The 144,179-nt window shown below is 46.0% G+C and overlaps 2 protein-coding genes, 1 long non-coding RNA gene and 2 pseudogenes across 7 annotated transcripts in view; 2 read left to right on the top strand and 3 right to left on the bottom strand.

The window, feature by feature from the left end:
- Positions 1–2,561, bottom strand: part of LOC120236571 — a 10,803-nt gene extending 8,242 nt beyond the window's left edge. Inside the window, exons 1-2 of one of the 2 annotated variants that reach the window (XR_005529708.1) lie at positions 2,394–2,561; positions 210–387 (exon numbers count right to left, since the gene is read on the bottom strand). This is a non-coding gene — a long non-coding RNA (uncharacterized LOC120236571). Of the gene's footprint in view, positions 1–209; positions 388–1,876; positions 2,128–2,393 lie in introns of those variants that run through there. The other variant, XR_005529707.1, reaches the window with a different exon arrangement.
- A 39,644-nt stretch (positions 2,562–42,205) lies between these two features.
- On the bottom strand, positions 42,206–89,142 carry SH3TC2 (SH3 domain and tetratricopeptide repeats 2). The gene is made up of 17 exons (XM_039239505.1): positions 89,091–89,142; positions 81,710–81,808; positions 78,015–78,142; positions 74,997–75,102; positions 73,394–73,537; positions 72,164–72,365; positions 71,315–71,388; positions 68,962–69,157; positions 61,330–61,463; positions 60,168–60,209; positions 58,382–60,079; positions 58,095–58,275; positions 50,249–50,399; positions 48,076–48,198; positions 46,790–46,940; positions 44,775–44,971; positions 42,206–43,139 (listed from the first exon to the last, which is right to left on the bottom strand). The coding sequence occupies exons 1-17, from the start codon at positions 89,140–89,142 to the stop codon at positions 42,948–42,950; spliced, it is 3,870 nt and encodes a 1,289-aa protein (XP_039095436.1). The 3' UTR covers positions 42,206–42,947.
- A 2,960-nt stretch (positions 89,143–92,102) lies between these two features.
- LOC120236622 lies at positions 92,103–92,202 on the top strand (annotated as a pseudogene).
- A 12,279-nt stretch (positions 92,203–104,481) lies between these two features.
- On the bottom strand, positions 104,482–105,416 carry LOC120236619 (annotated as a pseudogene).
- A 28,857-nt stretch (positions 105,417–134,273) lies between these two features.
- The window catches only part of ABLIM3 (actin binding LIM protein family member 3), a 109,708-nt gene continuing 99,802 nt past the window's right edge, over positions 134,274–144,179 (top strand). For 3 of the 4 annotated variants that reach the window (XM_039239452.1, XM_039239450.1, XM_039239453.1), the window contains exons 1-2: positions 137,698–138,016; positions 138,382–138,481. In XM_039239452.1, coding sequence (XP_039095383.1) covers positions 138,469–138,481 — 13 coding nt within the window. In that variant the 5' untranslated portion in view covers positions 137,698–138,016; positions 138,382–138,468. Of the gene's footprint in view, positions 134,357–137,697; positions 138,017–138,381; positions 138,482–144,179 lie in introns of those variants that run through there. The other variant, XM_039239451.1, reaches the window with a different exon arrangement.

Genomic DNA, 144,179 nt, shown 5'->3' with positions numbered 1-144,179 from the left:
ACGGAAAGTTAGCTTCCCTTTGGCTTCGAGGCCAAGTGGTTCAGTGCAGTTTATTCTGGTGCTAGCCCATAGTTTTGTTAGGTTCAAGGCCACGACCATGAGTAAGTAATTCACTCTTGCCAAAAACCGTAAGCATGGTCATATTCTAAATATTTACACTGCAAGAAACAAAACGTGCCCAACCGTCAGGGGCCGCAGGGGCCACTCACTCAATGGCGTTCATTCATTCATCCAGCTCATGTTGACCGTGCCCCTTGTGCCAGCCACTGGGCTCTCAGCACGCTGGGGGCTGATGGGGCGGAAACCCGTGCGCAGGCTCGGCTGACTCTGGAGAAGACTGAATCAGGGCCCTCAGGGAAGGAAGCTGCTCCTGGGCTGTGCAGAGTCCTAGAAAGAAAGCAGGCATCGGACGATGTGGCCTGTCTGAGCTGGAAAAAGTCCTTGAGGGTCATCTTGGCCGACACATACATTTGACAGGTGGGGAAGCATCAGGAAGGGAGAAAGAGGGCCATTGAGATCACAAAGCACCAACAGAACCCCACTTTCCTGACTCCTAGTTCACTGCCTCTCACCGTGAGCCCTCTCCCTTCACTCCCAGGTACCTCAAGATTTCACTTCCACCTCACACGGAATAGTGAGTTCTTGAGACACATTAGCCCACCAATCACAGAAAGAATAAAAAAGCAACCTCGCGGGGCGCCTGGGTGGCTTAGTCGGTTAAGCGTCCGACTTTCCGACTTTCGCTTAGGTCATGATCTCGCGGTTTGTGGGTTCGAGCCCCGCGTCGGGCTCTGTGCTGACTGCCAGCTCGGAGCCTGGAGCCTGTTTCAGTCTGTGACTCCCTCTCTCTCTGACCCTCCCCTGCTCACGCTGTCTCTCTCTCCTAGAAATAAATAAAACATTTAAAAAAATAAAAAATAAATAAAAAATAAAAAATAAAAAAAAAAGCAACCTCACTAAAAACAGTATCTACCATCTCCTGGGGGACCATTCTGTGCCAGGTACTTTGTGAAAGCATTTCATGTGGCTATCATTTACCACTCAAAACAACCTCACGGGATGGCCTTTATTATGGCCATTTTATGGAAGGGGACACTGAGGCCCAGAGAAGGGAAAGGATTTTCCCATGGTAACAAAGATAAAAGTTGCAAAAACGTCAGTGATTTAACTATGGCTGACTCAAAACCCAGGCCCCGGGGCCACCATGCAATGTCTCTCATCAGGGTACAGAGTGCAGGGTACCAGTCCTGCAGTACTCTCCTCCTGAGTGTGCCCAGGCTGTTTGATGTCTGCGTCTGAGAGGGAGGAAGAAAGAGGAAGAGGTGAACAGCAGAGAGCCTTGAAATCCGCTCCTGGGCTTGGGTACCCTCTAAGATCTAGGATCATGGCAAGCTCAGGGTGATGAAGATGGCGTTGAGGAGTGCTCCCTATCTGGTGAGGAGATGGCTGCGTGGACCATTCCAGAGCCTGTCCCGGGATAAGCACGCCACCAGATGCTATGAGATAGCTTGTGTCATGTGACACGGAACAAACCACTTCCTGTCTTCTACAGAGGGGACACCATACAGTGATTAAACCAATAGCCTCAGGAGCCAGACCGCCCAGGCTTAAACCCTAGCTCTGTGTGGCCCCAGGCAGTGTTAGCATTTACTGAGTGTCACCTCCCTGTTCTGTAAAACCGAGATAACACCAACTTATTTTATGGCGTCTTTATGAGGACAAAATGAGTTACTATTTGGGAAGTACTCAGAACAGTACCCAACACGGGGTAAGAATATATACATTTTTGCTAGATTTTTTTAAAAAATATTCAAACTTGAGTTAATAGTACCTGATTGTTTAAATCGAGATGCTTGCTGTAAAAATAACAGAATACCTGACAAGTGGCTTTTCCAAGAGTTTACTTCCATAATGAGAATACTTTGTAGAGCAAGAGTTCCAGGTTCAAGGTTGTCTCCGGGAACTCAGGATCTTCTCATCCCTCCTCCCAATATCCTCTGCAGGTCGCTGATGCTTCCCCTCATGCCCCAAGATGGCTGCAGCAGCTCCAAATATCACATCCTCACAAGCTCAAAACCAGAAACAGAAAGGAAAGAACACAAGAATCTGTCTGGCACATATTGCTTTCTTACGAAGAAAGAAAATATGTCCTAGAACTTCCCGGAAGACCTCCCTTATCTCTAATTAGCCAGAACAGGATCATGTGATTGCCCTAGCTGCTGCAGAAGGCTAGAAAAGTAAGATTCTGTTTTTTTCAGCCACAACCTACAATGAGGCTCCACAACAGAGGAGATGGGAGGAAGGAGAGCTGTTCCATGAGTAGTCAACCTGCCTTGCAGAATAGCCCTGAGACGGAAACCCGAGGAAAGGTGCAGGAATGCTGTGAAACATACCCATACGTCCGTAAGATTTTGTTCTTATAAGTAATAGCAGCAGTGTTAATCCCTGTGGCTTGGAGGTAGAGTCTCCGGAAAGGCAGGGTGCCTTTAATTCTAGGTAGACTTGTTCTTTCCCTATGGACGTGGCAGGCAAGGGAAAGATGAAAGGAAGCCAAGTGCCTCATGACCCTGACCACTAACACTGACATTGCATGACCTCACAATAACCCAAATCCAGGGAACAATTGGTCACCAACTTCCCCTCTCACTTTGTAGGTTATAAATAAAGCCTGAAAGGAAAAAATAATAATAAAGTTAGTTTAAGGACAGTGGTAGAATCCCTCTGAAGGAGAAGTCTTTCGTTTAGAAAACACTTTGATGGGCCATTTTGTAGTCAAAAGTCGGCCCTCTGGCCAAAGTCTGGATCAGGAATCAGCTAACTTTTTCTCCAGAGGGCCAGATAGAAAATATTTTAGACTTTGTAGACAATATAACATTTTTGCAGTTGCTGCACTCTGAGAAGTGTGAAGGCAGCCACGGACAATATGTCAACAAATAAGTATGGCTGTGTTCCAATAAAACTTTATTTATAGGAACAGGCAGAGGGCCAGATTTAACCCACAGGCCATAGTTTGCAAACCCCTGCTCTACATGGCAAGTTACATAAGACAACAACTTTGGCTAAAGGTCTCAAATTCCAACACGGAGGCGTGTACGCAGGTGTGGAAGTGAAACAGGCTGGGTGGGGTCGGTGGCAACGTGGAGAACACATGATTTATGGAAAGGGGGCAAAACCCACTGTTGTCAGATCCTCCCATTTTTCAAGAAACACAGAAACGCAGAGATTTATATCTTCTCATTTTTAAGTGTTGTCAGTCAATTTACACTCTAAATTGGAGGCAAGTCAAACCCAAGCCATCTGGGGACCAGCCGAAGTTGGGGACAACCAGGTTGTGACCTCTGGCCCAGAAGATCATCCTTCTTGAGCAATGTGCTTTGACAACCAAGGACACATGACACGTTTGAGTGACACAATCCAGGAAACTTACCACAAAGCCAGTCTGACCTATTGCGAATGGAATGCATAACGGCCACCGTCCTGCCTGGTGGCCAGGCGTATGTCATATGTCAGAGGCCTCACACAGAAAGGCAGCAATTAGGCCGTCTGTGCCATATTTCTCTTCCCACCTCACTAATGTTTTCCTTTCCGTACACGGTGGGGGCATCTTCGGCACTCTGTGACCTCAGGTGCTATGGAACATTCCTCACACAAACTGCCCTTATGTTCCTCGGAGGGGAAATGAGGTCACATGTAGGGAATGTACTTTACAAACCGTAAAACTACATACATGTCAACTTGACCAGTTTCTGGCGTCTATAGACCTGAACGCTAACTCAAAGATTCTGGTTGGGGCGCCTCGGTGGCTCAGTCAGTTGAGCGTCCGACTTCGGCTCAGGTCATGATCTCACAGTTTGTGGGTTCGCACCTCACATGGGGCTCTGTGCTGACAGCTCAGAGCCTGGAGCCTGCTTCAGATTCTGTGTCTCCCTCTCTCTCTGCCCCTCCCCTGCTCACGCTCTGTCTCTGTCTCTCAAAATACAAATAAAAATTGTTAAACGGAAAAAAAAGATTCTGGTAATAAATATATTTTTGGGGGAGAGGCCAAAACACCCCATCAGCAGGACAGACACAAAGCAAAAGGACTCAAGGAGATTGCTTGCTGGTAGGAAGGCCCTCAATCTGTGTCCGACAGGGCTCAGAGGAAGCCCAGGCACCACCTAAACGCCCCGGGCTACAGACAACTCAGCGTGTGACACCCTGTCCTTGGCCGTACAGTCCTCAGCTATTCACTGACTTCTTTGTTCTTCCCACCAGTTCCTGTAAACCCGAGGCGCCCTGAGTTCCCCTCCTGCCCAGCTCACCTCTCCATCATCCGGCCCTGCTCCTTGCCTGGAGCCTCAACTTTAAAGGACACAATGACCTGCCTTTGCTCTTCTCTCCGTAAACCACCCTATTGGCTCCTTCAGCTGTAGCTGGGGGCAGAGAGGGGAGGGCAAGACCGAGTGGGGGGGGGGAGGGAAACGCAAACGTCTTAGCTCAGACAGTGCTCAGACCCAGGACCACTGAATCGAATTCAGTTCAAATTATGTGCTGGAGCAGCAGGTTCCCAATGTTTTCCTTAACACCTGTGGTTCTTCAGAGATGCCTCAGGGACCCAAGTAGGAGAATTCATCACAGGCGACGCCACCTCAACAAAGCAGCTCTGTCTTAGCTGTTTTGTATCCTACAGTTCCTCGAAAAACCGTGATCGAAAAAATGAATCCATTGCTTAAAAAAAAGAAAAAAAGGGGGTATCACAACTCCCATGCCTGTCACAGTGCCTAAGACCCTAAAACAGATGGAAGAAATCAAGCCTCCTTCTGCACCAAAGAAGCCTAGAGGGTAGCTTAAGGTAAGCAGCATCTTCCGGCAAAGGGCAATTCAGGAAAACTTGGGCCAAAGTTTTGTTTCGAATAAAAATAGCTTCGCCGTATCTCCTATGGGAAAAAGGTATCTCTTCACACAATTCAAATTACCTACCTGGTTGATAATGAATAATAACCCTGAGGAAATGAGTATGACTTTGTAGGTAGCCACCTAAATATGAATATCTGCTGATATTCGCTGAGTGGCCGGACCGGAGTGGGGGGGGGGGGGGGGCTGTTTCTAATCGTCTGCTGCAAGTAGACTGTGAAATGTTTCTTGAGGCTTCAAGGAGAGCCGACTCACCCCTGCTGAGTGGACAGACCATCCTGGCACGCACCCACCCCCCCAACTGTGGACGGACCAGAGGGCGAATGCTCTTGCAGCGTTCCCAGCTCCTGGGATCTTCACCTCATTGATCAAGTTCAGATTTCTGTGTGGTCTGCAGATTTCTCCCAGGGGACCGGAAATCGTGGGCCTCATGGGTAAGTCAGGGGCCTTGGCTGTATGATGTGGAGCCCCAGGGAGAGGCTGGCATGAGTAAAGGGATGAGCCCAAGTCAGCAGAGCCCAAGTCCACAAGCCTTCCACACCCTGCTGCTGACTCAGCCGCCAGCTCAAGTCGACAGCTAATTTGGGAGGGGGATTTGCAGGTGGGAACACTGACCAGCTCTGAAAGAATAGAAAAAGAATTAATCATGTCATCTTTGAATCCTATAGTCTCAGGTCTTCAGGAGCTCAGAATCTGACTCAGGAGGAAACAGAGAGTCTCCGATATTGTGTAATTTTTAGGTCCGTGGGCTCTGGGAGGCAGACAGACCTGAACTCAGGACCACCCAGAGGCTTTGGCTAAAAAGACATTTCCTGGAGGGCATGGGGCCGCTCACAAGATGGAAGACAAGAGAAGGCTTAGGACAAACTCAGAGCAGACCGCAGAAGCTATCTGGCAATCTGATCTGAAAATGAGCTCCAATCAATAAGTCCTGAGGATTTCTTCTGTTCTCAGATGATGAGCTCAGCACTCTAAGTCCTGGAAGAGAGAAATTCCCATTGGACTTTCCCTTGCCTGACTAGTGTGACTTGGAGAAAGCCTCAGGTACCCTAGTGACAGGGGAAAGACACCTGATTTGCCCCCAATAAGGCCATAAACACTTGAATGTGACAGAACTCCCAGAGCGAATCCAGGGGCACTTGGCATGTGGGGAAGTTGCCTGGGATCATAAGCAATGACCATAAGCAGTGACATCTACAACCCCACACCTGCCACAGGCTGGTCAGAGAATTGACAAAGACGCTCACGTACTACCTGGCACAGAGTAAGCCTTTTATTAACCCGTAATGCCTTCCATTGTAACTCGTGCTCCTGTGTGGAGCTGGACCCCTCTGCGGTGTGCCTCATCGCTAACTGATCCCTCTTCCTCTTGAGAATCCTGGTTCTAGGTACCTTGAATGTACAGACCATTTGGCTGGGGAACTTTGGGGAGATTTTACTGACCACAAGTATAGCTCACACCATTGAGAGCCCAACAGTATCTGGGATGGGACAAACCATAACTCAAAAGAGACTCTCATGGGGACTTTATTCTCTTCATTATTCCAGAAACACCCTGTATGTTGTCCCCTCTAATATAATCAGTCTGCATAAAGTTTTTGGTACTAAAAGCCTAGCTTCATTACACCCTTAGGTCAGGAAAGAAGATACAGAAACGCTTTCAGAAGACACAGACTCAGTGACCTTATCTTCTACTATCCCACAAAGTCAGGAGTGGGCTTCTTGGACCCCCCCAACCAAACATCGAAAACCCCAATAGCATGCACACATACAGGGTGCCCACCTGCTACACTACTCCCAACGATGACTTATGAAAGGGCCGCCATAAGACTCCGGTGTCGGAAGACATGGTGGCTTCACTGGAGGCATATTCTGACTTCAAAGTCAAGTACGCAGAAAGCGCGGGGGGATGGGGGAGTGGGGGGCGGGGGGGAAAGGAGATGGAAAGTCATTCTGCCATTGCCTGGCCAGTCAAAGCCACCCTGCACTGCAGGACAACGGCTGCTGTGTAACAGGTCTAAAGCTTGCCTTTGAGCTCACTTCATTCTACTCAGGTATTTGATGGGATGACCGTGACCATAACTCAACAACACACATCTTCAGCTTGGCCACCTCTGACTTCCTCCCTCCAAGGCAACCAGCTCATCATTTTCTCATTTCACGATCTTATATTGAAGCCCACTAGGAGCCATTTACTGTGCAGGGAAATAAATCATAGTCCTGGCTACTATTTATCCAGTGCTTCTGGTGGGCAGAAGGCTTTATCCACATTGTTTCAATTCATCTGCCCGTGGAGAACATCACTTTATTCTTTTTGTAATAACTACCTGTGCTGCTTGAGCAACCGGAAAGCTTCTCAGTTCATCACAAGAATTCTGCTTCCACTCACATTGCCCTTGATGTTCCTTTGCCCTCAGAAAAGGTTATAAAATGAAACCAAATGGCTGGAGCTGGACAGAGGGGGCAGGATGGCCCTATCTGAGAAAGTCCAGTCTCTGGCTCTCAGTTTCACCAACTCTGGTTCCAAAGGCAGTAGTTTGCAATGACTAATGGAAGTCAGAGTCAATTTCAGCTCCAAGTGAAGGAGGAAAGAGAAAACAAAGACGGACAGGGGTCCATTCAGCCCTCCTGAATCTAGTGCTGTCCCTTGGACATGAAGAGACCACCTGGTCCCCTCTGATCTCCCTGCAGGGGCAGGGATGCCCAGGCCAGGACACTGTTTCTGTGGAATCTTCCCACCGATGACTCTCCCGGCAGGACCAGCTGTTTGGCCGTGTTTACGCTGTCACCCAGCCAAAGCAACTTGGTGACACGCCCAAACTCCAACTCAGCAAACACACCAGCTCTGTAGCCCGCGCCAAAACTTTAAAACATAATTTGAACCAAACAGCCAGTCAATTTAAAAGTACTGCAAGCAGAGAGCCAATGAAACTTAAAAACCAGGAAAACTGAAAATAAAAGGCAAATACACTTATATATCTCTTCGTTCAATCATTACTTAAACTTTGCCTTATTCCAGAGAGGGTCGAAGATGTCAAGAGCTGAACTATTTTTTTAAAAAAACAGCATTACGTATGCTCTGCAAATTTCAAGGGTATCACAAAAGTTCAATTTAGGTTAACATTCAAAGCATAAAGTGTGTGTGTGTGTGTGTGTGTGTGTGTGTGTGTGTGTGCATGCGCGTTCCCACTTGGGTCTGCTCACTACTCCACAGGGTCTGCAACTCATGGATTTCCTTCTCTTCCTTTCCAAAACATAAAAAGATGTCATAGCCCCGTATTTTCCACCTGAGTCACGCATTCGTTCTTTCAGGATCACTTCTTGAAATCCAACCACGTGCCACCTGCTGGACCAGATGTTTCAGGTACAGTAGTCAAAAAGCCACATACAATCGCTGAACACACAAGGCTTACATTGAGGACAGTTGGAGCCCAGCAATGTGTGCTCCATGCTGAGACTGGGGTGGTCGCATCCACGGGCCCTCGGAGCTGGAAAGGCACTGAGAGGTCATCTCAACCAGGATTTTCCAAAGGGCAGCCATTCACTTACCAACCTCATGGGTTTTACCATACACCAGGACCACCTCGATATATTTCTCTGTCTGCTCTCGTCTGCATAAACACTTTTATTTTAAGGGAAAACTCGACATCACTGCCATAAATGGAAAACCAAGATCCCTTGTCATTTAAAGAAAAGGAAACCATGAAAATAAGTAAGATGAAAACAAAATAATGTGATTACATTCTCATCCAGACAGGCAGGTGCAGTCCAAGGAAGACTCTCACTTTGTGAAAAAGGAAGATCAGGAAGTGTCTAAGGTGTTTAAAGGTATTAGGAACACCACTGAGTTGTCCTCCTTTCCTTAATGGAGAGGATTAAAGGAAGATTAAAGTATGCACAGCTTTCTACCATGTGATTTAATCGTTTATAATGTTGTGATAATTAGTCACCGTAGGCAGGGAATTGTGATCTAATTCAGGCTTCTCATCTTCCAGAGGAAGGTGGGGCCCAGAGACAGGTGGCAACTTGACCAAGGGCAAACAGCAACTGAGCAGTAGAGTCGATACCAAGCCTCAAGTCCCCGTGTTTTTGCCCAGATCACTACCTTCTGCCACAGTGGGCTGCAGATCGCCTAATTGACATCTAAACCAATTCTTATATTTGCAAGTTGCCACGATTGAAGACCAGTCTTGAGCCACCTTACTTTTGGACTGGAAGAAATGAGACCAAAATTCATCTCAAACTGGCAGGCGTGGCAATCCCCCTCATTAGCAAAGATCGAAAGTTTTCTTTTTATTCCCTTTTTCTTGTTTTCAGCATCCGCTCATTTCCTGTGTGTGATGGGGGTTCTTGTCACAGGAATATCCACTAAGATCCCAAATAAAACCTGGAAGGTGTGTAGAGACTTCTGAATATCCCACTGTTCACACAGGATTCCAAGTAACCTGCTCTGAGAAAGAATTCAGTAGGGAAAGAATACCCAGTCCCACCCGCTAATGACGCTTTGTCTTATAAAAACCTCAGTCCCTCTGTCCTCAGGCCCTCACTGTATATTATCATAGTTTAAATGAGGCATAGGAAATAGAGGGAGGAAGACTCCTCTCTGCTGCACTAAGAAGGTCATCTGCAATTTGCCTGCCCTCAGTCTACCTGAAAGAGCAGCTTTCCCCACAGCCCCAGGGAAATAATTGGGTATCAGAGTACACAGAAGCCATCAGCCTTTCAAGGAGGCTGAATTCCAGCATCCTCACTCATACGGCCTTTCTGGGAAGATGACACCAGGGTTTCCAAGTTCCCCTCATGGGACAGGAGGGAGAGAAAATGAGATGCGACAGTTCATGGCATCGGGCCACTGTTTCCTCTTCCCTTTGACGCTGGCACAGGAACATTTTAAGGCTCCTTGGATGGGCCAAAGTCCACGTGTTATGGTGACAGCTCTTAAGTTCAGCCTTTCCCTGCCCGAGGGAAGGATTCTGTCTTAGCGCCCCCCACCCCACCCCAGGACAGACTGTACCTATCTATATTGTTTGAGCAGTATAACCCCGCAGCCCCAGGGCTGGTGCCGTGTGAGCACGCGAAAGCAAAGAGAAATGACTTGCTCCTAATGTGGAAAGAGCAGGACTTCCTATGATACAGCTGGCATTTCCTGAAATAGAATAGGATTTGAGCAAACGGTTTTCACTAGGCGAGCAGGAAAAGCTGAGAGCGGCTCCCTCTTGCATTAGTGGTGAGTCAGACTCTCGCTCCTGGGCACTCACTCATCCTGCCTGGGTCTGACTTTTTTCCAGTTATCATGCTCAGCCGTTGCATTGCCTCTTTGCCAATGCTCCATGTCCTGCCAGGATATTTGCTCTCCTGGGGAGGCCACGCCCCTGTCCTTACTCTTATGTCATTTACACTCAGTTACAGTTTCTATTTTGAAATTGATTAGGTCTTGATCAACCCTTGTGCTCGTTTCCAAAACCGCTCCTGTCCAGCTCTCCCTCCTTCTGGGAGAGATGTGATTTATGTTTATCCCAACCAGAGGTAGGGCTTCTTCTGGAACTGTTTTCAAATTTGGGACATATGTCCACTTACTACCAGAATTTTTTTTTAATTGGAGAAAAGTATATTGAAGGTGCTGACTCAACAAAGACTGACCCCAGATGTGCTACCCCACCCAGAATCCATTCCAGATTCTCCATCCCTATCTCCAACTGGACCTCATTCAGGCAACGTTTAGTGAGCCCTGACTGAGGGCCAGACACTGTGCTGGGGCTACAGACATGGAAAGGCCTGGTGCCACAATCACACTCCAACATGGAAAGGACTTCACAGAGTTATTACCAAGCACTGTAGGAATCACAGAGGGAAGCAGCATGATCTGACCCTCCATGCCCGTCCAGCTCGGATCACAGTGCCCTGATCCTCCTCATTCTGCGCTGGCCCCCTGTCCTTCATTCTGGTCCTTAGTTGCTCTTCCGTTCCCTTGCCTAGAATGACCTTTCCCCATCTCCTCACTTGGCCATCTCCTCATCCTCCATCAGCCTTGATTATACATCCTTCTCAAAGACCTATCATGTTACCTCTTACTCCCCAGATGCATTTTTCACTCTCTGATGTTACCTTGCTTATTGATTTAATGCAGCGTATTGTCTATTTCCTCTGATTAAAATCTCATCTCCACAAGGGCACGCACTTTGAATCTTGTACTCATCACTATAACCTCAGTGTCTCGAACAGACTTGGCACAGATGAGAGGTGCCAACAGTAAATACTTCGTGATTGAAAGAATGACTATTCTACGTGGGGAAATCAGGAAAGGCTTCGGGAGGATGTGACTTTGGGAGGCTGCCAGGCAAACGGTTATAAAGGCGAGCAATTCCCGAACGGAGACACGAAGTGTTAGAGGAACGATGGACAAGAGGTGAGATGCTCAGGGAGGGATCCAAATGGAGGCTGAAAAAGTAGGCAGGGACCCCATGGTGATAATCTTTTGGTGTCAATGTCAAGAGTTTTTCATGTTATTTTTCCTCTAGGGCAGTGATGAGGTCATGTGTCAGTTGCATCAGAAGGAGGCTGCTAGTCATATTTCACAAGAGGTCTTCCACCTAGACAAGTCAGAGAATCAGGATTTGCTCTACGAAATCAATCGCTCAGGCTCTTTGCCAGCACTGCTATTAATGCTATCACTGCCATTTCTAAATATTCACTGCATGCTAGGCTAGGCCACTGAGTGAAGCAGTTCAGAGCCACCGTCTTGTTTAATCCTCACAAACACCTCAGGAAAGACCTGATCTTCCCCGCCTGGAGAAATAAAGATGAAAAGAGAAATGATTTGCCCAGAGTCTGCTAGGTGGCAGAGCTGGGATTTGAACCCAGCCATCAGACGAGCCCGTGCCTGACTGCTTTCCACTCCCCAGAACTGGAGAGGGTTTCTTGACTTTCTGTGAAAGGATGGGCAACACGGGTGTTCCCAATTCTTTGCTCTCCCCATTTTCAAGCACAGGCTCACGTGCCGGAATATCATCCACCATCCCACCTGTTTAGAATGTTGGCTTTGGCTGCCTACATTCTGAGATCTTCAGTGAGGATGCCATGCATGGCCACAGCCTTGACTGAGTCACCCAGCTCAAATGTAATCTCACTGGGTCTCATGCAACCAAAGATCTGATCTCTATCTTCAGGAATGTCCCAGGGAAGCAGGAGAATGTGCCAAGGTTGAAAAGGTGAGATAGGATTGGTGCTCAGGAGTTTTGTGAAAAACACACACCTGACGTATTCACTCCTCCTCAACCCCTTCAGGGGTGACAGTACTGTCAGGATCAAGTCAAATGTCCCTGTCAGGGCCATGTCTGGTCATCGCCAAAGGTCAGCTCAGTGGCCACATCTTCAGGCCCCGTCACTCTTCTATTTTATGTCAGAGCCCCCTCTATTAAGTGCTCACAGCACCTTGTGTCTCTCCTTCAGAACTCTTACCACAGTGGCAGTGTTGTGTTTGTTGGCGTGATCATTTGACATCTGTCCTCCTCACCAGAATGTGAGGTCCAGAAGGGCGAGGCCATGTCTATTTTTCTCCATATCGAATTCCAGCATGGGACCTGCTCACACTGACTGCTCAATAAATATCTGCCGAATTCATGATCTCAGAATCCAAAATTACCGCACACGTGGTCGTGGGTGAATTAGTTAACCTCTTTCATTTTCTTCCTTGCAAAATGGATTGCATCACTTCTGTGTCCTTTTCAAGGCGGTGAAATAAAACTAAGTGCATTATAAGTCACTGAGGACCATATAGATTATTTTTATTAAGGAACTACTGATAGAGTGGGTCCCCAGGATCTGGAGCACTTCCAGAAATGTCAGTGTCTCAAACTGAAGCAGAGCCATCTGTGGATGGCTGCTCTCAGACATGGCCTCCTTGTTGGAGTGGAGGTGGGCTCAGAGACCCACTTGAGGCCAACTGGGAACCAGGGTTTCTCTTCAAGAAACCATGCTCAGAACAGGCAGGTGTTTTGCAATTCAACTGTGACAGGACAAAACTCACGATGGATTGTTAGGACAGGCTGCGGGCATGTGGTATAGAAGGGAAACCGAGAATAAAGTAGTACCTGTGTGTCTCCTGCACAGGCTAAGGAAGCAGTGGGGGGGAGGGGGGGTATGTTCTATCCCAGCTCCAAGGATGCTAACATCCCAGGTGAAGAAGTGAACTTGTCGCACCTCCCTGGGAGATGCATCCACCGACTCCACCCACATTCAATGATTGCTAAATATCTTCATCCCTAATCTCATCTTCTAGCTGAGCCAAACCCTGGTTTCTACTAACTTGATGGAGAGAAGCCCAGTTTTGGAGTCAGAAAACCTGGACTCAAGTCTCAGGAAACAGAAACGCCGGCAAATATTGAGCTCTTGCTGTGTGCCAGGCCCCGTGCTAAATGGGTGGCGTGCTTTGTTTCGTGTACTCTTCCAAGAGACCCTCTAAAGCAGCCAGGAGTGACATCGGCCTCATTTTACACATGAGGACAAGCCTAGCCACCTGCCCGACGTCGCACAGCTGAATCTTAATACTCTATAAGCCTGTTTCTTGAACCACAGAAGTGAATAAAGCTCTCTCCACAGGGTAGCCTGGCAAATCAAGGGGGCTAACATTGGGTGTCAGGAAAGGCTTCTGGCTCCTTGGGTCTGGAGCAGAAACATCACCTTGGCGTCCCATTCAAACCTATTGAGCCAGAATCTGCATTTTAACAAGATTCCCAGGCAATGTGCACCCACTTCAAGGTTTGGGGAAGCACTAATGTGAGAGGTCACCAGCCCCCACTATAAATTGTTGAGCTGGTATTAGACTCATTACTGTCGCCTCAGTTTGCTTAGTAAGAGGGTAGCACTCAACGCTTTGATTACTTCTGGGCCAACCCTCCTCAAACTTTCATGCTGAATACAAATCAAACGGGGGTACAGATCCTGATTCCATTGGTGTAGGGTGGGGCCCCAGAGTCTGCATTTCTAGAAGGCTCTCAGGTAACACGGCAACGCTCATGGGCCACACTCTCAATAACAAGGCACCTGACAGAGCAGATGTCTGAGTGAGCAAAACGGAAAACCAGACTTTGCTGGGATGACACTATTCCGGGGAGGCGTCCACTCCACACACATCCCTAGGGGGCCAGCGGCCTCTCTGCCTTCCCTGTGTGGCCACCACCTCGCTCTGTATCTGTCACGAGGGAGGCATGTGTCATCACTGAATAAATGAATGGATGACACCAGTAAGTTCTCACCTGACCCCTGTCCTGTAGCTTCCTGTATTTACAGAATCCCATGAGACTCACAGGGGAACCCCAAGGTCCGATCGGACCTGGGTCCTGCCTGTCCCCCTGAGCCCTTCGTCCCTCTCCTCTTCCCACTCACTTCTATGACACTAGCCTTTTCCTGTTTCTCAAACACACCAAGCTTTCTCCTGCCTCAGGGTCTTGGTACCTGCTTTGCCCTCCACCTGGAATGCCCTTCCTCCAGCTCTTATCATTCATACCTCATCTCGAATTTCACCTCTTCAGCAAGTCCGCCCCTGACTGACCTGTCTAACCTGGTACACACACACCCCACCCCAAAACTCTCCACACATTCTTTTCTTACCCCTTATCAACCTGAAAATATTTTCTTTCCTTCTTTTTTTTTACACACTTTTTTTCTTCCAGATTCTCCTATCAGAAAGCAAACTTTCTGAAAGCCGGGACATTGTCGACAACCCCCAGTCCATACTAGGTACTCAATACATACCTGTGGAATGAATAGGTAAATGATCTAACATACCCCCCTCCAAAGATCCCATAATTTTCACCTGTAGCTGCAAGAGGAAAAGAAGAGACTGAGCACTATGTGAGGCCAGAAGAGGAACAATCACTTCCCCCGGATGAGGAAGTAGGTATAGTAATCTAGGCAGGCTTCCTGAAGGAGGTGGTGTTCACACTTCACATGGAAGCATGGGAAGAATTTTTTCGGGTGACGAGAAGTGGAGCGGCCACCCCAGGCAAAAAGCACAGCTTGGGCAGAGGCTGACCCTGTGGGAGGGCTTAGGGAGCCCAAGGTACAACTGACAGGTGGGGACTCAGTACCTGCCCTGTCCTTGCCCAGCCCAGGGCTTCGGGGAAGGGGCAGCCCTCACTGTAAGTGTGATACACCTGGCAGGGCTCCTGCAACTGAGGTCACCGCCTTCCCTCATGCAGGCCTAGCCACACCCGTTAGCCAAGATGACAGCCCAGCTCTGTGAGGCAATGCGAGGCATCAGTAGGGGCCCTGGGGGCAGGGGGGCAGGCCCCACCTCCCCTCCCCTCCTTTCCTCACCCGGTGGGCAGCTCCGAGGTCTGCCTGGCCTTTTCCTCTTGCCTGGAAAGAGCAGAGAGTTGTAATTATTGCATTAACCTCTGGGACATCTGTTTCGGGTTCAAGTCCCAGTTTATGCCTAAGCTCTGTCGCAGAAGGAACCGCGTTAGTCAGCCTCCTTCACGGTTCTGCTCCCAGAGCTAAGGGCAGGGAGCCGGACACGTGAAAGCTCTTCCACGAGACCCGTTCTTCATTCCCCGCTTCCGATCAAGCACCTGCAAGGGGCCAGGCATTGCATTGGACACTCAGGATACAGGAGGGACGCACGGCAGCGAAGGTCTCTACCCTCCCAAGGGTAGGATTCTATCTGAGAACAACACGTTCTAGAGCCAGGATTCGGCCAATCTCACTGTGTGACCTGAGCAAGCTCCTTAATCTTCTGCGCTGCCTACAAAATGGAAAGGAATAGACAAGATCGCCTAGGTCAGAGTTATGAACTGAATTTGGAGGGCACTTCCTAGATTGGCAAACAATGATGTGTTTCTCTGAAGGAAGATTTAATTCGCCTAAGAAAGTTGTTGTGTTTTTTTTTTTTTTTCCTTTTTTTACCGTTTTCTGTTTGGGGTTCCGCTTAAAAGTTTATGTGCGAAAAGAAAAAAAATTGAGTGGAAGACACTGCTTTTGACCAACCTCACTCCAGCCGTGGTAGGGGGCAGAGTGCAGGAAGATAGAAACTTGACATGCCTCCGAGTTGGGGACAGAAGAGGCAGGCCAGCTGGAGGAGGTGGACAGCCACTCTGGGAAACAGAAGCGGTGTCCGACAGACGCAGTGACGGGGTGCCAGCCAGAGAGAGAGGGCAGCCTCATCGAGATCCTGCAAGATGAGGTGGAAATAGTCACTGCCCATGTCCTGGCGATGCAGAATGGTACGCCTAGTAGCTGGCAGCGGCCGAGAATCTTCCAGCAGTTCTGAAAGACAAGACTTCTACCAGAAGTGAAGTTCAAGGTGGAGACTCACACTAAGGTCAGAGTCACAGCTGCAGCAAGCTGACTTCAGGCTTTGAATCAAGCTCCCTGTCCAGAAGCTTCTCCCGCTGAGGCTTGTCCGCAGGCACGCGGGCAGTAAAGGTCTGAATTAGAAGCATAGCCCCCTTTACCAGATCCTCCGAGCTGTGCTCTTTCCACGACCCAATCCATGTGAGGCAAATTGGGCCAGATTCCAAATCCAGACAGGATTTTCTAAACCTGCAGTGGACAACGAGTTGTTGACTGAGCACTCGGTGAAAGGGAGCAGATGACTTTTTCTTAACTGAGTTCTGGCTCTTGACCTCAGGAATCAGAGTGAGAGTTTGTGTTTTTAGCACCAGCCCACTGGGGGAACCGGAATGGCTTTTTCTGTTCCGAGCTCAGTGCCCTCGGTGCAGTCTTCATGGCGATCTGAAAGTTCTGGCTACCCAGCAACAAGCAGCAGGTCAGTTCAGGCCAAAACTAAAAAAAAACAAAAAAACCTTACTGCTATAAATAGTAGGTTTGTGAGAGTGCTTTGCTCACTTTACACACTGACCTATTTGCTCCTAATGATATTGACGGAGAGCGAGGGGCAGGTGGCTCTGCTCCCACCTCTGCTCCCTCTACCACCTTACCCTGTGTCATCCTTCAGGGCACTTTCACTTTCTCTTAACTGATAGTTTAGTTTTTCATCCATTCTGTAATGTCTTAGTTACTCAAATATAAGCTCCATAAGGCAGGGAATGCGTGTCTTATTTGGAGCTTTCCATCCAGAGTCTAAAACCTGATACATGCTCAGGAAATAGCTATCGAATGAAATAATGAGGCAGATCTGTATGTTCTGGATAATGACAATGATGTATTTCGAACGGAAAAAAAACAGTTGCAAATATACCTGAGATCCCTATCCTCGGAGTAATACTAGAAGTTATCTGGGAAACGGGATTCAGAAGAAACAAGGAAGGGACATTCAGGTACTGTTTCTATTTCTACAGTTTGAATTGAAAACCAGGGAGATGACATCTCACTACTATCAAATGTACAAAGATACAAAATTTGGTAACAAGCCATGTTGAGGGGTCCCGAAGAAAGAGGCCTCTCAGATGTTAGAGGAACCCACATCAACAGCACTATCGTGGAGGGCAAGTTCAATGACATCTGTCAAAACAACACATGCGCATACCCTTAGGAATTTTGCTGTTTCATTTTGGGAGAATTCATCTTACATGTATAATCACAGACATGTGAAATGACCTATTTATAAAGTTATTTGTAGCCGCAATGCTGCGAACAGCAAACTGTTGAAAACCATCCAAATAGCCACTATTGGAGGCCCAGCTACATAAACTATGATCCCCGTCATGCAATGGAAAACTTTGCAGCTGTGAAGCTAAATGAGGATGCTCTTTAAATACTCCTATGGTGGGGCGCCTGGGTGGCTCAGTCAGTTAAGCGTCCAACTTCGGCTCAGGTCACGATCTCACGGTTCGTGGGTTCAAGCCCCGCGTCAGGCTTTGTGCTGACAGCTAGCTCAGAGCCTGGAGTCTGCTTCAGATTCTGTATCTCCCTCTCTCCCTGACCCTCCTCTGCTCACACTGTCTCTCTCTGTCTCTCGGAAATAAATAAAACATTAAAAAAATTTTTTTAAATACTCCTATGGGAAGTTTTCCAAGATAAATGTGCTTGTACCTGAGCAAAAAAAAAGCAGAATACAAAACAGAGCGTATAGTATTTTACTATTAACTATAGTATTTTACTATACAGAGCTATAATTTTATTTTTTTAATGGGAAGTAAGTATGCCATGAATCGTTTGTATACACACAAGATATCCCTGGAAGAATACACAAGGAACTAATAAAAAGTGTTGCCTAGGGATATGGGGGAAATAAGGGCAGGGAGATGGGAGCTTGGTGTGCCTACTGGGAACCATGAGAAAGCATTATCTGTTCATTTCTATCGTAAAGGAATATTTTCTAAATAAAAATGAGCTCTTTCAACATGTGTGGACTGTATGAAAGATCATTTCAGGAGGCTGGATCTGCAGAAGCATCGCGTCTGACCACAGAACTGGACCAGGAGAAGATGCTGGTCCTAGGTCAACTCTGACATTGATGTTGGCACTGACATTGATGCCAATATTAGCTCTGGGGAAGTCATTTGCTTCCCAGGGCCTCAGTGCCCCCAAGTGTAGGATAATGAGGGTGAATTAAGGGACTTTTTAAAGGTTGCTTACTGCTCTGACATTCTGGGAGCTAATCTATGATCACGCTTTCCTTAATTTGAATTAAACCACGTGTTCTGTAAAATACATCCTGTTAAGGCATCGTGCGCTCTGTGTTTTGTTTTACTCTGCTTCGTTTGTTTCCTTTAAAAAAAAAAAAAAAAGGAAACTTACCTTTTTAGTAAGAATTTCTTTTAAGAAACATTCACCTTGTCTCTGCAGAAGCTCACCTGGGCCATGAATGCGGTGGCCCAGCTGTTGTAGGGAAGACAGGCCAGGGGCTAAGTGCACGATGACCCAAAATGAGACAGAGGGCAAAGAGCACCAAGAAACAAATTCACCTAGGATGGGAGAGCAGCCTGTCAGATGCGGGACAAAGCCCTGGACTCAGTTTACCTAGTTAGATGTTCCAAGAAACCAGGTGCAGCCCACTTCTTCCTACTTCTGCGTTCATGAGAGCTAAACTGCTCTGACTAATCAGATTTGAAATGAGGTAAGGTGCATGGGTTTCATCTGCGCAAGTGAACTATTCCCCTTCCAGTAACAACTCTGTTGTTTCCTGTTGGCAAGGTTTCCTGCCTGTCCCCACTGGCCCCGGGGCGCGTGCTCCATCCTTGGATCAAGATGTCCCAGGCTGGCCCAACACTGGACTCTCCCCTCCCTGCCACAGCGATCCTCCGGCCCGGGGCTTGTGCAAAGTGTTGGGAACAAGATGCTCTTTGCTGTTGTAACCAAACCTGCGGGAGGGGGTGTAAAATGTGGAGCTGCCGGTCACCACATTCAAACTGCATGAAGCGGGGGAAGGGAAGAGGAACAGAGAGAAGTAGAGACAAGAAATGATGACACCTTAGAGGTACCCTTAACCTGTCCCTGGAATTGGCTTGAATTTTAAGTCACATGAACCAATACCTTCCTTCCTTCCCTCCCTTTTTCCTCTCTCCCACCTTCCCTACTTTCTTCCTCTCTCCCTCCTTCCCTCTTTCCTCCCTCCTTCCTCCCTCCCTCCCTCCTTCCTTTCTTTCTTCCTTTTTTTGTAATTACTTTAGGAAGCTTAGATTTCACCTGTGTCTTGCAGCCAGAAAGACCTGCATATAAATACCACCTCCAGCAGTGTGATAGTGACTTCGGGAAGAACACTGTGGAGAAGAACCTGGGGGCCTTATCAAGGTGCATGACTCATGAGGGAGGTATGTCAGGGGACAGAAAAAGGAGAAGATGTACAAAATAATGCATCCCTTTGACTGAAAGCCCTGACTCAGTCCTCTGCTTCATCTGGACTGGGCAGTGTTTCGTATTTTTCCAAGGTGTGGTATTTCAGGTGGAGATCCGGATAGGGATTTGCCAGTACGTGTCCTGGAGTGATATATGTCCACATTTGCTTCAAGGTTTAGGGGGTGTTCTCGCCCTCAAACAACTGTACTTGGTGCCCTATGTAAATTAGTCGCTAGTAGCTGACCTCACAGAATTTAGACCACTAGGGGAAATCCTTCCTGAAAAATCCTATGCACTTTGTGCTCCACTCCCTTCCCTGACCACAAAAAGTTTGCCATCTGTATATGGTTAGAATGGGGGAGGGTGCTAAAAAACGTAATAGACTATAGAAGCATATTACAAGTTTACAAAGCAGAGGGTTGGATGTGAGTCCTAGGAAGCTAGCAATCAAAAATTCCTGACCGGTCATTTCCAAATTCTTTTTCGTAGTTCCCCCAACTTGGGCAAGCTGATCTGGTTAACTCTTCATTCTTCCTGACAGAACTTTTGTTAATTCTGATCCCATCTGACTTCTTCAGAAAACAGATGCTGCATAAAAATAGGATGCTTTTCCTACATTAACTATTAACTCGAAACATTTTAAAATCAAAACACGCACACAAGCATATATAGTATTACTACTTTTTGGAGACAGTCAAGTTATGAAGATATAATTTGCATGCAGTAGAACTCATCTTCTGTGGTTATCTAGTTCCATGCGTTCAAGTAAATGCATCCAGCTGTGTTACCCCTAACCCCATTAAGATATGGAATAGTCCCACTGCTTCAAACGATGCCCTTTGTCCCCCTGATAATCAACTTCGCCCCCAAATCACAACACCTGGCAGCCACAGATCCATTTTCCAAGCTGTTACATCAATGGAATCACACAGTACATCCAGCTTCCTTCAGTTAGCGTAATGCACCTGAGATTCCTCCGAGTTATTGCATGTGGTGGCAATCCATCCCTTTTTATTCTGGAACAGTATTCCATAGCAGAGGGATACCAACACTGTGTTTGTCCGTTGACCACGTGGTCAACATTGGGTGCTCCTGTTTGGGGACAACTATGAATAAATTCACTATAAACATATGCATACAGGTTTCGGTGTACACAGACTTTTTTTCATTTCTCTCGAATAAATACCTAGGAGTGGGATTGCTGGGTGCTTTGGTCAGTATACGTTTATTTATAAGAAACTGTCCAAGCATTTTCCAAAGCAGCTGCTCCATTCCCAGCAGCAACACGCCCACCTTCATTTCCCAACTGGTGAACGTCATCTTACGTGTTTCGCTACATTTTCATGTCTCCATCAAGGTTTAAGGAACTTCCTGTCGGTCACAAAGGCAAAGTAGCCTATAGAAAACACTCAATCATATCTATGGCATCCTAGCCTCAGAGCAATTTTTTTAAAAACACAAATGCAGAGCTTTGGTGTCGAAGGGATATCAAAGGTCACTAGTCCCACATCTTTGAGTAGGTGGTTGGTTCAGGGTTTTTCCCCCCTACTTGACTGAAGTATAATTGACAAAAGGTATATATTTAAGGTGTACAAGGTTATGATATATGTATGAATTGTGGAATATTTACCATAATCAAACTACTTAACATACCATCACTTCACATAATTATCTTTTTATCTTTTCCGGTAAGGACAATTAAAATCCATTCTCAGCAAATTTCAAGTACACAACACAGTATTGTTAACTATAGTCACCAAGCTGTGCATTAGATCTCCAGAACTTACTCATCCTGCACATCTGGAACTTTCTACCCTTTGACCAACATTTCCCCTTTCCCCATACCCTCAGCCCTGCTAACCCCCATTCTCTCTGCTTCGAAGAGTTCAAGTTCTTTAAGACTCCACATACAAGTGGCATCAGGCAGTATGTGCCTTTTTGTGTCTGGCTTATCTCACTTAGCATAATACCCTCCAGGTCCACCCACATTGTCACAAATGGCAAGGTTTTCTTTTTTTTTCTTTTATTTAATTTTTAATGTTTATTTTTGAGAGAGACAGAGTACAAGCAGAGGAGGGGCAGAGAGAAACACACACAATCTGAAGCAGGCTCCAGGCTCTGAGCTGTTAGCACAGAGCCTGACCTGGGGCTCAAACTCACAAGTAGTGAGATCATGACCTGAGCCGAAGTCTGACACTTAACCGACCGAGCCACCCAGGCGCCCTGGCAGGGTCTTCTTAATGTTCAGTGCAGCGTTCCTCACATTTGCTAAGATATGGAAACAGCCTGTTTTATATGTATAACTGGATACATGAATATATTCAGCCTTTAAAAAGAAGGAGATACTGTCATTTGAGTGGAGCTGTTTTGATCCACTCGTAATCAACTGCCCCTCAGCAAGGCCTTGCTCACCAGACCCTATGTTTACTGTCCATGTGAAAGTCGGTATGTTACTTAGCTGCTTCAAACCTCACGTTCTTCCTCTCCACAGGACTTTTGTGAGGATCAAATGAAAAATGTATGGGAACGAGGTCTGGAATCAGAAAACAATTAATCATAAAATATTAAGAAAACAGGCCTGGCTTGTGAGTGTAGCTTTCTACAGGCAACCTTACTGAGCCCAAATATTCTTCAAACCTAAAGCACAGATCATGTGATTTTGAAATGTTAGCACTAAAAGAACCTTTGAGATCTTCCACCAAGCCAGAGCTCGTAATGACAGTCTTAGTGAGGAAGCAGAGGCCCTGAAAGGCCAAGGTCACCCAAAGTTATTATTGGCAAAGCTAGCTAGAAAAAAAACATAAGACTTCTGAACCTGCACCCAGTGTTCTCATTAGCCTGCACGGCCATCTAAAAAGGCCGAGCAGTAGTCAGACACACCAGTTTTTAGGTCAGATCCCACCACAATGGAATTACCACTCAACTTAAAGCGACCCCCAACCACTCCCTGTCACAGCCCTCAGCTTACTTCTTCTTAGCCCTGATTCCCACCTTCATTCATCTGTTTGACTGTCTCTATGCCCCCACTGGATCAGAAGTTAACCTCTGCCAGGTCAGGCACCTCTATTGGCTCTGTTACCTGGTACATAATAGGTCCTCAATAAATGTTTCTTGAACGATGACCGGGAATATGGGCTTTCACCAGATCATTCATTCTCACAAGAAGTTTTGCTTGTCACATCTCTTCTTTGGCAAATGTTTAAGCCATTTGTTTGGGTGCCTTGTGGGTGTCACAAGCCTACTAAAAGCACAAGAACCACTCAGACACCCTGATGCAAGGGGCCCAAATCCCATCTCCATGTCGTGATCACCCAGTCCTGCCCCGGCTTGCCCCTTTAAGAGACATGCTGTCTAAACAGCATCAAGTGTTAACTTGTTAAATCAGTTACACCCAAAAGGGTTGAGATTATTTAACAATGCCATAAAATGAGGTCATATCAAGAATTCTGAGGAGAGTCAGAGCTTTTCAAAGACATCGTTCCATGCCAGGGAGCTATTGTTTGGGAAATGATTTTTGGAAAATGAAGAATTAATTCAGTAAACTAATCTCTTTCCTGGGAATTCATTGTTCTTAATTCTCTAATTTGAAATTCTTTATCTTAGACCCATTTCATAATCATCTGATTAGTCTCCCTGTTTTAGGGGGGAAAATGTGTGAAGCAAATGCTTGCAAATTTAATTTAAATTACATTTTAGCCATTGTAGCCCATCTGTGTGGAGAAGAAACACAAAATTGCCAATCACCTTTGCTCCAAACGAAGGTTCGTACCTTTGCCATCATTGAATTTAAGCTCCAGGAGGTCAGAGACTTTAGACAGACTTGGGTCACTGGTCTATGTCCAGGGCCTGGGACAGCACGAGTCTCAAAGGAGGAATCTATAACCAATTGCTGAATGCATAAACAAATTTGGGGTTATTTACACAAGTTGAAACCCTCCCATGGCTTCAGACTGGGCCTTCAGCTCCCAGCCTTGTCCTAGAGGAGACCTGTGCGGTCTTTACATTAATGGTCTCAGGCATATTCCGTGTGAGCTCCATGTATTTGGCTGGGCTCTCCACTCAAGCTAACTTACGGGTCCTTTTCTGGGAGCCTCACTACATAGAAGCACTAAAATAACTAGGTGCCAGGAACCACTACAGAACAAAAGAAAACCTTACAAGTAGGGAGGTGGTGTGACTGGGTAAGGATCATCAGATTAAGACTTCGGAGAACACCGCTCTGGTCACGCCCACATCTCTTAACTAGAGTGCCAAGCTTGCCAAGTCACGTCCTCACTTTAGATCTCATTCAAAAACTGAGGGGTTTCTTTAAGTCTCAGGTTTTTTCATCCGAAATCTCCACTCTGTTGCCTAGAGTAGGTTCATATACTCAGTCCACCCCAAAGTGAGCCCATCTACACTTCTGCTCTTCCAGATGCTCATAAGGAAGGTCTGAGAATGCTATTGTACCTGCCTCTGGCCAGGGAGGGAGTCACGCCTGCCCACTTGGGGATAGAGAAAGTGATGAGCCCAATATACATCCTGCAGCTCTTAGGGATAAGGCTGGTTTCTTTGGGCCTCACTGGGTGATAAAAACTTGTGCATGTATGTCAGGAGCTGCGTGATGGAAGGTTCCAGATAATCAGTGGAATTTTATGAAAAACAGGCAGCAAAGTATCTTTACTCCTTTTCCATGGAAACGAGAATAATTTTCAAAACTAGTACCTAGATAACAGTGCTATCCGATCTTGTAAAGCCCTTTGATATCTAGGCTTCAAAGATGACCTCAAGGAACCATACATCCCAGTTCTCATGCCACTGAGGAGTCCCCTCCTGCATCAAACTGAGGCTGGACCTGTGTAGCTCGCAGAATACATCAGGGGCAACACTGTGTGACTTCGGAAGTTAGATCATAAGAAATCTTGGAGCTCACAATTTAAACTCCTGGAATGTCAGTCCTTGGAATGCTCTCTCTCAGATCCCAAAACCATGCTGCAATAATCGCACCCCACATGGAAACGCCATGTCTCAGCACTCCAGTTGACCATGCTAACAGCCAGCATTTTCTACCAGCCCTGCAAGGGAGCCATCTTGGAAGCCTGGTCCTTTTGGATCTTTGGATTACTTGGCCCCAGCCACCATCTGACTGCAACTGCATGAGAGACCCGGGCGAAACTTGCCCAGATGAGCCCAGCCAGCCCACCAGATCAAGAGAGAGAATAAGGTGGTGTTTTCGGTCACCGAGTTATGGAGTAGCTGGTTATGCAACAATAAATAACTGGAACGCTGCTGCAAAATCCTTTACAAGCCTCTGTGACCCTGAGCTACTCTCACAAGTCACTTACACTCACTGTGCAAGACTTTGTCCTTTCTTAGCAGAGGCTCACAAAGAGCTGGTTTTGTCTTAGATGCCCCGAAACTAAATTTTGAAGTTAGGGTGGTTTTTTTCTCCTGTGAAATGTGGAAAGGTTTGCACTAGATACGAAACAATCAAGTTAAATTTAAAAAAAAAAAACAACATTTTTTAAATGTTTATTTTATTTTTGAGAGAGAGAGAGCAGGAGGTGGGCAGAGGGCAGAAGAGAGAGAGAGAGATACAGAATCTGAAGCAGGCTCCGGGATCTGAGCTGTCAGCACAGAGCTTGATGGAGGGCTCGAACCCACAAACTGTGAGATCATGACCTGAGCCAAGGTGGACTGCTTAACCAACTGAGCCCCCCAGGTGCCCCTCAAGTTAAATTTTTAAAAATATACCGCAATCCTATTTTATATACTTGGCTCCAAATGCATGTCTGTGACTATGGGTCTATAGCTCTTATAATTATGCTTTTCAAAGTTATCCTGATTTCAAATAGTCTTTCCCACAAATCACAGGAATTTTTTGGAAGTTAGAATTCCGCATCCAATCTGCATCTTGCAAGCTGCCTCTCACACCAAAGAATTGCACAGAAATCCTAGGTCAAGTCACAGGTTTCCTTTTATAGTTCAAAGAACATAATCCCTGTAACTAATTTTCCAAGGCTGTCACTTGGCTTTCTTCTTTGGATTTGGACTTCTGACTTTTCTGGTCTAGTTGGCCCCACACATTCAAGTAAATACACAACACGCACACAACAGTGTCTTGAGTCATGGAAGACCTCGGGTCAGGTTGTTTTGTAACTTATTTTCTTTATGTTTCTCTGGGTCCCTTTTGGAGTTGTTGAATTCCCTTTATGAGTCTTTTCTTTTTTTCCCCAGATAAATTCATAGGCTTAAACATAGCCATAAGGTATGTCCTATATTCCAGGCACCATGCTAAGTGCTTTAGACACATTAACTTGCTAATTTTACGACCCTGTGATATAGGCCTTTATTATCCCACTTTAGAGTTAGAAGAACCATGGTCGGGACAGTGACATAATTTTTTAATACTTCACAGACACTCGGTATCCTGAGCTGGGATCTGAACTTAGGTCCATCCCTCAAGCAGAACGAAACATATCTGAAATCACACACGTCCAGAAATCACGCCTGAGTTATCGAATCACCGGATAGGAGCTCTGGTTTGGCCAAGAGAACTGTGTACCCTTGGAGGTCACTCGGAGGGAAGCACTTACCTCTTATTTTGGAAGATTGCAAAGTGTTGACATTTTCAGACCGCTTATTTGTATTAATACAGTTGTTGGCGCAATTTTGCATTGCCCAGATCGTACTGGAAGTCTCTGCGCCTGATAAGAGTTTGCGCCACCTCTCAAATGCACAGTTGCTGGAGATTACCCTTTCAGGGGGCTTTGGACACAGACACAACTGATAGTCACAGCCACCCCCACAAGATTCAATACTCTGGAACTCAGAAGCAGCTGGAATGGGCTGAAAGAGAAGAGCTAAGTAGCCACCAGAATATTTAGGAACTGTCACTAGAAATTGATCAGTGAGCCTTGGGGAAGGAATAGGATACAAAACAGGAAAGAATGGGTTCTTGTTGTGGGTGTGTGAGTACACATACGTGCACACCTGTGTGTGTCGGATGGAGTAGGGGCTGCTTTCTTCCATGAGTCGTTTCAAACTGTCTTCCCCATAAGAAGACTCTGCATTTTCTCAGAGACAAACAGTCCCGGGGAAACTGAGACAACCTGACAGCCTCAAAATGAGAGTTTATGGAAGAACTCAGGTGGCGGGGATGGGGGGGGGGTTGCTCTATTTGTTCTTTTTTTCTTATTCCGGTCTCTTGTCACACCTGCAGTGCTCTTTCTCTCTAGGACATCGGCCATTTAAAATATACTCACGTTAAGATGATCCACAGTTCTTCTTTGGAAATGCAAGCATCTGGCTCTTGGAGCTTCAAGATGTAAAGGTTCAAACATCCCTCACAAGTGGGGTGGCCATTGTCACACAAACACACACGCAAGCCATTCTATCAATTATATAATCCACCGTTCCTTCAAAAGCAAAGCTAATCCCATCTTCACGAGATCATCCTGTACTTCCCCGTGCCTGGTAGAATTCACACATGACTCAAGCAGGCTTCCACGTTGGTTTTTGTCTTGAGTCAGATAATAAGGTGATGGTGTCAGAAGGGTTTCCCCCAGAGGCCCCAGTCCTTACAGGAATGGTAACATTAAGCAGCCCCCGGACATTGCAGTTGGGTGGTTGAAATGCCTACCCTGGGAGGGGCGGCCACTCATGGAAGCCAGTGTCATAGAAGGCTTGTAATTTGAATCAGTGTGACTAATTTCCAATGGAATTGGAAGCTCTTGCGAATTGCTTTTGTAGAAATCATACCCACTGGTGTTCAACCAGCCCTGATTCATTCGGTGCTCATATGCAGAAACAGCTGGTAATTGGAGAACTCTGCAAATGCACACACAGGACCTGGTCTGAGGGCACGGACCTCCTTTTGCATTAAAAAGTGGTATGCCGATGATGTCATGTTAGTTGCTAAATTTTTCCAGTATCTAAGGGGAGTGTCACAGAGCAACCCTGAACTCACACAGGTGAGTAGGGTTACCTGAGATGAGGCTTTTCCCTTTTCTGATTCTTCCTAAAATGAAAGAGTTGAACTCAATGGTCTCCAATGCCCACCAGCTATAATTATCACCACTTTTTTTTTTACGATGCAAAATTCTCTGAATATTTGTACGTATAAGAGGTGATAGGAGGTGACTTAATTGAATATCTACCTGCTTCATACAATAACCCCATGAAGTTAATATCATAATATTCCTATTTTACAAATGCAGAAATTAAGCTCCAACATGGTTTAGTGCCTTGCCCAAGATTATGCACAGAACTCGGATTTTAACCTTAAGAGTATAACCCCAAGATCTAAGCTTTTAACCATTTATAATATTAATGAACGTACTAATGAACCAGCTGTGCATACGAAGGATTCCAGGCCCTTCTTTTCTACATTTCTCCATTTTTATCTATGAACCATGTGTGTGTCAGCTCTCAGGCATCACCTGGCAGATGTACATATATCACCTACTTCAGTCTTGGCATGTCAACCCTAGACAGGTCCTGGCAGATCACCTAGGTTGAGTATTCTTAACCCATCATCCTCAGGCATGTATTAAAGGGTCCGGGAACTCTCTGAAGACATGTACAAAATGTGAGTGTGTGTACATAAGCCTGAGGGCAGGTCTCATAGATCTCAGATTTTCTAAAGGGTCTAAGAACTTTTAGGACCAACTCACCCTTTGACAATTGGTAAAACTGGGGCCTAGAGAGAAACATGGATTTGCCTGTACCATGGCAAGGAGTAACAGACCTGGGTTCAGACCCCAGAGGACCCATCCTGGAATGTATGTCTCTTCAGCTACATCACACCAATCTTACTTGGTACTTGGTTCCCTCTGATGTGCATCAAGAGTCCACCACCAGAGTCAAGCTGCCTTAGTGGAGGTCCCGTGCACAGCTCATGGACTTGAGGTATGGTTTGGGAAATCGCTGTGCTTTGTGCATATCTTTGAGTTTAGCCTTGGGCCTCTGCATCTCACTGTTTCTCTTATCATTGATAATTACACTGATCTACCTGTCTGTCTGCTCTGCACAAAGACTTAGGTCATGGCACCTCACTCAGCCAGTCTGCCTGTATCTGGCTGCCCTTCTGGCCTCCGTAGATGTAGGTGGTTGGGCATTTGTGTCTCGGTGTTTTGCTTAAAATAATCAGTCCAAAATAAAACTGGCAACAATGAAACTACACAACTCAAAGTGTGTTAAAGACTCAACATTGGCATAAGAATCCAGTTGTCCTGACAAGGTTCAGGTCAGCCACATGTGCACTGGAGAGACTGGACTGGTTAGAAATAAAGCCACAATCCACAATTCACTCAGGTGGAAGCTAACAGTTGATATGATGAAACTTGATAGAGATAAATCACCCTCAATAAGTTAAGGTGTCCTTGTAGAAATCCACAAGCAATAGAACTGATCTGTATAAAATGATTTTGACAAAATAAAAAGGGAAATGGCAAAAAGTAGAAATGGTTTCGGTCTAGTGTATTGAACACTGATCTTGAAATTAAAATGGTCTAATGAGAGTTAATTAAGAAAAGTTCTTGACAAAAATTTGGCCCCGTCCATCCTTTGAATGTCTGCAGGTAGAAGCCTAAAATCGAATCATCCTCAGCGTCAAGTCACAGAGGTCAAAATGTCTGCCAGTTTCAACAGAAGGGTCAAATGAAAGCTCTGGGATGTAAGGAGGACAAAACGCCCTGTAGCCGCATTTGGTAAATAAGGAGGGGTTCACTTGCAGGCAATGCTCTGACAAGGTGGGCAAACTGAACTCATCACTGCCTTCGCAAAGCTCACTTGAAGATCCGAGCAACTAACACGGACAACATTCTTCTATGCATGCTTTAACCCTACAAGGTCAATGATGAAGCGAAACACCAAAGAATAGATGTTATGAGTGGGTGAGTGAAGACTTTTCTGAGGCTGCTGGGGGGTTCCTGGAGAAGTTTCTTTACTTGCTGAACAAGAGCGGAGTCTTTTCCTTCTTCCCCTTGCATTTCTGGTGGCCCCAGGAGTTTACTTGCTCCATATCATCTCCAGGATGAGGCACCGGCTCATTCACCAGACCTCTGGTCCGCTCACCCTCATGACCTCATCTTCTCTGAAGGAGCTGGAGTCAGGAGCATCCCAGAGCTGGCTCAAACCCACTCCTGACAGCCAGTTGTGAAGTTACAGAAATTTTGTGAGTTGGTTGTTAAACATAGCCGCTATTAACAGTTACATTACATGAAGAACATAAACTTATGATTTAATCTATCACATCAAAACTTGGTCATCAGTACTCGAAATCCATCACTTTCTAATTAGCTCAGTAGCTTCTGTTGTTATCTGTGCTCTGGAGTCTGTTCACATCCATCATCTGTTGGTACAAATACTAAATGTGTCCACGTGCACATCTTTCCCAGCCTTGTACTCAGTGACATCACATCAGTAGCTTGAAACCAGTCAAAGTCGACATATTTATACCACAGAAACATGCAAATACTATAAATCAGGACTTAATCGATGGCTTCATTGATTGTCTGGAAAGTGACACTAATAAAGCAGGTTATACTTAAAACTGTCAAGTCTGAAGCCATTCCCTTGTGAGGAGCACAGAAAACTTGAGGAAATACCCTTTTGAATTCAGCAAAAAAGGCACTCACACCACTGATGAACATGTGATTTCAAACCTCCTTCATCTCATTTGTAAAGGAAGTATTGGCCAACATTCACATCAAAACTATGTTTGTTACCCAATTGCAACCATAGCCAACTCAAGATACACGAGTTCCACATAAATCAATGACTGCGTTGTCTGAAAGTCAATGAACTACATGAAAATTTACAGTGAATGTATTCATGTTGATTGTTATTTGTAAATTGTTGCTGTACATCCCTTACAAAAGTAAAATTTATGCTAAACTTGACTATGCATATAGACACACATTTTCTTTTCCAGAGAGCCACTTAGGAGACACTTACCGCTGGTTTCCCTCAGGAGCCCCTCCAACTCTTCCCACAAGACCACCAGAATCTGCTGCAGCCAGCAGGCCTCTAGGCCAAGTGAGGTCATGGTGGGCCCAGGGAAGTACCTGGAAGCTTCAGGCCAAAGGAAAGGAAAGCCAGTGTTTACATTGAGGCCTGGCTTCAGAATGGCCTTTGTCTGCTCAGGGACTTTATTTATTTTCCAACGAGCCTAACGCCTTTGACCCCATTTTGAAGTCAAAGGACAGGAAGAAAGGTCCTTTTCTTTCATGGGGATTGGCCACATGGCTTGGCTGGGGAAGAACTTCGGGATGCTGTGAAGGCCTGGCCCAGGACCTCCCAGAGCCCCGGAATGACAGCTCATGTTAGACCTGGAAGGAAAATGACCTCGCTTCTTCCTGGAGGCCCCACATCCTACAGAGTCTCTGCAGGAAGTCCATACTCACTTGCTCACATATCTCTCGATTTCAGGTCTGTGAGGTCCTATGGAGGGCATATTTATTTATTTTGTCATGTTATCTAGGTATAATTTAAACCCTAAATAGTGTCTATAATTCATTCATTCATTCATTCATTCATTCATTTGTCCAATAAATCAGCATCGAACAACTTCCCTGGGTCAGGCACTGTTCTTATGCTTTGGGTGCATCGTTGAACTACATAATCTCAGACCTCAGGTACATAAGGTCATGTGGACAATATGGATAGTAAGCTGGTGCAACATCCAGTGGGATGCAAACTCTAAGTGAGTTCCATGTGTTCCGAATTGAATTGTTGATCTTCACCCAAACAAGTACTCCTCTGAAAATGTCTGTCAGTAATACAACAGCCATCTCACTCCCCACTTATGTGACAAGTGTCTAGCACCAGTCTAAGTGCTTTACATATATAAACACAAGATTCTCATGAGGTAAGCACTACTATCACCCTCACTTTACCAGTGATGAAAGCGAGGCACCAAGAGCTAAAATCTTGTGTGAGGCCACACATTTGATAAGCAGTGGAGTTTTTCATGAATACCACCATTCATCCTGGGGAACAAGATCAATCTAGCTGAAGTCCCACAAAATTTACCAAAAGTTGGGGCGCCTGGGTGGTTCAGCCAGTTAAGCATCTGACTTCAGCTCAGGTCATGATCTCGTGGCTCGTGAGTTCACGCCCTGCATTGGGTTCTGTGCTAATGGCTCAGACCTTGGAGCCTGCTTCAGATTCTGTGTCTCCCTCTCTCTCTATCCCTCCCCTGCTCGCTCTCTCTCTCTCTCAAAAATGAATAAACATTAAAAAAATTTAGCAAAAGTCAGGTTTCAGTTTTATGCAGTAGCAATATGGACAAGACTTAGATTTGTATTCTGACTTTGCCACTTTCTACCTCCAGGACTCTGAGTAAGAGTCCATCTCTTACTTAACCTCTCTAAACTTGTCTCCTTATATGTGCTATATGAACAACTATCCTATGCAATTACTTCCTGGGTGGGGAGAGACGGTTAAGAGGAGTGAGTATATAATGGTAGCATACATTTAGTACAGTGTTAGGAGTATGAGTGTTCAAATCTCAGCTGTGAAGGCAAGAATATTAAAGATGTTCCTCAGAGGATCCTGGTCACCCAGGAGCCCATGGACTCCAGGTGGTCATGGTCTGTGATTATCTTGCTCACTGGAGTATAACCCAAGCACATAAGAAGTGTTAAACATTGGTTGGTTGGTTGGTTGGTTGGTTGGTTGGTTGGTTAGTTGGTTGGTTGGAGGGAAGGAGAGAGGGAGTGAAGGATGGCTCGCTGCCTCCTTTACTATCCCATGACTCTCCCTCCTAGGGCTTCTCACATGTGTATCCAGTCTCCTCCAAGCAGACCAAAAGATACTCAAAAGCATAGACTGGGTTTTCTGTCCTTCATCTCATCACATGCCCAGTTTCTGATTTCCCAAGAAAGGAGCTTCGGGGTTCTGAAATAATGCTCTGCCCACTTAGGCGAAAACATACCCTAAAGCAGTCAGCTGCCACCTGGTGCTCTTTATTTCATAGACTTTCAGCACTGAAGAGGTCTCCTGTGATGCTGGGTGAAGCTGTGCTTATATAAACCAACGGTCCTGCCCATACATTTCCTGGTCATCGTTATTCCTTCAGACAAAAGGGAACTATCATACGCTCATAAAAGAAATGCTTCTCTTGAAGATCCTGAGTTCTAAACAAGCAATTGTGAAGCCAGAATTATGTAGTTATTAAAAGCACTGATTTTCAAGTCAGATAAAACTGGTTTTTCATCTCTGGAAGTATCTTAATGACTTAGAGCCTAGATTCCTTCATCTGGTAAGTGGAGAGAATAGTGCTGTTTCTGTAGAGCCATTTGGGGGATCAGATAATATACTGTAGGTGAATTACTTAGCCTAATGCCTACTACAGGGCAGGGGCTCAGTGACAGACCATGATTATCCCTGGTCATAAGTGCTACCTCTTCGAAAATTAGGAAGACACGGGCACATCTATAGCAACCCATCCTAAACAAATAAAAATTATCCTTATTGTTCTCAATAAACTCCAACTAGGCATCTGCTACGAGTATTGGTGGCCCTATCACCAAAGTCCCCAGTCACCAATCAGCAATAAGCAGGTTGGTTATGGTTTCCATAATATCTCCCTCTCATAAGTGATAAGAAGGAGTCACAATCTGAGTCCAAAGTTTCATTCATTCGTTTTTATTAATCCATTCACCAAATCTTTATTGAGATCCTACCATGTGTTGACACTGGGCACAACTCTGAAAATACAGAGCTGAATGACCCAGACATGTTCCCTGCCCTCACGGAGCTTCCGATCTGGGTGAGACGATCTTTTTTAAAGCCACGCAGATGGTATAATGATAAACTCTGATAAGTTTCCTGAAGGAAAAGTACAGGGATACTTGAGTGCATGCAAAAGAGAGAATGTAATCTAAGGGTATTAGAAGAAAGAGACACAGACTTTATACAACTGGAAAGAAAAGAAAGGAATGCCACAGGGCTTGAAAGAGTGCCAGACTTTCAGTCTATATCATCCCTTAGGACTTTAAAACAACAGAAAGTGCAAATCTTCCAAGTCCTCCGTCTGTTTAGCTATCTTTCCCTCCGCCCACCAGAGTCCCAAAGCTACGTGTTCTGGGACAGACAAAAGTCCACTTTGTTTGTTTCATGAATAAGTAGCTGTTTGGTCACCAGGATTACGAGGCAGCTGTTATTTAGCCTGTCCTGTGGCAGCTCCCCTGGGGGAGGGGGAGAAACAGATGTAGTGAGTGTCACTCCTATCTGCGACAATGTGCAGAGAAGTCAGGGCCATTCCTACAAGCACCTCTATGAAACAGATGTCTGATATATCTCCAGATGAACAGACAGCAAAAGTCCTCAAGGTACAAGAAAGTTCAAGAACAAAGATTTCACCTTCACACATAATAGTTGGCCCATGCAAGGAAGGTAAAGTAGCTGAGAGTCATACACATCATGTTCAATATCATAGTCTAGACCTGAAAGGTCAGAATCAAAGGCAGAAGAGATCATCTATTTTAAAAATTGCTCCCACAAATAGGGGCGCCTGGGTGGCTCAGTCAGTTAAGAGTCTGACTCTTGATTTCGGCTCGTCATGATCTCACGGTTTCATGCCTTAAAGCCCTGCATTGGGCTCTGTGCTGACAGTGCGGAGCCTGCTTGGGATTCTCTCTCACTGCTTCTATCTCTGCCCTTCCTCCGCTCGTGCTTTCTCGGTCTCTCTCAAGGTAAATAAACTTAAAAAAAATTCTTTCCACAGATCATTTGTAATAGGTAAAATTGTGTAAGTCCAAATAAAAATAAATAATAGATAAGCATTTCTAAATACAAGGAGTCCACGAAAAACTGTTTCTAACACTTTTTACCCATGAGGATTAAAGTATCTCAATATAAGCACAGGCTTCTCCACACCATTTGTTTCCTAAGATACATCTGGAGGATGATGGTATTCCCACCAGTTCTCTCATGATATCAAAAGTACTAATTCTCCCACGTCTGTGACTGCATTTCTGCCACTGCCATTCAAGCCGCCGGTACCATGATGAGACCTGTGAGGTTTCACGTGGCTGCCTCCCTTGCTCAGCATCCACAGACTTACATTATGGGCTCTGAGATATCTTGCAAATTCCCTCCCCTCATCCTGGAGTCTTCAAAATCTAATTTATTTTTTTAACTATTTTTTTTAACGTTTACTCATTTTTGAAAGACAGAGAGAGACAGAGTGCAAGTGGGGGAGGGCAGAGAGAGGGAAACACAGCATCTAAAGCAGGCTCCAGGCTCTGAGCTGTCAGCACAGAGCCCGACTCAGGGCTCAAACCCACGAACCATGAGATACCTGAGCCGAAGGCAGGTGCTTCACTGACAGAGCCATCCAGTCGCCCCTTTAAAATCTAGTTTATAATTTGTTTTTGACCTATCACCACTATGCCAGGGTTACATTTTCTGTTCCTCCTTTCATTTTCCATCTGGGAAAGGTGGTTTCTCATCTCTCCTAGGCTGCTACTTGACTGGCCAATGAAAATCTCCATGTTTTTCTCAAGATCTTGTAGAATATCGGTTCTCTCCAATCCTGGCCTGGAGTAATTAACTTTTTGATTCACCAGAATCACTGAGTTGATTTCAGCCCGCTATTCCAGACTGACGAACTAAGTCTTGATCCTCCTCCTACTGGTGATTCCGCCAATGGTGGTGTCAGTCACAGAGATGTGTCCCCTGACATGGACCCATTATATAATGTAATTGTTTCATTATCAGAGAGATAATTCATACCTCACCTCCACCACCTACTAACTATAGACTTAAGCCACTTCCAGTCTTTAAACCTCAATGACAAAAAACAAAACCAATTGTATCTTCCTCAAATTGTTGTTGGATTACATAAGACAAGTTTTGCCTAGGACCTAGTGCATAATATTTATTCAAAACGGTCAGCCATGATTTGTATTTTGATATGTGTGAATTCCCTGGTCTCGGGGAAGTTGTCCATCAAACATTATATAAGAAAGAACAAAGGCCAAGAGATCTCTTGTGCTCTTTGAGACTTCCTCCCTCCCAGGTCAGGGCTTTTCAAACTGTAAGTTAGTCTGTTAGAAACCAGTTTAGTTGGAAGTTGGATGTTTTAAATTTAGAATAGAATAGTTTTAAAATGGATAGAATATATCAATCAGTGCATTTCATGTTGTAAGGACGAAATGGTGTATTTTATGTATGTTTGTACACATGCATGCTGGGATACAAAGTAAGATGCATCTTGGGGTACCTGGGTGGCTCAGTCAGTTAAGCATCTGACTTCAGCTCAGGTCATGATCTCACAGTTCGTGGGTTCGAGCCCTGTGAGTTCAAGCCCCTCATCGGGCTCTTTGCTGACAGCTAGCTCATAGCCTGGAGCTTGCTTTGGATTCTGTGTCTCCCTCTCTCTCTCTAACCCTCCCTGGCTCACGCTGTCTCTCACTCTCTTAGAAATAAATAAATTATTTAAAAAAATTTTTTTAATAAATAAACATTTAAAATTTTTGAAAAACAAAAACAACGTAAGATACATTTTTTACTGTGTGTCACAGTAAAAAAAAAAAAAGTTCGAAAACCAGTGCAGCTTGATCTAGAGCTGCAGGCTGATCTAGAGCTGTTTTATACATTCTTTGCTAAAGCTGTACTATTTAAGAAGACATTACTGCCCCCTACAGGAACTCTTGATTTCTCCCTGAGAAGGACAACCATAGATTAGCAAAAGCCTTACTTTATCCATGTGACCTGAGTCATCCTCCCTTTACCAGGTCTGGAGGTGCACCCAGAGGGCACCATTCCCTGGAGCTATCCTGATGCCCTGGGCAATGAGTCAAAGGCAGCCCCAGAAGTGGGAACTGTAGCTCTCGTTTCTAGAATAATTTGGAAGGGGTGCCTGAGTGGCTCAGTATGTTGAGCGCTGAGGTCATGATCTCATGGGTTGGTGAGTTCAAACCCCGTGTTGGGCTCCGCGCTGATGGTGTGGAGCCTGCTTGGGATTCTCACTCTCTCCTGTCTCTCTTTCCCTCCCCCACTCGCTCTTTGTCTCTTTAAAAACAAAAATCACACGTGATGGCTGCACAGAGCCTCCCCAGCCAGCCCCTAAGCGGTCACCTGTCTGCTTCTCTGAAAAGAGTTCAAGGCTTTACCTCAAGAAACACAACATGAATGAATAGCAAAGTGGCAAATAAAGCATAATATGAAAGGACGTTTAAATCTTAATTTTAAAATAAATAAACTGATGGGTGGGGTCCTAGCAGGTATTTTTTTAATAACATAAACCATTTGTATTAACTCCCTTTAAAAATAGCCTCGCTTGTTTTGAGTCTTGAATCTAACTTCTTTCTTCCTTGAGTAAAGGACTGCCCCCAAAGATAGAGGTGTTTCAGCCATTTCCTTGTGTAGGAAATAAAGAAGGTGAACCCGTCTATCAGATAACGTAACATTTATACTATGTGCCAGGCACTGTGTGCTCAGTACTTTTGTGTATGCCATCCGACCTAATAGTGACCACACTGGACTCACAGAACTTAACTTAATTTGTTGAACGTTGTACAGCTCGGGAAAGATTCTAACTCAGCATACCTGACTCCCTTGTCCCCACCCGGTCCTGCTGCCTGGCTGAGGGCCGATCCCAGTCCCTTGAATTTCTCCTTCCTCTCCTCCCCCTTTCCACACATCTCAATGCGAGCCATGTTCGAAAGGGAAGGAGGTAAGGGCTCCTGGGTGGCAGAGTCGCTTAAGCACTCTTGATTTCAGCTCAGGTCATGATCTCACTGTTGGTGAGATCAAGCCCCTCTGTGCTGACGGTGCGGAAACTGCTTGGGGTTCTCTCTCTCCCCCCCTCTCTCTGCCCCTTCCTTGGTTTTGCACACACACATTCACAGGCTCTCTCTCTCTCTCTCTCTCTCTCTCTCAGAATAAATAAATAAAACACTTTTTTAAAGGGGAGGAGGTCAAAATGACCAAGATCATGAAAAAAAACAAGGAAAGCCTGAGAAACTGTCACAGACCCAAGATGACCAGGGAAACGTGACAGCTAAATGTAATGTGGTACCCTGGAATTCTGGACCACACAAAGGACTTTAGTGGGGAAACTGATGAAGCCCAGATAATGGCTGGAGTGTGTGGATGCACCAGCCAGGTCCTAATAGGTTTCCCACCTTCCTTCCTGCCATCCTGTCATCCATTCTCATACTGCTTCCAGAATCATCTTTCTAAGGCACAAATCTGACTACGTCTCTCTACTGCTTATAACCTTTACAGTGAGGTTCCCCCTCACCTTCAGGGTGAAGACCATACCCCTCAAGGTCTGTCTCCAGCTCCTTCTCCAGCGTCTTCTTCCACTTCCCAACCTCCCTGACTCCCCTCCAGCTTTACTGCACTGATTCTGTTCACAGAAAATGCCAGATCCCCTCCACCCTCTCAAATCTGCTCGACACATGCCCTGTCAATTTCATACCCCCTAGCCTACAATTGGAATTCAATAGATCTCTGTCTCTCTCTCAGTTTAGATGTCACTTCCTCCAGGAAGTCCTCCCTGATGCCCTGAATCCTATGCTGGGTTAAATGCCTTCCCCTGATTTCCCATAATACCCTGTAATTAGCCCCCACAGAGCTTCCCATCCTAGATCATAGTCATATTTTCCCCTTTGCTCTTAGGAAACCGAACCCCCACTTCCCTGATGTAGGAAGTATGTGCCAGGCATGTCTCTGTCTAGCACGGACTGTTATTTTGAGGATTTCAGTCCTTTGTGCTGCTTTCTCCATTTCTTTGCTCAAAGAAGACCATGTTAGTCTGTCTGCAACACTCCCTGCCACTTGTTAATCTTTTTATTGTCAAATAATGCCAGGTCCAACCTCAGCTCAGCTTGCGGTGGGCAACACGACTGAGCTTGGATGTAGTGCATTGTTTTGTTTTCACTGTATCTGCTTTTATTTATGAAATTCTACTTTTGAAAAGCAAACTTGTATTTTCCTTCTACAGAGACCAGTCATCCTTCATAAAACTAATTTCTTTGACTAAAGAAAGCAAATCAACTTATAAAAATTTTGATAGGAACTGAGGACTGATGGATGTGGGGGGGAGGGGGGATGGGCATGGAGGAGGGCACCAGTGGGGATGAGCACTGGGTGTTATGTGGAAACTAATTAGACAATAAACTATTTGTAAAAAAAAAAATTTTTTTTAATTTTTGATAGGGACACCTGGGTGGCTCAGTCAATTGAGCGCCCAATTTCGGCTCAGGTTATGATCTCGCAGTTCGTGAGTTTGAGCCCTGCATCGGACTCTGTGCGGACAGCTCAGAGCCTGGAACCTGCTTCAGATTCTAGCTCCTTCTCTCTCTGCCTCTCCCCAGCTCACACTCAGTCTTTCTCTTTCTCTCTCTCTGTCTCTCAAAAATAAATAAACATTTTAAAAAAATTTAAGTTTGATAAATGGTTGTTCAAGTGGTACAACTGCATAGTGAAACTGCATAGGTACACACACACACACGCATCCCTGCATGAAGGTCGCCTTGAGTGAGAGAAGCCCTGTCATTAGTGCTGCTAAGTCCTTGGGTCACGGGATCAAGGGCCCTGCTGTCTTTGTCACTAACATCCTGTGTAACTGGGAGAAAATTACTTTTCTATTTCTCAGTTTACTCATCTGTAAAAAGAAGAGAATAAAATGGGGTCATAAAAATATATGATTTCAACTCCCAGGTACAAATCTCTTCTGCTCATACAGTATGGAAACAATATCGCTGAGAAGGAACCCAGAGGTGATCATTCTTTTTATAGTACAGATGAGAGATCTGATGGGTATGGAGTTTGAATGGCTTGCCCAAGATCACAATGCAATTTAATGTCAAGTCCAAGACCAAAATACATGTCTCCCCACTTCCTGGTGATCTGTTTCTCCCCCTAATTCTGATACTTTCCACTCCTGTATACTCCCTTCCACAGGGAAACTTCTGTCAAAAGAGTTACGTGTTATTTACAAAGCACAGACAAACACACGCGCACATACACACGTACTTGCGCACAGAGACACAACATGAAAACACCTTAAAATACCAGAGAAGTGAATAAGAAAAAGATCAAAGCAGGAATGGATTTCAGAGTATTAACACTGATGGGTAGGAAAGAAATGTACCTGAAAGCTGAGAAAACATGTTACGGGGTTTTCCACAAGGTTGTAATTCTCTTTTGTTCTTTATTCAGTTAGATACAAGCAGCCAGGACGGGGTGGGAGGTGCAGTGGGGGCTGGAAGGGGGGAGGTCTCACAAATTTTAGGGGAGGATTAGGATAAAGACGGTAACTAATCCATTCATCTCTGGCTACTACGTATGTACAACAGAAGCTGATTAAATGCAGACCAGCTCTAATCACCACTTCACGCTCTGTGGATTGTAATGGGGGGGAAAAGCATCGACATGATTCCAAGGAGATCAGTTAACCAGATTGTTTAAAAGGGATTCTTCATCACTTATAAAAACCATTTTATTTAGCAGACCAATCTCATATAGGATACAGTCATTGCAATGATACAGTGCAACGCTTTTCTCATTTATAAAATAATCCGACTCCTCATCTTTGAAAATATGTTGAACATTTTTATAACCGATCTGGTTAGTGGCAGATTTGCCAGGGATACAGATGAACCAAAGTGCATAGAATCAGATCATTTTAACCAAAACTCCCAATGAAATAGAAAATGGGTAGGTATGATGCCCTTCACTTAAAAATAAATAAATGGTAGATATAGATATGAATAGAGATAGACAGAGATAGGGATGACAGAGACAGATTTGCAGCAATTTAAAAAGATCTGGAAAAATAGTAGCTAATGTGGCAAGAGGTCTCAATCTCAAGCTCAATGTGAGCCAGTGGTTAAGAGGCAGGTGCTGGGGAGAAGAAAAAGCTTAATGCAACATTCAAATACAACGCTAAATGACATTAAGCACAGTGATGGCCCTCTGCGCTCTCCCCACAAGCCAGTGCCAAGCTTGGTGCATTGTGGGAAGCACACTTTCACAGGAGCTGAAATGGGCATCTGGCCAGAGGACAGTAATAGGTCAGTGGGAAAAGGGAGAGGGGCTGTAACCTGAGACAAATGGGGAATGGTTTGTGGTATGGGTTCCAGGGCCAGGCAAGCTTTCTTCAAAATAAGATGCGTAACTGTCCTGGAGCACATATGCCCCGGTCCGTCTCGCCCCGGTCCGTCTCCCGGGAGTGTTGTTGAAAGGGCCCTCCCTGGGAGGTTAGACCCATCGGCAACACTCCTCTCTGCTCGGGGATTTTACGGTGTGCCGTGGTAACAGAACCACATCTATTTTACACAGTAGTGGATTAGCTCACTTCGTTTCCTTCCTGGAGAATAATATTCTAGAACAGAGTGCATTTAGGCCACCAACTGAGCTCCTAAAAGAAAATAAGATGTACTGATGTGTAGAAGATCTTGGTGACTAAAAGTCGAAATGTTGACTCGACTCATTCCCAGACCACTACACTACCAACCATCTGGTCAGCCCAAGAGGCTAGAAGTTAAGGACAGAGGGTGTGACAGTAAAATCTAATGGACATCAGATGGCAAGCCCTATGGCTAGGTCTTCTTGAAGGTCCCCACATTTCAGAACAAGAGTGAACCTCCTGCATCAGATCACCTGAATTGCCCAGCAAGAAAATGCAGGTACAAGGGTCGTCCCCCAGACCTCCTGAATTAGGATTACTGGAGTAGGGCTCAGAAAGTTCATTTTCAGCAAGTTCCCCCTGTGAATTTTTTGCACATTATCTGAGAACCATGGTTTCAGAGGAGTGCTTATCATGCTTTCATGTACAGTAGAATCACGTGGAGAGCAAAGCAAAAATTAGGACTCAGGGGCTCCAGAGATTCGGATTCAGAGGTCTTAGGTGGGCCCCAGAGTGTGCATTTCAATCTCCCAGGTGAGGCTGATGCTGCTGGTCCAGTCAGTGGACCAAACCTGGAGTTCACTGCCTTAGGGAATCGTTATCAAGGAACTCAGGTACTGCGAAGGGCAGCTTCTGGAAGGCCCCCAATGATTCCTTGCCTCCTTGGTGTATCCTTCCCTTTTTGTGTGGGCTCGACCTAGCGACTCCCTTATAACGAATAGACTAGGCAAAACTAATTGGATGTCACTTCCGAGATGAGGTTACGAGAATACTCCCTTCTCTCACTTGGTTCTCACGCCCTGTCTTGCTCTCTGACGAAGCAGGCTGCCATGTTGTGAGGTGTCCTGTGGAGAGGTCGCATGGGAAGGAACTGGGGACAGCCTCTGGCCAATGGCAAGCAAAGAACTGACTCCTGCCAATAGCAGTGTGCGTGGGTTTGGACACGGAGCCCTCCCCTCACTAAAGTTTGAGAAGACGGCAGCGATGCTTTCGTTGTAGCCTTGGGAGCCACCAGCTAAGCCACACTTCGGTCCTGTCTTCCTATAGAAACTGTAGGATGATGGATGTTTCAAGTCACCATATGTGCTTTATGCAGTGACAGATGACTAATAGATGCTTTGTCAAGGAGCTACCCTGAAATCTATATGGCACTTCGGTATTTAACCCATCCTTCAAGTCCCCCACCTCATCTCTCCCTATTATAAAGGAGACAAATGTGTATAAATGTAGAAGAGCAATATTTAATAATATACACTATTTCCATGTAACTTATGCCAGAGTTTTCTTCATGTTCAATGTTTAAGCCTTGGCCTTCGGGGAGCCTCCAGGAGTTTCCAGGCGGTTACGGAGGAGCAGAGCCTCAGGTAGAAGGGAGAGGTGAATCCGCATCAGACCCCACGCCCTGTGTGTTGAGCTGGACTTTGTGGGGCTTTCTCTTGAGCTAAGGGCATGGTGAATTCCCACCTGCCAATCCCCATAAGCAGGAGTGATGCCCCCTTTGGCTGACAAAAGAAAGAAGCTCCCGGTTTCTCTGCTGGCACGGGGAGAAGGTCTTTCCCTGAGAAAAGTCACTGAAGGGAACAAAGTTCGATCTGCTTGCCTTCTCTCCAGAGCAGTGCCCGATTTCCCCACCGTGGGAAGGGGAGAGGTTCCCCGCTAAGGGCAAGGTTTCTCCTTTTCTCTAGAACGGAGTGTTGAGAAAGTGCATTTCAGAGGCTGCGTGTAGGGAAGGGCCAGACTACTGGAAAGGCTCTAGACACAAAGCCAGACCCCCAGTCCCTGCTCTGTCATCCGCTCCTTGTGTGGCCCACCTGGGATGAGCCCCGCCCTTTGGACAGTGCTCATTGTAAGATGGGGGGCTGGGCCAGGTGATGACGGAGACCCTCCAGATCAGTGTCCAGGAGCCCAGGGCAGGGAGGCAGCTTCTGGCCACGGCCACTGGTCCGATGTAGGACAGCTGTCCTCAGAGTGCCAGGCCCCCACTGCTCAGCCAGCGCGCCCTCTCTGAGGAGCGCCCCGATGGGCTGCTGTGCCACAGGGCGCTCCGGCAGACGTTGTCCAACCTGCTCTTGATGGCATCCTGCAGCTCCTGGTCACCCAGCAGGACCGCCGCTGCCAGGGCCAGCCAGAAGTACTCGGTGGCATCGTGGGCGTCCTAACCCCATGGCGTGGGGGCGGAGAAGAGACAGCAGTAAGCAGACATCTCCAGGGGAGGCCAAGAGGCAGTGCCGGGAACTCAGAACTCAGCTTTTTTCTACCTGACATACTTTCCCAGCCCCTTCTCCTGGTTCCTGGGGGAGCTCCTCCCCCACTCCGCTGTGGACCAATGCCGTGGCCAACTCCAGCGGCCCTCTACCCCAGGCATGCCAATCGTGAAGCAACATCGTCCTGGGCACAGTGCTTCAGGGATTCCTAAGTGACTCAAGCTGACCTACCCCAGTCACTCCCTGGGACCTCTCAGTGTGACCTAACAGAGAAAATGCTCCCTCACCCTTTTAGACGTGGGTTTAAGCCTGCCAACAGCTGGACGGGGAGGACGCCAAGAAACAGAGAGAAGTAGAAACATACTGAGCTAAGAGGTACAGGAAAAGATGAGGAAATCCACAATGACATCTGAGCACCAGCCTCCAGAACTACCTAAAACTCCTAAATCTATACTTGAACTTCCCAGTCACTTGCACCAATAAATTGCCTTTTTTGCTGAAGCTAATTTGAGTTGAGTTCTTCCCCCTTACAATCCCTAGAAGTCCTGGTTGAGTCAATCAGGTCATATGCACTTTGTCCCTGAACCACTTCCGGGGAGCTAGGAGACAGAGGCAAGATGGCTGGGGTTGGGGGGGAGGGAGGGGGGTCCTTCACCACCCCGCTGTCCCTCCCAGTATGGACGAATAAAGAACAGATGCTTCTTTGGGTGAGATTCAACAAGGCACGTCTGGTTCCCATTAGCCTTCATAAGTCAAAAATTAATTCAGGACAGAAACAACTTCTGGCAAATAAGAAAAGGACAGCAGAGTTGTCCTGAGGATCCCCTGGGGGCCAAACACAGGCGTGACTCAGAACAATATTAAGAGATTAAGGGTTGTGCGGGTGCAGACCAGGACCTCTGGTAAAGGGAAGCCAATGCTGGGGACAAAGTTCAAGAGCCAGAATTGTAACAGAGACTTTCAGACCACCAGTTACGGTTCTAGAAGTGGTTGGAAAAATAAGCTCTGGATTCAACTCCAGCAGGGCAAATAGGAGTCGGGGCTAAGGGCTTGTGAAGACAGAGGCAAGCCTCCATTCATAGGCCGCACCTCACTATCTCAGACATGTCAGCACGTACCTAGATTTCTCCTAGGGTTTTACATAAGTTTATAAGAAATGTGTTGCAACTGACTAGTTAATCTGGGATATTCTGAAGACACGCAGTTAAACATTAATTTTCATTTTAGTGTTGGATCTTCTTTTGTTTTGTATGTTGTATATTTCCACAGACCCCTGAGCAACTCACACACACTAGGCCATGTCCCCGTAGTACCTTACAGCTAAAGTGACTACGGAAATCAGAGCAGAGCAAGGAGAGAGAGGAGCTATGGTCCCTCTCCTCAGCAGACAGGAGCACTTTTGAAGTCTCCCACGGGGCTAAGTGACAAAGAACCATCGTGTCCCCAGACGAGTCACCCCCCACCCTATGAGATATGACTCTCCATCTTAGCCCACTCAACTGTATCCCAAAGGCTAAGGGTCAGGGAAGAATGGGGTCAGATGGTAGCTGCCATCCACCTTGTAAGCCAGCCAGCACGGCTCCTACCTTCAGCTGGTAGAAGGTGAGTCGGCCCAGGCGATAATACACCTTCGCATAGTACAGGGCCTCCTTGGGACTCTGCAGCCAGGGTTGGCAGAGGGACAAAGTCTTCAGGTAGCAGTCTTCAGCCATCTCATACATGCTCAGGGAATAGTACACCGTAGCCAGGCGGTGAAAGGCCACCAGCTCCTGCCTCTGATCTCCTAGGAATTAGAAGACTGAGAGAGAGACCGTGCAGCCAACACTTGACGACATCTGTCTACTCAGCCATTCTGTGCTATTTTTTGAAGGTCTTCTAGGGATCGGGGGCGGTGCTTGGGATGCATGGAACAGAGCAGAAGAAGTCCCTGCCCTTGTGAGGTTTACCATCTCATAGGACACAGATGCCCCTTAAATGATCTCACAAAGGTAAAATACACCTGCTGTAAGTGATAGGAAAGGGAACACGGGGCTCTGGGAGGGACTGATTACAGCCTGTGTGCCTGTCACGGTTTTCTGGGACCATTTCCTGAAGAACACTTTCTCTTGACTACAGATGTCACTGTAACTCAAGAATCTGGGAAACTATTATTTACAAATCCTTGTAATGAGACATGGTGGCAAGTCTAGCTTGACGCGGTAGCTGAGGATTCTTTGTAACGAATACCTCTATAGTACAAACATCTCCACATGAAAGTCTCCGGCTTCAGAGAGCTCCCGGGGGCTGCCACTGGCAGCAGTCACCCTCTGGCTCCTTGGCCACCAGCTCCAGGTCCAGATGACTACAAAGCCCTTTTAACCCATGCTTTAGAACCTCGGTTTCTAATGGGTCTATGATTTGTTGTTTGGGATTTTGGTGAGTCTGTTGTTTTAATAACCAACTCCTTTAATACAAAGTGGCCTTTTAAAGAGAACAAAGGTGTCCCATGGTGTTTTTGGAATATTTGCAAGGTGACCGTTTGATGCGATCTAAAAAACACTACTTTTTCGGCTTCAAAGCGCCAAAAGCCAAAAATAAAAGAAAAAATCCGAGGGAGAGAAAATTCTCTGATATGGAAAAATCCAGTCACGCGGAAGGGCATAAAAGGGTGGATATAGCCTGCTTTCAGCTTCTGCCCAGGGAAGGATAAAGAGCTCTCAGAGAGAGAGCTGCTTGGGTCCCCCAAGGCCTTGCCCTAGATAGCAGTCCCTCAGATAAGATTTTCTGCAGTAACGAAACAGGTAGGCAAAGGAGACAGAGCTCTCATGTGCAATTAAGACACAATAAAGTCCAGTGCCATCCACATCTCAGGCCCTTGAGAATGCCCAGAAGTCCCCCCTAGCATCCTCACTGAAGACTCCATTTGCCCCTACATCTAATCAACCCTTCTCTAATCAAACCTGCTTTTCTTCAAGACCAGCATTCAAGATGAGGGGGCTTTTTTTTTTTAATCTTTTTTTTTTTTTAATTCGGTCTTTCTTCTGTTTTAATGGCTTACATTGTTTCCCACTAGCTTCTGTGATCATTGCAAACTTTTCAGCTCCTTGGGGAATCTGACCTTCATTAACATTTCAATTCCACAGGGAAAATGTGCTTTTGACTAACAACCAACCAATGAAAATTTTAGGGCAGAGGACCTTGCTAACAGGGGCGCTGCCTGTGCAGAGGATATAATACCGTTCGTTCACCCCTGTACTGTGGAATAATGCCAGTGGTAATGTGATAATCAGTGCGACACAGGTAACATTTATCAAGGACTTAAGGTACCAAGCGCTGAAACACTGTGCTGTGGCTTCTACATGGATAATCATGGGTTTTCATAACAACTGCATGAGGTGGGTGCTATTTTTAGTCCTTATTTCCCCACGACACACTTGAGTTGTATAGACATTAAGCGGCTTGCTTACAAGTAAGATCTCCCGACAGTGGGGATCCGGGATTTGAACCCACGCAGTCTGACTCCAGAGCCTTTGCTGTCACTGCTTGGTTGTCTCCCACCCCCAACATTGGTTCAGCTTTTAGCCCACCCATTCAACATGCCAGACCATCAGGGATCTCTTACCTATGACTGTGCTGAGTCTGGCCGCCAGAGTGGCAAACTCCAAAGCCTTCTCGTAGCCTTCCAGGCTGATCTGCAGCTCCGTCAGCTTGTTGAAAACCCGGAGCTCTGTCCTCACGGCCTTCATCCTCCTCGCTAAGGGAACAGCCCCAGCCTGAGAACAGAGGCACATGGAGCCCTGGTCTAGCTAAGAATCAAAGGTACAGACCACATTCTAGGAGCTTCCGTTCTGTTGTTAGGGGTTGGGGTGCCTGCCATGCATGGCTTTCCACAGCTCACTCTCCTGGTCCTTGTTCTTGGTCGTTCTGCTCAGACTTTAAAGATAGAAGGACTAAAAAGGCCATCAGGCCTCCTGAGACTAGAAACACTGAGATGACATGTCTCAGGGCCACATGGGAACTCAGTCACCTCCCAGCTCACATGCTCCCTTAGCACCTACAGCGATCTGCAGAATACGCACACGGTGTCTGAGAGCACCCAATAAATGGTCGTTTCTATTGTTTTTATGACGATAGAATTTTAGGCAGGTGACTTCATCTCTCTAGACTTGATTTTCTCATCTATAAAGTGCATGTGACAACGAGCAACTCAACGGTCAGGGACATCCTTTACGCTGTCCTCACCCCCAGCACAGTGCCTAGCATGTACTGGGTGCTCAATAAATGTTTGACGACTGAAGAAAGAGCTGAGCAGGCAAATGAATGAATAAATGAAATGTTGGGGTCCAATAAGGTAATGAGGTTTCCAAACTTCAGTCAGTGATGAACAACAATTAGGATTTCGACATATCTGCTTCGCATCTTTACTTCGCATGACTACTTAACTGCTATTGTATTTTTAATCAACTCTCTGCCTCCTCCTTTGCAATAATGAAATCATGGGTTTGATGAGCTGGTGTTACCCACTTTTGATTGTTAAAATATATTTTAATGCACACTTAATAAACACGAGTGTTCATCCCTGGACCTATCATCTCCCACCATGCCACCACTGGTACCCGGGAACATTCTGGTAAATACAGAAGTGTGCTAGAAATTGTAAAGTACCACTCACCCAAGAGATGCAATTATTTTGGTGTGTTTTCCCAGAAAAGACAATTTATCAAGTCTAGGAAGGACAGAGTTTATCAACTCTTTCTTTGAGAGCTTGTTGATGGAAGAAAGGAAGACTACGTGGGCACTGGATGGGAACGAAAGGAAAAGGAATACCAGAAAGAGAGGGGAAGGGGCCCAGGGCTTGTGTTCCTGGGCATGTTGGTGCCAGCGCCTGGCTGGGCGGACTGGACTTACCCGGTAATACTCCACCGCGCGGTGCCTGTGTCGGGTCCCATTGAAGAAGACGTCCCCTGCTTCTTCATAGAGTTTGAGAGCCAGGGAGGGCTCCTCGGACTTCAGGGCTTTCTGGATAGCTGCCTGTATGGGACAGAGACAGCTGCCAATGGCAGAAAGGACTTCCAAATGTCCACAGGACTAGCGGGTGAGATCCTGACCACCAGGTTCGACCCTAGCTCACATCCCCCGAACGTTGAACTGTCCTCTGCACTCACGGGGCTGGTAAGAAGCCTTTGAGAGTCCCTCGTCTGGCATTTCCCCACCATGGTATCAGAGATTACTTTTGGGGGCCCCAGCAATGATTTTTAGCAGTACACAGACAAGCATTTTATGTATTAATAGTTAAGTATTTATTTTAATATGTATTAGAAAAAAAGATGAATAATACATCCAAATCTGTGATTTCAGATAGTGTTATTTAGTGTAAAAAGCTCTAATTGATCAACTCTAGTTGATTTGAAGTTGAGTCAATGAAAATAACAATGGAACAGAAAATCCATAAACGTGGCCAAATCATTAACTTCATACATAAATGACTGGAGTTTGGAAAAGCGTGATCTCATCCAACACCTACACTTTGCACATGGAGAAACCGAGGCTCAGAAAGAAGGAAAACCCTCTACATTTACATAATAGTTAGTGGCAAAGAAATGCTAGTGTCTTCCAGCCCAATACCCTTCCCCAGCACCCACGACCTCTTTATCTCTAGCAAGCTATTCCATATTGCATGTAAACGAAATACAGTGAGGCAGTTGAAGGCAGGAATGTGCCACAGCATCTGCAGCAAAGCAACGAGACCTCAAAGGGCCTGGGGTTGAGAACGACCCTGCAGAAAATCAGGTAGCAGTCTGGGGGTGCGTGGGCCTGGACCAGGTCTGGCCAATAGGTCTCTGGGGAAGAGCCCATAGTAATTGTTATTGCCTCACTGCACAGAGAAACCGATGGGGAGATGGAATTCTGGAATCAGGAGGCTCTGCCGGCAGAGCAAATGCACAACCCAGACAGCTCCCTCTGGGCCTCGTCTCCTGGAGAGTGAAAGGCAAGACGGAACCATCTGCTCTCTGAAAACCCTTCTGACTCTAAAATCCCACGGCAGAATAGCATAGAGGCTGAAAGTGAAGGCTTTATGTCACATGGTCTGTGGGTGGTTTACACAGCTTACCAGCCATATCACCTTGGGCAGGTTACTCAGCCTCATTGAGCCACATCTGTAAAATGGGAATTTGAGCAGAAACTCCTGCTGCATTCGGAATGAGGGTTACACTACAGCAGGCATGTGAAGGGTCTGCATAGTGAGCATGCACTCGGTCTTACATAACCATTATTAAGTCTCCGTAGAAGTAAGTTTGTTGCGTTTCAGTGATAAGAGGAATAAAAAGGGAGAAATAAGAAAAGGGAAGGAAGAAAAGCTAACTGACATATTTTCAGTGGGACAAATCATATACGCCATCATGTCAGCATTGTGCAGAGAATAGCAATGATGATGACAATAATAATAAAATACCATTTATTAGGAATTCACAAAGTCCAGAGTCTTTAGTAAATGCTTGCTTTGTAGAGGCATTTACTATGCAAGTGACACACCTAATCCTCACCCTTCGAGATAAGAGTTTACCCATGAAGACACTGAGGCTCTATGATGTGGCCGATGTAGCAAGGCCAGGGTCACGTAGTCTGTAATTGATGGCTCTGCAACTGGCTTCCAGGCCTGTCTCTCTCCAAAGCCCAGGCCTTTCATCACTGCACTATACCGCATCTCAGGTATTAAAGGGATGCAAACAAAAAGATTGGAAGAGGACCCTGCACACATCAGCCTTGCCTCATATTGGAGCAAAACCCCAAAGTCAAGGTCTGTGTTGCGATTTGCAGAGCTAGATCTCCTTGACGTGACTGACAAGTGAGTCTCCTCCCACATTCTTTGAGGGCTCACACGTGTCTATGGGACTCAGGGACTGGCCATCTGTCACCAGACCACCCTGGGCCCTATCTTGTGTCCAGGGAACATCCCAGTGTTAACCCTCCCTCCAAGGGCTCAGCGTGGACATCACCTCTCTCCAGCTGGTCACTCTGGAGGGTACAGCTGTCTCCCCAGATGGCCCGAGGTGGCAGGTGGGTTCTGCAAAAGGCCTACCTGCAGGTACAGCTCTACCAGCTCATCTTCCTGCATGAGGTAGTGGAGTCGGCCGGCTCCGAGCCAGGCCTCGGCAGCCTTGTCTTTCTCCCCAAGGTCGATGAAGATACGCAGGCTCTCCTTGATGCAGGTGAGAGATCTCCTTAGAGACCTGGGTTTGGGGAAGAGCAGACATGGAACCATTAGGTGTGAGTCAAGGGCTCCCTCAAAGGGGCCTCGGAGTCACTCAGCGCAGGAGGAAACTGAGGCTCTGGGAGGGAGCACCATTGTCTCTGATCACGCAGAGAGGCCCAAGGCCTGGCTCGGGTCTCAAACATCTGTGTGACCTTGAGACAGTAGAGAAGCATTCTATGACTTAGTTTTCTCATCTGTAAAATGGGGGTGGCATCGTATCTGCCTTGGAGGACTGTTGAGAGGATTAAATGAGATGCTGAAGCTGGAATGCTCAGATGGTCAGATAGTGCACACCACAGAGTAACAGTGGTGAATATTTTTAAAAAAATTTTTTAACATTTATTCATTTTTGAGAGACAGAGAGAGACAGAGCATGAGCAGGAGAGGGGCAGAGAGAGAGGGAGACACAGAATCCAAAGCAGGCTCCAGGCTCTGGGCTGTCAGCACAGAGCCCGATGCGGGACTCGAACCCACGAACCGTGAGATCATGACCTGAACCGAAATTGGATGCTTAACAAACTGAGCCACCCAGGCCCCCAACAGTGGTGAATGTTCACATGTTCGTGTTCACTTTCATTATTATGGCCCATGGCCCAATTCCAGCTTTTGACTACACTATAACATTTTTTTTCCATAAGCCCCTAACACACGGTGGGTGCCAAACACATATTTATTAAACAAAAGCACAAATGAATGAGCACAGTGGTAACTTTACATCATCAAAAAGATTCTGATGTCTTGTTCAAGAAGAAAAATCAAAGAAGGGCCACAGTCTTAAACGGTTGGTGCCTGTTGGAGGACTCTAATGATCTGGAAAAGTATTACATAGAAAACTCTTCCCCGTGACAGGGACGCATAAAGAAATGAGGCACAGGTTCTATAGTGCGGCACAGATTCGGAATTCTAGAACAAGAAGGAACACGGGCCATCGTCTAGATGGTATTCCTAGCATTCCAGCAGCCATGATCACCCAGAAGCCACAGGCAAAGTGAATCCACAGGCATACGTCCACAGGCAAAGTGAATCCAACATGTTGACACACCATGCTAGCCTGGGATACTCTGGGAGCATTTATTCAAAGCTCGATAGTGACCTCACTGTGTAACCTGGGTTGAAACCTGCAGATCCAGCCCAATCCCTTATGTTATGGAGGAAATGGGCCAAGAGTGGGAAGTAATTTGCACAAGGTTGCACAACACATTGGGGGAAGGTCCAAGGCCAAAACTCCCTTCTCCGGAGTCCCAGCCCAGAACTCATTCCAAGCACCCACATTCCTCTGAGACTCGTGGCCCTCCTGCATTATCTGGGAGTTTATTAAACACACAGACTTCCAGAGCCACTTCAGACTCGTTAAGTCCAAATCATGGCAGGTGCACACTCCGAATCTGGATTCCTAATGCACCCAGGTGCCCTCTAATGCACCCTAATAACCCAGGGGTTATGTTCACACACATTAAAGTCTGAGGACAACTCCTCCAAACCATACAGATCCTTCTGGAAACACTGATCATCATCAACCAAGTGTATGAACAGTTAGGAAGTCCTCCTCAAACATGGTTACCATCTCATCTTTGTGCACAGTGATGGGAACAATCATTGCCTTTGACTAATGAGGCCCCGATCCATGTCTGCCATGAGGCAGTAGCTGGCCTTTTGGAGAAAGTGCCAGGCATTTCGCCCTTGGAACTCTTGAAAAGAAAGAACTCGGGTTTTCTCCCACTGCCCAGCTCTTTTTTAAAATGTTTTTACGTTTTTATTCATTTTTTGAGAGACAAACACAGAGCGCAAGCAGGGGAGGGGCAGAGAAAGGAAGAGACACAGAATCCGAAGCAGGCTCCAGGCTCGGAGCTTCAGCAGAGAGCCCGATGCGGGGCTTGAACTCACGAACCTTGAGATCATGATCTGCACCTACGTTGGCCACTTAACTGACTGAGCCACCCAGGCGCCCCTGCTCAGCTCTTGATAGGGCGTCCAGGATGGGCACAGGCCGCCCTCTCCCAAATATGAGAAGGTCAGACTCACTGTGAGCTGAGAAGCCGTACACAGCACTGAGCTAGCCACCAGCCTGCATGGCTGAGCTAGGATAAACAGGGGCCTCTTTTACTCGGGGGCGGGGGCCCCATCTTCTCTCACCCGCTCCGCACCCCCTGGGCCTCAAGCAGAGTTTCCAAGCCCTGCTCTCCCCACTCCCACGGATGAAGACAGGATTTCTACATTTCATCTTCCTATTTCCTCCTGTTTTTGTTTATTACTATTTGCTGTTCTGGGAGACCCTTCGGTGCTGGTTGTTTTCTCCAGACCCCCAGGTGGATGTGGGTTATTACCAAGAAGCCGATCACAGAGGAGGAGTGGAACTTTGTCTCTTAGACCTTTTCTCTCCGAGCTCACTGTGACTGTGGATGGGAGATCAGTATTTCTCTCCAAGAAACACCCCACGGGGAAAGGCAGGACTTACAGAAGCCTAACTGCTCACGGTACCAGCAAGACTCCCCCATGCACACAGGGTGTCCCAGAGATCACTGCCTCCCACCAAGATGTACACCTGATCCATGACGCCCTAAAGGTTCGAAAGTGGAAGGGGGTTTCCAGCCTCGCTGGTCCTGTCCTGTGACCCATCACCACCCCGTTTGTTTGCCTATCCCGGGGGCTGTGCCGCGTCACCCACCAGCTGAGCCACTGGCTTGGCCTGGAATGGCCCAGGGTCCCAGTTCCATCAGCTGCCACCTGCAGCTTCTAGGTGTGGCTTAGCTCCCAAACTAAAAGAAGAAAGGAGCCTGGCTGGTGGGACGCCTCCCTTGAGTCTGGATACCAAGTGTCACACTCTCCTGGGCCACCTACACCCGGGCTCTACCTGGGTATCTCTCTTCCTCTCCAACCCTGAGTCCTCTGTTTCCCACTTTTCCCACCCTCAAAGTTCATTCTCTACAGCTCCTCCCTTCCCACCTGGACATCAGCCATGAACTTGTGGTCAAGTGACTCGCATGCACCTGCATTCCCAGACTTCCTCTTTCCAGCCCCTGCTGGGGTTTTCCAGATCCCTGCCCTGCCTCAATGAGTGTCTGACCTCTGGCCCAGCCTCCACTCACCAGTCCTGCCCTGTTTCCATAATAAGACCTGCTACTCACCAAGGGCCGACCCACGCCAGGTGCTGGCATATGAATTTTCAGTATAAATTCTCTCATTTAAACCTCAGAAACACGAAGCCATGAGGGACCTTAGCCCATTGCGCAAATAAAGAAACCCAGCGGGAATTTGTTTTTTAAAGTGTCCAAGTTTGTTCATTTCTAAAGCTTTATGTCGAGCCCTCTGCTGTTGTGTCTTGTAATACATGACAGTAATTGTTCCCTGACATTTACTGAGCATGCAGCAGGCATTATCTCATTTAATCATCAAACCAACAGTACCCAAGTGGTACCGTATTATACCCACTTTACGAATGGGAAAAATAAGGCTCAGAAAGGGTAAGTGACCAGGCCTAGGTAACAGACGTTGTTTAAACCAGAGTCTAACCCTGTCAGTCTGGCTCCAGGACCCCACACACACCCTCAGGCAGCGCTCAGTCCTGGGCTCAGAAATCAGCACATGGGAAGGCCTCTGCTTCTTTTACTACTTTAACAACCAAGACCGTTTGAGGAACATAAGCGACTTCAAACCTCGAAAGCTTGAAATCTCCTCATCTGCTACAGCAGGGGTGGTGACGAACACCCCAGCCTTGTGATCACATGACACGTCAGTGAAAGAAGGTCCTCCCTTGCTCAGGGTTACAGAAGTGTTAGTGGTTGGTCATATTAGTTACAATAAAAAATGAATGTTGAAGCCTCTCTTCCTTCATTTCATAGGAATAAAAAACGTAAGAATAAAAATAAGGAATAATGACTTATAGGCTACTCTTCTATCCACATGCAAAGAATTATTTTGTGAAGACCAATTGCATCCAAGGCATATCTTCTTTCTAAAAATAACATGCACATCTTTGGTGGCCCTCACCACAATTTATATGATACCTTTGGCAAATACGTATATAAATATTGTCAATATCTTGAACTAGTCTATAAGCATCGTGAGCTCAGGGACTATATCTCTCTGCCAGGTTTTGGGGGCTATAATAAAAGCTCAGTAAATACTTGTTGAGTGGATTCAACAGAGCTTCAAAATTCCCATGGATCCCACCTGGTTCAGTACAAGGTATAGCCTGTATTGTGTCACCTGAGGACAGAAAACAAGACTCCCAAGGACCCTGCCCACTGAGAGATTGGAAACACCAGACCCTGTAGGGGTCACCCTGGAGGCAGAGATCGCAAGACTCAGATGGTCCTGGGTAAAGGGACAGCAAAGTACTCCAAGGCAAAAACCCAAAGGCTGGGTTGTAGCTTTCACTGTCTGTGTGCCCTCATCTACCATCCTCCACCTCTAAACCCTAGCGAAAATCTTCTAAATAGGAGGAATTGACATGAGTAGAAAGGTTGCATGGGATAGAGAAACCACCTTAAATGGAGGAGTCCGGGATCTGAGCTACTACTGGTGAAACCAAGTGGGTCAGCAGTCTGGACTCTGGTCCAGGCGGGGGGGTCAGACCAGATGAAAAATGAGGCCCTTCTCATCCATACAATTCCTGGAGCCTTCACACTACAGCCACCCACACTTACAGTTTATTTAGAGTGAAAACTGTTGACTAACAGGCAGAATACATACAGAGTGGCTAAGACTATGGACTTAGCCAATACACCATTCTGCTTTTGTAAACAAAATCTCAGTGGAACACAGCCGCACTCACGTAGGTAGTCTGTGGCAGTTTCCACACTGCGACCACAGTATAGTTGTGGCAGAGACCATCCCATGGCCACAAAACCTAAAACATTTCCTTTCTGACCTCTCACAAAAAGTTGGCTAACGCTTGTGCTAGACTCAACCTGGGTATCATCCCCTCCTGCGCAGCTCCACACAAATTACTTGGCTTCCTTCGTTCTCAGTTTCCACAGGTCTTGGCGGATATTTGTGTGGTCATCCTGAGATTGCACGTTCTTGGTAACACCGCCTGCTCACCACGAATGCCTTTAGTTACTATTCAGACCACCATTTTCAATATGGCCACTTGCTGCTCCAGTCCGGAGGCCCGCCGCTCCCCACCCCAGCCCACCTCCGCATCCCCTCCTAGGGGACAGGCTGAAGGCCTCTCTCTCCTTTACCACCCATATCCACTTGAACACCAAACTTCATCAAACCTACACAATGTCTTCCAAATGTGTCCCCCCTTTCCGCTGCTACTGCTATTCCCTCTGTCTCAAATCCTATTCTCTTACCCCGTCCACTTTTCCAAAATCTTACCTATCCCTTAAGACCTTCCTCACATAAAGGTCTTAAGATATCCATGAAGTCTTCTCTGACAGATCCCCAGCCCTCAGCTGAAAGTGTCCTTTTCTTTCCTTCCAAACCCTCCCCTGCAAATGCCCGCTATCTTGCCCAGGAACGCTTCCTGCCTTTGAGCGCCCTGAGCATGGAAATTCCATGGGGAGATTTTAGTTGGAGAAATCTGTCCGTACATCAAGATCTATTTAATAAGAGCCTCCTAGAAGTAAGTGCCAGAAAAACATTTGCTCCAACAGATGCATTTGTTTATTTTTTTTTATCAGACAGTGAGAACCTCCTGTGGCTTTCCCCTTTTTTACCTGTAACCAGGAAGCTGAGAGCTAAATTACAGTAACCACCTCCAAGTGCATGCAAATACCTGTTTATCTGTGTCTGTTAAGTGCTTTGTAGGAGTAGGTCATTTATACCTGCTAAATAAATATAGCTTTATAGCACACTCTCCTTGATGAATGGAGCTTTCTGCAAGGGGATAATGGCCTTATGTTTGCAGGGGTTTCCTCTGACACCTAGGGTACTTCCTAATCTTCTACTACTCACATTCATGGTAAATCGGAAGAAGGGGATTACACAAACCAGAATCTCAGAGATTAGAATTCTAGAATATGAGGACTAAAAGATCCTCTTCCAGATCAACTTCCAGAATGATGGACTAAGGACCGCCAAAACTCCACTCCCGAATAAAGGATATTCATGGGGGGTCCTGGAATGGTAGCAATGTCACTCTGGGCCACACCTCCTGTTCCCTCACGTGCTGCAAGGATCCAAAACTCCCTTCCTAGAACTGAAGGCAAAGATAACGTGAGGTTTGGAGGGACACCCGATTCTTTCGAGAGAGGAAAAGGGGGAGAGGGAGAGAGAGAGAGACAGAGGGATGGGACCAGAGAGAGACTGTTATCTGATTATTAGCGATCTGGTTGTCCCCGTGCCCAAAGTTGCCATGTTGCCTAGAAAAGCAACACTCGTCATTCAGTTAGCTTGTCCTCAGCCACCTCTCTCTGCTCAACACTAGCAATTATTCCTGCTGTATGTTAGATGTCATTCATAATTATGACTACAATGCCACAGTGCTAATCTGTTGCAGAAAGAAACCAGATCTCTCGCAAAGCATGCAGAATGTAATGGAATCAATTAAAGGCCTGCTGGAGGGCGGAACAGCAGGCCCCACTGCCTGCGAAGGAGGAGTAAGGGGATTGGACCCAGCGTGGAGATGAGAGAAGAGAAGACCAGCGGGAGATGGCGGGAGACTTGACGGGAGAATACGTAAAGATCAAAGGGGTTAAAAGAAGCGTTGGGGCAAAAACAGGTAAGGTTTGGTACATTTTTGCAAAGAGGAGCCTTTTGAAGAGAGGCCTGAAAAGTTAATTACGAAACAAAGGGTCTTCCATCGTGCTGTGGCCGTTTCGTTCACACAATCGGGCTAACAGCAGTTTCTGCGCTGCTTATGCTATGACTTATCGCACGGTTACAATTCTAACCTACGGTTCTTAACCAGAAGGTGAAAAGAAGCTTAGGTCCATCCTTTCCAGGTTCATTTTAAAGGTAACGTTGCAAATCAAACATTTTACTGTCACATTTTACCCACCCCCACCTCCCTGCCAGTGGACTGATTTACTTTGTGTCTTTTTTCTAATACCCATTGAACACAGGTAACCAAGACCTCGTGAGGGGTCCAGTCCTGTATCACAGCCACCTGTAAACTAGGCCCCCTCAGCCAGGGGCATGTGATGGTTGTTACAGAAGCACACAAGGAACTGTGACCTAACTAGCATCATGGATCCCTTTCGACATATCAGACACTGTCCCAAAGTTTCCACGTGTATTGACGCATTCATTCCTCACATTAATGCTATAGGGCAGGGGCGCCTGGGGGGCTCAGCTGGTTAAGTGTCAGACTCTTGACTTGGCTCAGGTCATGATCTCACAGTCATGGGATCAAGCCCCAGTCCGGGCTCTGTGCTGAGTGTGGAGCCTGCTTGGGATTCTCTCTCTCTCTCTCTCTCTCTCTCTCTCTGCCCTTCCCCTGTTCTCGCTCTCAAAATAAATAAATAAACATTAAAAAAAAAATTCCTATAGGGTAGATGCCACCATTCTCATCTTTGTTGAGGAGGCTGCTCAAAGAACTTGCTCAAAGTCACACAGCTCATAAGCGATAGAGGACACTGTGGTGGCCACAGAGCCCACACTCTTTCCTGTGATGTCACAAGCATACCACATGCAGGTGAACTTTATGTCCCAAGGAAAAGAATGGTGCTTCTCTCCAAGGAAGATAAGCTGTGTCTAGGACTGTCCCCGAGCCCAGACCCACCTGGCCGTGTTCAGGTTCCGATAGAGCTGCCCGAGGGACTCCAACAGCCTCCCCTCCATCTCTCGGTCCCTGAGCTGCTGAGCTAGGGCCAGCCAGTGCTCATGGTAGGTGATGCACGCCTCGGGGTTTGGGGATACGGAGCTGTAGAAATGGCAGAGGGATTTGGTGACCTGAAGCTGACCTGAACATAAAGCAGGGACACGAATGAGATCACTTGAGAGAGGACGAGGGCGAAACGTGCTCTAACACTCTGCTCCCCAGCAACCAGCAGCACGGGTCATACTCACTCTTTAGGTGCCGATGCCTTAAGCCTAACAGCAATGCCATTTCATAACAAAGGCGGCCGCTGGCCAGCTGGCATCCAGACACCAGGGCTTGGGCCAGCCAGAGAAGCACCTGCACTAATTCCATGTCGGTCTCCACACTGGTCCGGAGTTCCGAATAGAGCCGGACGGCCCGCAGGAGATAGTCCTTGGCCGGCTGTTGAGCCCGGGACTTAAGGGTCAGGTGGCCGAGATTGGCCAAAGTCACCGCCTGGTTACGCACGTTCCCTGCTTCCTGAGCTCTGCTCAGAGCGTGGAGGTAGCTCTTGGCTGCCCTGTTCACCCGGCCTTCACCTTGAAGTGCGAGTCCCAGGAGGTTATGGACCACCCCCTTTCGGGTGATACTCTTTGTCTCCTTCTGGGAGTGTAGGAGTGGCTCAAGGACGTCGAGAGCCATCTTCGCCTGGCTGGCTATGAGGTAAGCCCATGCCAGGCACAGGGAAGACTCGAAGGCTTCCTGCTCGCCCAGCAGCCGCCCCAGCACCACGGCCTGGCTCAGGTAGCGGATGGCGCCATCGGGAGCCCTGTGTTGGAGGTACACCTTGGACAGGATGAGACACAGGGCCCTCTGGGTGCTCCGGCTGGCCTGCTCTTCACAAGCAGCCAGCGCCTGCCTGAGTGCTGGGCAGGCCAGGGCCGAGACTTCACCCCAGCCGAACGAGGGGACCCCGAGGAGCTTGGTGGTGTTCCGAAGAACCAGGGAGACCTGCCAAATTGGGAGCGACATCCCTTGGGTGCTCTGGGCGCCACGCTGCTGGACAGAGGCCACGGCAAGGTGCGGAAGGTACTTCTTATCATACAAAAACGCCAAGATGGTGGCCACAGCATCCAAGTCAGGAGGGTGTCCGGAGAGGAGCTGCAGACGCTCGGCAAAGGGCAGGACTTCTTCGTGCCGGCCCAGGCCTAGGAGCAGTCGGATGGCCAGGAAGCAGGCCCTGGCCTCCAGGGCACAGCTGCCTGCCACAATTCCCTGGCGCAGCACATAGGCCACCACATCGAGCTCATTCTTGGTGCTACACTCGCGGTCAGGCAAACAGGCCAGCAGCGCACCTGCCTTTTCCAGCAGGGCCGAGCCTTTGTGCCTCAGCCTCTGCCTCAGGTAGATGGCACCCAGATTGATGTACAGGGCAGCCACCAAGGAGAGGTCCTCAAAGGCCCCACCGAGGACGTACACAGCCTCCTCAAAGTACACCCTGGCCTGCGAGAGTTTGACCTTCCTGACGCTCAGCCGGCCCAGGAGGAAGCAGAGCCTGGCATGGGCCCAGGTCATGCGGTTCCGCTTGGCCCACTTCCTGGAGGCCTCCAGGTAGGCCGCAAGTTCGTCCTCCTCGGAGAAGCTATAAAAGGAAGACGTGAGGAAAGAGAAGGAGAAATCATAGAGGCTCTTGAAGTGGTCAGCGTAACCCTCACGATCCAGGAAAGCCAGCACGGGGGCGAAATTCTCAGCCTCCTCTTCTTCCTGACCGGTGTTTAGGTCCATGAGCAGTTCTGGGTCATCGAGGTCATCAGGCTCTGGCAGGTGATAGCTGTCCGAGGCTGCTGAGAGGAGCTCCTCCTCCAGGCTGGAGTCCTCGGAGCTGCTGGAAGATCTGGAGGCCACAGCCTGATGCTCCTCCCAGGCTCTACCAGTCCTGGCTTCCTTGCAGCCTTCGGGCCGGGCCACTGTAAGGGACAGGCAGAGGTGAACAACCCTAGGGCGGGATGCTGCTCTGAAGGACTGGAGGTCACGTTCAGCATGATCTCTACTCACCGCTTAGGTCGTTCGGAAGGTTCTGGATGGATTCAAACCCACCTGGATAGAGACGAAGGACAGACATGGCGTTAGGTCAGAAGAGGCCACCGCGGCTGGGCCTGCAGGTGTACCCCAGGCCCGTAGTCCCTTAGGACACTTCGGGTTTAAATCTCTCTAGGAAACCGGGCAGAATGCTCTCCTTCATCGGCAGCTTGAGAGCTGCAGGAGCCTGGAGAGCATCTTGTTTAAGCCACTCACTTTACAGTGGGGCACTGAGATACAAAATAAGACCCAGAGCCAGAAAAGGAAAGTGGAAAAGCTAGTACACGAGCTCTCTTCTAGGAGGTGTGGGAATGGGGAGGATGGCAAAATCGAGAGGCGCAAATCTACCCCCCAGCTGACTGCAGAGCCATGAACAAAGCTCCCAATCATGGCGCACTCTGTGGATGCCTTTCCTCCTTCCATTCACTCATCACTATGCCAGGGCTGATGCAGCAGCCTGGGCTGGGGGCTCCTCACAAATGCTCCTTGGGCATGGTGGAAGATTCTAACGCCCACCTCTGCTCCAGGGAGCGAGCCTGCAGGTTCGCTCTGAAGGATCTCTGTTCTGTGCCCTTGAACTGGGCCCCATCTACTCTGGCCACACACGGGTGGACACACTATCACCATCACAGAAGAGATGGAAGAAACAAGAATCCTTCCTCAAACCACTGTCCAAGGGCAAATGTGCTTTCTGACACAGAGCGTGGGCCCTTCCAAAATAGGGAAAGGGTGGCATTCATTCCCTCAATCATCCAGGAACTGGTGAAAACAGCCAGCCCTGTGGTCCCTCCCCCACCCAAGGCCAACACACCCCAACAGTCCAAGGTCAGCCTGTGTTGGGGCCAATGTGGTGGAGCACGGATGGTCCTGATTAGAAAATGGGCATAGTCAGTTCCTAGCCTGGCTCATGCACGCATTCACCAGGGACTCAGTTTCCAATCTGTGAAATGAGATGAGAAATCATCTCTCGGAACCTGTAACATTCTACAGTCCTGCCTTTATCACTGGGGACCTAGACCTCCTTCAGCTACAACTCAGGACGTTTCCTCCCAGATTAGACCGAAAGGCTCAATATGGTTGGCCTCCCACGCTATCACCCAGCCGAGCTTTCCAAGGGGTCTGGGGAGCCAATACTCACTAAGCCGGTAGACAGATGCTATGTCAGTATGAGCGAGCGAGTGGAGGAAGCTGGCACACTCGGCCTTCCTGTCGCTTCCCAGGACCCACAGAGAGCATCTCTCCTCATCACTGAAAAAGGCTGAGCTCTTATTCCTGCGTGGAGAGAAAAAGACATGGATCTAGATCAGTGCAAGGTTCTGGACACAACCGTTCTCTCTCCATCTCAGGATATGGTGAAGGCTATAGAGAAACCACCAGCTTGTTTGCCAGAGCTCGAGTCAGACTCCTCATCTCCTGTTGCATCAGGTTTTTACCTCTGCTGCCAAGGAGGAAAAGCTATTAGCACCCCACTCAGGAAGAAATGAGCTAAGCTGCTGCTGAACAGCTCAAAAGTAGAGACGAAAATACCCCTTCTATTAAAACTCTATCTCTCAAGAAAAACAAAGCCTCTTCTCTTGGCCCCTCCTCTTTCTTTGAGACCCCCTGGTGCCCATTTTTAATGGAAAGAGGAATCAGTTGGCCCCCTAAGGTAAGGGTTGAAAAGGGACCATTAAAAGGTATTTCCTGATCAGGTTATTTGTCAGGGACAGGTGACATGCTCTAGAGAGGCGATGAAGAAAGTTTGACTATGGTCAGAAGGGACTTTTCACAATTGTTGCCATCTGATTTCATGGCAGAGCAAGAGCATGATGCGGCGTTCAGAGAGTGGATGGGAAGTGGGTAGAAGGAAGGTCAAGGGCTGGAAAAAATGACTGCAAATAATAGAGACCCTTATACTCGCTGTACTGTATAAACTCATTGTTAAAACTAATTTGCTTACTAGAAATTTGTCATAGAATCAAAGAATGTGAAAACGAGTAGTGCCTTAGAAAGAATTCAACCCAGAATCTACCGCCTGAACAATTTCTGGAAATCTCTTTCAGGTCTAAATAGAGTTGCTGTTTTTTCAACCTCAGAATCCCTTTTTTAAACAAAAATAACTTGGAAGCCCAAGAGTTAATAAGAGCTAATACTTGGGGGGTGGAGAACTTATTGGAATCAGACCATCTTATCTCCTATAACCTACACAATGGCCCTATGAGGCAGGAAGTGTTCTTGTCCCTTCTTACAAAGGATGAAACTGAGGCACAGAAAAATAGAGTTGGTGGTTAGGAAGTGGTAGAGCAGGATATAAAAAAAGCTTCTCTGGTTCAAACTGAATGGAGGGAGGGGCAGAGATGAGGAGTGCTGTGGTCTGCCACCTACATTTGTCCCCAGAACTCAGGGCAACCCAGTGATGAGAAAACCAAGAGCTAACAGGAGCTGCTCAAGGTCACACCGCTAGTTAGTGACAGAACTGGCACTCAAGCTCTGTCCTGACATCTGGCCCGGGACTCTTTCCATGACACTTATGGACTCTGCAGCTCTCTGGCCTGACTTCCAGATTCTCCCAGACCATGAGAGCAGCCGTCCTCAAAAGGGCACCTCGCTGAAATCTACAACTAAACTTACCTGAGATTAAAAAAAAAAAAAGAATGATAGGATTTCAAATCTCTGTAGAACCCTTACATTTTACAAAGCATTCTCGAATTTACTATTTCGTTCAGCAACATGCTCAGAATGACACAACTAGGAAGTGGTAAAGCTGAGACTGAGAGTGTGATTCCCCTGCCTCTGTGCCCAATGCCTCACAGCAGATCTGCTAATGGCCTGAGGCCCAGATATTTAGAAAGAGTCCAAGGAGCTTGACAAATTATGTTAGGGTTTTCCTAGCATGGAAATTGGGTTAGAATGGTAGGGTTTCTAGAAATATGGCAGGCTGAGCAGCTCCACAGGGGGCCACGCTCACCCACATCCACAGACAAATCTTAGACAAAATGTGACATGGATAAATAGTTTAATACATTCTTTAACCTAAAAGAAAGCAAGGGAAATGCCTGGAAGCCAGAAACAAAAGGAGGAAACAAAGTCAAGCTGATAAGCAAGAGCAGATGGTCCAGAGACCCCAGGCGTTCTCAGCTGGGATGCTGGCCCTCAGCATTGGGGCTCACCTTACAATGCCACACATAGGGACAGGAGATGTGATTTTGGGTCTGTGTGAACCAGGAAAGCTGAACTGAGCTCCCCGCATAGCTGTGAGCTCCCGATAGCCTGAAGTCTGGCAGAACTATAACTTCTGTAAAGCGAAGATGGGAAAAGCAGCCTGCCAACGACACACTTTCCATCTGTGTGAGTCTCTGGGAAAGATTCAAACACCAGGACTTACACCGTTAAAAGGTGTGGGCTCTGAATTACACTGTACAGTGTAGGTACTGCCATCAGAGAACTCCACTCTGAAAAACCAGGCCTGGACCGCTGAGCTCCTAAGTTTTCAAGGGAAACAAACGCCAAAACTGCTCTCCTGGGATGTTTTCTTCAGCGCAGCTTCATGCAGAGACCATGTTTTAAAATGCTGAAAATGCATTCACATAACCGAAAATTCAAACACAAGAGAAGGAACCATGGACAGTGAGTGCCAGCAGGTGCACAAATAGGTACATGAACACTACAAAAGCTAGAAATAACACCAACCTAAAGATTAATTTATAATAAGCATGGTTAAAGTGATGAAATAAAAGACTGAATGGAGGCTACAGAGAAAACATGAACCTGGTGAGTAGAAACAAGTGTATTTGGAAACTAGCAAAATACAAACTCTAGAAATGAAAATAAAGGTATGGGCACTTAGGGCGACATGAGTGGAGTTAAACAGCAGGTTTAGTCGTGGCAGAGGAGAGAATTAGTGAAACTGAAAATGGTTCTGAGGAAATCACCCAGAATGCACTAGAAGAACAAAAAGATGAAAAATAGAAAAGAACTGATTAAGCGAGATTGAGGATAGAATGGCAAGTCCAACATACCTCTGATAGGAATTCCGGAAGAGAGACTAAAAAGAATGAGAGAGAGGCAATATTCAAAGGGAGAATGACTGAGAGTTTTCCAGAATTGAAGAAAGACATGAGTCTTCAAATTGAAGAAGTACACCACGCCCTGAGCAAAATAAATAGAAACAGTAAGAAATTTAACATGACTTCCATTTCTTTCAGGTTATTGGTCTTTTCATGTTTTCTATTTCTCCTAACCCTTCTTTCCGGGCTTGATTATCTATTACTTGACTGTTCAATTTACAGGATGAAAGAGTTAAACAGAAAAGAGAACAAATTAATGAAATTTTTAAAAAGTAGAAGAAAATAATGAAGGTAAATGTGAAACTAGTGAAACAGAAAACAAAGAAACAATAAAGACGGTCAAGATCAGAAAAATTGTTTCTAAGGATTAATAAAATGCACAAAACCCTGGCATAACAGATTTGAAATTTTATATTAATGGTTATTTCCCCCTCCACTTTGAAGGCTCTTCTGTCCTTAGCTAAATTATCATGCACAAGTATATTTTAAGTATATTTAAGACAAACAAGGACTAAAGACCGAGAGTAGTTACAGCTCATAGATCTCCACTGAAGTAACTACTAAAAGATACACAGTGTGAACACGGGAGTGGACACCTTGCGATAAATACGTAACAGAAAAACCACATCTAGATATATCATAGTACAAAACGTAAGTAAAAGAAACTAAGAAAATGAGAAAAAAAAAGCTGCCTACCTGCAAAGAAATGGCTGGGAGACTAACAGAAAACTTATCATTAACAAAAATAGATGCCACAAGAAATGGAATTATAAAGAAGACAGAGAAAAACATTGTGAAGTATAAAAAACGGGATGTAAGAAGCAGAATTTTTCAAACTTCTAATACTACAAAATACTGGCTTATGTCTTATGTTCTTTATTTCTGACGTTGAGTGCATTAATTTTTCAGTCTTGCTTGTTTTTTTAATTTACACATTTAAGTACATAAATTTCCTTTAAGTAAACACTTTGGTAAACCGAACTAGATCTACTATAATGGGAATAAATCCTAAATTTACCATATCAACTTAAAAAAAGGCCAGTTCCAAAAAAAACCTATTTATATACATTTTTAAATACACAAAACTCTAGTATTTTTTTTTTACAAGTAAACACCCCTTTCTATTTCTAAAAGGTACAGAATGAGGACTGGAAAGATACATATCAGATTCAAATAGAGTCTGCCGCTGGGGTAAGAATCAGGACCTGAAGGTGAAAGTAGGGAGGAGTAAAAAGGAGTCTTCAGTTGTATCTAAAGACATTTTTCCCTCAACACACACACACACACACACACACACACACACACACACACACCCCAAATACACTTTAAAAGCATAAAACCAAAAGAAAGGAAAGGTGTGGCATTCTGTCACCATCAGAAGTTCTTCAGTCTGTAACGACACTCTGGCCAAAACAAAGCCATGTCTATTCAGACAGAATGCCTACCCCCAAGTCTTAAGAACTGGTTTTCCAGCTGCTATTGCTGTGAATCTAGGTAGCTGGTATTGAAATATGTGCTGTTAAAAAAAGGAAACCCACAACTCTGCTTCTGTGGAAAAACAGGATCCTTTTCCAGTGTGTCAGGGGCACAGACCAAATCTGGCTCACAAAACAGCTTCTGAGAAATTTCACTCTTAATTATGCAGATTTGGTTAAATAAATTTAACCAAATTCGTTGGATGGATGCATGAATGGGTGGATGGACTCATGGATGGATGGATGGATGGATGGATGGACGGATGGACGGATGGATGGACGCATGGATGAGTGGATAAATGAATGAATGAAGAACGAATGAATGAATGAATACACTCTTTGGGAGTAATATACTAGCACAGGGCAGGAGACTATGGGAAAAGGAAGGAGACCAGCAAATGCTGGACTGTCTTCAGAAAACTGACACCAAATGAACACAGACTAAGAGTGACACCCAGTGGCCAGACCACCTGCATGGCACACAAGTCAATTCCCAGGACCTCCACACCCAGGGTGCTGCTTGTGGCCAGCTTGTTTATGGGCTTTTTCTCTCATTGCTGTGATTCAGGGAGGTCTGTGATCTAGGCAGTTCTTTGGGGGAAGGGGGGTGCAATAAGCCACTTCCCCTCTCCCCTCCTTCCCTCTCTCCCTGTCTCCTGGCTCACTTTCCCCTTCCCCACCCAATGCGTAGTCTCTGGTGATGGGGTCCCCTGGACCAGGTAGAGGGACCATCAGAAGACACTGGGAGAAATAAGGAGAATTTCTCATGCCACCCACTTCCATACAGGAGGTGATGTTCTTCATGGTGACACTGTATCCAACTAAGCCAGCTAGAATGTGATATTCAAATTAATTTAGTGGTACAAGTTATTGCTGTTTGGGGCAAGGTATGAGGTCCCGAAGTCCAATAATGCATGGAATCGGACCCCTGCCCCCAATATCCTATTAAAGCTGCTTCTCAAAGATCACCACTCATGGCGATAATGGCATTAGTAAGAGTTAGTGCACATCGGCCACATATACACACACTGTGCCAGGCACCGTCGTAAGTGCTTTACATGTACAGAATCAGCTTACATTAACTCCTGACAACCCTCTGGGCAAGTACTAATATTGTGTGCATTTTACAGGCGGAAACTTGAGGCAGAGAGATGCCAATTAGCACATCCAGAGTCACGGAACTGGTAAGCTAGTGGAGATACATGATGTGTGCTCACATGCTCATAAATGCCTTTCATGCAGTCTGGCTCTGGAATTCTGGTTACCAAGCTACGCTGCCTCCCGATGACCAGTGACCTCTCCATGGCCGGTCCCCAAGGCCTTTCAGCAGGCAGCCCCGCTTTCCCTCTCTGCAGCCTGCAACAGTGTTCATTATCTCTGCACCTCCCTTCCCTCCTCCCTCTCATCTTGCTCCTCTGTTCCTCTGTCTCCTTTGCTACATGTCTTCCTCCTCTGCTCTGTAAATTGTTCTTCCCCACCGAATCTCAGGGCTCCTTATTCTTTCTCCCTCTTACCAGGATCTCAGCTCCAGAACTATATTGCTGAGAACGAACCCTAGCTTTAACATCAGGATTCTGGGGTCCCAGACACAAGGCCTTGGGTTCAGCCCTTTCACTCCTGGGGTCCTCGCTTGCCCCCGCGGGAAATGAGCGGGTGGTTTGAGCAGCGGGTCTCACCTTGGCTGCATGTTAGCCCCACCTGGGGAGCTTCCGTAACCATGGCTGTCCAGGCACCCACACCAATGAGATAGAACCTCTGCGGGGCAGAACGCTGGCATCCGTATTTATAAAGCTCCTGGAATCTCTACATTCCTGTTAACTGGTTCTCAGCAGTGCCCTCTGCTCTCCATTCCCTCCACCCCTTCCTAGGTGGCCACCTCGGCATTCTTGCTGGTCCCCTGCCTCCAGCTTCTCCCCTGCCCATGCACACCTCACTCAAGGCCATGGTTAGCTCCCCACAGAGAAGTTCCAGTCACATCACGTGTCTCCCCTTCTCAGAGACACCCCCAGGCTCCCCAGGCTCTGCCGGTTAAAGGACACAGGCCCCTGCACAGGCATTCTCCGTGTGCCACGTCATGGCCCTCCTGAGTCTTTGCCGCACCGGTGCCCTCCTGGTGGCCCGCTTCTCAATGAGCAGGAGCCATTCCCCAAGAATCCCCTCACTTTCCTACCTGTGTTCACGTGTCTCCATTTCCATCTGCCTCATCCAAAGCTGAGCTCAAATACTGCCTGTTTCATGTGAGTTCTCCTGACACCCTTTCTTCCTTATAAGCTCCCATTCACTCCTTAATCCTCTAGGGGTTCAGTGAGTCTTTTCCTTGATTAGAATCACTTGGATCCCGAAAATGACCTTCTGTCTCTTCTCCCTACAAAGGGCAAGGCTTAGAAGAAGATCCTGCCCTCTCTGACCCTCCCCTGCTCACCCTGTGTGTGTGTCTCTCTCTCTGCTAGAAATAAATAAAACATTTAAAAAAAAAAAAAAAAAAAAAAAAAAAGAAGAAGATCCTGCCCTTGGCCCGCTCTCTTTGGTGGCTCTTTCATACAAGGAAGGGATTCCAGTATGAGTGTTCAGGGCCTTAGATAATCCTTGAGCCACGTTTTCCCTGTGTCTCAATGTAGCAGCCAACTCGGTGTCCCTTCTGGTACTTTCTGGGCCCAGGCTTCCTACTGTTTCCTATCCTTCTGCGGGAAGCCCAACCCAGAGAGAGTGGTCAATATTCCTGCCGCTCATTGGTCCCATGCATCCGCTCCTCAGAACAGCCCTGTGGAGGCCAGGCAGACAGGAGTGAAAGATGCACTCTACCATCTTGGCCACCACCATGATGCTTTCAGCGGATACACCTCCACGGGAGGATCTCTCCGTTCCCTGAGCTGTAATCTATAGGTCCTTGTGTGGGCCGTTCCCTCAATGGGGGGCCTTTGATTGGACGAGGTGAGTGGCAGAATACAAGTACCAACACCACACCCACGGTGACAATAGCAGGCCCTTCATCTCGGGGCTGTGCTTCTCTCTTTATGGGAAGGCCTCGATGACCACCTGCTGAACAGAACCAAACTGACTTATTCCTTGATGACTCATCCTCTCCTTCCCATCAGCCCCCGTGACAGCCATGGTTGTCAGAATGTGCTCCTCTGACTCTCTCTTGCTGGGGAATCCTGAAGCTCCTCTGTGACCCTGTTCCATACTGGGTAGACCCTCCTGGGAGGGCACCTGCTCCAGAATCCCAGAGGGCCTCTTTGCCTTACTCACATTGGAGAATAAGACTCAGGATCTATGTTCCTGGTGGGAACAAAGCCCACTTCTCCAGAGCGCGTCGACTTCCCAATGAACCACTGAAGCCCAGGAATGACAAAGCCGATGATCTCGATGCTTTCTCCCCGGTGAAAATTCAGTTCATCCTTGTCTTCCCTCTCATATTCTTTCCAGGCCTTACATTTCCCTCTGCCTGTGGAGAAATAACATCCATGTCAACTAAACAAGGCAGAAACTGCTTCCAGTGTAATATGAAATGAAGGGTCCCCAGGATTTAGGATTTCAAGGACCAGTAAAATCTCCCCCCCCCCCCCCCCCCCCCCCCCCCCCAAGAAAAGAAACTGGCAGGAACAACACAGGGTAACTGGCTTTTAATTTTGCCCAGCTAGGACATTCAAAGAAAGGAACTACCATCCACTGTCATCATCACTTTACAAAAGAAATGATATACTAACAAATGCAGAAAAGATCATCTCAGAATACTGGATATACGCTAAAACTGAATTAAGTTCACTCATGGAAAACTGGAAAGCTGACTCTATTGTCCTACGGTGTCTGATTTGTCATGATCTTGTAAATACTTCATCGTGCTTAGCACAAATCCACAGACCAATGTGAGAAACATTGGGGAATCTCCCCATTTCCTTCCAGCTCCTTTGGCCACTATGAGCCTCAGTCTCCCCAACCGTAAAATGAGAATAATAAGAACGATTGCCTCATAAATATTAGGAAACGCCAAAGAGATTAGGTGTGAAATGCCTGATACCTAATCAACCCTCAATAAATGTTAGCCTCATGTCACTGGTGAAGCGAAAACTGCTCAGGACCCAATCTGGAAGACGTCCCTTCTGACTGTGGTCATTACTCAGCTGGGGGGTTTCCCAGCTAAGATCTAGCAATGACATCTTGATAAGCCCTGTAGCATCCACTTAACAAAGTACATTTAAGCCTGTTTTCTCAGATCCTCCCAAGAGTCCTAAGGGGATCAGAATACCCTTTTTATACGTTAAAAGGTGGAAGCACAGAGAGGGTCTGTGATTTACCTAAGGAACTCAGTCTCTCAGCTGCTGGTTAACCTTTCTTTCTGCTAATCCTGCTTTGCTTAGAATGATGGTTTTTATGTCGCTTAGTTTCCATATTTGCTTTAGCTGCTCTGCTAAAGCTACTGGCTTTTTTTTTTTTTTTTTGACCTCTGACATTTTTGATCAAGTCACTATTGATTCTGTCTTCAAGGTCAGAAATTCCCACCACTTTGTGGGCTGGTGGTATCTGTGGTGTGTTAAAGACTTGCAGTGTGAAATAACTGTACTAAGTGATTTTCAGATGCCCTTTAGTTGATTTCTCATGATGTGCAAAGTCAGTTTTATGGTAACATTTTACTCATGAGGAACTTGTGGCATGGTAAGAGCTCGTGGATTGGCTGAGACCACGCTGGTCTTAAGGCGTGGAGTCAGATTTTGAACCCAGAGCAGACTTCACAGGCCCGTATTCATAACTCCAGGGAATGCTTGTACTGCCTCAGATAGCTGAAAATCTTATTTATGGTCAACTGATGGATTAGAGCTAATGTCTGGGTTCCATAATTCCCTGCATTTCTTTTTATAAAGTGTTATTTGGAAAAAACATAAAGGGTTATTGGGGTTCCGAGTTTACAAAATTGCACTTGGGCTAAATTGGTTGGGAGTGGGGAGGGGCTCTAAGGATGAAGATGAAAGGAAGTACATTCTAGATACTTAGAAAACATTACAGATACTTAGTATCTGTATTCTCAAGATACTTAGAAAACATTTCCAGTTGATACATACGTACTTATAGATACATGTGTATCTATATATATATATACATATAATATATACATATATACATATACTTCATTTATTTACCCAACAGGTATTTACTGAGTATATCCGTTGTGTGCCAGTCATTCTGACTCTTCCTAAATTCAAGCCCAATTTCACCTAACTTTAAGGGACATTAGAAAAACATTTTGACCAGAGATTGAAAATAGGCAGCCTGCAGGCCACATGTGACCCACACCTGGTTTCTTATTCACCCATATTCTTTTACATCCCTATGGTCCCTGCCACTCCCCTACATCTTCCCTCCAGGTCCTCAGGCCTCTGTGTGTTCTCTGTGCCCCTGTGAGCATTTGTGTCAATAGCCCTGGATTGAGACCTCTCATTTCACAGGCAAAGAAACCCATGCTATAGACAGCAGCCAGCCTCTCCACATCCAGGGAGCAGCAGAGGCTAAACAGGAATTCACACCAACGGACTCCAAACTTGCAGATAAAATTAGGAGGCGGGGCAATATGATCTCCCTGGCAATACCCTCTTCAACTCAGCCATACCGATCTGATAGGAGCCCGTCCAATCCCTCTTCCTGGAAAGGCCACAGCTTCCTGGATAATTCTTTAGGAACCATCTGCCAATGGAAACAGGGGGTATGCAAACAAAGATTTCAACAAAATGACAACCCCAAGCAGAACAATCCATTAAAATAACAACAAGGGTGATGATGGTAAGTATCATGGTTATTACCCCTATTATAATGACGGCAAACATTTACTGAGCATTTAGGCAGTGTGAAAAAGGAGAATTCAGCAGGCCCAGGATGGTTTTTTGGCTCTACAATTAGTTCGCCAGTTAAATAACTAACAAAGGATCCCTTTCCTTTATCACCATCAGATTCTCTGCCAGAGCCAACCACAGGGTCCACAGCCTGAGATCATGTGTATTGTCACTTGGTATGTTTGAGTTGACAACATCTTCCGGAAGGGATTTTCAAACTTTAGTATGGAACACATCCTCTTACGTTCAAAGGGAGCTTATATAAAGTGCAAATTCCTGAATCTAATCTTAATAGAGTCTGAAGATGGCCAGCGGGGGGCACTGAATTTGTAGTAAATCCCAGATGATTCTGATACAAATGGTCCCCAGTCCCCACATTGAGAAACACTGCATTTGGAGACTCGGCAGTAGGTTTCCTCTTAGGTACAAGGTCCATCCGAAATTCTGAGTTGTCTCTGATGTCATCAAATTGTGCACATTTTGACAAAATAACGAAAGACAAAAAACCATCCAGATTTTGTTCCCTCCCTAGCACTCTAGATGCCCTTATCTGCAAGCACGTTTACTCTGTTCCGTGCAGACCTCGGGCAGCTCTGGGACCCACTCCCAAGATGCAGGTGGCTACTCACTGGTGGAAAGGGAGCGGCAGAGGTTCGAGGGCTGACACAGGCACCAGGCCCCGCTGACCAGTCAGCAGGGACATGCCCTCCCACTCGGATCCGCCTTCAGCTATTTTCACGGAGATTAACTCCTTCTTCCAAAGTGTCAAGTACTCCCCTTCCTTCTCAGGTGGCTGAGCCACGGGGCACATGGCTCTGCAGAAGAAGTAGCCTGTAGACAATGAGAAAAGCCCCTCCAAGGAGTAGAAGAAAGTGAAAAGGGAGTATCGCACAATGTAACCTTTTAACAGAAGCCCAGATGCTTTTCTTCCTGGGAGTCAAGTACACAGCCAAGGGAGAGACATCCCAGAGAGACTTTGTGATCCCAGAAAAACCACACCAGGCGGGGGAAAGAGCCACTGAGAGGGAACGCACTTAAATTAAACAGCATAAACTCAGAGTAATTTGTGAGAATAAGGTGTAACTGGGACTTGGCCTTGAAAAAAAAAATGAAACAAGAATTAATGAAACTATATTTAACAGAATTTCAGTTACAATCCCAACCTTCTGCTTAATCTTAGGACCAAAAAAGAATAAATGAAGTTGATTTCAGCGAACAGAATATCTCCAACTAGATTTTGTAGTAGCACAGTGTAGAATTCTGTCCTTCAACCGTGATTTGTGCGATGCAGTCATTAACAGCATCATTTTGGAAAACAGTATGCAAATCTGGCTTTTTGCGTGTGTCTGCAATATCATCAGTTGTTACGAGATTGCTTGGAACCTTGTTCAGATGCTTCCTCGTAAACAGATAAGCAGGTGCTCTAAGAAGTTCCCCGACACCGTTTTCCTCGATCTCATGAAATCTTGCAGGTTTTGTAGAATTTGTGATTTCATTTCACAATCAAACTCTATCATATATCTTTTAAAGGGACTCTTACTCTTGGATGCACATTAGCATCATCCGGGCAACTTTCAAAAATCCCAAAGCCTGGCTCCTCGCTCTGGAGATTGAATTGGCCCAGGTGGACCCCTGGCATGGACAGCTTCTAAAAATTCCCCCAAGCAGTTCTAACATCAGATAATCAGTGGGGACTGACAATTATAGCCGTTCGTGTGATGTCAGTGTCAGACCAGGAGAGATGTTTGGAGTCGTATTATAAGAGGTGGGTTTATTTATGAACGTTCTCACCTTTAAATGTTTTCACCTCTCTTTGCATCCTAATTATAGAGCCCATTCCACCCCTACTCCGCACTCACCTTCCTGTATCAGAAGTCCCAGGTATATCGTTTCCAGGTGTTTCTCATCCACTGACACTTGGATCTCAGTATCTTCCACCAATCTGCAGTTGAGCCAGTACTTATGGTCAAAGAGTAGATGTTCCAGACATACAGAGACATAGCCTACGGAGTCAAACCAACAAGACCCTGAACTCAGCGTGATTCCTGCCACTAGCTGAGCCCGGAAGAGGTTGAGAAAGCTCCTTCTGGAAGTTCCCTCCCGGCCCACCGTCCCCAACCTGACCCCATTTAACTGGAATTGGAAGGGCATAGAGAGGTAGCTAGTAAATTTCTAGAGCAAACTGATTCTTCTGAGCATCTGTTGGGAAATACAAGTCATTTTTCAATGATATTTACCATTCCCAATAATTACGGGTCTCCATGAAAGCACAGTGAGCTGACCAACCCTAATTTCCTTTTTCTAATATGTCCATGGACAGATCTCCAAGATCATAATTTGGACTCTGAGGGACCCTGGTCACCCTCCCCCCTTTAAAGTTTTCCTGACTTGAGTTTCAAATTTCTATGTGGCTGATGATGCAGTGGCTGGTGGGCTGTCCGTGACCCACAAAGGAGTCAGGATTTTCTTTAACATCCCCTCTCTGAGCCTCTCCATCAGTCATGCTCACTATGGTCTCCCTTGTTATAACCAGACTAAATTGCAACCGTGGATGATAATTCACATATGCCTTTAAATGTGACTTATCTGTATTCAAACTGCTACTTTTGAGACTTCCTCTTTCTTATGATGCAAAACCCTGTTTTTTTCGCATCCTGACTCTCCGTTATACCTATGTAGGCTTCGTGTGTTTTCTATAGTTGTGCTTCTTGTACTTTAATTGCACATAAGACACCTGGGGAGCTTATTAAAATACAGATGCCGGTTCAGTAGGTCTGGGATGGGACCTGGGACCCTACTTCTGTAACAAGCTCCACACGATGCCCATGGTGCTGCTCCATGGATTAGACTTTGAACTGAAGATGGGTCCCTAAATGATCACAGGAGATGGATGCAAAGTGTGGAGAGCAGGAAATCACCATGACTATGAGAAGTTATGCCTTCTAGCCAAGAGCCCTCTTGACCCTTCCCCCCTATACAAGGTCACTTCCTGGAAAACCCTGCAGTCTGAGTCCTTTAGCAGATAACTCCCCATCCCTTTCTTTGATGCTTTTCCAAAAACATGAGCTAACATATCCAGAACTTTACTATTCTGAGCAGCTAACTTTGATCTTACTCAAGACTGGTTCCTTTATTTTTTCCTTTAAACCATGAATCGGCATCTCTCTCAGTCCTTTGAATTTAGTCTATCGCTAAGAACTGTCTGCCAATTGATTGATTATCTAAGAAAGTAGTCTTTTCTGGCAATCAAAGAAATGTGGCACATAGCATTTGAGGGTAGTAGTCAATATTTGCTTTAGACTTTGTTCCAGGCAATTTGTGATATTACAAAAGTTGACCATCCATATCAGCGCTCTACCTCTTTTGATTATCAGAAGCGGACCACTTCCCTAATGTCAAGTCCTACAGATTGGCTGAACTCTGATACAGTTGTGTCCTCCAGCCGCCTGCCCCACATCATACCTAAGTTCAAGTAGGTGGAAAACTTCCAGATTTCCTCCATGGTCTTGAAGGTGATGAGGAACTGAGCCTTCTGGGACTGGATACCCACCAACCTAGCTGAGAGGTCCTGGGTAAAGAGAACAGTGAGGAGACCTGGGATGACAGTGTCCTGTTAATGACGTTCCAGACATGCAAAACGCTTCATATGAATTTCTCGATTGTGGCATTGATTTGGGCTTATATCACCAGAAAAGAAAAAACAAAGGAAACAACCTAAATGTCCACCAACAGGAGACTGGTTAAAATGAATTATGACTCATCCATGCAATGGATATGATATGATGCAGCCATAAAAAAGGGAATGAGGAAATTCTTTGTGCAGGGGCAAAGCCTCCAAACATACATTGCTAGATGCAACAACGGAAAGAAAGCAACGTGCAGAACTGTGGGCAAAGAATACTCCCTTTGTATTTAAAAAAAAAAAAAAAAAAGGTGTATAGGGGAGGGGGAAGGATAAATAACAGAAGGCACCTTGGAAGCCAGTTTGATTGTGAATCTATGTCTAATGATTATTTTTATAAAGCTGACAAGCAGAAAAACCGAATTACATGCAAACAAAAACCATCCACAGCGCTCCCCCCCCCACCGAGACCATCTGTGTTAACCCTTTTGTGCATTAACTCTGAATCCTCTTTCCTCTCCATGAGCTTGGATGTAACTATTTTTATATAAATAGAACTACATTATGTAAATTGTTTTGTAATCTTCTTTTGTAACGAAATAATATGTTGTGAACCCTCTCCCTTGTCATTAAATGACCTGCATTCTTTTTACTGGTGACATATGCCATTGCTACATCAACATAATGAATTCTTAACATTGTCTTATGGTTAAACGTTTGAGTTGTTTCCATTTCCTCACCATCCTGAACAGTACTGGGATAAACATCCAATGGTTAAATCTTCGTACACATCTTTGATTGGCTTGACAAAAGTTATTCTGAGATGTGCAGCTGGGAACGCAGATATTCATGTTTTCAGTCCTAACATGCGGGAGCCAAACTGCCCTTCAGAAAGGCTGTGCTAGACCATTTTGCCTGCTTCACCTCCCCTTCTTTTAATACCTGAGAAAACAGGCCTGAACCACTATACAGACTGGGGTTTCCCCTAAAATCTTTCTGTTGCTTGCCCAAGCTTTTAGAGCTGACTATAATGAGTGATGGTCAGGATATCCTTTCTCCCCCAGGCCAGCTCCAGCCGTCAAAGATCACCCCCGGAACACTATTCTGGGGGAACCCTATGGAAAGAAGAGGATAGAAAGAGAGGAAGGAAGAGAGGAAGAGACACCAGGCCAGCAAAGTCAAAACTCTGGGGTTCTCCCCAACCAGGCCCCAGGAGTCCCCAGGTCCCTGGAGGATGTCAATCCTGTTGATCAGGGAACGGGCTCTAGATAAAAATTGATTTCCAGGAGATTCATTAATTGTGAGGCACTTCACCAAGAGCTTTAGGAACCATGTCTCATTTACTCACAAGGATCCTGTAAAAAGAGTACAATTACACGGCTCTATACATTCTAGGATGCACTTTTCCCGCATTTGATCATTTCTGAAATAAAAGAGAAAGAAGTGTGATGTCCTACTTATGTGGCAGCATGTCTTTTCTTCCATTGAGGTATATAAAATGTTGGGGCCTTTTCTCATCAAACAGCATCTCAGATTTAATAGAAAATGGCACTGTCCATGTCAAGGAGGCCCAGGCACAGACAGGGTAAGCCATCTGCCCATGGTCCCCTATGTGGGTGCTGTGACACTCTGGCACACAAGCTTGCCTGGCTCCCTCCTCCACCCAGCGGACCACCTGGCTCAGTCACACCCAGCTCTTGCCCACGCCACAAGTGACTCAAATTTTAAAAGTACTTTGGTGCCAGTGAGCGGCTCGTGCCTCCGAGTTCTGAATTCTGGAAATTAAAAAAGCCACACACTACTATTTATAGCTTACCTACTATTTATGGAACCTATGCCACCACCCAAGCAAAGTGCCAAGCTCTCTACAGATACTGACTCACTGACTCCTCCCACCAAACCAGACACTTTTTTTTTTTTTACATGATGGATTAATAGAACACATTTCCCTTTATAATTTGTATCAAATTAATTCAGGGACTGTAAAAATAACTAGGACATATTAGTTTTTTTACATAAAGTAATATTCTCTTTCTCCCACTCTAGCTGCAGCAACTTTTAACCATTTCTGGTTAAGTGGTTAACCAGAAATTTGGCTCTCCTAATAAGTCCCTCCTAAGCTGTAAATAATTTGGTCAGACCCTTCTTCCTTGGTGGAATGACTGAAGAGACTAGCTCCCCACTATGGAAGAGGAGGAACTGGTGTTTTACTTTAATGCCTTTATCTCCTCCCATTCTAAAATGTATAGTTACTAATTTCTGATTGGCAATTTTGGTAATTTAAAAAATATATATACTTATTGGTTAACGGTGGTGAGGGAAGGAGACAGAGGGGAGTTATTGTTTAGCAGGTATGGAGTTTCCGTTTGAGATGATGAAAAAGTTCTGGAATAAACTGTGATAATGGCTGCATAACAAGGTGAGTGCACTTAATGCTACTGAATTATGCACTGAAAATAGTTAAAGTTTAAAATTTATGTTATATATATTTTACCACAATAAAAAATTCCAATAAAATTCCAATTAAAATTTTTTTTTAATTCCTTAAGTATACTTGATGAAGTAGATATCATAACGATTCCCATTCTACACAGGTAAGTAACTTGTGGAAGGTCAACCAACCAATAGCGGCAGATTTGAAACCGAAAGTCAGATTTTCTCTGACTGCAACTCCTTGCCAGCTTCCGAGTGCTGCCTATTCTTGGGCGGAAAATGTGCACGTTTTCATTCATTCTTTCCTTCAGCCAGCCATGTTCTTGAGGGCCTACTTTGTTTCTGGCGCTGTCCTAGGTGCTGGCGAGCCTTGCAGCGGCTGGACACAAGACAGGCTCGGAGTTGCACCCTGCGTCCCAGCTCACCTTAAACAGTGCACGCACCTCCTGGTCCTCATTCTCCAGTGCCCAGAGCCGCCTCCTGGCCGCTTCCTGCAGGGGGCCGTTTACACACCTCCTGCGGCGGCTCTTCACACTGAAGGAGAGGGTCAGATCTTAAAGAGGAGAGAGAGAGACAGAGACAGAGACAGAGATGCAATCAGGTCAGGCTGGAAACGCAATAAAAGGGAAGAAAGAATTAGATAAGCCCCCATGTTTCCCACACCTAAACCTTAAATTGGTATCCTCATTAATTAGAGATTACAAGTACTCCTAACTTTCTAACCATCTTCTGAGCACCTTTTTAAAAATGTCTCCCAAGGAGAAAAAGAAAAAGGCTGAAGTTCTAGCATGTTCTTGGAAACCTACAAGTTGCTGTTGGTTATTTCTGCTTTGAACAAGGTGTAGTCCTACACTGCCTGGCACTGAGATGACAGTGCCGACACAAACAGCTAGACGTATATTGCCTCCTGTGGATGACTTGTGAAAGTTTTGAACAGATACCAATTTATCCATTTACATGGAAACCTATTAATATGTCAAATGTTTGATATGTAATAGATGGTACATACTTTGTGCACTATGTATACACTATGTATACATTTTCTCTAAACTCTTTCTTTCTAATGTTTCTGTTAATGTTCGTCACGGTTTTTGGTGAATGTATTAAGGTCTGCCTTTAATTTGTTCAAAATGCACATTTATTCAACCACTATTGTGAGCAGAAGCTACTTTGGGTGCTGGGGCACCCTGGGAACAAAATAGACATGGCCCCTGTTCTCACAGAGCTTGTATTCTAGCAAGTAACCAATTCGGTGAACATAATAGTTTCAAATGGAGAAAAGTGCTACAAAAGAAAAGTAATCAGGTTAACAGACAGAGGGACAGAGCACTTGGAGGCTGGGGTACACCTTTGAATAGTGTTGTGAGAGAAGGTCACCCTGGGGAGGTTCATCTTATAATCGCACTTTGCCACATGCCTCCTTTAGACAATAAGTAGCAATCTTGTTAATAATTATCAAATACGATGAGCCACAAAGGCACTGGACTGCATAATATGGTGATCTCTCTTCTTCTAACCCTAACTTGGCAGAGACTTTGCAAATCCTTGAGCACTTTGAAGATGGCCCCTCTCATGCTGAGCCAGGTAACACAAGGCAGCCTGGATTCCTATCTGTGAAAGGCCCATTTTTAACCTAGAAGTCCTGAAAATGCTGTGGCTGCCAATGAGCTCCAATAAATAAACACCCAACTGACCTGACGCTGGTGTGAACTGCGGGTGGATGTTTGTTCCACTCCATTCCTCCCTGGCCTGTGATCTAATCTCATCCAAGCCCTCCATCTTCAGCTGTCCGGATCCAGCCCTCTGTCTGGTAGCCTCACTGATCAGCACACTGACCTCTAGGAGGAGGCAAAGGCCGGGGAGGCGGAGCCACACAGACCTGGGCTCAAGGCCTGGCTCTGCGCTGGCTAACTGCGCTATGCTGACCAGTTAATTTCCTCTCTGTGCTTGACTTTTCTTTCTCATTAGCAAAATGACTTGTCGAATACTTATCTCACACAGCTTTTAAGAGGCTTACCAATGAGATGATGCATATAAAGCTTTTTGTTCAGTGCCTCCAATATAGGAAATAGTCAATGGATACCTTAAGCATTAGCTATTGACTCTCACAAACTCCCTACCCCCACCCCAGTGCTGCAGCAAAATTACTGACCTCTCTGCTCCCATCTTGTCACACCTGTAATGAACCTTGACTCTGACTGATTCTGTGATGCCTTTTCACCAAGCCCATCGCTCCTGTCCTTCCAAAGCCTGATCCAAACTCCCTTCTAGAATCTCTCGCAATAGCCCCAGATGAATGACGGCCCCTTTGGTGTGGATCTCCTTGGCCTGCATATGAACCCATGGATATGTCACTCCAAAGACTGGATTTAAGTGAGCAAATGGCTTTTGAGATCCCAACAGGTGAGAGCCACCAGTGACTGTCTCCTGTCTGGGATCCTACAGTACCCTCAGCATGACCAGACAGGGGAATAAATCAAGTTCACCGCAGTGTTAGTGTGAAGTGCATTTTGTCATTTCTTTAAAAAATCTTTCTGTAAACCTGTCGTTTCATCATGCTAGTGTATCTGATTGATTGTGTCTATGACTCTTCCACCTAAAGGAGAGATTGGCGGCTTGAGCAAAGTGTCCCCTTCTCACTCAGTGACTTTCCTGGAAACAGCATCATGGAGGAAAATGCTGAAAGATGGAGAAGACCAGCCCCGGTTGGATAAATTTCACCTATGTGGTACCCTTTGTTCATCGGCCTTCATGCATTGATAAGGCAAAATGCTGACTCCACTGCCCTCAGAAAACAACAGATGGCGAGGTCATTTTTTCTCGAGGGTGGCCCCAGCTAACAGACAAATAAGCAGACTGACACGAGAACAAGAAAGGGCAAGGGTTTTCTCATCGTCAGCCCAGCAGTTTGACAGAATTTGAAAACTAAAAAAAAAAAAAAAAAAAAAAAAAAGAGACCCCGTAATGGCACGTAAGCAATATTCATTTACCTAGTTCATGTCACTCGAAACATTCATAATGTAAATCTTTTTCGCAAGTCTATCACTTTTGTGCCAGAGAGAAGTACCTGCTGGGAGCAGCAGTGAAGACTGGTGGTTATGAACAAGGTCTAAGGTTTGATCTCTTTTCTCATCACCAGCTAGCTTTGTGGCAGTAGGGGAGTTGTCTTTCTCTCTGGGACCCTGCCCACCTTTGAAATGGGGAGTTGGGTGCCACGTCCGAGAGGGCAGCACGGGAGAATGAGAGGCGATCACTTGGCACATGCTTGGCTCATGATTTGCACTCAGAACTCGTCCCTGTTACTGTACGCCAGACACGGAGTCTTCTGCGGGTTGATCCCCAGAGCTTCTGGTAGGTTCAGCCCAGGTATACCACCCTCAATGTCAGCTCCCCACCAGCCTCACCGAGATCTCTAACAGGAGCCTTGTGAAAGACATGCTTTGAGAATTAAATTTCACCCACATTAATTTCAAAAATCTTTTTCTGCTTCTGAAAGATTCATATGGGTTACTTCTGCTCAGCCAATCTCAGGTCACATCATCAACTTTTTATTCACTTATTCACCTACTTAACAAATGTTTATTGAGAACCTGCTATATATAAAGTACTGTATATAGGATATAGGGAATACGAATGTGACCATGGATAATACCTAAGTATCCAAAAGTATTACCTTGCTCTCCAGCACCTTAAAATTTAATTGATGATACACTTTTTTCAGTATAGCAAATATGCATGGAGCTCCTAGTATGTGCCAAATTGTGAAGAGCTTTGAGTGTCAGACTGAGAAGCTTTAACTTAGTCTTCTTGCAGGCAATGACTGGAGAGCACTGGAAGATTTGTGAGCAAGTGAATATCATAGTCAAGGTCATGCCTACAACGATGCATTTGGTGGTGGTGCCTAGAAAGGATAAAGGAAGGGAGCCTGCAGGTGGGAGAGATAAGGATGTTACTGTGGTATTCCACATGGATTTAATAGATATATATTTATTTATATATTATAAATATAATTATATTTATATAAAATATGTAAAATATAAATATAATTATATTTATATAAAATATATTATAAATATTATATATATATATTAAATAGGGCTTCTCTTTAGGGTTTAGATACCTGGAGTCATATTCTGTGGCAGGAAACATTTTTCCTGGTCTTCAGATGAGGCTATAAACTCACTCGATATGGCTGGATCCTTAGAAGGAGTTTCTTTACCTGGAAGAGATCGAATATAACATCATGTGTGTGAGTGTAAGCAAGTTATGAGCATGGACTGTAAGTCTTTGTCGAGTGACAATTTTTTCCCCAGGGCTGGTGGCCTGGAAGAATTCTCACTGCTTTCACCATTGTCTTATAATTATTTAGTACTCACCTGTTATCAAAGCCCTGTCACACATGCCATCTCAATCTTGCAGTACCCTGAGGACCCCTGTTTTATTCAAAGTAAATAAATAAAACAGATTCCTGCCCACGGGTCAGACTGGGTCCCATGGCTGACTTTACTGATGTATGTAGAGCCTACAAGGTCATTACAGATCTGACTGCAGCAAGGTTTAAGGTCAATGGGTGGATAACAGAAACGCTAGAGCAGTGTAAGGCAGAGTTGTATCATTAGGAGGATGGCTGACGCATGCATGGTTGAAATGGACCTGAAATGTCTGATGGTCCCCAGGCTGTCTGCTACTAGAGTCATGTACGAGATCTCCAAAATGCTCCTGTCTTTGCAGCCATAGAATTGGAGTGAAAAGGAGAAGAAAGAAGATCATGGCATAGGCTAGGGTTAGGGGAGGAGGCTATTTTGATGACAGAGTTGAAAGAAGAGAGTAGAGCTATAAAGCAATGGATATAAAAGAATAGAAGGAAATTTCACAAGTATCACTATGAAATGTGGGTCTCCTTCATGGTCTCCCCCAAATACAAGAGAACTCATTAACACATTACTTTTGTGCTTACTCTGTTCCTTTGATCATGAAACTGCTCGTGGACTATACCATGGGATCAGAATGTTATCAGCACAACCTCCTCCTGGAAAGAGGGATGAGGAATCTTGGCTCAACCACTATTTGTGAGTCCCTCACTTAATTCTCCCAGTTTCTTCAGCTGTAAAATTGTGCTAGGTCAGACGCAAGCCGACCCACCAGTTTCCCATTCTGGACCCGTTCTTCTACTGATACAGCCCAAGAGGGATAAGGGACCAGCAATTACACGCCATCCACTCACTGTTGATGAGTACCGAACCCAGATCCTCCCATTGATGTCAGGAATCATTGCCTCGACTCCATGCCTTTGCAGTGAGATTTTGAGACCCAAGTGGAGGACCTTCTATTTCTTCATAGCAGGAGCAGTTAGCGCATTTGGGGGTGATGTGTAGGGAGAATGAAATGGATTTGGGTTTGAATAGGCAGAAGGAGGGGTTCACCAGCTCACAGCTCCTCATCCAGTCCATCCTGTTAGACCTTCAGTGCTGAAAGCAGCTTAGCTGGAAGGCTGGCAGTAATGAGCTATAGTTGAGCAGGATCATTTTGTAGCTCTGCCCCCAGGAACTAAAGGTAAGTGTAGCAAAAAGCCACTGGCTTGGAAATCATGAGATAAGAAGTTGAACACAAATCAGATTCTCCCACACATTAGTTAATGACCTTGGGCAAGACATGCCATCCATCCATTTTCTGAGGTTTCACTTTCCCACTCATAAATGACAGACTGATCTAAGTTAGAGTTTCTCAACTCTGACTGCCTACCTGAATCACTCACATTGCTTTTTAAAAATAGCAGTGCCTTGGCCACATCTCCCAGAGATGCTGAATTACGTGCTTCATAGTGCAGCCCAGCCACAGAAATTCTTGTAAGTTTTCCAAATGATTCTAATTTGTCCCAGTGTTGGGAACCATACATCTAGATCTGGTGCTGTAATGTGTGTATGAATTACTTGGGGATATTGATACAATTTAGATTCTGCCTCCATAGGTTGAAAGCCTAAGCTTCTGTCTGTCTAATGTGCTCTCACGTGGAGCTCCTGGGGGTCCTAGGATAACACTTGGAGTGGCGGCCTGCTTCCCTACTCTGAGACAGTTTGAAAAGTGATAGAATAGAGGCCAGAGGCCATGACAAACCCACAAGCATCTTTTTTTTCTTTCTTTCTTCTTTTTTGTGACTCTTCTCTTTCCTTTTCCTCCCTTCCTACCCCCGGCACAGAATTTTTAAAGTTCAAATTTGAATTCCTTGACATCATTTAGAAACTGGGATATTCTACACCGCCTAGATGCTCAGCTTGGCTTTGAAGCTTGGAAGATCTATAACTCAGGGCCCTCATTCTCAGGTGGCAGAAGTTAGCTGGAGCCAAGTGATGACTGCCCCTCTAAGGCAATTTGTTATTTTCTGGCCACCACACTGTCAACATTACTCACTTACATCTGGCTCCAGCAAGCTTTGAGAGTATATCCTTATTGTAAGACTGCATGAACAGAAACAACAGCCTAAGGATGATGAGTGTCCATGAGGTACGCCCGTCTTGAAGGAGGATGTTCATGGCCACCATTTTGCATTTCTATCAGCAATGTGAGAGAGTTCCAGTTGTTCCATGCCCTCACCAACACTTGATATTATCATTCTTTTTAATTTTAGCCATTCCACAGGTGTGCAGTGTTATCTCATTGTTTCAATTTACACCTCCTTAATAACTAATGATGGTGAACATTTTGTTAATTTTTTTATGTTTATTTATTTTTGAGAGAGAAAGTCACAGAACACAAGTGGGGAAGGGGCAGAGAGAGACGTAGACACAGTATCTGAAGCAGGCTCCAGGTTCTGAGCCATTAGCACAGACCCCAATGCAGGGCTCGAACCCACAAACTGGGAGATCATGACCTGAGCCAAAGTCAGACACTTAACTGACTGAGCCACCCAGGCTCCCCTGATGTTGAACATTTTTATGTGCTTATCTTCCATCCATATTTTCTGAATGAAAGTGTCTTTATAAACTTTTTGCTTCATTTAATTGGGTTATTGACCTTCTCATGACTGAGTTATAATAAGATTTTTTTTATGTTCTAGATGCAAGTATCAGATATGTGGTTTTCAAATATTATCTCCGAGTCTGCGGCTTCCTCTTCACTTTCTTGTTAGGTTTATTGGGGTGGTGGGGAGCAAAACTATTAGCAAAGAGATCAGCAGGAAAAGGGGAAATGAGCTTTGCATACACATGAGAGAGCAGAAACCAGCCTGTACACACCAGAGCGGTCAGTGATCATGGGACTAAAATTGACAAATATGGTAAAGTCAGGAGAGGGAGAGAAACATAGAGTAGAGACAGCAAGCAATAGGGAGCCATGAAGTATTCTTGAGCATGGGGATGGCAAAATAAAAATGGAAATTTTACCTAGCACAAGAAGGACAGGAAGAAGAAACGACAAAAGGGGGGGGGATGCCAGCTAAAAAGCTGAATTGCAATATGGGGGTATAAAGCATGAGACTATGGACTGTGGTCTTGGCAAATGAGAAGCGAGAGAGTATAGTGAATAACGTGGTATTTTAAAGTAAGAAAAGAGAAAGCATTTTGACGAATTGAATATGAAGGGTAAAAATCAGGAAAAAACAGTAATTGTAGAAAATAAATAGATAGGGGGATAAGAGATCATTTAGTGCTACTCCTCATTTTACTGTGGAGAAACTCAGGCTCAAAGAGGAGAAGTGATTTTTACCAAGGTCACATAGCAAGTTAGCAGCAGAGTGAGAAGCCATCCAGATCATCGGTGGGGGGGGGGGGGGGGGGGGGGGGGGGAGTGTAGGGCGGAGGGCAGAACTCACTACCACCACTACATTAACCCGACCTCAGAACTCAGGGCTCTGAAGTTTCTAATCTGGAAATATCTCACTTCCAGAAACTTGCTGGACAAGAGCACTTGCTCTTATATCTTCCTTCCCATCTCCCCTTGCTCCTAACCACCACCCCAACTTTAAGAAGTAAGTATTGCCTTTCAGGCTTCTCCCCTACCCCCCAGCTACACATTTTTTCCTTCTTTGACCTGACAGTCATACCACCAGCAGTGTTTATGATGTAAATCTACACTGTCTTTGTTGGGGGCAAAAATCAAATTAGAACTACAGCTACATCAATCTGCATGGACATTATCTCCAATCGTAATGTTGAAGAAGAGGGAAGAAAGAAGTTGCATGACGCTATCATTTTGTTTAAGTATCAAAATCTGCAGAAGAAATTCTTTGCAATGATTATGAGTACATGAACATGTAATAAAAGCACAAAACCAGTGAATTCATGGAAGTGGTTAACTTCAGGGAGAGAGAGATGGAGGGAAATGAGACAGAGGAGAACTACCAGGAGACACTACTTGTATCTGCAACATTTTTTTTAAGTAAAAGAATGAAATAAAGATATTTGGAGGCTGGTATGGTATAATGTCAAAATGTGCTAAAGCTAGATGGTTGGTTTATTGTTCTGATTTTCTCTATTATGAGTAAGTTCAAAATGCCTTTCTAAAGTTCAAATATGAAGCATCATTTACTATTGTCAGCCTTCTCCCTCAATTCCCTATTATTATACTCATGATTCACATCTACCAAAAATGTTGAAAGTTAAGAACACCAATGATCAGTGTAGGAAAAATTTCTCTCTCGCATCCTCCGTTTAAGAGTGTAAGTCTGCCAGATTTCTTAAGGACTGTGTTGAAGATGAGGGGGCAGTGCTAGAAGCTTTTTGATTAATGAACTTTGACCTGACTTGCTCCGTGATCCTAAGGGAGCAACTATAATTTATTAAACAGTGGCAAGAATATCCAAGGGCCCAGGAAGTCAGACATGACTGCAATTGACCAGAACCAGCACCTCTCACCATGTGCGATCGGGAGATTTATGTGAGTAAATGACAGACATCACAGGGAACAGATGCTTCGGGCAGAGTCCATGTGTGGGAATACAGCTCACCTGGGATTGCCAGAGCCAGCATTCATCACTGTGTGACACCCCAGCAAACTAGTGAGGCATCTGTCCAGGGCTCAGTGCTACCAAGAGCCTTCTCCTTTCCTGCCTCTCTTACCCCTGAGGACTGTTGGCCCTTGCTATTTACACCTCCTTAAACAGCTGTAATGGTGGAAACAGCCAGAAACAAGGGCACAATAGAGCCAGGAATTAGGGACAAGGGTTGTGGGAATAGTCTTCACTTGTGAATGAGAAAATAGGCCATAGTTACTGAGGGATTATCAGAATCCAGCCTCTGCACTAAACCCATGAGATGAGTTCCTGATTTAATCCTCACCCAAAATTCCATGTGATAGATAGTACCATTAGATCCAGTTTACAGACAGGAAACTAAAGTTTGAAGAATACAAGAGACTTGCCCAAAGTCACAGAACTACAGAGTCGCTCCAGGATATGTGGCATTCTTTGTTCCATTTCTCTAGGATAAATGCAGGGGGAGGCTAAAAGGGGATGTTTATATCTACAGTCCTCAGACTTATAACACCCATATCCTCCTCCCTAGGGAAAGTCCCTGACAAGCACAGAAAATGGCATGAAGAGCCTCAATAAAGTAAACAGCAGGTTGACTCTTGGTGAAAGAGTGCAAGCAGGATCCCAACCACTTATCGATGCTCCAAATCAGGTGAAACAATAAAATAATGGCCCGTAATGTCATAAGGATTCTGAGGATGCTTTCTTCAGTGTCAGTTGATTGGTTGGTTGGTTGGTTGGTTGGTTGGTTGGTTGGTTGGTTTCGAGCCACAGAACACTTGGACCTGAAATCTTGGGCTAAGGACAGGGTGTCAGACAGAGCTGAGCTGCTCCAGCTGAAGCTAAGGGTCAGAGAGCAGAGCAGAGCTCCCAAAGGCCCCTTTGCAGGCCAAGCCTACAACACCTCATCTCAGAGATGAGCAAACAAAGGCCTTGAGACAGAGCTTGACATGTTAGTGTCATAGAAATGTAATTAACATGTGCTTAATTTCTTGTGCTTAATTAACGGTGCACCAGGTCATTTTAGGTGTTTCCCATGTAGACTCAATCCCTACCACAGCTCTATGGGGAATGCATCATTATATCATAAATCTATAGATAAGGAAACTGAAATTGAGGGGTTAAATAAGTTGCTAAGGCAAGTCAAAGAACCAAGATCAACCCCAGATGCTATGGCCTCAAAGACCAGCCTCCCCAGTTGAAGGTAGGCTGAATCAGATCATCATCACCGGTTTACGGGCCAGGGATCCTTCATGTGCCCCCACACTCCATCTACTGTCTGCTCCCATGGGGTACAATGGACTTAGAAAAAGGGTCTGGACAGTTTATAAACCTTAGAAGTCTGGAGAAACAAAATATTTCCACAGCTAAAGATAATGTCTTTTGTGCTAAGGGCATCATGTGGGGATTTGTTTGCCGTGGCTAGGGGTCCTCCTGGGCTCCCTTTCAAGGACTCATGTGATACTTCTGGAAGACATGGAATCCTAACAAGGGTTCGGAATGATTCCTCAGCAAGGCACTCCCTTATCTCCCACGTGAGTCCTCCCTGACTCTGCCATCTTCCCTCAGAGCTGCCACACATCCTGACAAACACCGTACTCGAGATGGCAGGGCCCCACCTTGGTCTTGCTCTGAAAAGAAGCAAGAAGCTGGCATTAGGTGACTTAGCCACCCTGATTGTCTGGGATTGTCCTGGTTTTAGCACTGACTGCATCCTGAGAACGCCCATGGACCCAGGCAAACTGGAATGGCCAGTCACCTAATGTCAAGTCTCAGATGACTTGACAATTTCTCAGGGCAACAACTCTCTGTGGCCTCAAGTTGATGTACAAAAAAAAAAAAAAAAAAATCAGGGGCGCCCAGGTGACTTGGTCGGTTAAGCATATGATTCTTGATTTCTGTTCAGACCATGAACTCGAGTTTGTGAATTCGAGCCCTACATCGGCCTCTGCCATGACAATGAGGTGCCTGCTTTTCCAAGCAAGAATTCCTCTCGCTCTCTCTCTGCCCCTCTCCCAGGTCTCTCTCTCTAAGTAAATAAATAAACTTTAAAAAAATCACGCCATGATAGGTAGGAGGCAGGAAATTGCCTGTTTTTCTCGAGTAACAGCAACCCTGAAGAAAATAGGGTTGTGTGACCGAGGCCAGATTTATGACCACGCATGGGCCCCCGAGGCTCACTGCCTGAGGTTTCTTCCTGACCCAGGGAATCCTGGGAAGAAAGGACGGAAGGGTTGGTCACACCCTGCAAGCAGCAGCCAGGAGCAACACTGGCTCCCCACAGAGTGAGCTCAAAGCCTCTCTCTCCAGGAATAGTAGAAGCTCCCCGGGGTCAACCCCCTTCTCACAAAGCCAGAACGACAAATACGGAATGAGGGACGGGAGCAGAGGGAGCCGGAAAGCACAGCCCATGTCCCCATCTTTGGAAGAGCAGCTTCCTCAACCCAGCGGATCCCTGCGTCTTCACTACACCAACCGCCTCAGCCAAGCCACAGGCCAGCCCCCGCCCCCCCCCCTCCCGCCCCAGGAGACTCACCTGGGCCCCAGGACAGACTCGGCTCCCCGGGAATGCAGAAGCAGCCACCCATGTGTGCATCATCCTCCCCAGGCCAAGGCCTCTGGGAACACCAGGCAGAGGAGCTGGGAGGGGACGGCCTCCCAATGGTGTCCCTCCTCCCGCCTCCTCCCTGGCACACGAAGGACCAAACCCAGCCTCAATGCACAATGCACCCTTTGATATCCAGCTGCAGGGGGAGGCCCAGGGAGGCTGGGAGGGGCAGCCCAGCCCTCAGCACCCATAGTCCTCTCTCTGTCAGGCCTTCAGCTGGGGAGCAGAGCTCCTCCCTGCCGCTCCGCAGACTGCTCCGTGCCTAGCAGGCTGTGGCACATTCCTCACATTCTAGGATTGAGATATACAGCTCGGTTCCCGCGGGGGTGGCCGGGGCGGGGGAGGAGGGCAGAGAGCATCCCAGGAATCAAGGAACCAAGTTCTGGTTTGCCCCCTGACTGACTCGGCCCTCCCTGACTTGCCTGCCAATGAGAAAGTGAGCCCCTGCCTGCCTCTCCCTGCAAACACCTCCCTGAGCTATCTGGGTGACACGGGAGCTGTGGGCACAGCATCTCACCCCAGCCCTGGGTGGCATCAGTGAGCCAACCCCGGCACGGGCTCGTGTGCAGAGCCCCAGCCCCTGCTCCTGAAGTTTGGGTCAGGAGGAATCTGGGAAATCCACCCAACAGAGCCCAGCATCTTACACAGGAGAGGCCAGAGGACCAGGTACGGCAAGGTTTCAGGGATGCACACAAACCTGGTCACACCAGACCAGCCTCCTTTCTACTTCGGAAAGCAGAGCTTTGCAGTTGATACAATACAGAAAATTTTCCATGACATCTTCCCAAGGAGGCAGAAAAAGATATGGTTGAATGTCAACAAGATCGGACAGAGGCACGACTGACCTAACAACCAAGCCCAAGGATCACTGATTACTTATTATTTTCTTAATGCCTCGAACAAAGTTCAGTGGGGAGTGAGCATAAGAGGGAGGAGGTGCGGCCGAGAGGAGGCAGAGTCCTAGCCTCTGGCACGCAGGCTACGGGCAGGCTGAACCGGATGTCAGTCCCACAAGCATGTCAAGGAGGGATGTGGCCTGGCCCTGTTTATATTCTGGGAGGGGCACTGCAGTGACAGTGAGCAGGCTAGCCCAGGGGTCAGCCTCACCGGTGTGGTCACGGGTCTCTACCACACACAACAGCTGAGATCCAGGTGGCAGGGTCGGGCTTCGGTTTCAATGCTGACTCACCCTGACTCACAGTCAGTGGCTGTTTGCCGCGGGCCAGCCACTCACCATACATTACTTCATTTAAATCCCGTAACAGCCCGCAATGTAAGCCCTACAGCTCTATTCTGTACCTTCAGAAACTCATAAAAAGGAGTGGGTAACTTGCCCACAGCCTCACCATCTATGAATGTCAAGTTCAGGACCAGAGCCAGATCGAATTGATTCCACAGCTAAAGAGCTTCGTTTTTCCAGTATACGAGCTCCTTCCACGACTAGAGTGAAAAAATAATTAGATGATCTGATAGTGAACCCTCAGAGCTCGCTGACTACTATAAAAGGGCAAGAGAAGAGGGCTAGCGTGGGGTCAGGGAGGTCAGAGGGACAGGGTCTCTCTGATCACAGTGCTACCATAGGGTACAGCCTCTCTGTGCCATCTGTGTAAAGTGTGCATTTCCCATAATGTCCCATGCCTTTGCCTTCATCAAAGCAGAGTTTTGGGGATTCAGCAGTGTTTTACTGTTTAGCAGCATTTTCTTGGGCCTAATAGAAAAGAGCAAGAGTTTCTTTAGAAAGTTGTCACTTAAACTTTGGGAGGTACATGAGAATCAGACAGTGAAGGGAAACCATGGTTGAACTTGAACATGAAGACAAACGCTCTGACTTATCATTTATTTTTCTAATTGTTTTAACCTTTATTCATTTTTGAGAGACAGAGCATGAGTGAGGGAGGGGCAGAGAGAGAAGGAGACACAGAATCCGAAGCAAGCTCCAGGCTCTGAGCTGTCTGCACAGGGCCCGATGCAGGCCTCGAACTCATGAGCCATGAGATCATGACCTGAGCTGAAGTCGGACGCTTAACCGACTGAGCCACCCAGGCGCCCCCAGACTTGCCATTTCTCCTTGACTCGCCTACATGCCATTCTTACACAGGTGCAGCAACAGTGATTGAAAATTATAAACGACCAAGACCAACCAAAGGAAGCCCGTCTGTCCCAGATGACACCCTGTGGCTGTTAGCAGAGATGCAAATTTTGGCACATCCATTCTGGAAAAAGTCATCACTTCTTTTGAGATGCAAGACACTAGTGCTATTCTGCATATTGGTAACTCCAATGAATTAACCTGAACGAAGGGCTTTCCGGACAGAGAAAGCAGCATGTGCAAAGGCCCTGAGGCTGGGGCATGGGTGGCAAGTGAAAGGAAAAGTAGGTGTGCTTGGAGTCCATGAGGCAGGGCATAGGGATGAGGTTAGAGAAAACAGCCGGAGGCCAAACCGCATAGGACCTTGAAGGCCATGGAAAGACTTAAGCTTCTCCTGTGAGGGAGGTGGGAGACAATAGAGGATACTAAGTCAAGGAGTCTCATGATGGACTTATGCTTTTAAAGGCTCACCCTGGCTGCTCCTTGAGAAACAGGCTAGAGCTGGGATTCCAGGTACACAGCAATTGTAACATCCAAGATAGAGAAAACAATGGCTTGAGCCAGAGTGACAGCAGTGGAGATGGTAAGAGGAGCTTAGGTATTAGACACGTATTTCTGAATGATGAGTATATTCACCGAGGGTCCCCAGAGAAGCAGAATCAATAAGGTATAAATATATCTGTGGTGCAAGAAAGGGCACTGCCCATTGAAGAGGCCCCTGTGAGGCTCTAGGCAATGAGGGATAGGGTGCCATGTTCTTCTAGTGTGGGGCCAGATGTTCTGATTTGTCATGGAAACCGGACATCAAGATGTTCATGTGAAGTTCCCAAACTTTTTAATGGTCACAAACTAGGCTCGCTGCAGCAGCCCATATACTAAAATTGGAAGGCTACAGACATCAGCATGGCCCTTGTGCAAGGATGACACGCCAAATTGTGTGTTTTGAGTCTTGCACGGGATGGGTGAATCATTACGTTGTTCACTGGAAACAAACAAAATGCTGGAAGTATTTAAAAATTAATGTTCACAGCCCAAGTCAGAAAATCTTCCAAAGCACTGTATAGGCCGGTACTTCAGAGCAGACGAACATGGCCACAAGCCAAGTGCATCCAGAAATGCTGGGATTTGCCAGCAAACCTCTGGAAGCAAGGAGCAATTCTTTCTGCAGGTTTCAGAGGGGCAGAGGCATGCAGGCCCCTCGATTTGAGACTTCCAGCCCCGTGAACGGTGAGAGAATATATTTATGTAGCTTTCAGCCACCAGTTTGGGCAGTTTGTTAGGACAGGCTCCACTCCGATGTGCTGTGCCTCTTAGAGGTCAGTTTGGGCATTAGATTTGTGGTCAGAAGACCGGCGTTCAAATCCTGGCTCTGCCACGTTCAAGTCATATATTGTTTGGCATAGTCCCTCCTTTGTAAGTAACAGTGATAGTCATAGTTACATAGAGATCACCAGAAAGTTCTCTCACAGAACGGTTGTGAGGGCTTTAAAAGGTGTTTATAGGTGTTGGTTGTTTACTTGTGCAAATGTTGCACGTGCATGTGTGTGTGCGTGTGATAACTGTTACACTAGTGTTCAGCATGTTTTCCACGTATCCAGACTCTGAGGAAGAAGGGGCATTGCTGGTGAGTAGAGTGTGTCTATCAGCCAGGATAGAGACAAAATCTCAGTTTCAGTCAGAAAGTCCACAAGGAGGGGCTCCTGGGTGGCTGTCGGTGAAGCGTCCGACTTTGGTTCAGGTCATGATCTCACGGTCCGTGGGTTCAAGCCTCACATCGGGCTCTGTGCTGACAGCTCCGAGCCTGGAGCCTGTTTCAGATTCTGTGTCTCCCTCTCTCTCTGCCCCTCCCCCATTCACGCTCTGTTTCTCTCTATCTCAATAATAAATAAACATAAAAAATTTTTTTTAAAAGTCTACAAGGACATGCATCCAAGTAAAACCAGCTCTTGCTGTCTTCAGATCATCAGGAAGATTCCTTTCATTGCCTCAGACAAAGGCACCTAGCTCAGTGACCCTAGCTGTATTTCTCTCCTTACTCCTCGACTCACCGACATTTTTGATAGAGACGAATTTTGCAAGCGGTTTACTTAAGAAAGAAAAATGAAATCCCATGGTTAACCACTTTCATCATTAGTATATTTAGCTTTTGTGATCTAGGGAATCTGTTGCAAGTGAAAGGAGGGGTGCCTGGGCGACTCAGCTGGTTAAGCATCCAACTCTTGATTTTGACTTAGGGCATGATTTCACAGTCGTGAGATCAAGCCCCGAGTCAGGCTCCAAGCTGAGCATGGAGCTTGCCTGAGATTCTCTCTCCTTCTCTCTCTGCCCCTCCCCTGCTTGTGCTTGAGCACAGGCACATGTATACATGCGCGCGCTCTCTCTCAAGAAAAAAATTTAAATTAAAAAAAATGCGTCTCTCTTTTCTAGGTGTTTTATTTTGGGTTTTTTTTATTTTTGTTTTACAGAGAGAGCGTGCATGCATGAGCAGAGGAGAGGCAGAGAGAGAGAGAGAATCCCAGGCAGGCTCCATGCTGTCAGCGTAGAGCCCAATGCAGGGCTTGATCCCACAAATGGTGAGATCATGACCTGAGCTGAAATCAAGAGCCAGACTCTTAACGGACTGAGCCACCCAGGTGCCCCATCTAGGTGTTTTCATTGATAAATTTCACTGGGCAACCTTGGAAAAGTCAGCCATTCTCCCTTCGGTGCTTTCCTTGCATTCCTTATATAATGTTGCTTGGCGTCCCCACCAATTTGGGTCTTGTTCCGGTGATGACTTTGTTCAAGTTCCTCTGGAAGTGGCATCCCCGGATCTCCATCCAGCTGTCCAGGATAGCTGCATATACTGTACACAGCTCTGAGGCACTGCCCCCTCCTTTGTTTCATGAATTGTACTTCTGTTAATGGATGCCAAGCTTACATCAGCCAAAAGGAGTCATAAGGTAGCTCACATTCCATCCACTTGAAAAGATTTATCACAATTCAGATGCCTCGATCTTACTCAGCCCCAGTGAATCAGAATCTCTGGTTCAACCCATTCCAGGTGATTCTGATGTCCCTTCGGATTTCAGCAAATAATCCTTAAGGGGTTTCTTTTCAAGGATGAGGGACAGGCCCAGGTGTAGACTTCAGGAATCTAAATGTCCACTCAGGTCTCCTCTTCATCTCTGATATAAGCGAAAATTAATTAAAAGCCTTAACCACAAGGGGGCAGCACATGCAGGAAGTCTAGCTCTTTCGATGAAAAGACTGTGAGAGGGTCCCTTTTGTAGGCAAACTTCAGCACCCCTAAATAACAACAAAAAAAATGACTTACAGTTGTTCAAGGGTTCCCTATTGATTAAGTCCATCTCACTATATCCTCACACTTATATCCACAACATAGGAGTTGGACGCACCATTTTATATGCAATGAAAGGGTTTTATGAGCAAAGTCAGGTGGCTTCTCCAAGGTCTGCGGCTAGTAACTGATAGAGATGGCTTTTCTCAAACTTTCCAGCAGTAGCACATACTGGAGGCCTCACCACTTAAGACAGCCAGGAGGATATAAACCAGACACATGTACACAGCATCCCAACCCCCACCCTCCCCCTCAAGCAACATTCTTCTAAGTAATAATGATCAGAAATCTCACAACCTCCACAGAACCACATATGTATAGCGGTTAAGCAAACAAACAAAACAAATGTATCATACATGCACTTCACTTAAAAGCTTCCAACAATACGTGAACATCCGAGGAAAGCCGGAAAGAAAACCCATTTACATACAATGGGCGAGTGCTTCTCAAACTGTAATGTGGATATTAATTATCTGGCATCTAGGCAGAATAACACCCCCCCCCATGATGTCCTAATCCCCAGACCCTGTGAATATGTGACCTTCGATGGCTAGAGAGACTTGGTTGATAGGCTTAAGTTAAGGAATTTGAGAAAGCGACACTGTTTGGATTGTCCAGATGGAATCACAAGGGAAATAGGAAGGTCAGAGTCAGAAGAAGATGTGACAAGAAAATCAGAAGCCAGAAGTCAGAATCAGAGAAAGCAATTTAAAGACCCTGCTGGCTTGCTGGTTTCAGATGGAAGATGGGGCCATGAGACGAGGCATGTGGGAAGCCGCCTAAAGCTCGAAAAGGCAAGGAATGGATTCTCCCCTAGAACTTCCAAGAGGAACACAGCCCTGATTTTAGCACGGTGAGACCCACTTCGGACTTCAGACCCCCAGAACGACGAGACGAGAAAGCTGTGTCATTTGAAGCCACTAAGTCCATCATTTGTTTCAGCAGCCGGAGGAAATGAAAACACCTGGGAATGGGTAAGATGCGGGTCCTAACCCTAGGTCTACGAAGGGGTGAGAAGCCTGAGGGTGGTGCCTGCGTGCTGCTCCTTGGACCACGCTTGGAGAATCGAGGCCGTCGACGCTCCCCTGCAGCTGTCCCTTCCGTGTCTGGAGGCTTCAGTTAGCACAGGATGGGAGCACGACCCGCGGACCCCTGCGCCCCTCACCTCTGACCGCCCACGTGTCTGCCCACCTCTTCCTTTTACTCCTATTTCTGCCCCCTGTTTATTTACTTCCGGGATTACAGTCCGAAATCGGAGTGTTTATTAATCATCTCCCCACTTGTGTTTCTGCTGCCCCCTTCCCACGTTGCCGCATAGTGCCTGGCATGGACTAAGCACTCTTAAGGGGAGGAGTGAATGAATCAATGAACTACCAAACCAGGGAGGCTCTTAGCTGCTTTTCAAAGCGCTGCCTGACCAACTCTCTCACAACTTGCATTTGTACAACTGAATTTGTCTTAAGCTGCATAATCCAAACGTTTACATTGAACCCGGGAGCTTGATTTTCTCGGACTGGGCTCTATGGTCCAAGCAGATCTGGATATTGATTTTTTTTTTTTCCTCCCCGAATTTGGGAAGCCTGCTGCAGCAGGTCAGTTCCCACGAGGCGGACTCTGAGAAGATGTGCAGGCGGGAAGCATATGACGTGCTCGCAGGATCCACGTGGGTGGGGGTGTAGCAAACAGAACTGGCCAGAGGTCGGAGTGGCCTGCAGTGCACACTCAACAGGGTCCTGGCTGGTTCCTGGAGGGAGCTGAGGCATAGGCAGGCCTTCCAGAGTCTTCCTGGGACAAGGGCGCCTGATAATGACCAGTCACTGGACCGGCTATGTCCTCGTAATGGCCAGTCATGGAGGGCGGGCTGCCCCGGGGTTGGGCACAGGGGGAAGTAGGCACTGGAGATGGCGCTCTTCCATTCTAGGCAAGCCCCAGAGAGGGACTCCGCTGAAAGCTGTCAACCACCACGAAAGCTTCCAGCCACCAGGGGAAGCAGTGGGCTAGTCATGATAGGTGGGCGTCCAGGCGGACTCCACATGTTCACCACGCATGCCTTCTGTTTCCTCAGGCACTGGGAGGAAAGAAGCTATTAAATCAAGCTAAGCCTAGAATAGAGCTCTGTGTCACACCAATAGGACTAGAGAGGAAAAGACTAAAGATGCAGAAGGAAGAAGAATTGGCTGATGTAGAAGAGCCCCGAAGAGGGGGTGCCTGGGGGGCTCTCTTAGTTAAGCAACCGACTTTGGCTCAGGTCATGATCTCACGGTTCACGGATTTGAGTCTCGCATCGGGCTCTGTGCTGACAGCTCAGAGCCTGGAGCCTGCGTCAGATTCTGTGTCTCCCTCTCTCTCTGATCCTCCCCTGCTCATGTTCAGTCTCTGTGCGTCTCTCTCTTTCAAAAACAAATAAACAAATTTAAAAAATGTAACGCATGGAAATGAGACTTGGTGAGGACAGCCCTGGCAGCAGCCTATGAAAGTGCAGCAACAGCGGTAGGTAAAGCAGGCTCTGAAAGGGTTCCTTTCCCCTTGCTAAAGGCAGCACAAGTGAGTCCCAGTGGCCACGTGGATTTCTAACATTTTCCGGTCTCTAGGTGAGAGCTGTTAGTCTCACTTCCTGGAATCGAAACAAAGTTCAAAACAAACCTCTAAACAAAGCGATCGTCTGCTTCCCCAGATCTCGATTCCATTCCCTGAGAGGAATGAGCCAAGATACTTCTTTGACGACTTTCCCAGCAGAGCCCCCTGGCTTCCTCCTGCACCTTTCTGGTGGCTACCAATTGTTGTGAACATCCCCATGGGTGTAGATTTTTAGTTCTATTAACCCCTTCCTTTGTGTCTTCATAATTGTGCAGGGAGAAGACTTTTCCCAATGGAATTTATTTGAGAGTTTCAGGTGGTCTAGGGTTCGATGGTCTCTCCTAAAAGCCAAGGCCATTGGCACCCAGCTGGGCAAGGTGAAAAGGATTCCAGACACATTCAAGCCTGATGCTGCCTCTGCTCAGCCTCACAGGGGATGGTTCAAGGGCGGGGCTCATCAGCTATCAAGTGGGAATGTAACTCCTGCCTTAAGGCTTCACAAAGTGGTTGTGAAGAGAAAATTAGAAAGATCCTTGAAAGTACTTTGTTAATTGTGAAGTGCTGGGAAGCACTTAAACAGAGTCCACACAACTGGGGAGGGAATTGATCTCAGCCTGGAATAAAGGGAAAGAATTCAGAACCATGCAGCCTTCAAGTATGAAATCACGCTGCTTTGAAAGCTCTTTGGTTCAGATCCTCACAAGACTGTGAAATGAAGAGGCAGGGTTAAGTTCTTACTGCATTTGCAAGAGAAGGGGGGGGGAGATTGAGAAGGGGAGCCTGAAACCTGCCCACCTTCGCCCGGTCTTTACGGTCTTTATGGTCTGTACGTATTTCTCCGCAGGGAGATGGAAACAGGGACATGGGCCGGCCTCATTTAGCATCATTGTAATTGGCCCAGAGGAAGGACCCCACCCTGAAATCCCCATGGCAACAGAGCTCACCCCACATTCCCAGGCGGGGTAAATGCTGACAGGAACAAACTGTGGGAAGGTCTGGCAGGCCTGCATGAGGAGAAAGATGTCGGGCTTGCCGTATGGGTGGATTCAGGTGAGTGATGAGAATGGTAGTTAACATAGGTGGACAGCTTCCTATGGATGCACCACGCCAGTATTTTAATGGATTTACTCATCTGATACACACAACCACCCAGAGGGGTAGGTACCGTCTTTATCTCCATCTAAAGATGAAGAATTTGAAGGGCTGGGAGGCTGAGTAAATTTCCAAAGGTCACAGTGCTGGCTAGTGGTCGCGTTGGGACTCAGATCCCAGCAGGCTGAGCCCAGAGCCAGGCTGCTGACTGAGGCACCACTGAGTTTGCCTGATTCTTGCATTTGGCAAAGAATAATGCAGTCTACATTTACAGAGCCCCAGAGTGGAAGAAATCCTGAACATAAGTTGAGGATTTTATTCCAAAGTTTACTGATTAAGCACACGCTATGAGCAGGCTCTCATGGAGGCTGGGATGGGAAGAGTAGCACAGTGGTCAAGTCAACTGACGGGATATTCTTACACTGAGCTAACTTCCTTCAGAGGAGAGAGATAACAAGCAACAGATTAACTAGCAATGGAAATAGAAGCAGGGAGGGATTGGTGAAGCGACGGAAAATGCAGGCGCATAAGATAATAGGTTTGCACTTGTGGGGATGAGCTCTGGGTGTTATATGGAAACCAATTTGACAATAAACTATTTGTAAAAAAAAAAAAAAAAGATAATAGGCTTGAGAAACCCCTAATTTCTCCAACTTGTGCAGCCGCCACCTTCCACACTTGAAGAAGACAGACATTGCTCAACACTCTATCATACCAAACCCCCCTGCCACTGATGGGTTTATTTTCCTACCGTTGTGTAGCCCATAGACCTCAGCACAGAGGACATGAAAACAAGTGTTCAAGCACCCCCTTGTTGGTCCGGGGACACAAAGGACCCTTCCATCCATGCATCACACCCCAAGACCTAGGAAGAAACCCAGGCACGGCTCAGCCTGGACATACACGGGCAGCAAGCAGCCATGTCCCCAGATCTGCCCTCCCCCCATGAGCCTGCACCGTGGAGGTCAAAGTCCCCTATTTCATTTTGTTCCTCTTGAAATTCAAGACTGTAGAAGAGGACCCAGATTCATGGACCAGGGCCGGGGCTCAGGCAGGGGCCTTTGGCTCCTTATCCTGACCAAAAGATGGATCCTGAGGACTGCCGCTGCTCCCTGAGCCCGGGCAGGGCACAGTGCCCTGCAGAGCCCAGGGCCCTGGGTGCTGCCCTGCCCTGCCTCTTTGTGCTCCACCCCCTGTTGGGCTCTCCAGCCTTGGGTGTAGATGGGGCTGTACTAGAGCTGGGGCCACCAGCCCTGCTTCTACCAGGCATTTGGGTCCGAGGCAGCTGCAGGACGGGGTACCCGTGTCCCCCCGGCCTCCCTACTACTCTCTGCTCCTTCCTGCTCTCATTGGCACCTGCTAGTCCACTTGCTTTCAAACCCAGAGTCTACAGCCCAGACTGAGAGGAGACTGGCAGAGGGAGAGAGAGCACCAGAGGATACAGAACTGGAGTGCCTTTTCACCCACCGGGCGATAAGTGAGGTTGGAATATTTAAAAGCAAATGGGGGAGGAGGGCGCCTGTGTGGCTCAGTCGGTTGGGCATCAGACTTCTTCGGCTCAGGTCATGATCTCACAGCTCATGGGTTCAGCCCCACGTCAGGCTCTGTGCTGACAGCTCGGAGCCTGGAGCCTGCTTCTGATTCAGTGCCTCTCTCTTTCTGACCCTCCCCTGCTCACGCTGTCTCTCTCTCTCTCTCGGGGAAAAAAAAATTTTTTTTTAATAAAAAAATAAATAAAAGCAAATGGGGGGGAAAGAAATGAAAAGTGTTTAAGTTAGAAAGGAAGAATTAATACTACCCCTACTCTAAGGTGATATGATCTTATATGTAGAAAATCATAAGGAATCCAATTTTTTAATGTTTTATTTATTACGGCGACAGAGAGAAACAGAGCATGAGCAGAGGAGGGTCAGAGAGAGGGAGAGACACAGAATCTGAAGCAGGCCCCAGGCTCTCAGCAGGCAGCACAGAGCCATACGTGAGGCTTAAACTCATGAACCACGAGATCGTGACCTGAGCCAAAGTTGGCCACTTAGCCGACTGAGCCACCCAGGCGCCCCGGAATCCAATTTTTAAAAACCATTAGAATAGAGGAGTAGCAATGTTGCAGGATATAAGAATGATATACGAAAATCCTTTTTTCCTCTGCATTAGCAATGAACAATCCAAAAATGAAATTAAGAAAGCAATTCAATTTACAATAGCATCAAAAGTCATAAAATGCTTAGAACTATGTTTTACAAAAGAAATGCAAGACTTGTACTCTGAGAACTGCAAAACACCCTTGAAATGAATTAGAGATCTCCGTCAAGGAAAACATCTCATGTTCATGGATTTGGAAGACTTATTATCATTAAGATGGCAAGACCCCCCCAAATTAATCTAGAGATTCCATGTAATCTCCATCAAAATCCCAGCAACTTCTTTCCTACACACTGACAAGCTGACATTAACATTCCTCTGGAAGCGTGGAACCCAGCATAGTCAGTCCCGAAAACAAAGGGAAAAGTTGTCAACTTTACACTTCACAATTTCAAAACTTACTGTAAAAGAATGGTGATCAAGACAGTGCAGTACTGATATAAGGACAGATCATTGTAACAGAGTTGAGAGTCCAGAAAGAAATCCATGTCGGTTGATCTTCCACAAGGGTACCAAATCAATGGAGGAAAAAAATACTCTTTCAACAAATGGTGCTAGGAGAACTTCATGGCCACCAGCAAAAGAATGAAGTTGGATCCCTACCTCACACTATTCCATCAATCAACTCACAGTAATGGGAACATGGTATTGCCTTTAACTAATGAGGCTCTGATTCATTTTGATGATGAGGGAGTTATAGACCTTCTGAAGAAAGTGTCCGATTTTGGCCCTCGAAGCGACGGGGAGAAAGAGCCCACGCTTTCCCCGCCGCCCTGTCTTGGGCATAATGTATATAATCTCCCTCAACTGGCTCTGGCCATCCTCTCTCATGTAGTAGAACGCCAAAGATCCTGCTGAGCTCCAGGTGAAGTTAAGGTAAAAGAACCAGGGTCACCAACCTTAACGACTGAGCAAAAGTCCTCACAGCCTTCTTTTACTGAGCGACCCCTCAGCCACATTATATCCTCAAGCCTCAGTAGAATGAAGAGGCTGGGTGGAGGCTGGCTTATTATCCTCCCTTCTTCCAATAAATATAAGATGATGTGCTCTACATAGCCCTGGATTTTTTTATACCGACTGTCCCAATCAACTATTTCCTAGGCCATCAACTCAATTACAACCATTGCTCCGAATCCACGAACAGGACTAGCACAACACTATTCACAGCTAAAACGACCCTCTGGATCTTGAGGAGCTGGGGCCTTCAGAAGATACTAGGACCATCCAATCAGCTGGTAGGCAGATGCTATAGCAGTATGAGTAACCTACATAGAAAAGAACCCACTCCAATTTTCTGTCACTTCCCTAAAACTAGAGAACATCTCACCCTGACACTGAACGTGGTTGAGTTTCTGCATCTGCCTTAAGGCCCAAGGAGGGTGGGGAGGAGAGAGAAGTCAGCGCAAGGCCTCAGACCTGCCACTTTGGCACTTCCCACTAGGACATTGTAGGAGGCCATCAACCCTCATTCTTCAAGGCTGAACCCTGGCTCGTAATCTCATTGATTCATAATCCAATCACGCTCCCAAGTGAGTAGAGCTGTCGGCAGCTGGAAGCTCATCAGGGCAGAACTGGGCTGAACAACAGATGAGTAGGTTGAGTGGAGAATAAAAACGCCCTTCCCAATAGCTCTTTCCCTTAGGAGATGAAGCAAAGCCCTTTCCTTAACCCTATCCTTTTCGAGACTACAGGGTCCTCACTTTCATAGGAAATGTAGAAGGCGTTACCGTACATGTAAAGGTGAAGGGGGATTCATTAGATACAATTTCTTTATAGTTAGGCAATTTCAGCAAAAAATCTTGGGGCAGGCGACACAACATTGACAAATCATGAAGCAAGCCCGACTCTGGTCTGAAGGAAGCTTGTACAACTGTTACAACAAGCTCATTGTGAATCATTAAGAAAAGCTAAGAATTGCTATGGGATGGGAAGTGGGGCTGGAGGAATGTCAGGGGGCTGGAGGAAAATAATCATAAACAATAGAGACCTTTATGCCCACCCCGCCAGGCATAAGCCAAGCTTGGCTAAAACTAACTCTGCTAGCCAAACTTGGGCTCAGGGGAGTTTTCCTGCTGGTAGGATTCACATACAAGTAAAGAATTTTCAAACTAGAAGTTCTTTTAGCAAATACACAGTCTAGAGTTTATCTCTATAGTTTTTAGAGCCTCCTCTAGATTTTAAAAGGACTTTTTTTGTTTTTAGTTCAGAATCATTGGTTTAAAAAGAAATGGAACTTGGAGCTCCATAATGAACAACAAAGAAAATCTTTATGAATCTCACATATCCTCACAATAATCCGGTGAGGCGGCACTTTTTACAGATGTTGTCGTTACCTTTTTACAGATGAAGAAACCGAGGTGCACCTGGCTGAAGTACAGGGTCACACAGTGGGGCTGTTGTAGATAGAGCAGGACCCAAGGAAAGCTTCCCTATTTAAAGCAGGGTAGAGGGCAGGGCTCTGAGTGAGGAAGGTGTCAGTATTCCCGCAAATTACCCTTCCCCACGGCGCACATGACCCTGTTTGAAAACCTCTGATAAGAAAATCAGGAAGTAGAGGTAAAAAATGGTGGTGGCTGGGTCCTGGGTTTCTGGGCTGCTAGGTCAGTCCGGGGCACAGCAGAGGAAATCCACGTTGAGTGGCGCCCACAACGCAGTGGGCTCAGCTCCCATGTGGAAAGCCTTCACCTACTTCGTGGGGCTCCTGCACCAGGGAGCAAGGATGCTGAACGTCCCCCTGAAGCCATGTCACGGACAGCATGACCCAAGTGTGTCACCTAACCCATCTCCACATCAGGTCCAAGCCCTTCCCCTGGGGAGATGGCAATCATATTCTATTCCGTAACTCTGAGGTGGATTCACCTCTCAGCAGCTGCGAAGATGAACAAAGAGAACCCAGGCCACTACCCAGTGGAGGCTGCGGCCCTGGTTGGACCATGACTCTGCACAGGGACCAGAAAAATATTTGAGGCTGTAAGCTCACCATCCTTACTTGTATCAAATGGTGACCAGTAGTCTGATCTTCCTCCATCCCTTCGCTTATGGCAAGAGATGGCTTAAATAAAGAACCCAGATTGGTCCATGGGGATAAAAGAAAGAAAGAAAACCAGAATAAGATAAACTGAATCACTAAAGGTTAATGTAGGATACAAATATGACAAATATAAATATTTTAATACTTATTTACTTTTAAGGAAAGAAAGGGAAATCCCTAGGATCCAGAGACAAGCACAGAAATTAAAGCCCTATGAATAAATGAAAGCAGATGCTACGGGGACTCGGGGCGGGGGGGGGGAGTCAGCGAGAACATGAGTCCTTGGAGCTAGGGCTGGCCTTCTAAACCCCCTTCCTCCTCACTAAAGGTGACTTTGGGCCTAGGGTCAAGCAGGGGAGTGGAAAGTTGCCCCGTGCATAAAGCTTGAAGTCTGAAAGTGTTGCTGTTTCATCAAAAAGGAATTAGAAAACTTCTTCCGCCTTCCAAGGAGCCCCTAAAGAAGCTGTGTGTCTAGCTGAGGACTTGTGTGGAAACATCAAATACCCAGGCCTGCTCTGTAGGAAGATATAGGATCTGAATTTACCCTGAAATCTGTAGGAATCCCAGTCAGGGTTGCTGGTGACAAAAACTAGCCTCCCGCATGTTAATTCTCTGTTTCTCTAACTGAAACAATCACAAAACTGCTCCTTCACAGCGTAGGGTTAATGAGAAACTTTTTTTTCAAATGTTAAAGAATAGCTCAGAGTATATTGCCCTTGAACAACATGGGTTTGGACTGTGCAGGTCCACTTTCATTCAGATATTTTTTGATAAATACAGTACAGCACCGTAAATGTATTTTCTCTTCCTTATGATTTTTTTTTTTTTTTTTTTTACTCACTACGTTTAATTGGAGGATTTCCACAAACTAACCAGTCACAATTTCTAACTGTCACAATTCGGTGAAATACAAAACGACCTTACAGATTATGGGAAGAGAAGGCAACACCACTGGGTTCGCCTTCCAGGCCTGGTTGGTTTAGGGGTGGGGGAGGGGGCGGCAGGTTTCTTTTTAAACAGAGCCCCTCATTTCAATGTACAAAGGAATTACTCTGATATTAAATTGTATTGAAAACTAAGTGGACCAAAAAACAAATGCTACTCTATGTTGGTATGGAAATGGGAGGGAAGAATGAGTCTTCTGTAGTAGGAGGGGAAACAGTTGGGGAAGGGTTCTGTGGTTCACGATGTTCCTTTTTTACCTTGGGTGGCCTCAAGGTGGTCCAATTTTTCTTCTCTTCATTCCCCTTTGCATATGCCTAGAAGGTTCGCCAGCTGTCCACACGACCATCTTCACTTTCCTCAAAGTGTTTCTGCCACTCCCCCTCTCACTTGGCTTTTTCTCCAGCTTCTGTCTCTTCTTCCCTGTGTCACTTCCCTTCATGCACCTCTCTGGCTTCTCTCTCTTCCCTTTCAATCTCCAGCTCAGCAAAGCATTTCACAGTCTCTTCATATGCTGCTGCTTCTAACAGCCAGGGGTCTTCCTCCTCCACGTTTGTAGGTTTCCTTCCTCCTTTGTTAGTTTCACTCTCTCACAGTGTGTTCTATGTATTCTTATCCTGCTTGAATTATATCCAGGGTCCTCTTCCTTTGTTCCTGATCCAGGAGCAATTTGTAAACTTTGTCCACAGCTTCAAAAGCCTTTTGTGCTATCAGCATCATCTTAATTTTGTCAGGATGCACCAATATGGATAACTGTCAAACGTCTTTTTTTTTTTTTTATTCCCTCATCTGTCACTTCAGGATCGATCTGAAGAACCTCAAATGGGTTCAAACTGAAGTAGGAAGAGCCAGGACAGGTCAGTCTTTCAATCTGATTTTTGGATGTTGGAACTGAATCCCTCTTCTCTATTTGTCTCACCTCATCATAGAAGGTCATAAATACTTCCTCAATGCTCGCTCTACCTGCTGAAGTTCTCCTCTTTCCTGGAGCCACCATTTCTCCTTCTTGATGACTGTCTTAATTACATTTTCTTTTCTCCAGCTTACTTTATTGGAAGAATACAGTATATAATACATATAACCTAGAAAATAGGCATTAATGGACTTGTTTATGTTATCATTGGTTCTGATCAACAGTTGGCGTTAGTAGTTACTTTTGGGGGAAGTCAAAAGTTACACACAGAATTTTCACCTGTGCAGGGGGTCAGCATTCCTAACCCCTGCATTGTTCAAGGCTCAACCTTAGATCCTAAAGAGATACACATCACACCAGGAAATTAACTAATGAGAGAGAAAGCTGACAGAGGCAAACAGCAGGAAATTGAGCGTTATAAGAATGGGAAATAATAGAGCTAGAGATGAAATAAGCAAGTCAAAGTAATTTAAAAGATTTTTAAAATCAGGAACCATAATGAAGCAATAGAGTCTTATGGGAAAAGGTACAGATTTGATAAATAACAAACTTGAAGCCTTAGAAACAAAGAGCAAAGGCACTGCAAATAAGGACGCACTGGATAAGTTAAATAAAAGATTCTGCACAGCAGAGGAAAAAATTGGTGAGCCCAAACACAGATCTGCAGAAATCACTCAGAATCTGACATGAGCAACAAGAGAATAAAAGAATTAACCAAGCAAGATGGAAGACAGAAGGAGATGCCTGATGTAACCTAATAAAACTTCCACAGGAGAGGCTCAAACAGATGGTATTCATGGAGACAGTGATGAAGAATATTCCCAAATGGGGGGCGCCTGGGTGGCTTAGTCGGTTGAGCGTCCGACTTTCGCTTAGGTCATGATCTCACGGTTCGTGGGTTCGAGCCCCGCGTCGGGCTCTGTGCTGACTGCCAGCTCAGAGCCTGGAGCCTGTTTCATAGTCTGTGTCTCCCTCTCTCTCTGACCCTCCCTTGCTCACGTTGTCTCTCTCCCTCTCTCTCCTAGAAATAAATAAAAAATTTAAAAAAAAAAAAAAAGAATATTCCCAAATGGAAGACATGAATCTTCAGATTGAAGGCACACACCAAGTTCTAAAGAAGGTAAATAAAAATAATAGTTTTTTAAAATGTGATTTCTGTTTCTTCAAGGTTTTGTGTGTTCAGACCTTGCCTCCCAATCCTCTGCTTGGATTTAATTTCCATTTCATATAAATGTTCATTTTGATAGGATAAAAGAATTAAATAAAAATATAAGAATACAGATTTTTTTAAATTTTTGTTTTGTTTTGTTTTGTTTATTTCTAGGAGAGAGAAACGGCGTGAGCAGGGGAGGGTCAGAGAGAGAGGGAGATACAGACTCTGAAACAGGCTCCAGGCTCTGAGCTGGCAGTCAGCACAGAGCCCGACGCGGGGCTCGAACCCACAAACCGCGAGATCATGACCTAAGCGAAAGTCGGACGCTTAACTGACTAAGCCACCCAGGCGCCCCGAAAATACAGATTAATAAAATAAAAATAAAAATATATATAGAAGAAAATGACAGTAATAAATGATAAAATTAATGAAATATTTCTGTTTTAAGAGCTCATTTTCTGGGGACTATTGTTACAGAATTGGTTACTGCTTGCTTCTGTGACAAACGGGTTATTTCTCCACATGCAGATCAGAAATCCGCTTCTGGGGTGACTTCACTCTCAGGAGACTGTCTATGCAGTCAGTAAAGCCTTTCAGGAGAGGCAGACCAGGAGGGAGCCTATGGGAAGAGGAGGGAGATCACCAACCACCAGAAACTTGACACGAACAAACACAGACTAAGAGTGACACCCAGTGGCCAGACCACATAGGACGATTCCTGGGACCTCCACACCCTGGCTGCCGCTTGTGCCCAGGTTGCTTGTGGGGTATCCCTCTAACTGATGTGTTTCAGGGAGGTCTGTGATCTAGAGAGTGCTTTAGGGGGCGTGTGATGAGGCGGTCCCCCTCTCCCCTCTCCTGCCACCTCTCCCTGTCTTCTGGCTCACCTTCCCCTTCCCCACCCAATGCGCAGTCTCTGGTGATGGGACCCCCCCACGTGACCAGGTAGAGAGGCCATCAGAAGACACTAGAGAAATAAGGAGAACTTCTCACGCCATCACTTCGATACAGGGGGTGATGTCCTTCATGGTGAAAGTGTACTCCTGACAACTAAGCCAGCGAGAATGTGGTAAGTTAATTTAGTGGGACTGACTTCTTGAAATTCAGGGAGAGGGTATAAGGTTTTGGAGTGACAGTGTAGGCAATCCACTTCATCACAAAAAGGTCCCAATGAAATGAAACCTGGTTAGATCCACCTCATTTCTGCAAACAGTGCTGCGCGTATATGTCTAAACTCTCTAGCAACAGCCAACTTGGAGATTACGCTAAGGAAACGCTGGCCGAGATGCAAAAGCACGTAAGAAAATGACAAAATCTGACACCTGTCCCATCATCGATTAAAATCGTCTCTCAGAACTCGCCACCAATAATAACCACAACAATAAGAACTAGCGCAAATTGGTCATACACATACATTGTGCCAAGCACCATCCTAAGGGCCTTGCGTGCATTAGCTCATTTAAATTCATGACAATCCTATTAGGCAACTACTAATACTATACGCATTTTATAGTTGAAAAAACTGAGGCATATACAGATAAAGTCATGTGCCCAAAGTCAGAGAGCTGGTGAACTAATGAAAACACATGATGTTCTCACATCGTCCCCAAATGCCTTTTCAGGCAGTCTGAACCCTGGAGGATGTAGACAATCGTAGGCAAAAACATGAAGAAGGGTATAAAAAGTAGTGGGAAAGAAATAGACGAAGACTTGGCAGTCCAATGTTCAATGTATGTTTGGCAGAAAATACAGAGTCCATATGAACTATGGCCAAAAAAAAATTATGGAAGGCAGTAGAATGAGTCATGATGATGGAGGTGGAGAATGGCAGCCAGATTGTGCTGCGTGTTGTACGTCAGCCCGAAGAGATTGAAATTAACCTTGTAGGCAGTGGTGAGTGATGGAAAATTTATAAACAAGTAAATGTCATAGTCAAAATTAATGTCCTTACAAAGATGTATTTGGTTGTGGTGTCTAGACCATGTAGATGAAGTATGAGTTTGAGCATGGGTCTTATTCTTCCACAAATTTAGTCTGTCTCAGTAAACGTACCATGAGTGTGAGAAAAAAGTATCTATTCTATAGTGATAGGATATAGTGTTCTCAAAATATCAATTATGTCAGGATGATTCGTTTTCAGATGATCTTTACTTTTACTGACTTCTTGTGTTCTTTCAATTATGTGTGATTTTTTTTTGTTCTTTTAATTGCTCAGGGCGTTAAGAGCCCCAACTGTGATTGTAAATTTCTGTTTCTTCCTTTAATTGTCTCAGTTGCTTCTTTGTATATTTTAAGGATCTATTACTGAGCACCCACATTAATGATTGTCTGTCTTTTTGGGTACTGCAGCCACTCTAGCATTCTTGTGCTTGCAGTTTACATGCTATATTTTTGGGTCCATTTGTTTTTAATCCACCGTTATGTTTAAAGTGTATATCTTGTGAATAGCATTCATTAGGTCTCACTTGGTTTAGTCAGCTCTGACAATCACTGCCCATTAATTAGAGTGTTATTTTACAGTCTTCTAGACCCCATGGTTTGTGATGAGAAATCAAACATCCTTAGGATTGATATTTTGTAAAGAAAAAGTATTCATGACTCTTGTTAAAAATGTCAAGACAGGGGCACCTGGGTGGCTTAGTTGGTTAAGCGTCCGACTTTCGCTTAGGTCATGATCTTGCGGTTCGTGGGTTCAAGCCCCGCGTCGGGCTCTGTGCTGACTGCCAGCTCAGAGCCTGGATCCTTTTTCAGAGTCTTTTTCTCCCTCTCTCTCTGACCCTCCCCTGCTCACGCTGTCTCTCTCTCTCTCTCCTAGAAATAAATAAAAATATTTTTTTAAAAAATGTCAAGACAGACTCTATTTGAGAAGGGACTAATGCAATGGGGATTTGCAGTAGGGGAGAGAGATCAAGTTCAACTCCAAATACAAGAAAAAGTGAAGATTTATAGCCAAGGAGTAGGGCAGGAGGAAGTTAAATGGAAAATTACTGAAACAAAACATCAGGAATACGAGCTAAGCTAGCTCAACAGAATTCTTGCTGAAGGCAAGCCAGGATGATAAGATATTGAGGGTAGGAGATGAGGAATTTGATCAGATATCAAGGGTGATCAGATACTAGGGAATTTTGGCTAAACTGACTCAGTAGAATTCTTGTTAGACCTGGACTAAGTGGACCAAGAACAGAGCCTAAGGCTGGGACCTAGTCAGAAAGAAGACTCAGAGGAACTCAATTCAAGTTTCGTCAAGGTAGAGAGTCTGTCATATTCTGCCGTATGTCTTGTATCATTTTCCCTAGCTCTTTCAACATTATCTCTTTACCTTTGGTTTTCAACACTTGGACTATGATGTGACCAGGTATATAGTTTTCTTCTCATTTACCTTATGGAGCTTCTTGAATCTGTACCATTGAGAAGATGTCTGCCCTACTCTACCTCTCCTTTCATTTGGGGAGTCCAATTATGTGGGGAGTCCATGATGTTAGACCTTTTGGAATTTCTCCCATGTCCCTGAGGCTCTGATTTTTTTTTAAACTTTCTTTGAACATTTTCTGGTTTACAACAAAACTGAGATGAAGATACAGAGATTTCCTACATACCCACTAGCCGTCCCCCAACATGCATACCCACCCCCGTTAACATGACTGGTACAATATTTACCAAAGATAAATCCACATTGACACAGCATAATCACCCAAAGCCCATCATTTGTCCTATGATTCATTCTCGCTGTTGGATATTCTATGGATTTGGACAATGTATAATGACATAAAGCCATCACTATAATATCATACAGGCATTTTCACTGCTTTAAAAGTCCTCCGTGCTCTGCTTACTCAGAATAACTGCCTCCCCCACAACCACTGGTCTTTTTACAGACATGTCTCCATCGTTTTGCTTTTTCCAGAGTGTCTTATAGTTGGAATCATACAGTATATAGCCTTTTCAGAGTGGCTTCTTTCACTTATCAAGGTGCATTTAAGGTTCCTCCATGTCCTTCTGTGGCTTGATGACGTGTTTCTTTTTAGTATTGAATAATATTCCATTGTCGGGATTAACTACAGTTTATCCTTTTACCCATTGCAGAACAGCTTGGTTGCTTCCAAACTGTGGTAATTATGAATAAATCTGTTATAAATATCCATGTCCAATTTTTTATAAGAACATAAATATTCAGCTCCTTAAGAGTTAACACCAAGAAGTGCAATCACTGGATCTTATGATAAGACTATATCATTTTTGTAAGAAACCACCAAACTGTATTCCAAATGGCTATACCATTTGCAATTCCACTAACAATGAATGAGAGTTCCTGTTGCTCCACATCTTCACCAGCATTTGGTGATGTCAGTATTCTAGAATTTGGCCATTCTAATAGGTGTGTGGTGGTATTAATGTGCAGTTCCCTAATGACAAATGATGAGGGACATCTTTTCATGTCCTTATTTTCCTTCTGCATATTTTCTTTACTGAGGTGTCTGTTAAGGTCTTTGGTCTAGTTTTTAATTGGGTTGTTAGTTTTCTTATTGTTGAGTTTTAAGAGTTCTTTGCATATTTTGGACACCAGTCCTTTATCAGACACATTTTTTTATAAACGCTTTCTCCCCACCTGTGGCTTGTCTTCTCATTCTCTTGACATTGTCTTTCACAGAAGCAGATGTTTGTTTGTTTGTTTGTTTGTATTAATTTTAGTGAAACTCAATTTGTCAATTATTTCTTCCATGGATCATGTCTTCGGTGTTGTATCTAAAAAGGCATCACTATACCCAAGGTCATCTAGGTTTTCTCCTATGTTATCTTTTACGAGTTTTATAGTTTCACATTTTACATTGAGGTCCGTGATCCATTTTGAGTTCATTATTGTAAAGGATGTACATTCCGTGTCTAGACCAGACACAGGTCCAGATGTCCAGTTATCCCAGAACCATTGGTTGAAAAGACCATCTTGGCTGCATTCTTTTGCTTTTGTTCCTTTGTCAAAGATCAGATGACTATATTTATGGGAGACTTCCTGGGCACTCTATTCTGCTCCATTAATCTATTTGCCTTTCTTTTCCTGATTACTGCAGCTTTATAGGAAGTCTTGAATTCAGCCAGCATTAGTCCTCCAATTTTGTTCTTCTCTTTCAATATTGTGTTAGTTCTTCTGAGTCATTTGCCCCTCTCCATATAAATTTTAAAAATCATTTTTGCCAATATCCATAAAATAACTTACTGGGATTTTGACTGGGATTGCATTGAATCTACAGATCAAGCTGGGAAGAACAGACAGCTTGACAATATTGAATCTTCTTATTCATAAACATGGAATGTATCTCCATTTATGTAGTTCTTCGATTTCATTTATCAGAGTTTAATAGGTTTCCTCATATGGATCTTGTACGTATTTTGTTAAGTTTATACCTAAGTATTTCCTTTTGGTGAACGGTAATGTAAATGGTATTATGTTTTTAGTTACAAATTCCACTCATTCATTGTTAGTATTTAGAAAAGCAATTGACTTTTTTATGCCAACTTGTATTTCGCAACTTTGCCATAGTTACTTATTATACATAGATGATCATGTCATTTGGGAACAATGATAGTTTTAAGTCTGTCTTCCCAACCTGTATACCTTTAGTTTCCTTTTCTTGCCTTATTGCATGAGCAAGGACTTCTAGTACAATGTTGAAACTGAGTTGTGAGTAGGGGTATCCTTGCCTTGTACCTAACTTTAGAGGGAAAGTTTTGAGTTTCTCACAATTAGGTATGATGTTAGCTGTAGGGCTTTTGTAGATAGCCTTCATTAAGTTGAGATAGTTCCCCTCTATTCTTAGCTTACTGAGAGTTTTTGTCTCGAATGAGTGTTAGATTTTATTAAATGCTTTTTCTGCATCTATTGACATGATCATGTGATTTTTTCAATGGGATGGACTATATTAATTGAGTTTGAATGTTAAACCTGCTTGTGTCTCTGGATAAATCCCACTTGGTCATAGTATATCATTCTTTTTATATTTTTTTGGATTCAATTTACTAATATTTTGTTGAAGACTTCTGCATCTATGGTCATCATGAGAGATTTTGGTCTGTAGTTTTCTATTCTTCTAATGCTTATGTTTGGTTTGGTATTAGGGTAATTCTGGCCCTATAGAATGAATTAGGAAGCACTGCCTCAGCTTCTATCCTCTAGAAGATATTTTAGAGCATTGGCATAATTTCTAATTTAAACATCTGGTAGAATTCACCCATGAACCCATTGGGTTTGGTTCTTTGTGTTTTAGAAGTTTATTAATTATCAATTCAATTTCCTTAATAAATATGGGCCTATTAAAAGCAGCTATTTCTTCTTGTGTGATTTTGGGCAGATTGTTAATTTCAAGGAATTAGTCCATTTTGTCTACATTATCAGATTTGTGGGCATAGAGTTGTTCATACTATTTCTTAATTATCCTTTAATCTCTTTGAGTTCTAGAATAATGTCCCCTCCTTCATTTCTGATATTAGTGATTTTCTTTCTGCCTCGTTTCTTCATCTATTTTACTTTTTGTATGTTTCATTGATCTTTTCAAAGAGCAGTTTGGGTTTCATTGATTTCTTCTCTATTGATTCCCTGCTTTCAATTTCACTGGCTTTTGCTCTAATTATTACTATTCCTTTTCTTCTATGTCGTTTGGATGTAATTTGTTCTTCTTCTAGTTTCCTAAGGTGGAAACATAGATTATCAATTTTAGATATTTCTTTTTTAAATAAATGCATTCAATGCTATAAATTTCCCTCTAAGCACTACTCTCATTGCATCCCACAAACTGATAAGTTATTATTTCAATTTCATTGAGCTTAAAATATTTTTAAATTTCTCTTGAGATTTCTTCTAGAATCCATGTGTTATGTAAAAGTGTGCTATTTATAGCTCAGTCGTTTGAGTACCCAACTTCAGCTCAGGTCATGATCTCACAGTTCGTGAGTTCAAGTGCCATGTTGGGCTCACTGCTGTCAGTGCAGAGCCTGATTTGGATCCTCTGTCCCCCTCTCTCCCTGTTCCTCTTCTGCTCACACACTCTCTCTCTCTCTCTCAAAAAATAAACATTAAAAAAATTAAAAATGTGCTGTTTAATCTCCACATATTTTGGGATTTCCCAGTTATCTTTCTGTTACAGATTTCTAGCTTAATTCCATGGTACTATGATAGCAGAAATTGTATGATTTTATTCTTTTATATTTGTTAAGGAGTGTTTTAAAATGTTTTTTGAAATATGCCTACTATTAAATATCATTAAAAAATAGTCAAGCCAAAAGAGGACAGGAAAAGAGGAAAAGGGAACAAAGAACAAATGGAACAAAGGTAACAAGATGGTAAATTTAGGCCCAACCAAATAATAATTACATTAAATGAAAATGGCCTAAATTCTCCATTTAAAGATTGCCAGATTGGATACAGAGAACTCAATAGATAAGTATAAATACAAAGACATAGCTGGGTTAAAAATAAAGCATAAAAATAGAAATGCCATTCAAACATCAATCAAAAGGAATGCCTCATTTCGATTAAAGTAAATTTTAGAACAAGGAACATGTTCAGGGATAAATAGAAACATTTCATAGTAGTAAAGGGGCTAATTTATTTGAAAGATATTAACAATCTTAAAAAGGTTACGTACCAGGGCTCCTAGCTGGCTCAGTCATTGGAACATGCAAGTCTTGATCTTGGGGTTGTGAGTTTGAGCCCCATATTGGGTGTAGAGAGTATCTAAAAATAAAATCTTTTTTTTAAAAAAGTGTATGTACCTAACAACACAGCTATGCATGAAGCAATAAGTAATAAATCTGAGAGAACTAATAATGTCCACTGTTTTAGTGGGATATTTTATTGTATTTATTTTTTCAGTGTTTTTTGAGAGAGAGCATAAGTAAGAAAGAGGCAAAGAGAGAGGGAGACACAGAATCTGAAGCAGGTTCCAGGTTCCGAGCTGTCAGCACAGAGCCCGATGCAGCGCTTGAACCCACAAACTGCAAGATCATGACCTGAGCAGAAGTCGGTCCCTTAACTGACAGAGCCACCCAGGTGCCCCTTAGTGGGATATTTTAACAGTTCTCTCTCAGTAAGTAATATAACAGGTAGACCAAACCAAACCAAACAACAACAACAAAACCCACCACCACCACCACCAAAATTCAGTAAGGATACAAAGCTTTGAACAACATTTTAATCAACTTGACCCAGTTGACAAGCATTCAACAATGCACCCCAAACCCTCAGAATAGGCAGTCTTGTCAAGCGCGTATGGAACACTCACCAAACAGAACATATTCTGAGACTAAAAAACAGATGTCGAGCAATTCAAAAACTTAAAATCATCCGAGGATGTTCTCTGAACACAAAGGAATTAAATTAGAAATCAATAAAAGAGAAATATCTGGAAAATCCCCAGATATGTGCAAATTAAACAAAACACTCCTAAGTAACCCAAGGGATGAGGGAGAAATCAGAAGGGAAATTAAAAAATAGTTTGGATGCAACGAAGTCGACCTATCAAAATCTGGGGGTTGTAGCAAAAGCAGTGCTTAAAGGGGTCTTTATCCCACGAAATGCTTATATGAGAAGAGAGGACAGTCTCAACTCGGTTGTCTAAGCAGGCAAACTAAACAAGAAAGGAGAAGGAGGAAAGAAAATAGTAGAGATAAGAAAGAGCAGGAATCAAATAGAAACTGAACAAACACATAGACATTAAAGTTAATTTAAATGTAGTCTGATGATCAGTTCACAATGAGTCAAATCATTATGTTGTACATTTTAAACTTATACAGTGCTGTATGTCAATTATATATATTTTTTAGTATTTATTTTCTTTTTGAGAGAGAGACAGAGTTCAAGTGGGGGAGGGGCAGAGAGAGAGGAACACACAGAATCTGAAGCAGGCTCCAGGCTCTGAGCTGTCAGCACACAGCCGACTAGGGGTTCGAACCCACAAGCTGTGAGATCATGACTTGAGCCCCCAAGTCAGACACTTGATTGACTGAGCCACCGCGGTGCCCCTGTCAATTACATTTCAATTAAACTAGGAAAAAAATAGAGAATATTAATGAAACAAAACAGTTATCTCTTTGAAAAACCAGTAAAACTCCTCCGGGCCCAGAGACAGACTGCTTCCTGAGATGCAGAAGCAACCGCCTGTCGGCACCATCTTTTCGGGGCGGGGAGATCAAGGGACGTTTGGGCAGAGGTGCCTTTCCAACAGTGCCCCTCCTCCAGCCCCCTAGCAGACACTGGACAGACCGAAAGCTGGCTCAATGCACAAAGCAGCCTTTGATATCCAGCTGCAGGGGGAGGCCCAGGGAGGCTGGGAGGGGCAGCCCAGCCCTCAGCGTCCATGGTCCTCCCTCCGTCAGGCCTCCAGCTGGGGAGCAGAGCTCCTCCCTGCCGCTCGCAGACTGCTCCGTGCCTAGCAGGCTGTGGCACATTCCTCACATTCTAGGATTGAGATATACAGCTCGGTTCCCGCGGGGGTGGCCAGGGCGGGGGAGGAGGGCAGAGAGCATCCCAGGAATCAAGGAACCAAGTTCTGGTTTGCCCCGGAGGGGCAAAGTTCTGACTCGGCCCTCCCTGACTTGCCTGCCAATGAGAAAGTGAGCCCCTGCCTGCCTCTCCCTGCAAACACCTCCCTGAGCTATCTGGGTGACACGGGAGCTGTGGGCGCAGCATCTCACCTCAGCCCTGGGTGGCATCAGTGAGCGCGTGTGTGTGTGTGTGTGTGTGTGTGTGTGCAGAGCCCCAGCCCCTGCTCCTGAAGTTTGGGTCAGGAGGAATCTGGGAAATCCGCCGGAAGAAGCCCAGCGTCTTACACACGAGAGGCCAGAGGACCGAGTGTGTTAAGGCTGTGAACACGCACAAAATCTAGTTACACAAAACAAACTTCATTTGCTTTTTGGAGCATTAGCAGAGCCGAGGAATGCAGTTGACACAGTGAGCTGAACTTCAAAAGCCTCCCGTGAGATCTCACAAATGAGACGGAAAAGCTATGGGCTGAACCAAATAAGGTTAGACAGATTGAAGACTAATTTAAAGACCCTAATAAATTACTTAATACTTCCTCGGGTGCTATTTTTTCTCTTTTTTATTGGCAAATAGTTGACATATAATGTCATATTCATTTCAGGTATACAAGGTAGCAATTCCACAATTTTCTACATTATGCAGTGCTCACCATCTGTCACCCTGCAAAGTTATTACAATATTATAGACTGTACTTCCTCTGGTGTACTTTTCATCCTTGTGAGTTATTCATTTTATAACTGAAAGTTTGTACCTCTTAATTCCCTTCACCTGTTTTGCCCATCCCCCACCGCCGCCCCTCTGGCAACCACCAGTTTGTTCTCCGTATTTATGAGTCTGTTTCTATTGTATGTGTGTGCATATTAGTTTTATTTTTTAGATTCCACATATAAAGGAAATCATGGTATTTGTCTTGCTCTTTCTGACTTATTTGACTTAGCATAATACATTCTAGGTCCACTCATGTTGTCATAAATGGCAAGCTTCTGTTCTTTTTCATGGCTGAGTAATATTCCACTGCATTTACTTTGCATATCTTTATCCATTCATCTATCAATGGACATGGGTTGCTTCCTTATCTTGGCTATGCTAATGCTGCAATAATCATGGGGATGCATTTATCTTTTCAAATTAGTGTTTTCATTTTCTTTGGGTAAATGCCCAGCAGTGGAGTCACTGGACCATATAGTATTTCTATTTTTAGTATTCTGAGGAACCTCTACCATTTCCCATACAGCTGCACTAATTTACATTCCCACCAACAATGCACAAGGATTCCTTCTGTCCACATCTTGGATGCTATTTTCCAAGCAGGTTCTTGGTCCAGTTCTTACTCCATTCCAGGTGAAAATTTAAAGAAGACTTGGATGAAGGCACAAATTCATTCTTCTATATAATATGGAATGAGCACCTACTCTGTGCTGGCACCAGTGACACTGTTGACTGAAAACAGAACCCATGGCTTCACAGAACCCATGATCCATCACAGACTTAGAGGTCAATCAAAGTGCCACACGAATGATTATGCAATATGGGGAGGCAGGTAAGCACAATAAGTAAACGTGAAAGAGGAGGGTGGCGCCTGGGTGGCTCAGTCCGTTAAACATCTGACTCTTGATTTCGACTCAGGTCAGGATCTCACGGGTCGTGATATCGAGCCCCGTGTCAGACTCTGTGCTGACATCACAGAGCCTCCTCGGAATTCTCTCTCTTCCTCTCTCTCTGCCCCGACACTCTCTCTCTTTCTCCTAAAATAAATAAGTAAACTTTATTTTTTTTAATGAGGAGGCATGAAAGCAGGGAAATTAAGGAAGGCTTCCCTATAGAAGTGACTCTTGAGCAACCATCTGAAAAATAAGTAAAACTACATGATAGTGATGAGAGAGAAAAGAATTCAAGAGCAACCAGCATGTCTGCCAGAGGTCCTATGACAGGAGGGGCCTATGGCTAGTGGGAGGGAATGAAGGCCCACTGAGCAAAGTGCAGGGAGCTATGGGGAGCGCATTACCTGCTAGAAGGAGAGCTCCATGAGAACAGAGAATTTTTATTATTTTGCTCACAGCTGTGTCCCCCAGGGCATATACCTGTGTGCCTACTGATGTGCCTTCCTCACAGTAGATACTGACAGACAGTGACTGAATGAGTGAACACTGGTGTGGGAAGCTGGCAGAGAGCTCGGGTGACGGGATGTGAAAGATCAAAAGGGTGTAAGATTCCAGGCAGTGGGACATTATGAGCAGATTTCTCTATTTTGTAGCTCCTAGTTTGTTGAGAGGTTTTATTATGAATGAATGTTGAATTTTGCTACAATTCTTCATCTGCAACATTGAAATGATGTTCTTTTCTTATCTGTTAATATGGTAAATTACACTGATCAATTTTCAAGTGTGAACTGACCTAGCCTCCCCAACTTGTGGTATCCTTTTTAATATACTGCTGGATTTGATTTGCTAACATTTTGCTAAGGACTTTTGTGTCTATGTCCATAAGGTATATTTGGGCTTTAGGTTGCTTTTCATGAAATCTTTGTCTTTGTCTGCTTTTGGTAATCACGTTAGTATTGGCCTCATAAAATAAATTGGAAAATGTTCTACTGTCTTCCATTTCTTGGGAAATTTTCTGGAGAACTGAGATTATTACTTCCATATGTGTTTGAGAAAATTCACCACCAAACTTATATGGGCTAGGAGTTTTCTTTGTTGGAAAGTTTGTGGCTACAGATTTAATTTTTTCAATAATATGCACAGATCAGACTATTTCTTCTTGAGTGAGCTTTGGGGGTTGGGTCTTTTAAGCAATTTTTCCATTTCATGTAAGTTCTCACATTTATTAGTGTAATGCTCATCATCTTTTAATTTCTGTACCATCTACAATAAAGTCTTTTCTTTCATTTCTGATACTGGTCATTGGTATCTTCTCTCTTCTTTTTCCTTTATCAGACTGACTAGAAATTTATAAATTGTGGTTCGACTGCTTTCTCTCTATTGTTTTCCTGTTTTCTATTTCGATTTCTGCTATTTCCTTCCTTTGGCTTCCTTTGTGTTTAACTTGCTTTCCTTTTATAATTTCACAAGGTGGTAGCTGAGATCATTGTTGCAAGACTTTTTTTTCTTTATAAGTAATTAATTCTATACATTTTCTTCTGCGGATTTCCTTAGAAATGCATGCTGTATCATGCATTTTTTAATATGTTGTGTTTCCATTTGTTTAATTCAAAATATATTAGAATTTCCTTCATGATTCCTTCTTTGATCCACAGATTATTTAGAAGTGTATTTTTAAATTTCTAATTATACTTTTTGCTGTATCTTTCCCTTATTCATTTCTCATTTAATACTATTATCACCAAAGAACATGCTTGGTATTATTTAAGTCCTTATAAATTTGCAGATGTTAGTTTCATGGGCCAGAATATGAATTACTTTGGTGGATGTTCCATGGGTATTTAAAAAGAATGCTTATTTTGTTATTAGGTTATATACATGTTAATTAAGTCAAGTTGGCTGATAGTGTCTTTCAGGTCATCAACTACAAGTTGGTAGATAGCATCCTCAGTAACCTTCAGTTCCTCTGCTATATTTCAGATCTTCTTCAGGAGGCACACAGCCATAAATATGTATGCACTTAATAATAGAATTGGGGAATACATAAAGCAACATGGAATAACTAAAAAAGGAAAAGTGTTGAGTATAAAGACTACAAAGCTGTGGACAGAGGTAAGGTAAACCAGCAAGATCAGGCCCTGGAGAGTTAGCAATAGCACTCCTTGGCCAGAAGGGCTCAGCAGAGAGCAGGATTCCCAAAGCCTGGAGAAGGCTGGCTATAAGAGAGAGTTATTGACAGATGTGGTCTTTGGTAAAGGAACAGTTATGGCCACCACCAGGCTTAGCAGGGAAGGAAAGAGAGGCCTAAATACCCCAGTCTCTCTGAGCTCCCATCTCCCCCATCCCAAGTCAGCGTCTGCCATCGACTGATCCAACTACAAGCCAAAAGACCGTGGAGAAGGTTTAAGGATTCCTGTGACCAGTCTCCTGGAGAAGAGAGAAGGATGGAAAAGACTGGAGCGTGAATCTGGGGGACAAGACAAGAATGTCCAGGACAGAGAGAGCAGCGGGAGATGAGGTCAGAGAGAAGTGTGCAGTTTTGTAAAGCCTGATAGGCTGGTGCAAGAATGTTGGCTTTTGCTCTAAGTGAAATGTGGAGCCACCGCAGAACTTTTAGCAGGAGACTGAGGGGCTTGACCTGTATTTTACAAAGATGTTACCACTCTGGCTGCTCCATAGAAATGGATTCTGTGTGAGGGAAGGGCAGGGCTGGAGTCCACTGGCCCTGACGTGCACCGTGGTGGTTACAGTGGAGGTGGTGCAAAGTCTTCTAATTCTGGATATTTCCAAGAAGATCTAAAAAGATTTCCAGATGGACTAAGAGTAGGATGTATGAGAGAGGCAAGCATTGGGATGACTCATGTTTTGGCCTGAGCACCTAGAAAGATCGAGTTGCTTTTAACTGAGATAAGAGAGCCAGCAAGTAGAGCTAACTTAGCAGCGTGGGTGGGCGAGTGGGCGGTGGACGTATTAAGTTTGAGTCTATTAGACATCCAAATGAAGGTACTGAGTAGACATTTGAATTCACTAGTTTGGAGCTCATAAGAAAGATTTGGACTGAAAATATCCATTTGGAAATCATCAACAATAAAATATATTGGAAATATGAGAAGGAAGAGGCACTACTAAATGGGGAAACAAAGAAAGCTTCACAGAGGAGGTGGCATGTCATTTGCATCTTGAAGGATAGAATTCTGACAGCAGGAATAAGTGAGAAGAGCATTCCAGACAGAGGAAAAGCCACTCAGAAAAATGCAAAGATAGGAAATTGGAGGCAGGTTTGAAGAAGGCCAATAGAGTCAGCAAGTAGACTTGTTGTTAAACGAAGTCAGAGGCAAAAATGGAGCTATAAGATGGTTCCTCATTTCCAGTTCATTCATGCAGTTGTCATATATTCATCAAACATTTCCAGACTACCTACTCCGTCTAGGTGCTATGCTCTGTCTGAACATGAATCATAAAAACACGTACTGAGCAGCAATTATGCACTCAGAGGAAAAAAAGTCACCATCAATGAAATGACAAGGCAACCTATGGGATGGGAGAAAATATTTGCAAAGCATAAATCTGACAAGGGGTTATTATCCAAAAAATATTTTTTAAAAAACCTCACACAAGTCAATAACAAGACACAAACACTTTGATTAAAAAATCAGCTAAGGAACAGAATAGACAGTTTTCCAAAGACATACAAGTGGCCAACAGGTATGTAAAAAAGATGTTCAATGTTACTAATCAATCATCAGATGAATGCAAATCAAAACCACAATAAGATATCATCTCACAGAATGGCTGTTTTTAGCAAAGACATGAGATGACGAGTGTTAGCAAGGGTGTATACACACGGAAGCTCTTGTCCACTGGGAATGCGAATTGCTACAGCCACGATGGAAAAGAGTATGAAATTAAACAAATTAAATTAAAAATAGAATCAAATAAATTAAATAGAACTACCAGCAATAATGATCCAGAAATTCTACTTCTGGGTATTTACCTGACGTAAATGAAATCACTCCTTGAAAAGATATCTGCACCTCATGTTCGTTGCAGCTTTAGTTACAATAACTTCAGTGTCTACTGACAGATGAATGGATAAAGTAAATGTGAGCTATAAATATATATGTGATATAGGGGTGCCTGGGTGGTTCAGTCGGTTAAGCGTCCGACTTTGGCTCAGATCATGATCTCAGAGTTTTTGAGTTCGAGCACACGTTGGGCTCTGTGCTGACAGCTAGCTCAGAGCCTGGAGCCTGTCTTTGAATTCTGTGTCTCCCTCTCTCTCTGGCCCTTCCCTGCTCACGCTGTCTCTCTCTCTCTCTCTCAGAAATAAGTAAAACATTTTTTAAAAACTTTAAAATATATATATGTGATATATATATTATATGGCATATGACTATAATATGTATCTCCAAGAAGTTTTTGTTACTAGTTTTTGCTAATCTATGTATATGCAAATATATATTTAAATATATATATATATTTAAGTTTACTTATTTATTTTGAGAGAGTGGGAGCAGGGGACAGACAGAGAGAGAAGGAGAGAGAGAGAGAATCTCAAGTAGGCTCTGTACTGTCAGCACAGAGCCCGATGCGGGGCTTGAACCCATGAACCATAAGATCATGACCTGAGCCAAAAAATCGAGAGTCAGACGCTTAACCAACTGAGCCACCCAGGCATCCCTCAAATAAATATTCCTAATGGAATAATATTCAGCCATTAAAAAGGAAGGAAATCCTCTCATCTGCAACAACAGGGATGGACCTTGAGGGATAATTATGCAAAGTGACATTAGTCACTTAGAGAAAGACAAATTATGCCACCTATATGTGGCAACTAAAAAAAAACAAAACAAGTTCATGGAAACAGAGAACAGATTGCTGGTAGCCAGGGGCAGAAGGTGGGGTGTAGGCAAAATGGGTGAAAGGAGTCAAAAGGTACAAACTTCCAGTTACAAAATAAAAAAGTCCTAGTGGTATGACATACAGCATTCTGATATAATCAACAAGATAGTATTATATATTCAAAAGTTGCTAAGATAGTAAATCTTAAAATTTATCATCACAGAAAAAAATTTTATAACTACATGAGGTGATGGACGTTAACTAAAGGTATTCTGGTAATCATTGTGCAACATACACGTGTAACAAATCATTCTCTTGTGCACTTAAAACTAATAACAATGTTGTATGTCAATTACATCTCAATAAAGCTGGAAACAAAAGTAAAAACGAAAGAAAAATATAAGAACAATGAAATTAAAAAAAAACAAGTATATTTATAGAACACACGCTTTGTGCTAGACCCTCTCCCAAGGCATAATGAATGAAATAGACCAAGAGCCAAGCTCCTAGGGAACTTTCAGAGTAAACTTTGTTCAGCTTTAACAAAAGAGCCACCTGGCAATTAGCCGCTTCCTGGAGACGCGCATACAGCCCTTGTCCAAGAGCTTCTCACCTCTTACCCGCTTCCCACTCCACCCTCTACATCAGCTCTTTGGTTTTTATAGCTAATACTTTATTTCAAATTTTATATTTGCATGATGAGAACTCTTTTTATATCGTATGGATCTATGGAATAAATTTCCTTTCAACAAAGTAAAAACAAAAAGGGAGGGAGAGGAGAAGAATTTCACTAAGCCTGATAGCGCTCCATCAAAGCTATATTAACATTATCCCGAGATTAAAGACAAGGAAATGGGAGTCTGAGAAACTGGCCCCAGCTCACTCAGACGACAGGGCACAACAGCGTCGGGGTTGGAGCCTGGGCAGCGGGACTCCAGGGTCCTTACCGCTCTGGGTAGTGCCTGTCACTCTGGCAGGAACAGCCAGGCCGCGTGTGGCGGGGGAGTCCTCTCACGGTAGCAGATTACCAAGCCAAGGGCGGGCGAGGCGTTCTCCAGGCTTCCCTCTGCACGGATGCGAATCGTGCCCTCGCCAAGGGTCAGGTGAGGAACGGGCAGCAGCTGACCTGCTGCCCCGGCAAAGGTCACCAGTGGTCAGCGCTGACCTCACCCGGACAGCTGACGCCCTTTCACCATGTCAGTTTCCTATTCCTTGGCTCCCACGGCCAACTTGGGGTCAAAGGCGGGCAGCCGGAGCCTCGCCCTGGAAGGCTGGCAGTGCAAGTCCCCTCCTACTTGTTCTCCTCCGACCTACTTACAACATTTTTTTAATGTTTTATTTATTTCTGAGAGAGGAGAGACAGCGTGAGCAGGGGAGCGTCAGAGAGAGAGGGAGACACAGAATCCAAAACAGGCTCCAGGCTCTGAGCTGGCAGTCAGCACAGAGCCCGACACAGGGCTCGAACCCATGAACTGTGAGATCATGCCCTGAGCCAAAGTCAGATGGCTCACCAACTGAGCCACCCAGGCACACCCATCCACAGGCCCACTTTAAAGAGAAAGAAACTGAGGCCCATAAGCACTAACTAGTTTCTTCAACACTTTTAGGCAATATTAGCCTATACTAGAATTCAAACCTCAGGACCTGCAATTCAGCCTGCTGCCACAAAACATGCCAACGCTAATAAGTTCGGGCTTGGAAATGAGTTTCCCTTGTGAGCAAGCTGGGAGAGGACGGTGTGTGTGTTTGCCAAGCTCAGGACATGAGCCCAGGACTGACACTCCCCACCGCTCCCAGGGAAAGGAATTTCTCCTCCGCCCAGCTTATCTTTCAGAGACCTGCAGGTTTTCAGCCATCAGACTCAGGGAAGGGCATGGGAAGAGGAAGCCCTTCCACCCAGCGAGCTCACGTCAGATGTCTTTCCTGGGGAGACTTGCATCTGGGCAACTAAAGGACGGGTGCAAGCAGCATGCCCGGAAATAGTGAGAAATAGAAGGAACTTGAACACCGACTGCCAGGGATCCGTCAAATAATGGTGGTATACTGAGTCAGTGGTGAAAAAGAATGAAGTAGGTCTAGATGACAAGTCAGGGTATATTATGAAGCAAAAACTACAGAAATGGGCACGCGGTGCATACAGTGTGAACCCATTTATGTACAAAATAAACTATATATGCGGCTTTGAATGTGGAGAAAAGGGACCACATCAACCTGATTGCGGCAGTTCGTGTATTCACTGCACAGATGCGCGAGCGTACCCTCTCTGTGTGGCGGACACTGTGCTGGCTCAGGGGGTCCGCGGGGAGCAGAGGGGACACCCTCTTGCCCCCTCGCCCCCGCCGGAGTCCAGTAGTGAGGGGGTGGGGTGAGAAGGTGGGGGAGGCAAAGCGCACTCTTTTTGTAATGACGCTGTGTTATTCGAAGTTTTTAACAACAATAATTTACTTGTGAATCCGTGGTTATAAATGTATAAATGTATAAATAAATAAATAAATAAATAAGCAAAAGAAGCTGGCCTAGGGAGTGGAGAAGGAGAAAGTCATGGCCAAGTGCCGTGTGTCCGAGGTGCGTTAACCAGCAGGGGGCAGCACAGACGCAGCATCTGCGCTGCAGAGAAAATCCTCCGCGGTGACCTGTTTTTTTTTTTTGTTTTTTACAAATAGTTTATTGTCAAATTAGTTTCCACATAACACCCAGTGCTCATCCCCACAAGTGCCCTCCTCCATGCCCCTCCCCCCCTCTCCCCCCACATCCATCAGTCCTCAGTTTTTGTCAGCATTCAAGAGTCTCTCATGGTTTGCCTCTCTCCCTTTCCCCCACCATTTCCGCCCTTCTTCTCCCCCTTGTTCCTCCGTCAAGTTCCTCCTAATCCTCCTATACGTGCAAACATATGATATTTGTCCTTCTCTGCCTGACTTATTTCGCTCAGCATAACACCCTCAAGGTCCATCCATGTTGCTACACATGGCCAGATTTCATTGTTTCTCATTGCCATGTAGTATTCCATGGTATAGATAAACCACATCTTCTTGATCCATTCATCTGTTGATGGACACTTAGGCTCTTTCCATGTTTTAGCTATTGTGGAGAGTGCTGCTATGAACATTGGGGTACATGTGCTCCTATGCCTCAGCATTTCTGTATCCCTTGGGTAAACTCCTAGCAGTGCTATTGCACGGTGACCTGTTTTATTCTGTGCAGGTACCAGGGTCACAGATAACAGCCTGTGACTGTATGAGAGGCCCCCGTGTGTAAAGCTCATCCGAAGTCAGCGACTCCTTACATCCTTGCCCCACGAAGCAGCTGGGCTTTGTGTGAGGAACACGTCCTCTGACTTCTCTGAGGTGTTACTTCTAAGTCTTAGAAATATGTGGAAATGGGGGCGCCTGGGTGGCTTAGTCGGTTGAGCGTCCGACTTCGGCTCAGGTCATGATCTCATGGTTCTTGGGTTCCAGACCCGCGTCGGGCTCTGTGCTGACAGCTAGCTCAGAGCCTGGACCCTGCTTCAGATTCTGTATATCCCTCTCTCTCTGACCCTTCCCTGCTCACGTTGTCTCTATTTCTCTCTCAGAAATAAATTAAAAATTAGAAAAAAGAATTAAAAAAGAAATAAGCGGAAATGAATTTTCTCACACCTGGGGGTGGGGGAGTAGGTGACAGGGAATCCACATACAGTAGCTTCATCACTTAAAACGTATAAAAGAATATAAGCTAGAAACACACACACACAGCACAAACCTCACATCCATCTTCAGCAATTCCGCCTAATAATAAAGTCTAGATGCTTCTAACCTACACAGAACCACACTCCTCTATTGCGTAAGTGAACAAGCAGACACACTTATCATCCTCACACTGACAAGCACAGTCAGTGACAGTGAGAGAGACAGAGAACCTCTAAATACCTAGGCTAGCTCTTCTCACCTCTTAAAGTGTATTTCAATACCATACACTACTATTTTTCAAACCTTAAAAGGCAAACAAACCATCTGGGAATCTTATTAAAAAGTTGATTCTGATACTGTAGGACTGAGGGAGGGCCCCGTTTTCTGCCTTTTCTGGGGAGCTCCCAGGTTACCAATGGCTGCTGGTCTATGGACCACACTCTAAGTAGTAAGGCCCAGGCCATGTCACCCACTGCCAGTCCTTTCCCCGGATGGAGGCCTCCAGGTGACCTGAGATGGGAGAAATGGAGGTACCAGCCCCTTAGTTCCTTATCTTTCACTCTGCGAGGATCTCTTCCCACGGAGAATAACTCTCATGTTTAAAGCCACATTTTGTTCATACACGACCCTTAAACAAAGCCGGTCAATCAACCTCAACCTCACCTGAAGAAACTATGATCCTATATATATAATAGCTCCAGGCTTCCGAGCCATTCCAAGGACTATCTTAACCATTCATGAGACTTGGGGGTCTGATCCTCTGATATGTTGTGAACCCCACGTAAGCAACACTGTCATTGACTAAGAGCAAAGAAAGAATTTTTGTGAGTGTTTTAGTTTGTTTCATTGTCACTCAGTTCCAGTGGTTCTCACCCAGGGCCAGTTTTGCCTCCTGGGAACGTTTGATGATAACCAGGGACCTTTTTGGTTGTCACAGCTGGCTACCACATTCAAGGTCAGAGATGGCGCTAGACATCTTACAGTGCAAGGGGCAGGTCCCGCAACCAAGAATGAGCCAGCCCCAACTGTCGGTGGCACCGAGGTCAAGAAACTCGGCCTTATTCAATCCTCTCACACTGATCCATGTCTTCGGCAACTTACTGAATGATTATTTGAATATGGCCACAGATCAGGGGAAAGAAAAATATGGTAGACAGCCTTCAATATTGAACCTTAAAAGTCTGGCTCTCCACTGCACAGGGGAGTTGAGTGCCTGAGGCGTCCAGTGGTGGAATGGACAAGTTACACAAAATCTCTCAGCTTTCACCCCCTCAGATTTCAAGTGACTGTAAGCCCCATGAGGGCAGGAATACCTCTATAGCGGTCTCTATTTGGGACAGCAAAGTATATACATTCTCTTTGCATAGAGTAGTGCTTGTAGGTTTACTGAAGAAATGAACAATACCTGACTTGCTAATCCCAGGGGTTTTTTTAGAACTCTGATGTTGACTCCCACTTTTTCAATCCTGGTGAGAGACTTGGATGTTAGGGATTACTATCATTAGCTACACCTTGTCCTGGCAGAGCCAGACTTGCACTCCAGAACACGCACAGCATCCTGTACTATGCATGTACAGTATTGGAAGTAGGAAGGTCTGCCATCAGACAACCTGGGAACAAATCTTAGCTCCCCTACATGAGATTGGACATTTGATTTACTCTCTCTAAGCCTCAGTTTCTCCATTTGGAAAAGAAAGGCAATAACCTTTCCTATCTCATGGGGTGCTGGGAAGAATTAAGTTAAATGAGATAATATATGCAAAACCCTTAGCCCAGCATGGGGCACACAGCAAGCTCTCGGTCAAAAGAGGTTTTGTCATGCTTTAGATCTCCAGCCTCCAAATCAAGGGCGCCTGCTCAATTCCCTCTCCAAACAGCAGTAGAGACAGAATACCAAAATCAGAACCTGGCCCCACAGGCCAAGGTGACCTAGCTCCTCTCTGCCTCATGGACGTCAGAAGCTAACGCTCCTCACTTCCCGCTCCGCGTGCCTGAGCCAAGGGGTTCTGAAACAGATATTCCCTACTCCGTTCCCTGGCCCCTTAGTCCGATTCAGAATACAGGCCCAATGACCAGATATGAGCACTTCCATTCTGCTCGAAGGCCAGAGGACACCAATACAGATGTCAGAGCTCAACATTGTTTGGAGAGCAAAGAAACAAATGAGGAGAGACAACTGTGGTCTTTGATTCAATAATGAATTTTGCATCGAGGGCTCCAGATGACAGTGCACCAGAGACTGTACTACCACACACTCTGCATTCCATTTTTTATGAGAAAGAAGAAAATGGCAGGGGGGGGGGGGAGGGCACAAGCTGAGATTAAGGGCATATTAAAGAGAGTGTATTCAAGCATATATCTTGATTTGAGCATGTGGACCCAAACCATTTATATTTTATTGCATAGTAAAAGCTTGGAGCAGAAAAGAAGCATTTAGTCCAACTCCTTTGTCTTCTAGATGAGCAAATCGAAGCAACAGGGGCATTAAATAAAGGCCCCACACTTTCAGCCTTGTAGCAACCGACTTAGGAAGAAGAGCCATGGGGCTTGTTCCTTCATCCACTCCTGCCTCACTCAGGGATTTGACTCCTAACTGGAAGGGACTGGAAGGAAGCTTGGAATCCTTCTCCCAGTGCACTGTTCTCGCAGGGCTCGCAAAGGTCATGCATTCATTCACGTACTTTTTGCTGAGCACTGACGATGTACCAGACGCCATTCTTGGTATTCGAGCTACAGAGAAAGAGCGGACAGGTGCTTGCCCCTTATGCACCTGCCTTCCAGGGGGCCACACTGTCCGCAAAAGTGCACAAACAAGCTCTACAACAGAATTCTGGTGGTGTTCCATGCTCTGGGGGAAGTAACGTCGCTTGTGTTAATGGAGAGGGACTGGCGTTCACTAGAGGTGAGATCTGACCGATGAGAAATAGCCAGTCACATGGAAGTCAGAGGGAAGAGTGTTCTGGTTTAAAGGAACAGCAGCCACAAACACCCAAGGCAAGCGAGAGAGGCAGAGTGACCGGAAAGGAGGCCAGTGGGGCCGGAACAGAGAATACAAGGAGGAGGTGGTAGAAGAGGAGCTGGGCTGGAGGCCTTGCCCTAGGCCCCGGGGAGGTGGAAGCAGGACTGAGATTCGGACTAGAGGGTCCAGGCTCACAGTTTTAGTGGTTCTGTGTCAACCATGCTATGTAGACCCTTCTCTCATGTTGAGTCACCAGGTCAGCTACAAAACGACCCTGCCACACTGTGAGGACCCCGCCATGCTGAGCTCACACTCAGGATCTGGCACAGGGCAAGCCTCCCAAAGGCCAAAGGAGCCCCCAAGACCAGAGTGACCACACAGCATGGAGATGGAAGATGGACCCATCTGTCCCCAGTAGGCACCCTGACTCATACGCTGAGTCAGCCTTGCCACCCAGAAGAGGGGCTCAATAGAGTCTAAGGCTAATTTTTAAAACCATTATTATTAATTTTTGATCACACAAGAACTCATGAATACATTTTCCTTATTAAAAAAAATGAAATGGAATGAAACATGGGCTGTAAGGTTAGTGTCCCCTTAAGTCTCCTCTCCTCCGGGGGCACCCGGGTGGCTCAGTATGCTAGGCATCAGGCTTCGGCTCAGGTCATGAGATCTCATGGTTCGTGAGCTCGAGCCCCACTTCAGGTGAGCCCCGCTTCTCTCTCTCTCTCTCCCCCTCTCTGCCTCTCGCTCACTTGTGCCCTCTCTCTCTCAAAAAAAAATTTTTTTTAATGAAAAAAGACTCCTCTCCTCCAGTCCTGGCCATCTGGCCAGCGCCCCACCTCTATCCCACCTGGAGCTAAATACTGTATTACGCCAGCCCATATCATACACCCTAAAATGCACTTCTAAGAAAGATAGTGTGGTTTCTATGTGTTCCTTTGAGTAAGTGGTGGCATGCTGGATGCACCGGGCTGCAGCCTGTCCTCACTTCCACCAGACCCTGGGTCCTGAGAAGCTCTCCAGGTTCTGACATCAGCATCCACCTCACTCTGCTAACTGTCGTGTCATATTCCTTAGTATGATACATCCCCGTCATCTCCCTCTGAACTGGCATGTAAAGGGTTTCCAGTTCCCTCGCATTACAAAGGCAGTCGTGCTGTGATGAGACTTCCTCCCTGTCTACTCCTGTGTGGGGATTCCTCTGGGATGGGAGAGGACTCCGCTCTTAGATGCAATCCCCAAATGGAAGCAGAATCAGCTGCGGGAATGTCTAAGCACCTCGGGTCATCCAGACCCACAGACCTTGCCTTACCCTCACTGCCCTAGTTGCTGGACGCCACTGGGACTCTGTAGGAGGGATTATGTTCGATGGGCTCTAAACGGGCTCACAGCGGGGGCGACCCAACACTCCCCCAATGCCAGGGAGGGAAGAGTGGGACTCTCTCACAAGTAGAGGTCTGCTGTCCTTTCAGGAGTTATGAGGCGCTCACAGGAGCTCGTGGATTGCAGTGACTCCAAACAGCACACTGTACCTCAGTGGTGTTCCCAGGGAAGCCACAAGCGCACACAGACCGCGGACTTGTGCTTGCCCTTTACCAGCACCTTCCCAGATATCAGGGGATAGGTTGCTACCTTCTGCCAATTCCGTGTAAATAACTGAGCTTGAATGGCGAATTTGTAATGAGATAAGGGGAAAATAATCACCACCTACTTTGCATAGATGTGAGTTCACAAGGCACACCGTTTCTCATTTCATCCCTGGAAGAGCCCTGAGATGTACACAGGAAAGGGATAATTACAATGGATATTATGGTAATGTTTCATGGCAACTGTTATTCATTACGGCCGAGTAGATTCAGACAGCAAGAATTAATTGGTTGCCCAAGGTCACATAGCTGGGAAGTGAGGGCAAACCCAAAACCCAGGTCTTCTGACTGCCCGTCCATTTCTCTGCACAGGGCAGCATTGACCTTCCCAGCTGTGCCGCCATGAAGACCCGCTCATAATTCTTAAGGCCTAGGGGAGAGGCACCCCCTCAGCAGACTCTAAAGGCTATAGCGGAAGACCATATTCAGAGAGAGCTGGGTCATAAAGAGCCCAGTGAAGCGAGCCAAGTTCGGGGTAGGAGGGCATGGGAGTTAATTCCACTGAACTCTGAGATGAGTAAGTCCATGTTGTCTGAGAGAATTTTCCTCCACCCATTAATTAAAGATACTCCCTGGGACACGTTAGTGAGCTGGCACGCAAGGCCTCTCTAGGGAGGTAGCAATCAAGCAAAGACCTAGAGGGAGAGGAGCATCCAGCTTTGCAGCGAAACAGGGGAAAGGCAGAGCAGGTGTGGGGAACAGCATGTGCAAAGTTCTCAGATGGACAGACTCACAGCAAGGCCGGGGACTCCCTCTGCAGGGAGCCAAAGGGGGCGGGGGCAGGGGATAGGTGGGTCCCTGATGACTGGCCTGGCAACCAGTGCTAGAGAAGCTCAGTGGATGGCTTCCAGGAGAACATAAGACTTGAGGGCATCTTGAGGAAATGACCGGCGTTATTCAAGGGAGGCACAGCCGGAGAGGGTGCTACAAGCCGAACTGTAGGCAGAAGAGAAATGGTACTGGGTGAATAATGGGGAAGGCAAAGCCTCTTAACCTGTCAGATGGACGAGTAGGTTAGAAGGCTCCCTGACATCCTGGTTAGATACCAATAAGGACACTGAGCCCAGTGACACCTGGCCAAGGGAATGCACGCGGCAGGGCTGAGTCCAGCTCCCAGATCGACCAGATTCGCACCCTCCCATCCGGAGCTGGCTCTACCCCAGCTTCTCCTGCTAGCAGGGCGACTGTCAGCAAGGAGCCCGGGCTGTGCTCGGATGCGAGTAGAAGGCCTCAGCAGAACCCTGCGGTGGGACCGTCTGGCTGGAGCTCCCCCGCGACGAGCACCACGGCCCCCAATACTCTGATCTCAAAGCCAGGTCCTTTGTTCCCCCCAGAAGCTTTCCAAAGACCAGGGGACCCCTTTGATTTTTAAAAAAAAAAAACACTTCTGCACAAAACAATGTAAGGAACAAGGGGAAAGCATGACTCCATCACCAAGCTGTTTGGGCCAGAAAAACAGGCCTACGTCATGTCCATTCCATTGCGGTTCGGGAGCCCCCCACCCTCACCAGCCCAGGGAGGAAAGGGGCACGCACACGGAGTCAGGGAGCCCCATGCAAAGCACCATGCCCTGGTGGGAAGCCTACGCTCTGCTCAGGGGCTAAGGCTCAGCCCAAACTAGCGGTGCCCCTCGACGATCAAAGGTCTCCGCACAGCCTGGAACATGGTCAGATCTCCTGCCAAACTCCCACCACAGGTCTCCTGGATGCTTAGAACCAAGAACACTAGAGTTAAAAGGTGCCTCAGGACTCATCTGGTCCAACCCTCCATTTACAGAACTCAGGCCCAGAGAGGCACCTTCACATTCTTCCAAGGCAAACAATAGCAAGGTACACGAGCCTAGATGCCTGATACAGTGCCAAGTCATTATACCTGTCATTGCTGCTGACACGAGCAGTGAGGTAGATAGTGCTATGATCCTTGTTTTACACACAAAGAACCCACCTAGCCTAGAGAGGTTAAGTCACTTGCCCAAGGTCACACAGCAAGGAGGAGTGGAGGCGGGACTCCAGTCCAGACCGTTTCATCCCACTGCCCCAGCTTTCTTCGCAGCCAGCTGCATCAGGACTGTGGGCAAGATCTCGGACCTCCCAGCCTCGCAGGGCATTTCCGTCTGGGTTCACTAATCCTGAACGTGATCCTGACCATCTGCACTGGGCTCGGCTCTTCCGCAAAGAAGCCTTTGGACTCCCCACCTGCATCCGGTCCTGCCTCTGCGTGGACCTGGGATTTTCTTTATTGCCACTTAGTTCTGCACCCTCTCCTTCCCCACAACCTTCCACCCGGTCAGGAAGGCTGTTTCTGCTGCTGCAGCTCAGCTCAAATGTCGTCACCTGTTGAGGAAGACACCCGTCTTTTCGTGTCTACTACCACCCCCTTTTCACGTACTTTGCAGAATGCAATCGTCAGTCTGCGTGCCTGTGTATATATGTCTCCTTCTCTGTGTTCCTGGCAGGCACAGTTCACGGCACAGGTAGACCGTTAGATGTTGTTAAAAGAACCAACAACTGAACGAATGAATCAGAAAACGAAAGAATATCTTAGCTCTCCCTCAAATCTCACATAAATGTCTGCACAAACACTTAGGCTTGTCCAAGTGATTTTGTTAAAACTACATAATCCAAAAAGTCACTTTGATCCAAGAGCCTGATAATTACGAGTGTTTTTTTCTGTGTATTACAGATATATGTATGTGTGGTACCTATATGGGATCCCATTTATGGGAAAACAATTTAACTATGTTATATGATATGTATATTCTATATGTTCTGTAGATTACATAATACAAAGGGCCACCAATATACTTTATCCTTAAAAAAAAGTACGGAATCTATTTTTCTGCAATTTTCTTATTTAACCACGTACCATGAAAGGTTTCCCCCACTACCATAGGTAGATCTGCCTCTTCTTGTTAACAACTACGTATTATTTTTGAAAAATAAAAATGGAAGTACTCACTCTTGGTGGGATACTCAGAGAGTCTAAGAATGGCAAGTGGAAATCACTGGGAACATAAGCACCTCTCCCCACCATTGCCACACCTCATAGGCCGGCAGGGTTCTGTGTCCAGATGAGGGTGGGGGAGAGGGCATTCGTCAACGGGCAGGAGCACAGAGGAGTGGGGTGAGAGGCAGAGGCTCCCATGGAGGAGAGAGATGTGGGGTGCAGCTGGATGGGAGCGAAAGAAGGGCAACTGGGGGGAAAAGGTGGAGAGCCTAGGGCTGCGTTTGTGGGGGAGAGCAATGAGAGGGTCAGAATACGAGGAAGAGAGCTAGAAACCACCCCAGTCAGGGACCGGAAGTCAAGAGACAGGGAGGCTCTTGGAGGAGAAGAAAAGCATAAGGGGGGGGCAGCTTTTCCGCCCCAGGAAGAAGCTGGAAAATCCGTTTCCCAGTGGTTTTCCCACCTGGTTTTCCAACACCCAGGAGCATTTGCCTGTTTCCGAGTGAGATGTTTTTATCCCCATTCTGGAGTCTCAGAGTTCAAAACAAACTTCCAGACAAAGGGACCCTCGCCTCTGCGCTTTTCAGCTTCATTCTCTTGCAAGGACAGAGCCAAGATTCTGCTTTCCTGATGACTTTCACAGCCAATTCCACCGAGAATCCCACCCCCAGCTTCCTTCTGCGTCTTTCCTGGCTGCCTCTGATTGTTGTGGACATCCTCACGGGTATGGTTTTTTTAGCTTCTTTTAACTCTTTTCTTCCTATCTTTATAATGATGCAGGAAAAATAAGATTGCTTTCCCAACAGAAGCAATTTGGGGCTGTTAGAGTGGACCAAAGTTCTCTCCAAGGAGCTAGATTCATCAGCATTCAACTGCATATATTATTAAAAAGAACCCTAGGGGTGCCTGGGTGGCTCAGTTGGTTGAGCGACCGACATCAGCTCGGGTCATGATCTCACGATTAGGTTTGTGAGTTCGAGCCCTGCATCAGGCTCTGTGCTGACAGCTCAGAGCCTGGAGCCTGCTTCAGATTTTGTGTCTCCCTTTCTCTCTGCCCCTCTCCTCCCTTGTTTTTTTTTCTCTCTCTCTCTCTCTAAAATAAATATAAAAAAAAAGAGGGGCGCCTGGGTGGTTCTGTCAGTTAAGCATCCGACTTCAGCTCAGGTCATGATCCGCAGTTTGTGGGTTCGATTCCCATGTCGGGCTTTGCGCTGGCAGCTCAGAGTCTGGAACCTGCTTTAGATTCTGTGTCTCCCTCTCTCTCTGCCTCTACCATGCTCATGCTCTGTCTCTCTCTGTCTCAAAAATAAAAATAAACTATAAAAAAAAATTAAGAAAAAAAAAAAGAACCCCAGACCAGAAGAACCAATCAGTCAAGCTCCCCGTAGCTGGAAAATTCTGGGACATATTTTCATGGCCATCACTGTATGGAAAAGCCCTACAGGTTTACATGAGTAGAAAATGACAAGAATGTCTGTGAAGGTAGTTATAAGGGAGGGATATGCTAATAATCAGCACACGTCATCTTCATTTGCTAGGCATTACACTGAGTGTTTTAATACACGCAGTAGTCCCTGAGGTGGATACCATATTCCACCCATGCTATAGATGAAGAATTTGAGGCTCATAGAGTAGCTCACCCCAAGGTCACACAGACACTAACCGATGGAGCTGGTGCTGAAAATCAGCCAGTCTGGAAACTGCTCCCAGGCTCTTAAGCAAGCCACCACTGGGTTTGTCTAATTCAGGCTTTGCTAACTTAATTATTGTCTACTACCCCTTTCCCAAAGAGGACTTATGCTCAAGGGGAGCGGGTCCTTGTCCATACTGTTGTTTCCCAGCAGCCAGCACGGGGTCTAGCACAAAGTCGACACTCAATAAGTGCAATAAATGCAAGTGAATGAATTAATGAGTCAGTACTATGGTTTTATTTGACAATATCCTATAATCTGAAAATCTCTGAACATTGAGGGTTCTGGTGATAACTAAATACATTTATGAACAGTCCTATTAATTTTACCTATTTAACTTCCCTGAACTTTTTCCCGGGGGGGGGGGGGAAACTTTTCCCAAGCATTAGAACCTAGCAAGTTACATGAAACTTAGGAATTGAATAAGGAATCCTAATGTAAAGAGAAAGTACGTGCAAATTTAAAGAGATCTTTAGCATCATATAAATATTTATTAATCACTTACTATGTTTTCAAAGCTGTGCTAGACCCCTGCCTCTTTCAGTAGCAAAAGTGGCCTGTGAATCACCTGGGATACTTATTTTACATGCCGAGCAAGAAAACCAGGAGCCTGGGAATCTGTATTTTGTGGCCACTTCAGCTGGCTAGGACATAAACAGAACGTGGAGGCCTGCGGTGAGGAAGTTAAGGTTATTCCCTGCCCCTTGGCAACAAACCCTAACAAGCTATCAAACTGCGCTTCAAAACCATGGACCCTTCGATTTATTCCGATGATTCCTTAAACACTGTTGCATCCTGGGACCATGAGCTGTATCAATTTTTGTTTATCCTGCATAAAGTGGGAACACTGTGTTTATCTGCAAGATACTCTTTCCCCAGTTCGGGGACAGTGACCTCCTACCCTTGTCCTAACATCCCGGACTCCGGTGCACTGATTTGCTGTCACACGGAACCAAGCTAGGAGCCAGAGGGGCGGGCCCAGTTCTGCCATGAGATGCTGTGTGTCCCAGGGCAGGTGGCCCAGCCTCTATGACCAACTGTTGGCCTGTCCATAAGTCTGGGGTGCGAGTGTCCACAATGCTTTGATTCCACAATGTGCTCTAACCAGAGTCATTCTAGAGACAGGGATCAGGGAGCCTCCCAATCTTGTTTTTCTATACTCAAAAGTCATGCTCCCGTGACCATGAACTCGGTGTAGAAGGTGACAGGAGAAGTCGTCTGGGGAATGTAAAGAACTCCATTCCAATGAATTAATCATGGCTAAAAAATCAGTGTAATACACACCTACAAGAACTGATTCTGAAGATAATAATAATAATACTTTGGACAAGAGTCAGTTGGCCAGACAAAAATTGGGTGAGCCACTGAGGTGGAGCCAGGAGGTCATATGCCTGCCTTTGCCGCAGATGGGAAACTACCTCAGGGTGGGGATTCCTAGACCTTGCACGCCAAGGGCTGTACAACAGTAGATCCAGAAAAGACCTGGGGTATTCTGTCAACAAGGGTTTACTGCTTCCCACTATGTGCCAGGCACTGTACTAGGGATAGGGGCTGTGTGGTGAATCCACCTGACAAGAGCCACACTCTCAAGGAGTTAACATTCTAGCAGGGAAGGGAGACCATAAACAATGGAACCAAATGAATCTGATAAACGGGGAGGGAGGGACACAAGTGAGGAGGCTGGTGGAACCCCGAAGGTCTCACCCGCTCAGTCCAACTGCCACCTTATACCCATCAGGAAAATGAGGCAGAAACAGCAGTGACCTGTTCAAGACCAGAGTCCATGGAACTGGTTAAAAGTGGAGGGGAGGGGGCACCTAAGTGGCTCAGTCCATTAGGCACCGGACTTCAGCACAGGTCATGAACTCGCAGTTCAAGCCCCCATCAGGCTCTGTGCTAACAGCTCAGAACCTGGAGCCTGCTTTGGAATCTGTGTCTTCCTCTCTCTCTGTTCCTTCCCTGTTTACACACACACACACACTCTCGCTCTCAAATAAAGATCTAAAAAAATTTTTTTTAAAAAGTGGAGTTGGGGGACGCCTGGGTGGCTCAGTGGGTTAAGCGTCCGACTTCAGTCAGGTCATGATCTCACAGTTGGTGGGTTCCAGCCCCACGTCAGGCTCTGTGCTGACAGCTCAGAGCCTGAAGCCTGCTTCAGATTCTGTGTCTCCCTCGCTCTCTCTGCCCCTCCGCTGCTCGAGCTCTGTCTCTCTCTGTCTCTCAAAAATAAATGTTTAAAAAAAAAACATTTAAGAAACGGAGTTGGAAGTCAAACTGTCTTCCTGCAAAGCCCATCCTTTCTTCACAGCCCCTCCCAATGACTGCTTTAGTTTCCTAACACTGTCTGGTGCATAGACGCCAGCACTGAGGGAGGGGAGAGAGGCGCTCAAGCACCCCTTGGCGGGCCCCAGGGTCCAAGGGTCCCCTCCATCCCCCCCATCACACCCCAAGCCCCGGGGAGCAGCCCTGCGGGGCGGGGCCTGGCCGCGCGCCGGCGCGTCCAGCAGGTGGCGGCAGCGAGCGGCCGCGCCCCCCCCCCGCGCTGCCACCCCGCGAGCCCGCATCATGGATGTCGAGCTCTCCTATTTCGCCTTGCTCGCCTTGGAATCCGAGACTCCAGACGAGGACCAGGATTCATGAGCCGGTCGCAGGGGCCCAGGCAGGGGCCTCTGGCTCCCGACGCTGGTCGAGAGGTGGGTCCCGGGGCGGTGGCTGCTCCCGAGGCCGGGCGGGGACGCGCTGCCCCCGCCCTGCCTCCCCGTGGTCCACACCCCCTTTGGGCTCCCGAGCCGCGGGGCTGGAGTAGTCGGGGGTGCGCGCGGGCCGGCGCTGCCAGCCCCGCTTCTGCCCCGCACCGGGGTCCCAGGGGCCGCAGGACGCGGCGCGCTTGTCCTCCCGCCGCCGCCGCCGCCGCCGCCGCCTCCCTGCTCTCACCTGCGCCGGTTAGTCCGCTCGCCTTCAAGGCCAGTGGCTGCAGCCGGGTCTGCGAGGGGCGGCAGAGGGAGAGAGAGCACCTGAGGATGCAGAGCTGGCCCTGGACTGCCTTTTCACCCCCCAGGTGATGAGTGAGGTCGGAAGATCGCAAGATTTAAAAAGCAACCGGGTCCTCCGTATTGAATGAAAGACCCAGTGCAAAGGCATCACCATGAACACGAGCAGTAAGTGGGTCCTCCTCTCCTTTGCCATGGGAACAGGGTGGGGGCGGGAGGTGCAGGAGCCTGCGCCGGGGCTGCCTGGAAGGAGGAAGGAAGCCTGCCATCGTGGCAGACACATGGCCCCCAGACTCCTTTGGGGTCCTTTCCGTGCTCCCCCAGAAGAGGGATCTGGGTCTGGCTTTTCATGGTCATTTTGCTAATGTTCTGCTGGCAGCAACACTTGCCTCTGCGGGGAAGGCTGCTTGTCTCCTTCTAGCAATGCCTGGGAAGGCCTAGGAAGCACTAACCACCGTGGCCATTGTCTGACTGTGGGGCTTAGGAGGAGACCTCCCTGCACACAGCTGGAAAGCTCGGGGGACCTGGCTTGTCCTACAGCTGCGAAGAGCGGGGAGGCTGGCGCTGGGGCTGGTGCTGGGTGGATGTGGGCAGGCAGTGGGCTGGGAGCGAGCAGTGTGATAAACAAATCATCGGGAAGCCACCTCTGGGTCTAGAGATTGTGAAATATCCTGCTCCTGTGCCTGCAGCCCCATGGGCCGGGGGCTCATGACTCCACACCCCCACGAGCCGCGTGGCCATCCTGGGCGGAGGGGAAAGAGGTCTCTAACATGCCAGAGGCAGCAACTGCTTTGCAGAGACAGGACCAGACATTTTGCTGCTGGGCTGGGCCTCGGCTGCTGAGAAATGCAGGCAGAAATACAAGGAGGCCCAGTCGGTGTCCCTTAGTGTGGTCCCCTTGACCATGGGCACCCAGGGTGCCCACCACCCTGGAGAGGACGTCTGGGTTCAAGTCCTCTCCCTCCTGCCTCTTCATCAGCTTAGCTTGTCCGTCCAGTCGTGGGTGGGATGGTTGAGTCACAGGACCTCTAGCAACATTCAGTTCCCTGGGTCTGTGACTTTCCCGTCCATCTCCTCTCGGGATCCCAGATTGCTCATCGGTAAAATGAGAAGTGTTGGATCCAAATCTGTAAGTTTCTTCTTAAGGCGCCAGTGCCGAACAGCAAGGCCAGAAAAAATCAGTACCTTCGGAGGCTGTGTCCAGACCCGATGCACTATTTCCCCGCCCTCCCTCCATTTCAAGGCTGTTGGCATGGAGCGGAGGAAAACAAAGCAAAAGCCAGTGAGATGGAAATGAAATATATTTATTTACTATGTATCCGTATGACTCATCTCTCTGCTGTCTTCCTTTGTGTGTTACATTGCTCTGCTAAGCAAGCAAGTGTGGCTGAACTCCCTCTGTCTCTTCCAGCCAAAGAATTTTGCCTCCTGATTCTGACAGTCTGGAATGGTGCTTTTGCGTCACACCAGGCTCAGGAAGAGAGCAAAATTCTGTAGCCCCGATCACCTGAGTGGGCCACATGTTTGCATCTGTGTGCTTTCAGACAAGACACGAGCGGCCTGTCACTTCTCACTATCTCTAGGGGGAGAAATATATTTAAGGGAGTCCTTTCTCACTACATGATAGAAGAGAAAGAAGGCTCATCTATTTTTTCAAGAAACTGAGAAATAAGTTCACAAGCAGCTGGCCCTGCCCTTTTCTCTTGTCCCATTGGCAACACGGAATGTTCCTAAATGAAGGAAACAGATTTTATTTTCTTAAAGAAAAGAAAAAAGAAATAACAACCAATAGAGCTGAATACTGCAGAAGATGAAAACTAACAAAAATGCTATTCCAGCCTCGTGTACTTTTTCTAAGTAGGAAGGGTGTGTTCATTTTCCAGGAGTAGTGGGAAATCAACAGGGCACAGTGACTTGGGCAGCCGTGGGGGCCCCTAAGGTTCCTCCCCATAAGAAGAAGCGTTTCTCTAAGAGCTACCTGGGGAACACTGTGGCCACTCGTCACCATTGAAGCTGGTCACAAGCCTGAGAGCCCACAAATGGAAGAGAAGGCAAACCTCACAGGAGTGAAGGAGTGACAAGGTCACAAGGTTATAGGGACAGGGCGTTGGCAGGAGGTCCTTGAGGTGGCCTGATCCAAGCAAAAATGCTCTCCCCTTTGGGATGTGGAAGTTTTAATTACGCCTCAGGCCTGAAATTGAACCCAAGAGAAAGTCTTACTCAGTTTTTCTTTCACTTCCACGTATTGGATCCTCACTCTCCATCTGCTGTGCTGAGCATCTCACCTGCATGATCTGCCCAACCCCCACCCCCAGCCTGTGAGATGGGTGTGTTTACATCGGTTTTATAGGTGATGCCTTGTACCTAATGCTCACTGATTCTTCAAGCCATGCAGTTAGTTGTTGGATTATGAAAGGTATTGGATGCATTGCATTTTCACAGGGTGGGCCATTCCCGATCAGTGGCTCCCATGTCACCATTGAAATGGGGCCAAGCATGAGCTGATTATGGAGTTAATAAACACTTCATCTGGGCAAGGGGAGTGTGGGGCTGAGGTCTCAGGAGGGCGTAGGAGAGCTGACAGAGCTCGGGCTCTGCGATCAGCAGGTCCCAGGTTCATGTCCTCCTCTTTCATGTATAAGCCACCTGGTCATCAGCGTGGTGTCTTAGCTGCAGAATGGGGCTCATGGGACCCGCCTCGTGGGAAAGAGAGACAAATATTAATATGGTGTATAAAATGTAGAGTGTGGTGCCTGGGCCATAGGTGGCCTTGTTTTAGTGACGGCGCTGTTCTCGTTACCACGGCGGTCCTTGTGGTCCCTGTCATCGTGGACTCTGTGTCATTAGCAAGCAGGTAACTCAGCCTCTCCAATGTCACACCACCATCCTAAATCGAGGCTACCAGAAGCGTGATTTTGAGGATTTAAGCGGGATCATTGGAAAATGTCTTGTAAATGTGCGTGAATTGTTTTGATTCATAAGATGCATGGCTCAGATGGCAGGGGAGGGCTCCATCAGTGACTTCTCAGTGCTTTCCTCCAAAATCTAACTGAGCTTTAGTACGCCACAGGGCAGGAATTTGAGAGAAAGGGGTAATTTTGGAGATGATGGAGTGAGGTGGTGGTACAGACGTGGGCAGAATGCTGACGGAACGTCCCCCTGATGCGAGCTGTCCGTGCGCCTCGGCTCTGTTCCTTCAGCGCCTTGTCCGTCATCCCGCACTCATCCAAGTGACCGCTGCCCACTTCCTGAGCCCACAGATCAAGGAAGGAACTGACCCCAGCCCCATCACTTTCACACAGTCCCTGGAGCCGTGGAGGCACCCCTTCTAATCTGAGTATCATTAGGCAACAGTAAATCTTTGGTTATTCCCTCTCAGCGTTGCCCATTCCCACATTGACCCCTGGAGGTCCTAAGCCCCTTGGTCCAAAGCCAGGGGAAACTGAGTTTACCGCAGGTGCCAGAGGCCCTGAGCTCCAGGGTCGCTTCTGTGTGCCTGCCACAAAATGCCGTTCTCCTCACGTGGGTCAGAGCCCCCAGAGCTCCTGAAAACGGTGGCTTTCGTAGGCACAAAACTCAGCACCGGCCCATCTTCCAGGTTGGGAAGCATCATGCACACCACGTACAGGAGTGCCAAGAACCACCCTCCTTCACTTCGTTGGCTTTTCCTGCCCTCTGACCCTTGCCTTGGTCTCCACCACGGGTGGGGGTCACGGTTTTGGAGTAGACTGTTTTGCTAAAGAGACCATTGAGGGGTTATGTCACCTCCACAAAGATACCAGGAGGTAAGCAGACACCACCCCGAGTCTGTAAGAGCCTGAGCTTTGGGGTATGGATTCCTGAGTTGAGGTGCAAGATCTATGGTGTACTCTATCTGTGATCTCGGACTGGAGAGCTCACGTCTCTGAGCCTAAGTTTTATCGCGTATGGAATGTGAGCAATAATGCCAATGTGCAGGGTTGGTGTGAGGATTAAATGAGATCGCATGAGAAACTCACTGGCATTGGGTCCCAGGGGCTGGGGTTGGATCTGAAGTTGAATTGGCCATTGAGCAGAGCAAAGTTCTAGCATGACAGTGTCTAGGAACCAAACCCTTTTGGTTGAAAATGAGCGTGCTGTGCCGCTGTCGTAGCTAGCATGAGGTTCTGGTTATAGGAAAGCCGTGACTTTCTGAAGGAAGCCTTCAGAAGGATCATTGAGCTGGTATCGTATATGGCACGGGTTGAAAAGGGCAAGGCAGGAAGTTAGGATGCTAGCCGAGAGATGGCTATCCTGGTTCAGCCAGGCCTGAGGGCCAGGAGTTTGGTGGCTGTGAGGGACAAGGTCTTTGGGAAAATAAAATCTGCATGGCCTCACACCTGTTGCATTGTAGGGTAAAAAAGAAGGGGAGGAATCCATCAGGTAGGGTCCTGGCAGAGAACAGATGGGCAGTTTGAAGGGAGCTAAGTAGAAGGGGCCTTTGCAAGTGTGTGAGAAGGGTGCAGGGAAGCCAACCAGAAGCTGGGACGGCCCAGTGCTGGAAGGCTGGTAACTGCCTGACCTCTCTCTCCAACCTGCCTCCGTCTCCTGCTACGCTCCCCATTGGCCCAATGCAACCAGGGGCCAGAGGGCAAGGAAGGGCCCATAATATTCGGCCCACAAGGTGTGGTGCCAAGGAGAGAAGGCAGCAGAGTGGGTGCGGGGAGGCATGGGAGCTCAACATTGCAGACACCCAGCAGAAGCAAGATCACCTTCCTCTGCCAGTTCGGGAGCTCCAGGAGTCCTTTAAGAACAGTGACCATTAGGTGCTCCTGGGTGGCTCAGTCAGTTAAGCGTCCGACTTCGGCTCAGGTCATGATCTCGCGATCCGTGGGTTCGAGTCCCGCATCGGGCTCTGTGCTGACAGCTCAGAGCCTGAAGCCTGTTTCAGATTCTGTGTTTCCCTCTCTCTCTGCCCCTCCCCAGCTTGTGCTCTCTCTGTCTCTGTCTCAAAAATAAATAAATGTTAAAAAAAAAAATTAAAAAAGAACAGTAGCCATTACAAACACAAACTCGGTGGGCTACCCTCTAGAGAGATTTTAAATTCACAAAATGTAGATAAAGTAGAAGTGACTTTATACTTTATAAAAACGGAGATCTTTTTTTTTTTTTTTTAATCATGCTTCCCAAGCAAATGAATCAATTGTCCACCAATGATTACTTGAGGCTAGGAGGGGGTTTTGGGGGGAACATAAGGAACAATTGAAAAACCATCCAAAATGAGTATAACACATTTCTGAAAATCACCATGTGATTTCCAGAGGATTTGTATTGCATAAAGGAAGGGATATCAATTTTGAGCTCCAGCTTTCCTATCTGGCAAAGGCTTTATCTTGCTGAGATATCATCTGCTGTGGTGAATGGTCAACAGCTGGCTCGTCTCCAATGGTAGCCAGATTCCATTGTGAAAGAACAGAAAACAACCAGAAGTGTGTAAGCACCTCTGATTTTTCGAATATTTCACCAGCTAAATTGTTCCCCTTTCGTTCTTAAGGCCACAGACTGGAATTTGCCCCCTACTTGCTGTGTGTTCTTGAGCAAATCACTCCCCTTCTCTGTGCCTCACTTCCTCATCCGACTGCAGGAGATCTGATAATACTGCCTCCCTCATAGAGTTATTATAAAGAATATGAAAGTTAATTGTTGTGAATTGCTTGAAACACTGCAAGGGTTTATAAAATGAATAAAAACAGTGGATATTGTTTTGCTGGAGTTGCCATAACCACGTACCACAAGCTGGGTGGCTTAACCAACCGGTGTATACCGTCTCACAGTTCTGGACGCTAAACACCCAAAATCAGGGTGTCGGCAAGCTTGAGTCCTTCTGAGGGCCATGGAAACAATCTGT

Source organism: Hyaena hyaena, unplaced genomic scaffold (assembly GCF_003009895.1).
Source record: "Hyaena hyaena isolate Hyena2069 unplaced genomic scaffold, ASM300989v1 scaffold_157, whole genome shotgun sequence".
NCBI classification, from domain to species: domain Eukaryota; kingdom Metazoa; phylum Chordata; class Mammalia; order Carnivora; family Hyaenidae; genus Hyaena; species Hyaena hyaena.
This window is presented reverse-complemented; position numbering and strand designations above follow the sequence as displayed.

Bases quoted from the DNA above. Each gene is read 5' to 3' on its own strand.
- SH3TC2 (XM_039239505.1), bottom strand. From the start codon at position 89,142: ATGGGTGGCTGCTTCTGCATTCCCGGGGAGCCGAGTCTGTCCTGGGGC. The intron at 60,210-61,329 runs GTGAGTATTGGC...GTCTCTATCCAG, and splicing joins AGCATCTGTCTACCGGCTTA to GTGGGTTTGAATCCATCCAG. The intron at 48,199-50,248 runs GTAGGCCTTTTG...TGTCCCATACAG, and splicing joins TGGTAGAGCTGTACCTGCAG to GCAGCTATCCAGAAAGCCCT.